Source organism: Neofelis nebulosa, chromosome 4, assembly GCF_028018385.1.
Source record: "Neofelis nebulosa isolate mNeoNeb1 chromosome 4, mNeoNeb1.pri, whole genome shotgun sequence".
Classification (NCBI taxonomy): Eukaryota; Metazoa; Chordata; class Mammalia; order Carnivora; family Felidae; genus Neofelis; species Neofelis nebulosa.
Window position 1 is genome coordinate 110,469,433 of NC_080785.1, and position 108,499 is coordinate 110,577,931.

The 108,499-nt window shown below is 49.4% G+C and overlaps 2 protein-coding genes across 9 annotated transcripts; one reads left to right on the plus strand and one right to left on the minus strand.

The window, feature by feature from the left end:
* Positions 1-4,303: 4,303 nt before the first annotated feature.
* On the plus strand, positions 4,304-56,327 carry CFAP100 (cilia and flagella associated protein 100). 5 transcript variants are annotated; one of them, XM_058725755.1, is made up of 18 exons: positions 4,482-5,041; positions 5,445-5,552; positions 14,115-14,175; positions 15,530-15,604; positions 22,746-22,846; positions 25,382-25,574; positions 27,773-27,840; positions 27,938-28,101; positions 28,310-28,390; positions 28,856-29,037; positions 29,417-29,449; positions 29,526-29,652; positions 33,701-33,749; positions 33,835-33,986; positions 52,655-52,790; positions 53,923-54,128; positions 55,083-55,176; positions 56,130-56,327. In XM_058725755.1, the coding sequence occupies exons 5-18, from the start codon at positions 22,787-22,789 to the stop codon at positions 56,241-56,243; spliced, it is 1,659 nt and encodes a 552-aa protein (XP_058581738.1). In that variant the 5' UTR covers positions 4,482-5,041; positions 5,445-5,552; positions 14,115-14,175; positions 15,530-15,604; positions 22,746-22,786; the 3' UTR covers positions 56,244-56,327. The 5 variants fall into 5 exon arrangements, with proteins under 5 accessions (XP_058581735.1, XP_058581738.1, XP_058581734.1 ...); XM_058725752.1 differs by lacking the exons at positions 4,482-5,041; positions 14,115-14,175 and adding an exon at positions 4,304-4,438; XM_058725751.1 differs by lacking the exon at positions 14,115-14,175.
* A 413-nt stretch (positions 56,328-56,740) lies between these two features.
* Positions 56,741-95,201, minus strand: ZXDC (ZXD family zinc finger C). Of its 4 annotated transcripts, none has more exons than XM_058725749.1 (11): positions 94,173-95,201; positions 91,503-91,655; positions 91,326-91,404; positions 90,275-90,405; positions 84,690-84,860; positions 80,926-81,116; positions 79,209-79,271; positions 78,466-78,550; positions 61,050-61,219; positions 59,618-59,719; positions 56,741-58,444 (listed from the first exon to the last, which is right to left on the minus strand). In XM_058725749.1, exons 1-11 carry the CDS (start codon positions 95,140-95,142, stop codon positions 58,358-58,360), a joined length of 2,202 nt encoding a protein of 733 aa, XP_058581732.1. In that variant the 5' UTR covers positions 95,143-95,201; the 3' UTR covers positions 56,741-58,357. The 4 variants fall into 4 exon arrangements, with proteins under 4 accessions (XP_058581732.1, XP_058581730.1, XP_058581733.1 ...); XM_058725747.1 differs by having other exon boundaries at positions 80,428-81,116; positions 94,173-95,199; XM_058725750.1 differs by lacking the exon at positions 79,209-79,271.
* Positions 95,202-108,499: the final 13,298 nt, after the last annotated feature.

A 108,499-nucleotide genomic window follows, 5' to 3' on the forward strand; every position in this document is an offset into this window, starting at 1 on the left:
CTACACTCCTAGAAGCTTCTCTCCAGAAAGCAGACCTGAGCCCATGTTCTGCGCCCCACCCCATTCTCATCTCAGCCAAAACGCTTAGGCTGCCTGAGTCCACTTAGCTCTGTCTACTGCCACAGCCAGCCTCTGACCCTGTTTGGTTCAGCCCCTGCCCTCCTAACTGCCTCCACCTTAAATCTAAGTCAACATTAGCTCTTGCTGGGAAATGGTTTCCTAGGACCTCTCCCCAGCCCATCATTTCCACGGAGCTAAAGCTTCAACTAAATAGCAAATCTGACGGTGGTTTTCTCTTCTTTGTGCTCCATGAGCAGTGATGGGACAAGATTCTAGCCTCTGTGACCTGGCAAGGACCTCCCTTCCTTTTCCTGGCACCCCTCCAAGCCCTCCCCCCCACCACCCCTGCCTCTGCCAACAACACCTGACACCCCCAACCTCACAAGATCACTCATGCTCCCTGAACTGGGGCTCAGTCTCCCCTGCTCCTCAAATCCTTTCACTCACGGCCCTATCTGCCTATTTACATCCTATGTAGCCTTTGTTTTTTATTAACATTTATTTATTGTTTGAGAGTCAGAGAGAGACAGAGCACAAGCAGGGGAGGTGCAGAGAGAAGGAGACACAGAATCAGAAGCAGGCTCCAGGCTCCAAGCTGTCAGCACAGAGCCCGATGCAGGGCTCGAACCCACAAACCGTGAGATCATGACCCGAGCCAAAGTCGGTCGCTTAACCGACAGAGCCATCCAGGCGCCCCTACAGCCTTTGTATTTTAAAGTTTATTTGTTTATTTTGAGAGAAAAAGAGAGTACAAGTGAGGGGGGCAGAGAGAGAGAGAGGGAGAGAGAAAATCACAAGCAGGCTCTGTGTTGTCAGCGCACAGCCCAACATGGTACTTGATTCCATGACCTTGGGATCACAGCCTGAGCTAAAATCAAGTGTCGAACACTTAAGGACTGAGCCACCCAGGTGCCCTAGACTCTATGCATCTTTTTCCAAAAGTGTATTTATTTTGAGACAGGCAGAGAGAGAATCCCAGCCTAGAGCCCAATGCTGGGCTCAATCTCACCAACTGAGACATCATGACCTGAGCCAAAATCAAGAGTTGGACGCTTAACCAACTAAGCCACCCAGGTGCCCCTTATGCATCCTTTAATCTGGTCCCAATGATGTCACCCCCGCACGATGCCTTCCATGATGATTCAAGCCAACAGAATCTTACCCTGGGCTTCAAGACCATTCTTGTTATCCCCCTTAACACTGTAGTCAAATGTGGATGCCAAAAGTCACCCTGTTTTCTCCCCAGACACCAGTGAAATCATCTGTCCATCTGAGCTGGCAGGGAAGCAGTCTGATGAGCGGGACATAAAAACACACGGGGCCAGAGCACCACAAGGACCGGTGAGGGCAGAGGGGTAAGGAGGCGACCCCGCGTGGGAAATGGCGTGGTGCTTCAGACTCATTGTCAAGACGTGGCATCTTTCCCTGATACACAGCTCACGGAAGGACTGCAGACCACAGCTTGAACTGGGGCCACGGCCACGTGCAGCAGGTAAACTGGAAACAGCACACATGGTCAGTAATGCCCGTGAAGAGCCGACACACCGTGAAGTAGAGTAGACGTGGTTTAGTCTCTTTCCATGTCCTGCAACCTCGGAGGCTGAAGGAAGGGGCAAAAGGAAATCCAGACGCAGGGCGCACAGGCGAGTTGAAGCATCTGCCCGCTGGGGTGCCTTCCAGTCCTGACGGGGCAGAGTCACCGAAATCCTCCTGCGTCTCCTCTTGCTGCAGGTTTGCTCCCTTCTGCTCCACAGGAAGCCTCCAGACATCCAAGAGCTATCAGCACGTGTGTTGCATATCGTCCAGACCCGTCTACTGCAGTGGGAGAGAGGTTCTAAGGTTGGCTTGAGTTAGGGGCACCCAGGGTCCAAGCAGCCCAGGCAGACAAGTGCAGGTAGGGCCGCAACGGGATGCTGCCTGGCTGACCAAGCAGGAGAGTCCATCTCCAGCCCCGGGCCCCACGCCTTGGCCCTCCCCAGCCGGCCAAGAGAGTGCTGCCTCTCCCAAGGCCAGTGGGAGGAGGCATGGGGTGGCCTTTGATAGCCTGGACTACAGAGCCAGGCTGCCTGGGTTTGAGTCCCACTTCCACCACCTACGGACAAATGTCTTCGTGTCTCCCACCCTCAGCTTCCTCGCAGAGATCACAGCACCCTAGCTGGGATGCCCCTTCTGCAGACAATAGCACATGGACCTTCTCAGTCAGCCACACCCCTCAGATCGTGCTATAATCCCGGCACACAAACGTTATCTGAGGCCCCAGATGTTTATTATGAATTTTCATAATGTAATTGTTCAAACTTCAACATTCAGAAATATTGCAAGAATTTTGTAATAAACACTCACATACCACCACCTGGAATCTACAATTAACACGAATCTCTCCGACTCTTCATCACCACGTATCCATCTATGTGTGTATCCAGCAACCCATCTCATATTTTAAATTAGCTTTTAATTGACAAATTGTGTTCATAGTTAGATCTTGTAGGCTCAAATTAAGAGTTTAAAAAGGCCACATTTTCTAAATAACCGACAGCCAAAGACAAGAACGTACACATTGACTAGAGAATGTGTCTTTATTATGAAGTATGCCCTTGGATTTCTTGGGCTTTTTCAAAGTGTATGCATCATTGCTTTGGATAATTGTATACAATTATAAAACAATTCCAGGTCAGAGTCCATACGTGTCTGATTAAGAGCAAAAATAGAACTCCACTGCCTGTAAATCCTGTCTTGGGCACACCCTGGCTTTGCTGGGCATGTTTCTTAATCTCATGGTGATTCAGTCTCCTCACTAACCCTGGAGGTACTAACAGGACTTACTTCACAGGCGGACTGTGCTAGATGGGCACAGAGAACAGCAGCAGGCACACAGAAGCATTCTGTAAAAGTGCACAGGTAATTCACAATAGTTCGTAAACTCACCTGTTAATAACAATGAATTGGTAGTATGCTCAGTAGCTTTTCCCTCTTCGGGTCATTTTCCAGATTCCTAAAAGTCTCAGACCAATAAGTGTCTGAGATAAACCATTTTGAAAGTGTTTGCTTTCCTGCTGATACCTGACCCCAGTGCACAGCTCTTTATTCTGCTGCTGCACAGACAGGCAGGGGCTAAACCATTTGGGGTTTTACCTGACAGTGTAAGCAGCCTCTATCCTGGGGGTAAACACCACTTGTCTATTCAAGGTATTGAATGCTAGCTGCTGTAATAAATACTCCCACACATATGTGAGCACACTCACACACACACGCACACAAATCACGTATATGGCTTAACATAATATTTCCTTTGTCCCTTGTACAAAGCCTATGGTAGATACTGCCAGTTGGGACACTGTCCTCCAGTGGGAATTGAGGGATCCCTGCTCCTTCCACCTCAGGGAGCCCCTCCATGTTCCGTGGAACTGGTCTCCCTACCCGCTACACCTGCCTTGGGCAGAGCCAGGAGCTGCTGGGATTCTCCCCGGCATCTTACTGGCTGGCAGTCTGCTCCAGAGCACAGAATACTGCTAGAAAGACAGAGCCCTGACTGTGCTCCAGCTCCAAGCACCCTTTGTCAATCTGCAAATTCCCTAGATGCATGGGACTATGTGGTGAGGACTGGAGGGGTTCTCCTGTTTTGAAGGAACAAGGGGTGTCAGCTGGGGAGGCAGAGGGCCCACCCTAGCCCACATCCGCTGGTGAATCTGGACTATCTGAACTGGATCCCTGCTCTTTAACATCTCATTTCTTCCCTGTCTTTTGATAGTCCTTGCTCGTCATTCTGTGTCTTTCGTACATGTCTCATTCGCCCTCTGGAGTAGGGATTCTCAAGCCTTAGCCAGCAATGTAACCAGCCTGTTACCGCCCTGGTTGCACGGCTCTGCCCCTAGACTTTCTGCTTGAGAAACAGGCAGAACATTGACTTCTCCAAAGAGTTCCCGGCATCTCTGATGCTGCTGGCCCCGGGGCCACACTTTGAGAACAGCCCCTCTAGAGAGTGAGGTCCACTCGACAGAAAGGACAGGTCTGTTTTTGCACCACAGGTATCCCGAGGTGCACACTGAAGAAATGAATCGGGGAACGACAGGAAAAGAGCAGGAGTGAGGAACGAGGAATGACGGAGGGAGGAAACTCCTGTTCCCCAGGCCCCATCCGGGACACCGTTCGGGCGGCGACCCGACAGCTCGGACAGCAGGACTCCACGACTTTCTGCGCCGGGACCCTGCAGCCTGCAGGCCCCACCCCCACGCAGCCGGGGCGTCTAGGCTTTGTGACGTCACCGCCCTGGCCTGCAAGAAGAATGGTTGCCATGGCGACGTAAATAGAAGGCCCGGACGCCCTGAGCCGTGAACTGCCGCGCGGAGGTTTCGGGGCTCGCCGCTGCGCACGGGGGCCGGTGGGTGCGCGCGGGGTCGCATGGCGGGGTGCGCGCGGCCGGGGATGCGCGTGGGGCCCGGGGAGGGCTCCTCTGGCGCCCCTTGCAAGGCCCCTTTGCAAGGCTGCCCGTGTGTCCTTACTCGTTACTTTGCTTTATCATATACCTAGCTGTCTAGCCATCCCTGTGTCCTTCCATGCCTTGTGCACCCCCGCTGTATGGCCCACCGCTCATCCCAACCGAGTTGGGGTGTTGGGAGGCGGGGCGCTGCTAACTCGTCCCTCTCCAGGCCTGGGCAGTAGCAGAGTGTTGCTGGAATGGCTCGGACTTTGGAGTCCAGGAATCTTGAGCTGGAATCCCCGCTGTGGCCTTTCTTTGCTGTGTGACTTTGGACGCCTCGCTGAATCTCCACTTTGCTTCTTCCTTTGCAAAAGGAAAATTTCATTCAGCGAATCGTTAAGACGCTCCAAAGACGCCACGCTAGGCGCTTTGATGAGCACATTGGCTCCACGTGAGAAAAGACCCCTGTCCTCTTGGAGGTTGCTTTCAGGGGGAAAAAGGTAATGCACGGATTTTTTTTTAAGTGATAACTCAGACAGCGGTAACTGCAGCGAAGAAAGTAAGGTGAGGTCATATGGGGTTGGGGAGAAAGAAAGCATGTGGACGGTGTGGTGAAGGAAGACATCTCTGAAGTGGTGCAGGGGGAGCACCCTCCCACCCACAGCTGGGTGTGGGTGAACGTTTTTTGGCCAAGGAAGTGGTACATGCAAAGACCCTGAGACAGAGCAAGGCTGTGCAGGAAGTCTGTGTCTTGTGTGGCGGTGCATGCTCTAGAAACAGAAAGATAAGGCAGGGCAACTGGAACCAAGTCAAGGAGGGGAGAGAGGATGAAGGAGGGGGGAGGCTGGGAGATATAGGTGTTGGCCACACAGTGAGCCCTCAGTAGATGCCAGCTGTTCCCAGCCACCCAGGGATACGGGGGTGAGGGCCCGGGGTCATCTGGCTCAAGCACTGTGTCACTCCTCAGGTTGGAATCGCCTTTAGCCAAGGCCAAGTTTTGCAACAAGCCTTTGTTCCTCTGCCCAGATGTCCAGGATAACATCCACTATGGTCTCCAAGGACATGATTTACAACAGTAAGTATGGGGCTGGCCTAGGCTCAGAATCAGTGACAGCCTAGGGAGCTTGGGATAGTGAGGTCCAGGGTCAGTTGAGGTGAAGGTGTTTCCAAATCAGGCCATGAGGCAGAAATCCCAGGTGTGCCAGGTTCCCTAGAAACTCCATGTTCCATTCCTAGGGCGCTGTAACAAAGTGCCACAACAGACTGGCGGCTTAAACCACAGACATTTATTGTCTCACGGCTCTGGGGAGCTGAAGTCCAAGACATAGGTGTCCCCGGCAGGATTGGTGCCTTCTGAGGGCCACGAGGAAGAGTCTGCTCCAGGCTGTCTCCTGGCTTCGTTGGCTGGCAATGTCTGGCGTTCCTCGGATTATGGATGCGTCATTCTGCCTTCATCGTCACATGGCATTCTGCCTGTGTGCGTGTCTGTTGCAAATTTCACCTTTTGATTAAGGTCGGGAGTCATACAGGATAGGTGCCCACACTACTACCCATGACCTCATCTACGTCTACAATGACCCTATTTCTTACCAGGGTCATGTCATGAGGTGCTGGAAGTTAGGATTTCAAGTACTCAGAAACATTAACTTGGAGGGGTGGGGGACACAATTCACCCCGTAATAGGTTTTGTAGAAGGTACCATAGTGGAGGTGGGGCTCTCTCAGCCTTTCTGCAGCTATGGTCACTGGGATGAGCCCAGAGGCTGGCCCCAGGCCCTTGTGGGAGGACATCCTGCCTCCTCTGAAGTCACACACCTGCTGCCAGGTGCCCCCCCTGGGTGGCCTGGAGGGAGGCCGCCAGGGCTGGGGGGGGGGGCGGGTTGCAGAGTAGGAAACACTGTCATCTGTGTGCTCTTAAATGCCTTCAGCTTGTAATTTGTTTTTGAGTAGGTAAACTATTGCCATGGTTCAAAATTCCAAAGTGTTCAAAGCCCCCTCTTGTGAAAGGCCCCACCTGTCCCCAGATACGCAGTATCGCTGCCTCAGAGGTAGCCCTTGGCTCCAATCTCTCACCTCCTTCCACAGAGCTCCATTCATAAGCTCTGTGCACACTGGCATATAGATACAGTTCATACAGTTTGTCCCTTTCTCACACAGATGGCCACACAAGACACAGGCTTCCTGCACCTTGGTTTTTTCCATTAACCCAGATACCGTGGAGACGCTTTCTTATCAATATATGAGTACCCTTAGACTTCTAGTGTTGTGAGCAGAACAGTAATCCCATAGTGTGGATGTACCATAGTTTATTTAATCAGTCCATGCTAATTGGCATTTAGTTTGTTTTAAAACATGTACAGCTATCAGGGCCCCCCAGGTGGCTCAGTCGGTTAAGTGTCCATCTTGGTTCAGGTCATGATCTCACGATCCATGAGTTCGAGCCCCATGTCAGGCTCTGTGCTGCCAGCTCAGAGCCTGGAGCCTGCTTCAGATTCTGTGTCTCCGTCTCTCTGCCCCTCCCCCACTCGTGCTCTATCTCTGTCTCTCAAAAATAAATAAACATTAAAAAAATATTTAAAAACATGTACAGCTATCAACATTTGCCCCCGCTATTGCCATTCTGTGCTTACTCGCTCTGTTCCAGAGTGAATTAAAAGATGAAGAAAGGCTGAAATGGGGTTACCAAAAAAAAAAAAAAAAAAGATAGCTTTGAAATGTTTGCAGACAACAGATCGATTCTAAACGCACACACACACACACACACACACACACACACACACACCTGGGGGGCCCTGAAAGCTGTACATGTTTTAAAACAAACTAAACACCAATGCAGCAACATGACTGCACTAGCACAAGACTGCTGAAGATTTTATAAACTATGTTGATTCATCCAGAAGAACCAGGAAAGTGGTTACATGGCAGTGGGGGGTACCCTGTAACCCTCAACACTGTGTATATCACTTCCCTTGCAAGTGACGTGTAAACAGGAGGCTTCCCTGGTCTGGGTTGAGGGTCTGTGCCTTTGGGAAGAAACCAGGCCAAGCAGGTACCTCAAGTGTACAGACCCAGGGCCTTACGAGGCCAGGCCAAGCAGGGGCACACGGGGGGGTACGTGAAATCGCTCCATGGGGGCGGATTGTTGAGCCTGACATCCTGGGTTCAGCTGCAGGAGCTGGGGACTAAGGTAAGGGCCAGAAAGACTGAGTTCCCTGGGGGGAGAGGGGAGCCTGGGCCAGGTACAAGTAGGCTGTCCGGACCCCAGCCCTACCCAGAGAGCCGAGGGCGGAGGCACTGGGGTCAGACACACCCGGTGGAGCACCGCACCTCTGCGAGCCTCAGCTACCGCATCTGTGGAATGGGAGCAATCCCCAGTCCCTAAGGCTATTGTGAGATGCAAATGGAAACACAGGTCAAGGGCTCAGCATGACGCCCTGTGCACTGTAAGTGCCCTATAAACAGTAGCCTCCTTGACATTGCTATTAGTCTCTCCACGGTCACCATTATTACAACCAGTACCCCACCTTCAGGGCCTCGGCTGGTCTCCCAGTGTGAAGCCTGAGTCTAAAGAAGATGCTCAGAGAATACAGGTGGAGCAGTGGTTAAGGGCTCTGGGCCAAGACGGCCGGAATTTGACATCAGAGGAGTGAGCTCTGGGTTTGCTCTTCATTCACAAACCTTTCTTAAGTGCCAGCTGGATGTAGGCATCTGTTCTAAGCACTAGGGATTCAGGAGTGAATAAAACCCTCCCCACAATATGGGGACTCATATTGTGACAAGGGAGGCAGACATTGGAAAGCAAACAGTCTGTATTTACCAGCCAAGAAGCAGTAGAAGGGAGACCTAACAGAGGCTTTGGGCAGGGGCATAGGGCATAATTGAAATGGGAGCAGTAGTCCGGGAAGGCATCTCAGAGGAGGTGACATTCGATACCTATCAGTAATGATCCTGAAGGATGAAATAAGAGAGGACATTCAAGGCAGTGGAGAAGGTCCAGCAAAGGTCCTGAGGCCAGCATGAGCTTGCAGTGTGAGAGGAAGAGACAGAAAGCCAGTCTGGCACAACTTGGGTAGGGCCTTGCAGGCTGGGGAGGATTATTCAGTTCTGTTGAGGTGCTAGGAGGGGTTTAAGCAGGGAGATTGCACCATTTCTGGGCCTTATGACTTCAATGAGTAGGGATGCCGTTGTCTGTGACACAGGAAGAGGGGCTGGTTCACCCACAGCCTCCCTGGAGATCCTGGGCAAGGCGTCACCCCTGGTGCAGAGGTGGACACTTGACAGAGACCTTGTCCAGGCAGAGGAGCCAGGGAAAGCCCAGACTAGACCCAAGGCTTCCCAGTCAGGCTTGTGGGGAGGGGTCTGCAGGACCCCTGCAGAAAGTTGGAGAGAAAAGCAATAAACAGCTTCCCTCTCAGAGCTGCTCCGTTCCTGCCACTCCGCTGCCTGTGTTCCTAGGCCAGACCAGAATGCTCTTCCCCTAGATCTCCCTGTGGCTCCCTCCTCCGCCTCCTTTAGGAGTTCATTCAAATGTCACCTTCTGTTTTATTTTTCTTGGTGCCACTTTCCACCTGCCAACGTGCGTCAGCGTTCCCAACTTGTCTGTCTCTCCCCAGCACGTCGTAAGCTCCACCCAGGCAGGGGTGTTTGCCCATCTTGCCTGCCGTACTTGCTTGGCAAGTAACAGGTCCTTGGTACAATCCTGTTGGCCTGAAAGCTTTCCCCTGAAGGTCGGAGTTCGGCAGGGATGTCTGCTAGCTATTCGATACTGTGTTAAAAGCTCAAGCCAGAGCATTTGTGTTTCTTTTCTGAAGATTTTGTTTTTTGGGGCATCTGGGTGGCTCAGTCGGTTAAGTGTCCAACTTCAGCTCAGGTCATGACCTCGGGGTTCGTGAGTTCGAGCCCCACGTCAGGCTGTGTGCTGACAGCTCGGAGCCTGGAGCCTGCTTTGGATTCTGTGTCTTCCTCTTTGCCTCTCGCCCACTTGTGCTCTGTCTCTCTCTCTCTCTCTTTCTCTCTCTCTCTCTCTCAAAAATAAATAAGCATTAAAAAAAAGATTTTGTTTTTAAATAAACTCCCCACCCAGTGTGGGGCTCCAACTTACAACCCCCAGATCAAGAGTCACATGCTCCACTGCCCGAGCCAGCCAGGCGCCCCCTCTGTAAAGGAAGACGGGAAACTACTCCTATATATAAAGATAATCCCAAGGAACACACCAGAAAGCTGCTTATGCAAGTAAATGAATTCAGCCAGGTTGCAGGGTACAAGATCAAAACACCAAAACTATTTGTGTTCCTACATGCCAGCACCAAGCAATCCAAAGTGGAAATTAAGAAAGCAACTCCATTCACAAGGGCATCTAAAAGAGTAAAATCTCTACGCTTGGGGTGATGTCATGGGAAATGTTAAGAGTAGGAAGATCCAGGAATCCTTCTCTCCACCAAAACAACTTCTGAGCTGGCAGGAGCTATCAGAATCCCAATTTGGAACTCTAGAGTCTAGATGGACACTTGCAGTTTCCAGGGCAGAACTGGATGAAGAGGCTGGGAGGGGTGTGGGGGATGGGTGAAATAGGTGATAGGGATTCTGGAGAGCACTTGTCATCATGAGCACAGGGTGATGTATAGAATTGTTGAATCACTGTATTGTACACCCGAAACTAATATAACACTGTATGCTAACTAAAAAGAAAAAAAAAAGAGGGGCTCCTGGGTGGCTCAGTCAGTTAAGTGTCCAACTTGGGCTCTGGTCATGATCTCGAGGTTCGTGGGTTCGAGCCCCACATCAGCTCAGAGCCTGGAGCCTGCTTCGGATTCTGTGTCTCCCTCTCTCTCTCTGCCCCTCCTCTACTCACCTTCTGTCTCACTCTTTCAAAAATAAACATTAAAAAAATTTTTTTTAAAAAGAGAACAAAAGCAATCATAAATATGCCATGTAGATATATCAACGTAATGAAAAAGAACTATGAGAATGTAAATCCATATATAGATATTAAAATTGACACACAAATAAAAAAATTTTAAAAAATACAATGTAGGTTGCATTACTACTCAGGTCTGACGAGGCCAACAGATGAGGGGGTGGCTGCCATGGGAGAGGTAGTTTATTATCCTCACAGATCCCTAGAAACAGGAAGCAGGGCCACACAGGGAAGGACCAGGCTGGGTCAAAAGCAGAGGGAGCAGGGCAACTGTGGGCAGGAGCCTCTGTTGTGATTTCCATGGGAAGGAACGGGTGAGGCAGGGTATATGGGCTTAGGGTTGACTGGATTGAGTAATTTCTGGACTCGGGGCATAGTGCTGTCTTGAGATGTCTGGTACCTGGCCCTAGGTGATTGGAGCAGGGGCCAGTGGCCCTCGGTATGAGAACCTGATAGCAGAGGTGGGAGGTGGGTGTGTGAGCTCCGGATTAGTTAGTTTGTACTCTTGGACAACTCCTTAACTCTCTCTAGGGATTGGCCAACCCCAGGGTGGAGAGGCAGGGACAGTCCCTGCAGGGTCAGTAAGATCCAAATATTAGAGCATCAGATATAGAAAGGACAAGCCACAGTTAATGCACCTGTCCTCAAGGAGTTCCCCATCTTATGAAGGAAGGTGACCCCTACAGAATGGCAGGAGTGGCACTTACCAGAGAGGTGAGGGCCATGAGACTCCTCGAGTGGCTGGAGCAAGATAAGAAGCCACAGAGATGCCTGGGTGAGATGACACAGTGTCCCAGACTGTGTGGATACGGGTCCCAGTCCTATAAGCTACTGAAGAGTGTGCTGGTTCTCTACTGCTGTGTAACAAATTCCCCCCAAAACTTGGTGGCTTAAAACAATAGTAAGCATGCGTTAGCTCAGTTTCCGTGGGTCAGGAACTCACGAGGGGCTTGGCTTGGGGTTCTGGCCCAGGGCATCTCCTTTGCGGTCATCTGAAGGCGAGGCTGGGGCCACAGCATGGGCTCCCAGCAGGCTCAGTCACATGGCCGTTGGCTGGGGCTGACACTTCCAGAGCAGGTGATCCCAGAGAGAGCAAGGCAGGACCACAATGTCTTCTCTGACCTCGCTCCAAAAGTCACACACTGTCGCTTCCATGGCTGGAGGGGTCATGGCAGGGCGTGAGTGCCAGGAGCCCAGGGACGCTGGGGGCCATGGTAGGTGGTGGCCACCACAGAGGATACGAGCGCATGATCATTTTTGCAAATTGTGTCTTAAACGGTCTGCCAGGCTGCCAGGTATGGTCAAGACTCCATGCAGCCACCTCTTTGGGCTCTGGAATGTGTCTCTCCTTTGCCCTCTCACACCCAGGGGTGGGCAAGGCCCCTGCTGTTAAAAGCACCAAATTACTCCTCTCGGTTTTCCCCGCCTCTCAAATACCTCCCCTTGAGTGGACCTTCTGTGTCCTGCGGGGAATCTGGTGGTGGCCCTTCCCCAGCTGTGTGGCCCCTTTCTGACTGTGCACCTCCCCCGCATTCACAGCCACCCCTTGAGCGCTGGCCAAACCTACCGTGTCTACTGGCGTCCCCTCCCTAACCCTGTGGGATCCTGGCTTCTGCCCCGTCACTCCACCCTGCCCATCTCGCTCTGGGGGCGTGGCTGAGGCCTCTCCAAGGGCACCTCCCCTCCACTCGCTCCTTCTCCGGCCCTCCTCCCTGGGCTCTGGTCCTCTCTGGCCTATCTGCTCCGTCGGCCTCCCTGCCAAGCTCCTCCACCATCGGGGTTCCTGGGGCTGTGTCCTGGGCCGTCCTCTCTCTCAGCCATGACCACAGCCTCAGTTTCCATCTGTTCACCAGGGACACCCACATTTCCGTCCTCTCTTCCCGTAGTCCCCAGGCCTCCATCAACAGTGGCCTCTTCAGAGCCCCTGTTTGGCGGTTGCCACGGGGACCTGAACCCAGCACCCTGCCTGAGCTCCGGGCCTCCTAATCCCCACCCCTACCACCCCAGATCCCTCCTTCCTTTCTCTGCCACCTCAGCAAACAGCGCTTGATGCAAGGGCGTTCTTGCCTAAGGGATGGAGTTATCCCCGGGGCTCCCTTCTCTCCCATGCCCACACCCAGTTAGGCACCAAGCACCCCCCCCCCCCCACACACACACACACACACTGGGCTCTTCTGGAAAGCACTGCATCCATGCCTACTCCCGCCCCGTCCTGCCACTGACTCCCACCCTCATCTAAGCCCCCAGCTGTCTTCTGTGGGGAGCAGAAGGTCCTGGTAGTGCGGAGGACAGGCTTGGCGGTGTGCAGGGGAGATACTAAGTCCCAGAGTGAAGGAGGGACGAGTCTGGGTCCCATAGTGCTGGCCCATCCCTCTTGTAGCCGGAATGCAGAGAAGGTGTCTCAGGGGAGCAGAGGCAGAAAGACAGCTGGCTGCTGGAGAAGGAGCAGGTCAACAGGTAGCTTCCCCAGGGAGCCAGCATCTCCCCCTCCCCCCCCCCCCCCCCCCCCCCGCCCACCACACAGGTGCTACTGGAGGCAGGAGGCGCCCACACCCCGTCTCCTCCTGCTGGGGGCGGGGAGGGGGCATGTTATCATTTTTTATGAGGACATGTTGCAGCCAGCTCACCTCTCCCAGAGAATTTTTCTAAAAGTAGGCTTCCATTTTTAAAGCTTTTTAATTAAAAAAAAAAAAAAAGCATCCTGTTAAAGCACTAGAAGAAAACAGAGACTTTTTACATGTACTTAACCTTCAGATGCAGAATGCCTCTCTAAGCAAGATACAGAATGTCAAAGCATTGCACTGAGTAAACATTAAAATGTCCTGTAAGGCAAATGCATGAGAGACAGTCCAAAGGTAAGAGTCGTATCAGCGGGAGCAAACATACTGTCAGCAGCTCCGACGAACAAAGGAGCTAGTGTCCTCTAATAAGTAGAAGTGCTTGAGATCATTTAAAAACCACCACATCCCAATTTAGAAATGAGCAAAGGATACTAACAGAGAGAAGCCAGGATAATCAGCATCTGAAAAGATACACGATCTTTTCTGAGATCAAGAAGTGCAAAGTGCACGTTAAAATCGAGATGAGTTTATTGCCTCTCAGACTGACAAATTCCAGGTGTGTGGGAAACAGTCCAGCTGAAGCTGGTGATAGAGAGCAAGGATTGTGCAAGTTTGGAAATTGCATGAGATTAGAAATAGCCTCAGGGTCCTGACTAAGGGGCACCTGACTAAGGGGACCTGACTATGGAGCAAGGAGATTTGTACATGAGCAGATATACTGTTTCTGAGAGAGAGAGAGAGAGAGAGAGAGAGAGAGAGAATGCAAAAGGGAAGAAGGGCAGAGAGAGAGAGAGAGAGAGAGAGAGAGAGAGAGAGAGAGAGAATCCCAAGTAGGCTCTACACTCAGCACAGAGCCTGATGCAGGGCTCGATCTCATGACCCTGGGATCATGACCTGAGCCAAAATCAAGAGTCAGACACTCGACCGACTGAACCGTTCCTCTATTCTTTTTTTTCTAACTTTTTAAAAATGATGGGAAATGATCCATAACAAAATTTACTCCTCTGAGCATTTTTAAGTATACAGACCAGTGGCATTGTAAGTACCTTCGCACTGGTGGGTAACTGTCACCACCATCCAAACCCAGAACTTTTTCATCTTGTAAAACTGAAATTCTGTCTCCATTGAACACTAACTCCCCACCCCACCCCCTCCCCCAGTGGCTGACACCCACCATCCTGGTTTCTGTCCGTAGGAGTCTGACTGCTCTGGGGACCTCATGTAAGTTGGCTCATACAGTGTTTGTCCTTGTGTGACTGGCTTCTGTCACTCAGCACAGTGTCCTCAAGGTTCATGCATGGTGTAGCATGAAAGCAGACGATTTTGCAGTGAAAAAGTAAGGGGACATCTAAGCATGCGTATGCAAAAATACCTCTCGTTAGAGAAACAAAGATCCATTTGGTAGGGAGGGCTCCGGGTGAGGATTTTTCGTCATATCAACATGTCATTTCAGTGGTCATCGTAACACAGCAAACCACATTGTTAACCCTTTTTGCCCATGCCTGTGCATTGCTCTTTTAATTAAGACAAAAGTTGAATTTCATTAGAGTTTTGGTTTGTTTGGCCTGGGTTTTCATCTATTTAAATAATAGCAGTATCTGCTGACTTTTGTGATCTAGTTAATTAAATGTTGCTACCTGGCAATTGAACCATACAGTCAGCCAGATGGAGAATATGCACCCAGCAGTCTGTGCTCCTGAATTCTCCACACACCTCACCGCTCCTTATTGCCTCCCCTCTGCTCACCGTTATATATGCAGTTTGACCTGCAGGCATCTGAGTTGTCAGCCCCATGCCCTTGACCCGCCTGCCAGGGCCACAGGACAGCTCTCCTCCTCACTCTTTCTACAGCCCATCACCCAACTGCTCGGGGTCTGCCCTTGGTATACGTCCTTCACCTCACAAGCCCTGCCTTCCCGGCATCATCCCAAGTCTCCTCCCCCAAGCTGGTCCAAAATGACCGGCTGCCCACCTGAGCACATCCCCAGGCTCCCTGGCAGCCCCCTCCCTATCTGCCAGCAGCTGGCTGCCCTCCCAAGCTGGCATAGACTGGAATCTCCAAGCTACAGATGATTTCTGAGTTGGGGTAGGAGGACCCACCAGGCCAAATGCCTCCATCCCTGTGGGTGTCAGTTGAAGGGAAGGCATCAAGGACATGGGTTTCCCCCAATCTTCTGCTGCAGTCCCGAGGGAAGCCCTGGGAGGCTCACGGCAAAGGCGCAGGCAGGGCCCTGAAGCAGAGGGCCTGGGTCTGTGACCTCCCCATAAACGGGCCCTGCGCGCCTCTCACGGGGCAAATGGAAGGATGCCGAAGAGAAAAGCACAAAACGTGTTGTGTGTGTCAGGCACGTGTGCACACGGGCCATTTTTGTGCACAGTTATCACAGCTTGCCAGCAAAGTCCGTACAATCCTCTCAGATGTGGAAACTGAGGCTCAGGGAAGCTGGGTGACGTGGGGGGTAGGGGCTCAGCAGGCAGGCAAGGGCACTGGAGTCTCTCCCAGCCTCCTGCTGTGTTCACGGCTTCAAGAGCCAATGAGTCATTTGCTGTGGCCTTTGCTTTCGTCTCCCCGCAGAGAACATCCTGGAGTCCACGGAAAATAGTTCTACTTCAGTCATTGAAGAAAAAAAGGAAAAACGCAGGAACACAGGTAAAGGGAGCCCTCAAGCTGGGAGCTGAAGTCTGCGTGGGTGAGAGTCAGACATCTCCCTCCGTAGGCCTGTCTCCAACACCAGTGGCAAAAGGAAAGTCTTCTGCTTCCAATGGGTTACCGAGACCCAAAATAATAGTAATGTAAACAAAGTAGGGTTTATTTTTCCTCAAGTAAAGGGAAATGTGGGAGGCAGTCCAGAGCTCCAGGAGGCCCCACAAACAGCAGTTCTACGAAACTGTCCTGGTGACCAGGTCCCAAGTCTTTCTGCCTTCAAGCCAATTTTAGCCTTCGGGTTTCAACTGCAAAGTTATCATGTGGTCACAAAATAGCTGCTGCAGCCTCAGCCATCACATCTGATTTCAGACATGGGGAAAGGGTCAAGGGAGGAGCAAAACAGCCTCCCAGCCAGCTCAGTCCTCCTTGGAAAAATACCCTTCCCAGAGGACCCACACAGCAATTTCTGCCTATGTTCCATTGTCTAAAATTTGTCCCGTGGCCATCAGTATCTGAAAGGGAGGCTGAGCCATGTAATTTTTCAACTAGGCAACTTCCCCTTGTTAAGAGGAAGAAGGGTAGGCAGCTGGCTGCTTGTACTGCTTCCTCTGAGCGTCTGCAGTGCTGTTCCATCCCCCTGGCCTCCTGTGCTGCCCCCCAGGTTCGCAGGCCAGTCTGATCCTTCCACAGAAGGGGGCAGATGGGAGCATGCTCCCTGAGCCTACCTCTCACAGGCTGAGCTCCCACCTCTCATTCCCCTGCCCCCCCCCCACCCACCTGGTTTCCTCTTTCTTTTAATTCTGAAAACCCAAACCTGTCCAGGAATAGAGACTAAGGTCCTGTGAACTCAGGTGCCCATCACCAGTACAGAAGATTTAGCCACATTTGTTTCATCTATCCTTCTCTTTTTTTGTTTTTCGTCTTTGCCAGAACATTTTTTAATTTTAATTCTTAAAGTTTTAATTCCAATATAGTTAACTTACAGCATTAGAATAGTTTCAGGTGGACAATATAGTGATTGAACATTACTCAGTACTCACCATGATAGCTGTACGCTTTATTCCCCAACACCTGTTTCTCCCATCACCCATGCCCCTCCCTCCCTCTGGTGACCATCAGTTTGGTTCTCCATGGTGAAGTGTCTGTTTCTTGGTTTGTCTCTTTTTCTGCCTTTGTTCATTTGTTTTATGTTGTAAATCCCACAAGTGAAGTCACATTGTATTTGTCTTTCCTTGAGAGACTTAACATTGCTTAGCATAATACTCTCTAGCTCCATCCACATTGTCACAAATGACAAGATTTCATTCATTTTTATGGCTAATATTCCTGTGTGTGCACACGTGTGTGTGTGTGTGTGTGTGTGTGTGTGTGTGTGTGTGTGTATCACATCTTCTTTATCCATTCATCTATCCATGGACAACTGGGTTGCTTCCATACTTGGCAAGCATACTTTAAATTTAAATCCAGGCAGGGCACCTGGGTGGCTCAGTTAGGCATCTGACTTTAGCTCAGGTCACGATCTCCCAGTTCATGAGTTCAAGCCTCACGTCGGGCTCTGTGCTGACAGCTCAGAGCCTGGAGCTTGCTTCAGATTCTGTGTCTCCCTCTCTCTCTGCCCCTCCTCCACTGACACTCTATCATTCTCTCAAAAATAAATAAACATTAAAAAAAAAGTCAAATCCAGGCATGTCCTTGCGTCATTACATCCCACAACGTACATTTTTCAAAAATAGGGCTTTTTCTTTGTAAGACCACAGTGAAGTTACCCAATTATCTCAGATATGTCTTCCTATAGAAGATTCGTTGTAATTGATTCGAATGAGATCTGATCATCTTCTCTCTCTTTACAATCTAGCAGAGCCCCTCCCCCACGTCCTTTCATTTTCTACGTCTTGACTTACTGAGAAATGGCGTTAATTACCTGTAGAATGACCCCTGTTCTGTATGTATCTGTTTGCTACCAGGTCATTGTTCTAGAAACTGTTTCTCTGTTCCTCATCTTTCCTTTAATTGTACATTTTAACCTTACGTGCTTGATAAGATATTCCATTTTGTCCACAAGAATGCTTCCTACCACCTCTCACAAGAAGCCTGTGCGTCTAGCTACCCCCCCACTCGTGGCATTGCCACGCTCGGTGGGGTCTGGTGGTGACCGCCTGGCCTTCTGCCACATTCCCATCAACCATTCACCCAACAGCTTCTTCTAACCATGGATCCCTGTGCCTGAACTGATCACCACATTAAGGGTGAGGCATCCGGGTTTGTTGTGATTGGTTTGGTTCCTTCGCTAAGGTATAATTAGGTGAAATGCACATATCATAGGTATACAGTTTGACAAATTTCAGTAAATGTATACACATTTGTAGCTTCCATCTCATTCGCCATCTAGAACATTTGCATCTTCCCAGAAGTTCCATTCCCCCAGAGACAGCAGGGCTCTGCTGTCACCCCAGAATCATTCTACCCATTCTCGAACCTCATATAAGTGCAGTCACACTCTGTGCTTTTTTGGTCCTGGCCTCTTTCACGCAACATCACACCTGTGAAATGCCAGTCACAAGAGTCCCTTCTTGGTTGTTGCTGTGTGCATTCTGTTGTGTTCATATGCCGACAGTATATCATTCTTTCTGGGATGGATGAACATTTGGGTTGTTTCTGGGTTTTTGATATTCTGAGCAATATTGCAGTGAACATTGCTGTGCATGCCATTTAGAGGACATAAACGCTCATTTCTCCTGGAAATGAGGAAGGAGTGGAATTGCTGGCAGGATGTTTAACCTTAGTAGATAGTGCTGAGCAGTTTCCAGAACACTTGTTCCAATTCACAGTCCCACCAATAATAGGTGTGAGCAATCCAGACGCTCCACATCCTTTCCAACACCTGGCACGTTGTCAATACTTTTGCTATTACCTGGCCCTTTGGATATGGATTAGTATCTCATATTCCCTGTAATCCATGAGAGTGATTACCTTTTCATATGTTCACTGATGACTCTGTTGTGAAGTGCCTGTTCCTGACTCTGCCCGCTTTTCTGCTGGGTTGTCTTTTCATTTTAATGATTTCTAGGAACTCTTTACATATTCTGGAAACAAGTCATTCACCAGTTCTAAATATGCAAATACCTTCCCTCACTTGGCAGATTGCTTTTTCCTTTCTTAGTGGTGCATGTTTAATGAACAAAACTTCCTAATTTTAGTGGAGTTCACTTTCCCAATCATTTTCTTATCATTGGTATGTTTGATGAACTGTTTTAAAGCTCTCTGCTGACCCCCAAGGCCATGAAGATACTGCATTTTATACAAGTTTTGTTTTCACTTTACAATCAGACCTATAAATCATCTCTAATCTAGTTGTAACCATTTTGTTTGCAGATTCTTTGGATTTTCTCCTCTACAATCACATCACCTTGAGATGACATTATTTGTCCTTCCTTTCCAATCTTATACGTTTTATTTCTTTTTCTTGCTTAACTACAACCCTGAGTAGAAGTGCAAAGACAGGCATCCATGCCTTGTTCCTGATCATGGGGGGCGGGGGAAGCACGCAATATTTTGCCTAGAGGTTTCTTGTAGATTCTCATACTCATTTCCTGTTGATGCTATAGCAAATTACCACAAACTCAGTGGCTTAGAGCAACACGGTTAAATTATCTTACAATCCTGGAGGTCAGAGTCCAAAATGAAACTTAGAAAACTAGAATCAAAGTGTCCATGGGTCTGCGTTCCTTCCAGAGGCTCCAGGGGAGAATCTGCTTCCTTGCCTTTTCCAGCTTAGAGGCGCCTGCATCCTTGGCTCCTGGCTCCTTCCTCCATTTCCAACTCCAGCAGCACAGCGTCCTCCGGTCTCTGTGACATCACTCCAACCTCTGCTTCCATTGTCACACCTCCTCCTCATGCTGCTGGCCTCCCTGCCTCCTGTTAGAAGGACCCTCGTGATTGCATCAGACCCATCTACAAATCCAGGACCATCTCGCATCTCAAGGTCCTTAACTTCATCCCATCCGCAAAGTCCCCTTTACCATATAAGGGAGCCTAGTCACAGGTCTGGGGTGTAGGCCATGGACATCTTTGGGGGGCCATTACTCAGCTCACCACATTTCCTCTTATCAGACCAGGGAAGTCTCCTTCTATTCCTATGTTGCTAAGACTCTCATTAAAAATCAGTTTCGAACTGTATCAAATACTTTTACTGCATTTCTTGGAAAGATCAGATAATTTTCTCCCCCATTCTGTTATTGAGGTTACTACATTGATTGGTTTCTAAATGTCAAACTGACTTTGCCTTTCTGGAATGATCTGCTCCAAATGACTGCCATCCTTGATCGTGGGCTCATCTTCACATTAATACATTAACCATTAGCTGTTCGGAAACATTCCCTACTTGCAGGACTGCAAATGCAATTTCTGTTTTTGGAAGCCCATCTCCACATAGCTACTTCTAGCTCTGTGGCCCCCGGTGAGCTGCTTCCCTCTCTGTGCCTCAGTTTCCTCAGTGGGAGTAACAAGAATTCCCAACTCATAGGATTGCTATGAAAATCAAGTCAGGTATAGTCCTTGGTCTGGCCCACGGTTAAGTGCTCAGTGCTTGCTAACTATTGTAATTAATCTTTTCGTTGGGGACATGGGACATGCAGCCCAGGCGTGCTACCGGCCAGTTTGGGGACATAAAGACTCCGACTCTGGCTCAGTCCTCACTCTTCTGAATTTAGGGAGATGCCTCTGCCCGGGGCTGCTGGGCAGATGCAGGGAGTGAGAGAGACAGGCATGAGGATGTGAGGAGGGGGTTAGCTGTGGCAGTTCTGTCCACCCCCGTTGCTGCGCCCAGAGCCATCACTTCCTGCACACCCTCCTTCCGCAGCCCAGCCCAGTGGGCCGCACTTCCCGACTTAACCCCAGACCCGCTGCCTCCCCAGTTCCAACACTACACTCCCTGTCTGCCAGACTCCCCCCCTTCTTGTCCAGAGCTGTGTCCAATTTCTAAACTTATGTCTTTTCTGGGTGGGGGGGAGTGGCCTGATGAGGGAGGCGAGCCACATGCCCAGGGCACCATCTCTCCCGACCTCCTCCCCCCGCCACCTCCCCCCACCTCCCCGGCCGCCTGACACAGAGAGGCCCTTGGGCGGTCTCTTCTGGAACCCCTGTGTCGGAATCAAAGGATGTAAAAGAAAGTTGTGATTAGGCGTGGGACAAGAGTGCACGACTCCAAACCAAACCTGCACAAGCCCGGTCCCTTCTCCTCCTATCCACCACCCGTGTGACCACCACCCATGTGACTTCTCCCTATCTTGGCTCCCCCCCCACCCCCCACAGGCTCCCCTCTCCAGAACCCAGCTGAGAACGGACTGCCTGCTTCTTCCTCCCGGCTGGGCCCAGGAGTGGATAATCTTTCTTTATTCTTCTCACTCGTTTTCAAACTATTTTGACTGGTTGAAAAGTTGAAAGAATAGTACAAAGATGTAGTGGACTTGGGGCTTTCCTGACACCTCCACAGGACAGGTGTGGGTGAAGGGTCCTGGCGGACCGCCGGGGTGACATGCTGGGATTGCACTGGCCAGAAACGGCCCACCCCTCTGGCTTCCGCCCTGGTTCCCTCCGATGGCCTGAGCAGGGTGGAGTCTGTCAGTTTCTCCACTCTTCCTAGTTGACAAGTAGGACTCTTGTGCGGCGGTATTTTGAGTCTCTTAGAACTTCAAATCCCCCCTTCACAGCATCCCCTTTCTGCTGGTGAGGGTGTGAAATAAGACAGACAGGAAACGCAGGCCAGCATCAGACTTTGAAGTCTGGAAATGCTCACAGCCCCTGGCCTCTGTTCTCCCTTCCCGAAATCAGTTGCAAAGACCCAGTCCATGGGGGCACACGGGTGTGTGCCTCGGGGTGTCCGAGGCAGCTCCCAGGCTGCTGCACATGTCCCGGCAACGGGTCCTGATGAAATCATGCGTTACCGCAGCCTTTTACATTTGCCTACAGGTCCACAAAGAATTAGTAATTTCACAGGCAGCTGCTGAAGGTAAAGTGTTTTTAGTTATTTATTTTCTTAAAGATGTTTTTATTTTATTAATTTTTTAAAGTGTTTATTTACTTTTGAGAGACAGAGCATGAGTGGGGCAGGGGCAGAAAGAGACGGAGACACAGAACCCGAAGCAGGCTCCAGGCTCTGAGCTGTCAGCACAGAGCCCGATGCGGGGCTCGAACTCATGAACCATGAGATCATGACCTGAGCCGAAGTCGGACGCTTCACCGACTGAGCCACCCAGGCGCCCTGGTCAAGTGTTTTTTAAAAGAAGATATGAAATTATTAAAAATAGGTGTTAGCATGTACTAGAAGAAAATACCCCCAGAAATATTACCAGCGATTGTTTTGAAGTGGAGGAATTATTTTGTTATTATACTCTTTAGCTTCCAAGAATGCTTTAGTTTGTTTTACAACAAATGCTGTGTCCTCCAAATGGAGGATGCGGGAGAAAGCAACCATATTTTTAAGACCTTAGTTTGGTGCTTCTGGGTTCTGTCCTCCCTGATCCTTGCTGAGCTGAGCAGTGGGAACCTAACCCTTACCCAAAGGGGTGGGGGGAGCAGCAAAATTAGGGTCCTTGGCAGCTCCCATCTCTCAAAGTCCTGCCCTGCCTCCCCAGGCCTCAGGTGTTTTGCCGTCACTCGCCCCCAAACTCAGCCTCCCCCTGGGGGGCTTGTGGAGAATCCTGCGGACAGGGCATTGCCCTCCGCAGGCAGGTGCCTCTGCTCTGGAGTCACTGGGCCTCCCCGACCATCTGGCCCCATCACTTCTCCACTCCTGCTTCTCCCCTCTGCAGAATGGGGGTTCCTGGGACTTTAAATGAGAGGGGACAGAGGGCCACATGTCTGAGACTGGGGGTGGGGGTGGGGGCTGTGTTTACCAGGCCTCTTTCAGATGCCAGGGACAGAAGCCCAAGCCCACCTAGGTTAAACCTGACAGGTGAGTTTCCGCAGTTAGAAGGTCCAGGGTTGGATTTCAGGCACAGCTGGATCCAAGAGAACATTCGACACCTGCTCACGCTTTCAAGGAAGCTCCTCATGCTGGGTTGGGAGGGCACCAGGACTCCAGAGGCACAGACCACCTGTTTGGAAGAGCTGGCTTGTCTCTCCAATGAGATATCTCCCTCCCCAGTGCCCGAGATTGTTCCTGACCATGCGGCTAATCCTTTCCACATGTCTGGAGACGTGGATTTCTTCTTGCTCAGAGATCAGGAGCGGAATAAGTCTCGCCTAGTGAGTATCCAGGACTGAGGCCTGCCTGTAACTCTTCCCTCCCTCATGCACGCAGACCCAGATTGCCTTTCTCAGAAGAGTACTTTCTTCAGGTCATCCTCTCACTCTAGAATAGTCAATGGTTCACTATTTTTTAAAAATGTTTATTGATACTTGAGAGAGAGAGAGAGAGAGAAAGACAGAGGGTGAGTGAGGGAGGGGCAGAGAGAGAAGGAGACACAGAATCCCAAGCAGTCTCCAGGCTCCGGGTTGTCAGCACAGAGCCCCACACGGGGCTCGAACCCATGAGCCGTGATATCATGACCTGAGCTGAAGTTGGATGCTTAACCGACTGAGCCACTCAGGTGCCCCTCACTATTTTTTAAAAATCAACTCGAAACCCTGACAGGCTCTCCAATCTCTGACCTGTCCCACTGCCTTACCCAGCTTCATCGCCACTCTTTCTGGGCCTTGTCAGAGTGGGCTGTTGGAAGCTGCTGTGGCCACCGTGCTTCAGCCACCAGGTCTTTCTGCTGTCCCTTGCATGAGATGCCACCCTCCTGACACTCCCTGTCCTTCACGGCCCGTCTCAGACCTCAGGCCCCCTCTCGCCTCTCCCAGGAGACCCGCCCCTCCAACTGCTCCAGCCTTGCACAATCCCTCTCGTGGGAATTCTTGGAGGCCAAATCCACACACAAACATGCACCTGTGCATGTGTGCGCGTGCGCACACACACGTACACATATGCATGGCCCTCAGCAGCACCTGGGAGTCCCTGAGCTAGCCCCGGACCCCCCTCCACCGGCCTGCGCCTTGTCTGCACCCCAGCATAGTCTGTCTTGCCTCCCCACCCAAGAGCCCACTTGCCCACTCCCACCTGCCGTGGCATGGCTGGAGCGAGCAAGCGTCACTGCAGCCAGGCTCAGGGAGGACTCACCAGCGGGCAGCTTCACTGAGAAGTGCTCAGCATGAGCCAGGTTTCTGGGACACGGTCTCAGGCACATGCATATGACCAGCCCTCCCGGGCTGACTCTGTCTACTTCAACTCATGGCTCAGTATCTGAGATTCCTCGGAGAACTGGCTCCGGCCGAGACCCCAACCGAAGACACAAAAGGAAATGCACGTTTTCCAGCCCCTACTCAGACCTCCCTGCCCCACCAACCGCCTAGAAGCTCTGTGGGGGCCACCATCAGTGTTTTCCCCATCCTGCTGCCATGCTGTGCACCCACTCATGCCCTGGAAGGAGACACTCCCGCAAAGCCACACTGAGCAGCACACACTTCTGTGAGGCCTCTAAGTGGGCAAATACAGCAGAAACACACACAACTTTCTCTGACGGACTCAGAGACCTTCCTCCAGGGCAGGATTATCTCTTCCCAGCCTGGCCCTGCTTCCACGGTCGCTTCTGCCTTCTTCCTAAACCTCCCAAACATGGCACCCGTCCCCCCCCAGCACAGCCCTCCTCCCTCAATCCCGCACCCCAGCAGAGCCCCCCCAATGTCACATTGACCCCAAGCAGCTGCCCAGTTTCTTCTAAGTGCAGACCCTCTGCCACTGGGAGTCTAGGTGATATTTCCCCAGCTTTGCTATATGGAGGTGCAATCTAGGGGCCTCGGGCTGGGTCCCGCCACAGATGTGGTTTCCCTAAGCAGCTTTCTAAAGAAAGCTGGCAGCCCGGGGGAAAGGACAGATGAAGAGAAGAGGATTTGTTCAGGCCTGTCTGATCCTGCAGGCTGAGGTGCCTGGGCCATGGAAGGATGTGGAGAACCCCCAGGGCTTGGGCTGCAGGAAGGGCTGGGCTCCCCTGAGGGGGCCTTTGGCCTGCACTAGTTCTCAGGGAAGAAAAGCCCCCATCCCCACGCCATCCTGGGGTCCCCCCAAGCTGAGGGCTCAGGGACGGGAGCAACGCTGGGGCAGGTTGGAGGCCAGGCTGGGTGGAGAGGAGCAGATCCCCAGCGACCTGCCCGCCGCCGCCAGATCTGACTACTGAGCTTGCAGACCAAACTCAGGATTTCCAGTTTCTTTTGGAAACTCACAAGATCTAGCTTCCGGGAACCTTCGGTGTGTCCGATTTAGCAAATCACAATATGAGAATATGAGAATAGTGTGAATGAATTTCAGGAGGAACCATCGCTTAGTGAGTATGTCCCTGCACTACTGACCTGGAATGCACACCTGGCTCGGCATCCTGTACTTAATCTGGCAACCCCACCCCCACCTCGCCCTTAACCCCCGCTCTCAGCCCCACTGCCTTCTCACCCCGGGAGCTGTGCTCAGAGCCCCCAGGAGCGTTTTCCCCGGCACACAGCTCCGCAGCCCCCTCTGCGCGCAGCAATGCTCAGCCCCGCCAAGCGCACCCCCACCCTGACCCAAGTGCGCCCCCCCCGGGCAATTCCCCCTTTACCTCCCCGCGCCGCATGCGCGTCCCCTCAAGGCTGTGCGACCCTGGGACAAGGCATCGCCGCCGATGGGAGGACGCTGGTCCCAGGCGCGGTGGGGGAGGGGGTGGAAGTGGTGGCCGCCCCCGCCCGACCCCGGCCGACCCCGCCCAACAGGAGAGGGAGCAGAAGAAGACGCTGCGGATGCACCAAAAGATGACCTACGCGTCCAAAGTGTTGGCCAAGCACACCAGCCTGCGTCGCGAGCTGCAGCTGGAGGACGAGATGCAGGACCAGGAGGTGCGCGCCGAGGCGGAGCGGCTGCGCGCCTTCCACGACAACACGGCGTGGAAGCTCTCCATGACCAAAGGTGGCCCCCTTCCCCAGCGTCGGGTCTTGACCTCGGGGCTCGCGCAGTGCTGTTCACGTGCTCGGAGAGGCAGGGCTCCGGTGCAGTGGGGAAAGAGGGTCGTTTCTGTGTCTGACCCCGCCTCCCTCCATCACAGGGATGGATTCCAGCCGGACTGCCAATCTAAAAGCCTTTGAATCCCAACGTTGCTTGCATTCGGAAGGTTCCCGTGCACGTGAAGGCAGATTGCGCCCATATAAAATATAGTCCCTTAATATGGTGGAGGGAAAGAGCATCAGTCTGGAACCAGGTTCCCTGGGTTCAGATGTCAGCTTCAGCACTGAATGCCCTCGCCATCCTGGGCCAGGTGTTCACCTCCTCTGCACGGCAGTTTCCTCTCCGGTCTGATGACAGTGGCGACCTCGTGGGTTGTGGGATTCAAAGTCTTTAGATGCTACACGGAAGTCGTGTGTGTGTGTGTGTGTGTGTGTGTGTGTGTGAGAGAGAGAGAGAGAGAGAGAGCTGTTATTAATTTTATGACCCAGTAGGAAATCTTAAGTACCAGCATTAATACTCTACCAGCCCAGATGATAGAGTCCTGGAACCCAACTGGTGTACTGAATGTGAATATTAATCCGAGACCCCCCAGCCTCTACCCCCTGACCCCGTGGCTTGTTATTTGGGGGAACAAAGCCCCTGAGCTCACTTTGACAGTATGTGTGCCGAGCTCTGCATGAAGAGACACAGAACTGCACGTTTTTCCTTTTGGTCTCTACCCTCCACTCCAAGATCTGGGAGAGGAAGCTGGTCTCAGTGGGAAGACTGGACCCAGCAGGTTTAGGCACCAGACCCGTCGGTATCCCAGATTTGACTTGCAGTGAGGAGCTGGGTCTCCTTGAGAGAAGGGCCTTCCCACAAGATGGGCCAGGGAGGCGGAGGCCCAGCTGGGTCTCTGCCAGGCTTCTAGGCTTGAAATACCACTCCTACACCACACCAGGGTCTTCTGGAACGGAGAGAGTTTAAGAGATGAGGCAGAGAGCCACATGACTCTGCTGTCCTTTCCTTGGCTCCTGCTCTCTCCAAAGTCAGGACGTCTCTGGGCTTTCCTCTCCAGAAAGACCAGGGAAAGAGGATCCCGTGGCCCTTTGCCCTCTGCTTGTGCTCCAGAAGGTCTTACAGGGGCCCACCTTAACTTTCTCCCACTGGCTTCCCGCCTGGTGTGTAGACCTAGCTGATGAGGGTTTTTGGGGTGATAGTGGGGCCCATGCGGCCCGGAACCAAAGGCCAAGAAAGAATTCTTGAAGACGTCTTTGGTGCAAAAGGGTGATTTTCTTGAAGCACGGGGACAGGACCTGTGGGCAGGAAGAGCTGCCCGGGGACAATGAGGAGACACTGGGGGAGGTAGAGGCCAGCGGAAGTTTCCAGTGAGATTTTCATGAGCTAAAGAAGACTCACAGGATACTGGAGGCCTAGCTAGTGTCAAGCTAAGGTTGTTTTTACCTCTAGCAAAGCAGTAGCATTAAGACAGCTCCTGGAGAAACTTACTCTGCCTGCCTCAAGTATCTGTCAATGGGCGGCAGGTTATAAGGAAATTTAGTTCTGCCATTTCCTTCTGCCTTCGTTTCCCACATCGCTATGGAGGGGTAATGGAGACTTAGGTCCCAAAGGACTGTGATGCTCTATCAGTTAACCATTTGTTTTTCCCCTTTCCTTTGTTCATGGGCCGCCTGGGGCGGGGGGGGGGGGGGGGTGTGGGAATGTTTGCAGCCTATCAGCTTGCCTTATGCTCCCTCATCGTAGGTACTATCTAAACTGGATCCTGAGGACTTAGAGTACCCCAAATAGAGATCATGCTGCCCTGTTTTTCTCTCCCCATCCCTTTGCAGTTCCTGGCCCAATAGGTCTTTCATTATTAGGTGCAGCTGGGTGAAACTTCCTGGGCAGGGCTGTCCAGAGTCTCACTCCAGGTGAAAAGAGTACTACGGCAGGAGAGGCTCAGGCCAGACTCAGGAAAGGACTTCCCACCTGGCCCGATCTCCAGCACTGGAGAGTGTGATATATCCACAGAGCCTCCTCTCCTGTTGCTAGAGACGGAGCCCAGTCTCCCAGAGTCCCCGTAACAACCTGGACCTCACAGCACAGCAGGTGCCTGGAGAGGTATCCCGGCCGGTCTGGGTCTCTCTCACCCTGCCCACCCCGCCCCTCTCCTCTCTTTGCAGAAAAGAAGATGGAATCTGACAACCTGAACAACTACATCAACCAGAAGCGTCAGATGTTCCGCATCCAGGTTGGCCCAGCTGTGCTGTGGGGGGCGGGGGGGGGGGAAGGCCCGGGCGGGGGGCTGTCCCAGTGAGGGGTGTGACTCCCACTCTGGTGGCCCTCAGTACGCCCTGGACATGAAGCAGCAGGAGATCCAGCGGCTGGAGCTGCTGGTGACCAAAGAGGAGGCAGAGCTGGAGCGGGCAGAAAGGTCCCTGGAGAATGACGCCGCCCTGTTCGAGGAGTTCCTCCGGGAGAATGATCGGAGCTCGGTGCAGGCCCTGAAAGCGTGAGCCCACACGGAGGGCCCCCCAGTGTTCGTGGGGCCTGAGCACCTGCGCCCACGCTAGCCTGCAGCCTGCCTGCCCCCCATCCCCTCCCCCCACCACCTGACCCTGCAGCTCCCCCCACCCACCTCCCGCCCCAGGGCGGTGTATATGCCTCCTTTAACAGTTTTGCGACTGGCCCCCTGCCCCCATCCCCATCCCCACCTCCAGGGCTGAGAAGGAGACCAAAGCAAAGGTGGAGAAGATCTTGGAAATCCGGGACCTGACCACCCAGATCATGAACATCAAAAGGTGAGCGCGGAGGGCAAGCCACTGAGGTTGGCCTGCCGCCACTTCCCTCTGTCATTCGTCCCCAGCCAAAAGAAGCCCCCACGTGGGCAGACCTCATGGCTTTGCCTCTCAAACCTAAGTGGTTCAGGGACTCAAAGCCCTGCGGACGCAGCTGCACATTTTACAGAGGAAGTGACAGGGGCCAAGAGAGATCCAGTGACTTTCCCAAGGCCACAGCACCAGGAGGCAGGCTCACTTGGAGACCAGGGTCCCCAGAGTCAGCTGCAAGTCCAAAGTCACAGAGGGTTACACCTGTGGAGGTGTGACCCACGTCGGTCCCCAGCAGGCCAGTGTCCTCTCCCAGGCACACCTGTCCCCAGGAGAGCCAGGAGCACTCTGGGCTTACCCAGGCTGCAGAGGCAGTTCCCTCTGGAGGGGTCTCCTCACAAGGAGGAAGCTGACCTCCCCTCCCCCTCCCCAATCCAGCGAGATCTCCAAATTTGAAGACACTTTGCAGCATTACAAGGCCTACAAGGACTTCCTGTACAAGCTGTCGCCCAAGGAGTGGTTGAAAGAGAGGGAGGAGAAGCGTTTGGCTCTCAAAAAGGCCAAGGAGGTCACTGAGCCCCCCATAGAGAACACTTTACACTCCACGATCCGGGACAAAGGTAACAGGAAAGAAGGTAGTTCCCTGGGTCCACCCAGACCCCGTACCCTGCTGGCAGTGGCCTTGGAGGTGTCCAGGCCACAGGCTGGGCCCCTTCAGTGCCTGTAAAGCCCCAGCCAGGGGCAGCAGCTGCCCCTTAGGGCCCACACATTCCCTCAGGGAAGACAGGGCCATCTCTAACTCAGACCCAAGGGGCTTTCCTCCCTTGTAGGTCTTTCTGAAACTGCGGGGGCCCTAAAACTGTGTGAGGGCCCTGAAACTGTGGGGGCCCTTTCTGAAACTGTTGGGAGGGCCCCAGGGAACCCTGTGCCCTCAAGCAGTATTGCTGAAGGCCTTGCTCCAGGGGAAGCCATCCGAAACCCCTCCCTTGTTTCCTGTAGGACCAGGGACCAAGGGCAAGACAGGCTCCAGAGGTACGTGGCTGGCGCAAGCTGGAGGGGCCCTGCCCCGGGCTGGGGCATGTGAAAACCATCCCTCTGTTTCCTCCAGAGGGGCAGGGCCCAAAGAAGTCCTGGAAGTTCCTGCAGGTGGCGCAGCTGGGGCAGATCCCGTCCAACACCCTGAACCTCCAGCATAGAAGCCAGGCCAGTGTGTATAGTGGGCTGAACGCCAAAGGGTGAGTGGGTCTGGGGTAGGGCAAGGAGGCTGGGGTAGTGGCTGGGGCCCTCTGGGGACTGCTCCCAAGTGGCTCCAGGCCAGGGGTGCCTAGGACAAGCCCAGCCTCTCCAGGAAGGGTGAGACCGTGACGAGGGGGCTGTTCCCAGCTTGAAGGGTGTATAGTCTGACTTAAGCCCCAAGATCGAGATGTTTTCTAAACCGTTTTATTTCTGTCCGATTTGGTAACCTTCTGTCTGGGGTGGCCCACTTGGGTGCTAAGATGAGACAGTCAAATATAAACGGATGCAGGCAGGCAAGTGGGTGCAGGGAGCGTCAGAGCCTTTTAAGAGAAGCCAGAGTCTGGATTTTTACGTAAAATGCTCTCTGGGCCTGGCTTGTCTCTGCTGCATGCCTGCGTGATCGTGCGCAGAAGCAGGCGTTGTTGGCAGTCGCCGCCTAGTGCCCCACCGCACGAAGCCCCACTCTCCAGGTCCTCTACGATTGGTGGCCTTTTGGGTTGTTCCCAATTCTTGGCTATTTTGATTAGAGCTGCTGCAAACATTCCGGTACTTTTATGTTGGAGCACTCTTTGCATGAGTATTTTTGTTGGAAACAAGAGTGGGAGTGCTGGTTCACGAGGTGAGTAGATGCTTAGCTTTAGCGGCTTCTGCCAAAGACCTGCCATGGCTGCTACGTTATACCCTCCAGCCAACAGGCAAGAGAGTTCCGGCTGCCCTGCCACGTCCTGTTCAGATCTGGCTATCGTAGGTCCCTTCCATTCTCGGTATTCTGGCATGGTTAGTTCATAATAGAGTGTCTTGGGATGCCTGGCTGGTTCAGTCGGTTGAGCATCCGACTCTTGATCTGGACTTAGGTGGTGATCTCACAGTCCTGGGATTGAGTCCGCACCTACCGTGCAGAAACTGCTTGGGATTCTCTGTCTCCCTCTTTCTCTGCCTCTCCCCTGTGCTCTCTCTCGGCCTCTCTCTCTCAAAATAAATAAACGTTTAAAAAATAAAAGAGTGTCTTGACAAACAGATCAGGAGATGAGGCCACTGAAATGGTAGTTTTTTTGTTTTTTTATTTTATTTTATTTTTTTTAATTTACATCCAAATTAGCATATGGTGCAACAGTGATTTCAGGAGTAGATCCCTTAGTGCCCCTTACCCATTTAGTCCATCCCTCCTCCCACACCCCCTCCAGTAACCCTCAGTTTGTTCTCCGTATTTATGAGTCTCTTATGTTTTGTCCCCTTCCCTGTTTTTATATTATTTTTGCTTCCTTTCCCTTATGTTCATCTGTTTTGTCTCTCAAAGTCCTCATATGAGTGAAGTCCTATGATTTTTGTCTTTCTCTGACTAATTTCGCTTAGCATAATACCCTCCAGTTCCATCCACGTAGTTGCAGATGGCAAGATTTCATTCTTTTTGATTGCCGAGTCATACTCCATTGTAGATATATACCACATCTTCTTTATCCATTCATCCGTCGATGGGCATTTGGGCTCTTTCCATACTTTGGCTCTTGTTGATAGCGCTGCTGTAAACATTGGGGTGCATGTGCCCCTTCAAAACAGCACACCTGTACCCCGTGGATAAATACCTAGTAGTGCCATTGCTGGGTCGTAGGGTAGTTCTATTTTTCATTTTTTGAGGAACCTCCATACTGCATTCCCAGAAATGGTAGTTTTTAAATGCAATACCACCTCACACCTGTCAGAATGGCTAACATGAACAACTCAGGCAACAACACATGTTGGTGAGGATGCGGAGAAAGAGGAACCCTTTTGCACTGCTGGTGGGAATGCAAACTGGTGCAGCCACTCTGGAAAACAGTATGGAGGTGGCCCCGGGGGCTCAGCCTCCCCACCCCTCTCCTTTGTATCTTCTCTCATTCCTTAGGTGTACCAGCCTCTGTCCTTCCTCCTCTACGACAGCCTGACAACCCTCTCCCATGCTTCGGTCCCCTACCTGCTCCTGAGGGCCAAGCCCCTATGCGGATGACCCCCCCTTACATGTTTGCTCTCACTACGCAACCTCCCATGTCCCCCAGCTGATGCTTCTCAGGCAGGAAGGGGACCTGAGTGCTACCGGTTTCCAAGCTCACTTTCATCTTGAGGTGTCACGGTCCTGCCTTGTGAAGAAGACTGGCCACCGTTAGTGGGCCAGGCACATGCCTCAGGTTCACTTTTACCCCTGCAACCCTGGCCAGTGGGAGCTGTTGTTTACAGTTCGGTGTTGAACAGATGCTCCGGGGGGTTTAGCTCTGCATGCTTCCTCTACTGGGACTGCCCTCAGCCCTGGAGCTCCCACCATCCAGGCCCCTTGTTGGGGCAGTCCCTCAGACTAGAGGTCTAGGATCACACTATTCTGGGTCCCTCCCGCTATTAGCCGTGTGACCAGGGTCACTGAGTACAGTTGAGCAGGTTGTGGGCTGCAGAAGGCACTCAGCTGAGAGGGCAAGTGGGAGCTAAAGTCCAGCCTACCCCCCAGACTACATCCATCTGGAGGCAGATTCTCAGGCACCTTATGGGCCAGCAGTGCCCTGCAGGTGACATGGGGCAGGTGGCTAGTTCTCAAAGCCCCATGTTTCTCATTCGCCAGAGGAACATCAATGTATTTGGTGTGAGGTACAGGACTGGTGAGTGATTTGGTTGTTCCTGTGGCCCTTCCTCTGAGAAGCCCTCCAGGGTTCCCCTCAGGGCTCCCACAGAGCCCTGCACTTATCACCTCCCCATGTCAGGTGGGTCAGAGCCTGGAGTCACATGAGCCTCAGCCCAGGTTCCTAGGGGTGGAGCCCAGGCTCCTCGGGCTAGAAGCCTGCCCCACCTGCTTCTCAGCCAGCAGAACCTGCGCATTGAAGGCAGGGGTCCAGCCCGAAGCAGGCCAGGAGGGGCAATGAGAGCAGGTTTGGAAGTCATTTGGGGTTGGGTCCCATCCAGCAGGGCCTTCCAGGGCCCATGCTGAGTGCTCAAAGCCCACAATTTTTCCAGTACCCCCCGAGGGTCTGGGAGAGCCCCCGCCCCTGTGGGGTGCTCAGGGTCCATCAGAGGTGCTGCGAGTGTCACAGGATAGCCCAGTGGGACCATCAAGGACAAGTGCCAAGGCCATATCTAGATAGGGGAGGTGGGCAGAAAAGGCCCTGAAGGTGGCTCCTCGAAGCTAGGGGTGCCTGGGTGGTTCAGTGGGTTAAGCATCCGACCTAGGCTCAGGTCATGATTTCACAGCTCATGAGTGTTAGCCCTGCATCAGGTTCTGTGCTGACAGCTCAGAGGCTGGATTCTGTGTCTCTATCTCTGTCCCTACTCTGCTCTCTCTCTCTCTCTCTCTCTCTCTCTCTCTCTCAAAAGTAAACATTAAAGGGGCGCCTGGGTGGCTCAGTGGGTTGGGCGTCTGACTTCGGCTCGGGTCATGATCTCGTGGTCCATGAGTTTGAGCCCTGCGTCGGGCTCTGGGCTGACAGCTTAGAGCCTGGAGCCTGTTTCAGATTCTGTGTCTCCCTCTCTCTTTGACCTTCCCCCATTCATGCTCTGTCTCTGTCTCAAAAATGAATAAACGTAAAAAAAAGAATAAAATAAAATTTTAAAAAATAATAAATGAATAAACATTAAAAAAAAAAAAAGAAGAAGAAGAAGAATGGTCAATGAGGGGCAACCCTAGCAGTGGCAGTGGGTGCAAAGGCCCTGAGGTAGGTCAGCACCCGGAGAGACAGAAAGAGGGCGGGTAATGCAGGAGCAGGGGAACTTCAGGAGTAGAAGGAGGCGAGGGGGGCAGCAGGGGCCCTGGGCAGCAGGTTCCAGGGAGGGGGCTGAGTTTTATTCTGTCTGAAGTGACATGAACTAACTGAATTTGAAACAGTCCCCTGACTGCTGAATGACAATTGTGGGGCCAAGAGGAAGGCTAGTGCCCCTGCCTGGTCAGCTGGCAGGGTGAAGGAGGGGATGAGGACATAGGGAGCAGGGAGGTGCCCTGGTGACTCCAGGCGGCTTCACCGCTGGGGAGGGAGAAGATGACCACCATCTCTGGGCACCAGGTCACTGCTGTCCTGACCCTGCATCTCTCTGCAGGTCAGACTCTACCACCACTATGACTGAGGACTCAGGCAGCGACGGGGAGGTCAGTGGCCATGCTCCGGGTGGGGCTGCGAAATCCGGTCCCCCTGCACCGACCGGCCAGCCCACACGCATGGCTCTGGTTGCAGGAGCTGGACCTATACTTCACGGAGCCCCAGCAGCTCCTGGACATCTTCACGAAGCTAGAGGAGCAGAACCTGTCGCTCATCCAGAACACACAGGAGATGGAGGAGACCCTGGAGGATCTGAACTGCACCCTGAAAAACACCCAGATCCGCATGTAGGTCTTCTGCTGGGGCCAACTGGGCAGGGCAGGGGAAGCTTCCAGCCTTGGCTGTCATCCTGGGACCCTGGGATGCCACTGGGAATTGGGCTATGGCAGCCCCCCACCTTTTCCATCCAGGGCCCTGGCCCTGCCCTAGCTTTAGTTTTCTGGAAAGCTCCACAGGAAGCCTGATTCTGGGGAGAGGGCATGTCCTTTTGGGCAGAGGGGCTGGGGGGTGGGAAGAGGTCAGGTGGGTGGAGCCACATGGGGCTGGTCCCCTCCCTTGGAGCAGCCTGCAAGTCAGAGGGAGGCTTCAAGGAAGGACACACCCCCTCCCCCCTCCCCCGTCCAGGTGCATTCTGCTGACGCCAGGCCCAGCAGGGCTGGGCTGTATCAGGCCTGTCAGAAGTGAGGAATCATCCCTTCATACCCAAATACTGACCGAGCACCCATTCTGGGTCAGGCCCAGGTCTAGGCTCTCCAAGGATAAGGCCAGGCCCTGCCTCATGGAGCTGACATTTGACAGAGACAGGCAGACAGGCTCACGGATTGGACGTGGAGATACTGACATGTGCAAGAGGAACACAGACAATGATACGAAAGGGAGGCTAAAGTAGGGGTGGTGGCAGATAGGAGGGGGACAGGGGAGGCTCCCGGGGAAAGTGTCACTTGAACCAGGCTCTTCCTGAGCGATGGGAAGCTGCACAGAGATCTGGTGGTAGAGGGTTCTGGGCAGAGGGAAAGCAGGTGCAAAGAAGTAAGGAAGAAGCCCACCCAAGACTCGGATGCCCCACAGGGAGCCATGTTCTTGAGTATCCATGTTTTGTTGGCCCGTGTTCTGCCGCGGAGAATCTCCTGCAGGTGCTGTGAAACTACTGGTTCTCGGGCGAGATTGTGTTTCCCAGAAAGCTGAGGGTAGCAGAGACAGAGGGGGAGATGAGCTGGGGAGACGCAGGCAGCCTCCCAGTTTCCAGGAACCTGGCGAGAGGACACACACACATGCATGTGTAGCAGAATCCCAGAGATGCTGTCCCCTCACTGGTCTGTAGCCTGCTCAGCCATCCCTGAGTACCAACACTTTATTTCCAGAAGAGTCATAGCCTGTAGACATTAACTTCCATGAATCCAGCCCCCTCTCTCTGAGAAATATTTTTAAAATATATGCAGCTCACTTGCATGAGCACTCTCTCTCTCTCTCAAAACTAAACATTAAAAAAAATTTTTTAAGTAATAAAACAATAAAAATATATGCCACAAATAAACAATCTGAATAGGCCTATCTATTAAGGAAATCGAATCAACAATTAATAACCTGTAAAACAGAAAGCAGCAGACCCAGATGTGTGTACTGGAAAATTCTACCAAACATTTAAGGGAAAAAATTTTACCAATTCTCTACAATCTCTTCCAGTTGATGGAAACAGGGAATACTTTCTTTTTTTTTTCTTTTTTAAATTTTTTTTAAATGTTTATTTATTATTTTTGAGAGACAGAGCATGAGCAGGGGAGGGATAGAGAGAGAGGGAGACACAGAATCTGAAGCAGGCTCCAGGCTCCAAGCTGTCAGCACAGAGCCCAACATGGGGCTCAAACTCACAAAGTGTGAGATCATGACCTGAGCCGAAGTTGGATACTTAACCGACTGAGCCACCCAGGCGTCCCAACAGGGAATACTAACTCATTCTGTAAGACCAGCATTAACTCAATTCCAAAACCAGGCAAAGACATTAGAAGAAAAGACTACCACAGACCAGTATTTGTCATGGACACAGATGTAAAAATCCTCAACAAAATATTAGCAAATTGAACAATGTATAAGAAGAATTATAGATCATGACCACATGGGATTTTTCCCAGGTACGCAAGGCTGTTTCAACATTTGAAAATCAATTAGTGTAATCCAACATATCAACAAGCTAAAGAGGAAAAACCACATGATTATATCAATAGATGCAGAAAAAGCACTTGATAAAAATCTAACACAAATTCATAGTAAAAGCTCTCAATAAACTAGGAATAGAGGAGGACTTCCTGAACTTGATAAAAGGATATCTACAAAAACCCTACTGCTAACTTACACTTGAAGCCTTCTTGCTAAGATCAGGAATAAAGCAAGGATGTCTTCTCACCATTCGTTTCCAACATCTTACTGGGAGTCCCAGCTAATGCAATAAGACAAGAAAAGGAAATAGAGGTACAGGTTTCCCCTGCTATCAGAGTAGAACGTCCCTATAAAACCTTTCATAAGCCAAAATAGTGTAAAGCAAAGGAGCAGTTACCATTAATTTATATGGAAAATTTTCTTTGTGTTCCCAGATGTGAAAAATAATCTCTCCTGGGCTTTTCCGATACCTTAGGACACCTCTTGCTAATAGATGCATGAAAAAGAGGTAAAGCACAGATGTGCAAAGACACGGTTCAAAGCTGTGGCAGCTTGACGCTGAGATGCTGAATGTAGTTCCCAGGGAAGGAGCTTGGCAGGGCCAGTCTCGCTGCCTCCAGAATGGCTCACTGCACAACAGACGCTGAACACTATTGTCACTTCTTGCTTTTTTTCATAAAAGTAAAAATCCTCTGCCACTTTCTTTCAGTTAGCAAAAACAGGTACTAATGCAGGTCTTTCCTTTCACTGAAAAGGAGAGTGACCTAATATGAAGCTTAAATGTATTTAGGGAATGCCTAAATACAGATAGGGAAGAAAGAAATAAAACTTTGTTGGCACATGACATGATCATCTACGTAGAAAATCTCAAAGTATCAACAAAAAACTCCTAGACTGGTAAGCCATTCTAGCAACGTTACAGAATACAAGGCCCCTATAAAAAACTTCATTTCCTATGTACTAGCAATAAACAAGTGGAATTTGAGATTGAAAACACAATAATACCATTTTCATCAGCACCCTCAAAAAAGAAATGCTTACAAATCTAACAAAACATGCACAAGATGTATATGAGGAAAAATATAAAAATCTGATGATGGATCAAAGAATTAAATAAACAGATGCTTCACCTTTATAGGTAAGAAGGTTCAATACTGTCAAGATACCAGTTCCTCCCAACTTGATCTATAGATTTAACACAGTCCCAGTCAAAAGGCCAGCAAGTTATTTTGTGAATATCGACAAACTGATTCTAAAGTTTACACAGAGAGGCAAAAGCCCCAGGATAGCTAACACATTTTTAAAGGAGAAGAAAAAAGTTGGAGGACTCACACTACCCGAGTTCAAGGCTTACTGTAAAGCTACAGTAATCAAGCTTGTGCTACTGGCAAATAATTCAGTGGAACAGAATAGAGTAGCTCAGAAACAAACCCATCCAAATCTGTCAGCCGATCTCTGACAAAGGAGCAGAGGCAATACGGTGGAGCAAAGATACTTTGCAACAAGTGGTGCTGGGACGACCAGACGTCCACATGCAAAAAATGAATTTAGGCACGGACTTGACACCGTTAATAAAAAACTAACTTAAAATGGATCGTTGACCTAAGTATAAAATGTAAAACCATAAAACTCCCAGAAGGTAACATAGGAGCAAATCTAGATGATCTTGGGTATGGTGGTTTTTCAATACAATACCAAAGTGACAATCCATGAAAGAAAGAATTGATAAGCTGGATTTCATTGACATTAAAATTTCTGCTTTATGAAAGGCAATGTCAAGAGAACTGAGAAGACCAGCCATAGGCTGGGAGAAAATATTTGTGAAATATATATCTGATAAACATCTCCAAACTATACAAAGAACTCTTACAATTTAACAATAAGAAAACAAACGGGGTGCCTGGGTGGCTCACTTGGTTGGGGGTCTGACTTTGGCTCAGGTCATGGTCTCAGGGTTCGTGAGTTTGAGCCCCGCATCGGGCTCTGTGCTGACAGCTCAGAGCCTGGAAACTGCTTCACATTCTGTGTCTCCTTCTCTCTCTGCCCCTCCGCCACTTGTGCTCTCTCTCCCTGTCAAAAATAAATAAACATTAAAAACAAAAGAAGAAAATGAACAACCTGGTTTAAAAATGGGCCAAACACCTGAACAACACTTCATCATCAAAAAGATATAGAGAAGGCAAATAAACATATGAAAAGATGTTCGACATCAGATGTCTTAAGGAATTGCAACTTAAAACAATAAGATACTGCAATATACACCTACTAAAATGGACAAAATCTAAAAGACTGACAGCACCAAACGCTGGTGAGGATGCGGAGCAATGGGAACTCCCTTGGTCGTTGGAGGGAATGCAAAATGGCGCAGCCACCTTAGAAGACAGTCTGGCAGTTCCTTACAAAGCTAAACAATCCAGCAGTCTTGCTCCTTGGTATTTACCCAGAGGAGTCAAAAACTTATGTCCACACAAAACCCACATGTGGTCGTTTATGGCAGCTTTATTCATAATTGCCAAAACTTGGAAGCAACTGAGATGCCCTTCAGTAAGTAAACAGATAAACTCAGTACACCCAGATAGCATATCGTTCAGTGCTGAAAAGAAATGAGCTACGAAGCCACGAAAAAACATGGAGGAACCTTAAAAGCATACGTATTACTAAGTGAAAGAAGCCAGTCTGAAAGGTGACGACTGAGTGATCCCACTATAGGACATCCCAGAAAAGGATAACTATGGAGATGATAGAAGGACCAGGGGTTGCCAGGGGTTGGGGGGCGGGGGGAGGGATGAGTGAGTGGAGCACAGAGGATTTTTAGGGCAATGAAACAAGTCTGTGTGACACCTGATTACATGTCCTTATACATTTGTCTAAATCCATGGACTGTACGACACTAAGAGTGAACCCGCATGGAAACTGTGGACTTCGGGTGTTAATGACGTGTCAGTGTGGGTTTACCGACTGTAACAAATGTATGTCGGCGGCAGTGGGGGAGGCAGGTGGAAGGAGAGGATATTTGGGAACTCTCTGTACCTTCTGTTCATTTTGCTTTTAAAGACAAAGTCTCTACTAAAAAATATATACAGGGGCACCTAGGTGGCTCAGTCGGTTAAGCGTCCGACTTCAGCTCAGGTCATGATCTCACGGTTCGTGAGTTCAAGCCCCACATCGGGCTCTGTGCTGACAGCTCGGAGCCTGAAGCCTGCTTCAGAGTCTGTGTGTCCCTCTTCTCTCTGTCCCTCCCCTGCTCGCGCTCTGTCTCTCTCAAACATAAAATAAACATTAAAAAATTTTGTTTCGGGGCTCCTGGGTGGCTCAGTCGGTTGAGCATCCAACTTCAGCTCAGGTCATGATCTTGCGGTCCGTGAGTTCGAGCCCCGCGTCGGGCTCTGTGCTGACAGCTCAGAGCCTGGAGCCTGTTTCAGATTCTGTGTCTCCCCCTCTCTGCCCCTTCCTCGCCATGCTCTGTCTCTCTCTGTCTCTCAAAAATGAATAAACGTTAAAAAAAAATTTTTTTTAATTTTTGTTTCAAATATATACAACAGTAAACGAAGAGTCTGTTCCAACACTGGAAGGAAGAGCGGCCGTGTTAGAGAAAATGTCCAAAAAAAAAAAAAAAAAAAAATCCCAGAATTCCTCACTGCAAAGTTCTTCGTGATAGGCAGGAACTAGAAACAGCACACATGCCCACAGCAGGGAAGTGGACAAACCATTACTGCTGCTGTAGCAAAGGACTGCACACTTTATTCCCTCACAGAGAGAGGCCAGAGTTCCAAAGTGGGCCTCACTGGGCCACCATCAAGGCATCGGCAGGACTTTGTTCCTCTCTGGAGGCTGAAAGGGAGATCCTTTTGTTACCTTTTCTAGCTTCCGGAGGCCACCCGGGCCCCTTCCATTTTCAAACCAGCAACGCCAGCCGAGGCTTCTCACGCCGTGTCACCCCTGACCCTCGTTCCTGCCTCCTCCTTCCATTTCTGAGGACCCTTGTGATGACCCTGGGCCCGCCTGGGCAATCCAAGATCATCTCCCCAGCTCCAGGTTTGCTAGTTTGCAACCTTAACTCTATGTGCAGCCTTGGTTCTCCCTTGCCAAATCATCTACTATATCCACAGTTTCCTGGGATTAGGCATGGACACGTAAGGGGGTCCATACACACCATAGAAATCTATTCAGCAAGAAGAAAAGAACAAAGTATTAACACAAGGTGGCAACAACGTGGATGAACCTCACAAACATTATGCTGAGGAAAAGAAGCCAGGCGCCAAAGATGACCTACTATATTATTCATTTGAAGTGCCAGAACCAGGTATTGGTTAACGGTTGCTGCGTAAAAAACCATCCCAAAACTTAGCTTACTAGAACACATATATTATTTCGCCCTTTCTGTGGGTTGGGAATCTGGCCAGTTGGGCTGACTCCTCTGCTGTGGGGCCTCTCACGGATTGCTGTCCAGGTGGTAGCTGGGCTGTGGCCATCCCACAACTGCACTTGGGGAAAGAGCCACTTCCAAACTCACCCATGTCGCTGTTGGCAGGACTGGATTCCTTGCTGGCTGGAGGCCAAAGGACACTCTCCGTCTCTTGCCACATGAGGTCTCTGAAAAGGCAGCTTGTTTCTTCAAAGTGCGCGAGCTGAAAAGCCACCAGAGAGTCTGCAAGCAAGATGGAAGTCACGATCTTATGTAACCTAATCTCAGAAGTCACATCCTGTCCCACATTGAATTGGTTAGAAGCAAGCCACTGGGGCCAGCCCACATTCAAGGCTGTGGGTAACTTTGAGAAGACAGGTGTCACTAAGGTCCATCTCATAAGGGAAAAAAATGAATGGCGACATCAGCCCATTGGATGCCCGTGGCTAGGGAAGGGGAGGGAGTTGATACAAAGGGGCATGAGGAAACTTTTGGGGTGATGAAAAGGTTCTATGTCCTGATTATGCTGGTCCTTACATAGGTGTTTAAATTTGTCAAATCTCATCAGTTGGCACATAAAATGGGTGCATTTTCTGATAAGTAAATTAAACCTCAATAACAATATTTTTGGCAAACATAGGATTTTTTTAATGTTTATTTATTTTTGGGAGACAGATCATGACATGAGCAGGAGAGGGGCAGAGAGGGAGAGGAAGACACAAAATCCGAAGCAGGCTCCAGGCTCTGAGCTGTCAGCACAGAGCCTGACATAGGGCTTGAACCCATGAACCGTGAGATCATGACCTGAGCTGAAGTCGGACACTTAACCAACTAAGCCACCCAGGCGCCCCAGACTTTTTTTTTTTTAATGTAGGACCTTTTAAGGCTGTCTTTATCACTCACCTGTCTACATTGACTAGGTACATAAGGGCTGTAGGACGAGCCATCTCCTGCCTCCTTGGTTGAGAGAACAGCATCATTCATTCTTGGCCAGGGAGGACTGGGGTGAGGTGGGCAAGGCACCCAGAACATAACATTTTAGGGAGGTGCATGTGTGACCCCAAAGGTGAGCACTTCCTTGAATTTTGTGTACTGTGTCCCAGCCCCATTCTCTGCCTGCCTTGCTGCAATTTGTTTGAGATGCTCACTCTACAGTCCCTCCAGTGAGGGCCAAGAGGAGCCCAGCCCCAGAAAACGGACCCTCGGACGCAGAAGGGAGCACAAACACCCCGGGACAGCCTGAGGAAAGCTGCAGAGCCTGATCACCAGCGTGAGCTCCTCACTCCCAGCAGCCAGACAGCACAGAGGTGATGGGACCCAGGAGAAGAAGGCGAGCAGAGCCACTCAAGTGAGAGGAAGCCCAACCCCCCCTGGATTCAAGAAAAGAGAAACGAAGCCAGAATCCCTTCCTGGAAACCATGCAAACCTTCCTCTTGGAGAAACCAGCCCAACCAGGAGTTCAGAAAATAAGCAGAAAGGAACCCAGAAGAACCCCCAGACACCTAAAAGCTACAGTGAGCCAGAGGTAGGGGTGAGGGTCAGCCTTGCAGCAGCCGGAACCGCCACGGCGAGGCCAGCAACACACAAGGCACCGCAAGCTTCAGAAAGCACTTGCCAGCACTGACCTCTGGCTGAGGCAAGACCATGTGTGGGCTGAGTCTTAGCAGTCTTGCTAGGCACCTGCCACCATGGCTGCCCCTCAGACATGGAAGTGAGACCCCACGGCCCAGGGGAAGACCAGCCTGCACCTTTGCCTCTTGCCCAGGCTCCATCTTGGACACACAATCAAAGTGGCACAACTCATCTGAAGTCCTTGGTGCTGGACTTGCCCTGACCTGGAGCCTGAAGGACAAGCGAACAGGAAAATGTCATCAGAAACACGAGAAAATGCATTCATTAAGGGGATGAGTTTGAGACATGCAAGTAAATGTAGATTCTGCAGACATCAAGAAGCAGAGAGGCACGCTTGGGTGGAAGCAAGGATTAAGGGATTAAGACCACAATAAGGACTGGATGCAGCCAGCACATGAGTCAGCAAGGGGGACGACATTAAGCTGGGGACAGCTCCCAGAACTCCGTAGGAAAGGACACGGAGACGAAGCGACAGGACCCCAGGGAGATGGCGCGACAGGACCCCAGGGAGACGGCGCGCCGGGGTCGCGTGGAACGAATTCAGGAGATGGCCACACATGGAAGGGAGGAGCAAAAGTCAGCGCGGTGACGGATGAAAACTACCTGTACTGGAAGGCCAGGTGAACGTGCAGGGAGAGGCACCCACACTGCACACCCTCCCGCAGGGTTGAAGAGTGAGCAGAAGGCACGACACCAAGGGAGACAAGGAAAACAAACGAAACATCAGGTACCCTATAAAGGAACCAAAACTAAGTGCGTGTTGCCTGTTTCTCCCAAGCTCCTAAATGCCAGCCAGGGTCTAGGAGAGCATTGCTTTTGAGTTCGGTGGGGTGAAAGGGGTCTCTATTTCATTCTGTTTCCTTTTTCAATGTGGTCAAGTCCACATAACATCAAATTTATGTACCTTTACGTAGTGCAGCCATCCCCACCGTCCACCCCCGCTCCCCAGCTCTTTTCATCTTGTAGAACTGTTAACCAATAACTTGTTAACCAATAACTCTCCATTCTCCTGCCCCTCAGCCCCTGGCAAGCCACTGTGCTGTCAAAAATGTTTTGACTATTCCAAGTACCTCATATAAGTGGGATCATACAATATTTGACTTTTCGTAACTGGCTTACTTCACTTAATGTCCTCAAGGTTGATCCATTTTCCTTCCTTTTCAAGGTTGTATATAATATTCCACATTTTGTATAATAGACCACAATCTGTTTATTAGCCATCCATCCATCATACACACTTGGGTTGCTTCTACATTTTTAGCTATTGCAAACAGTGCTGCCGTGAACACGGGTATACGAATGTTTCTTCAAGACTGTTTTTAATTCCTTTGGGCATATACCCAAAAGTGGAATTGCTGGAACATACAGTATTTCTTTTTCTTGTATTGCCTCTGGCAGGTAGGAGTAGTGAAATGCCTTTCACTACTTCTACAGTGCTTTTTTATTTAAATTCAAGTTAGCTAACATACAGTGTAGTCTTGGCTTCAGGAGTAGAACCCAGGGATTCATCTCTTACATCTGACACCCAGTGCTCATCCTGAAGAGTGCCCTCCTTAATGCTCATCACCCATTTAAGCCACCCCCCACCTGTCTTTGCCCTAGCAACCCTCAGTTGGTTCTCTGTATTTAAGAATCTCTTGTGGTTTGCCCCTGTTTTTACCTTATTTTTCCTCCCCTTCCCCCTATGCCCATCTGTTGTGTTTCTCAAATTCCACATGAGTGAAATCATATGTCTTCCTCTTGCTGACTTATTTCAACTAGCATAATACCCTCTAGTTCCATTCCACATTGTTACAGAGGGCAAGATTTCATTCTTTTTGATGGCAGAGTAATACCACATCTTCTTTATCCATTCACCCATCAATGGACATTTGGGCTCTTTCCATACTTTGGCTATTGATGATGGCCCTGCTATAAACATTGGGATGCATGTGCCCCTTTGAAACAGCACATACCTAGTAGTGCAATTGCTGAGCTGTAGGGTAGTTCTATTTTTAATTTTTTGAGGACCCTCCATACTGTTTTCCAGAGTGGCTGCACCAGTTTGCATTCCCACCAGCAGTGCAAAAGAGATCCTCTCTTTCTGCATTCATGCCAACATCTGTTGTTGCCTGAGTTGTTAATGTTAGCCATTCAGACAGGTGTGAGGAGTTCTCTCACTGTGGTTTTGAATTGTATTTCCCTGATGATGAGCGATGTTGAGCATTTTTTCATGTGTCGGTTGGCCATCTGGATGTCTTCTTTGGAGAAGTGTCTATTCATGTCTTCTCCCCATTTCTTCACTGGATTATTTGATTTTTGGGTATTGAGTTTGGTACGTTCTTTATAGATTTTGGATGCTAACCCTTTATCTGATATGTCATTTGCAAGTATCTTCATTCATTCCGTTTGTTGCCTTTTAGTTTTGTTGATTGTTTCCTTTGCAGTGCAGAAGCTTCTTATTTTGATGAGGTCCCAAAAGTTCATTTTTGCTTTTGTTTTCCTTGCCTCCAGAGACATGAATAAGAACTTGCTGCAGCCGAGCTCAAAGAGGTTGCTGCCTGTTTTCTCCTCTAGGATTTTGATGACTTCCTGTCTTACATTTAGGTCTTTTGTCCATTTTGAATTTATTTTTGTGGTATATAGTATTTCTATCTTTAACTTTGGGATGCTATTTTATTGTAAATGGGACTGCTTTTGTTTTCCTTTTCAGATTTTTAATTATTTGTGTATACAACTGCAACTGATTCTGCTACTTCACTAAATTATTTAATTCTAACAGCTTTGTTGTGGAGTCTTTAGGGTTTTCTATCATCTGCATCTGTTACATCATCTGCATCATCTGATTTACATCATCTTCAAACAGATGATTTTATTTCTTCTTTTCCAACTTGGATGCTTTTTCTTTCTTTTTCTTAGTTGCTCTGGCTAGAACTTCCAGTACTTTGTGGAATAGAAGTGGCGAATGCAGGCCTCCTTACCATGCTTATTGATCTTAGAGGAACAGCTTTCAGTCTTTCACCACTGAGTATGATGTTTGCTGTGGGCTTTTCATATATGGCTTTTATTATATGGAGGTAGTTTCCATTTTCCTATTTTGCTGTTTTTTAGTGTTTGGTTAAATCCTTTTTCTGCACCAGCTGAGATGATCATGTGGTCTTTTTCCTTCATTCTGTTAATGTGGTATATTATCCTGATTCCTAGCATTCTAGGAGTAAGTCTCACTTGTGTTGTATAATCCTTGTCAAATTTGGCTGAATTCTGTATGCTAATATTTTAAATTTTGTGCATGAATGTTCATAAGAGATGTTGGTCTATAGTTTCTTTTCTTGTCAGTGCCCTTGACCAGCTTTGGTATCATGTTTATGCTGCTCTCATAAAATAAATTCAGAGGTGTTCCCTCTTCTTCAACTTTTGGGAAAATTTCAAAAGGATTGGTATTAGATTTTTGATTACTGATTCAATCTCCTTACTAGTTATAGGCCTATTCAGATTGTCTGTTTCTACATGATTTAGTCTTGATAGATTTTGTGTTTCTAGGAATTTGTCTATTTCATCGGTTGTCCAGTTTGGAGGCACACGGCTATTCATGGTACTGATCCTTCTTATTTCTGTAGGATCAGTAGTGATGTTCCCACTTTCATTTCTCATTTTAGTAACTTCAGTCTTTTTTTCCTTAGTCCATCTAAGTTAAGGGTTTGTCAGTTTTTTTGATCTTTTTGAAAAACTGTTTTTCTATTCTTTATTTTGTTTTTCTCCTTTCTTTTTTTTTTATATTAATTCCTTCCTTTTGCCGGCTTCAGGTTGAATTTGTTCTCCTTTTTCTAGAAGTTCCTTAAGTTGTAAAGTTAGATTGTTGGTCTGAGATCTTTCTCTTTTTTTAATGTAAGTTTTATAGTCATAAATTCTCCCCCTTAGCACCATACATTGTGCTGTTTCCCATAAGTTTTGCCCTGTTGTGTTACCAGGTGTCTTCATCTCTATTTTTTTTTTTTTTTGGCTAATTTCCTTATGATTTCTTTTTTTTCTTAATGTTTATTTTTTATTTTTGAGAGAGACAGAGCATGAGTTGGGGAGGGGAAGAGAGAGAGGGAGACACAGAATCTGAAGCAGGTTCCAGGCTCTAAGCTGTCAGCACAGAGCCCAACACAGAGCTCGAACTCATGAACCACGAGATCACGATCTGAGCCAAAGCCAGATGCTTAACCGACTGAGCCACCCAGGCACCCCTATGATTTCTTCTTTGATCCACTGGTTGTTTACAAAAGTGTTCTTTAATTTCCACAACTTTGTGAAATTTTCCAGTTTTGCTTTCGTTAACAATTTCTAACTTCATCTGATTTTTAACAGAAAAGATACTTTGTATGATATCTATCTTTTTATATCTATTGAAACTGAATTTGTGGCCCTAATATTTGGGACATCCTGAAAAATACCCCATTTGCACTTGACAGTGTATGTTGTTTTACTGGGTAGAGTTTTCTGTGTATGTCTGTTACATCTAGTTGGTATATTGCAATGTTTAAGTCCTCTGTTCCTTATCTTCTGTCTGCTTGTTCTTCCACTATTGCAAGGGGGATATTGGTCTCCAACCATTCTAGTTCTCCCTGTCAATTTTTGTTTTATATGTTTTGATAGTCTGTCATTAGGCATGTAAATGTTTATAATTGTTATATTTTCTTGGTGTAGTGGACATTTATTAATATATAATGCCTTCTTTGTCTCTTTTAAACTTTTCTGGTTTAAAGTATGTCTGATATTAGTATTGCTACTCTCATTCTCTGTTTTGGTTACTATTTGCAGGGAATATCTTTTCCCGCCCTTTCACTTTCAACCGGTTTGTGGCTTTGGAACTCAAGTGAGTCTCTTATAGACAACATATAGTTGAATCATGTGTTCTCCATTCTGCCAGTCTCAGTCTTTTGATTAGAGAGTTTAATCCATTTACATTTAAAGTAATTGATGAAATGGTGGTACTTGTGTCATTGTACCTTTTGTTTACTATATGCCTTATAGGTTTTTCCCCCATCTCCTGCAATACTGTTTTATTTGTGTTTAGTTGATTGTTTGTAGTGAAATGTTTAAATGCCTTTCTCATTTCCTTTTTATATATTCTATAGGTATTTTCTTTGTGGTTACCACAGGGATTACATTTAATAACCTAAATTTGAATCTCTACCACCATAACTTCAGTGACATACAAAACCTCTGCTCCTTTACAGTTCCATCTTCATCCTTTTTGCTGCTGAAGTCACAAACGTACATCTCTATACATCCTGTGCTCTAAAACATAAACTAAAAATTCTTTAAAATGCAGGAGTCTCTTAAATTCTGTAGAAAACAGGATTCAGAGTTACACTCCAAACAGTTATAGTAATGCTACCTTTATACTAATAATTATGTTTTCTTTAAATGTATTAGTCTCTTAGATCATTTGGAAATCAAAGAGTACAGTTTCAAACCAGTGTTAACTTATACTGGCTTCTAGGGGCCCCTGGGTTGCTCAGTCAGTTGAGCATCTGACTCTTGATTTTGGTTCAGGTCATGATTTTAAGGTTCTGGGATTGAGCCCTGTACTGAGCTCTGCACTGAGCATGGAGCCTACTTGGGATTCTCTCTCTCCCACTGTGGCCCTCTCCCCCACCCTCTCTAAATAAGTAAATAAATAAATAAATAAATAAAATTTATACTGGCTTTTAAAATTGCCCACATTTATGGGGCACCTGGTTCAATTGGTTAAGTGTCTGACCTCGGCTCAGGTCATGATCTCATGGTTTATGAGTTCGAGCCCCACGTTGGTCTCTGTGCTGACAGCTTGGAGCCTGGAGCCTGCTTCAGATTCTGTGTCTCCCTCTCCTTCTGCCTCCCCCCGACTCATACTCTGTCTCTCAAGAATAAGTAAAACATTAAAAAAATTGTTTTAATTGCCCACATTTTACCTTTATTGGGACCTTTATTCTGTCATACAACTTTAAGTTAATGTCTGATTTCATTTCACCATGCAGGACTCCCCTGGGCATTTCTGGCAGAGCAGGTCTACTGGTCACAAACTCCTTCACTTTTGTTTTTCTGGGAATGTCTTAACTTTACCCTCACTTTTAAAGGGAAGTTTTTCCAGATACAGAATTCTTGGTTAACACTTGGTTTTTTTCCTCTGAGCACCTTGAATATATTAGGTCTTCTGACCTCCAAAGTTTCTAATGAGAAACTTCTGATAATCTTATTGAAGATCTTCTGTATGTGATGATTTGCTTCTCTCTTGCAGCTTTCAAAATCCTCTGGCTTTGGCTTTTAATCATCCCATAACAGTTTGATTATAACAATCTCTCAGGGGGCGCCCAAGTGACTCAGTCGGCTAAGCATCCAACTTTGGCTCAGGTCATGTTCTCATGATGGGTGAGTTCGAGCCCCACATTGGGCTCTGTGCTGACAGCTCAGAGCCTGGAGCCTACTTGGATTCTGTGTCTCCCTCTCTCTCTGCCCCTCCCCTACTCACTCTCTGTCTCAAAAATAAATAACAAATTAAAATAATAATAATAATCTCTCAGTGTGGGGCTCTCTGATTTCCTCTTATTGGAGTCCCTTAGGCTTTTTCGATGTCTTTCATGTCTTTCATCCAATTTTAGAGTTTTCATCCATCATTTCTTCAAATCCTCTCCTCCCCCTTTTCTCTTCTTCTCCTGGGACATCCATGATGCATATATTAGTTCTCTTGATGGTATCCCACTAATTCCTTAGGCTCTGTTTGCTTTTTTCAATCTTTTTCTTCCTGTTCCCCAGCCTTGATAGTTTCCATTGTCCGATCTTCAAGATCACAGATTCTTCTCCCTGCTCAGAGCAGCCTTTGAATCCCTCTAGTGAATATTTCGTTTCAGTTACTTATCAGGTCCAGAATTTTTTTCTTTTTAGGTTTCCTATCTCTTTATTGATACTTTCATTTTATTTGCACATCATCTTCTTGACTTTCTCTGTATCTTCTTTTAGATCTTTGAGCATCTTTTTTTGACAGTTGTTTTGAAGTTTTTGTGGTATGTCTAACATCAGGGATTTGGGAGGAAATTTTCTGTTTATTTTTTTTTTTCCTTACTGAATGGGCCATACTTTTTGTTGCCTTGATTTTGTTGTTGGAACACTGAACATTTGAATCTAATAACGTGGTAACTCTGGAAATCAGATTTTCTCCTTACTCCATGGTGTACCGTTTTTGTTTATTTGAATGTTGTAGGCGGTCTCTGTGTTGAGAATCACCCTGAGGTGTAAACCTAGTCTTTTCTGAGACTTTCCCTTGGCATGCATGGTCACTGTCTAATTTTCCCCATATATGCTGTTGTTTGTACATGTCCTTGGTCTTTAATGTCTGGCTCTCCAAAGGGGAAAAGGCAAAAAAAAGTAGAGGGAGGAAAAAGAGCACTGGTCCTTTAAATCCCCTGGAAGTCAAGTGGACTTGTGACAATGAGGGAATGTTAAAACAGTGGCTGCCTGCCCATTTGCCTGTACCTCTGTGGTCAGAAGCACCAATCGGGGATCAGGGCAGAGATCCCCCGTTATTTTGGAGAACAGGGCCCTTAAAAAAAGGCTCACTCTAATTCCCAAGGCTGTGCTAGACTAAAATTAACTACAATTACCGTCCAAGCCTTCCCCTGGAAGTTGCAAGCTTTAGTAGACTCCAGAGTTCCAAAATGGCTTTATCAGATTCTGCCAGTACGATCGCTGTCCAGTGGGGACACAGATTCCTGATGGTCCTACTCTGCCATCTTCCTCTATTTCAAAGTATTTTATTTTTTTCTTTTTGCCGCTATTTCTGCAGGAATATGGTAACTTTCTCTTTTGAATGATCCTTATTCATATTTGGTGATGTTTGCCTTTTTCTTTAATACCAGTGGAGTGAACTTTCTAGCTATATGTCCCCAGGTATCTATGAAGGGATCATCTTTCTTGCTATCTTTCAAAAAACTTTTTATAACTTCTGCAGTTCGGCCCAATACCACTAAGGAAATCTCATACAGGGGCACCTGGGTGGCTCAACCGGCTGAGCGTCTGACTCTTGATCTCGGCTCAGGTCATGATCTCACAGTTCATGAGTTTGAGCCCCACATCAGGCTCTGTGCTGGCAGCACAGAGCCTGTAGGGGATCCTCTGTCTCCCTCTCTCTTTCTGCCCCTCCCCTGCTCAGCCTCTCTCTCTAAATAAATTTAAAGAAGGAAAAAGAAAATCTTGTACATATAAATGTACAAAAATGGAGAGACTAGTATCATGAGTCCCCAAGGGCCCATCACCAGCTTCAATACTGATCACCTCATAGCCGATCTCCTTTTCCCTAGACCCCACTGACTTCTCCGCCTCCCATATTATTCCAAATTCCAGGCACGTATCATTTCATCTGTAAGTACTCCAGTAGATCTCCCTCAAAAGATATGGGCTCTTTATCGTAACCACAGTACCATCGTCACATCTAAAAAAACAAAAACAAAACAGTAATCCTTAATACTGAATATCCATGATCCATAAATGATTGGAGTTTTTAAACTGTTGGTTTGAATTAGAATCCAAATAAGATCGTACTCTGCAGTTGGTTGTGTCGTTAAATCCCTTTTGATGCATAGGTTCCCTCTCCATCTTGTTGTCCCCCTGCAGTTCAGTTGTTGAAGAAACCAGGTCACTCTTCCAACAGTGAAGTGCTCTTTAGACTCTGGAATGGCTCCTAAAATCAGCACTTCTGACAAACACTCAAGTGACGTGCACACTGGTCTGAGGCCCGCTGCTGAGCAGTGGGTCCCTTATGCCTCTGCATTCCTGTCAATTGGTGGGATTTCACCGCGAAAATCCTGGCCCAACAGTGTTACATTTCAAGAGAACTATTTGGGAAAAGGTATCTTTTTATGCCAGTTACCCTGATAAGAAATAGAACAACGAAAACCCTACCACCATGTCTGCAGACCAAAGGCAAAATAGCACTGTACCAGCTGTAGGATCACACTTAGCAGTTAAGGCAATGACAGTGAAGGAAGTATTTAAGAAAAAAAAAAAAAAAGGTTAAAACTGAATGCAGTCACATGTCCTCTGGGAGGAGTACCACTGACCCCAAATGCACTCGTCCCTACGATGGGCACTCTGGGTTGGAGGGAAATTGGGCCTGACACCCAGGAGGTGCTTTATGCTGTCATCCCAGGTGACCTGCATGAGCCCCACCAGCACCTGGGTGGGTGGGTGGGGATGAGCTGCATGTGGTCTCTCTGGCCACCCACCAGCTGGTCCGTCTGGCCTGACCAGCTCAACCGCCCTCACACTCACAAGCTCCTGGCCTCGGCACTCAACCCCATAGCCAGGGGAGTGTAGCCTGCACCCCTGTGCTGGTGCATGTGACAGGCCGTGGGACCCGCAGCAGGCAAAGGGCCAGCAGCCCATGATGCTTTGTTTGCTTAGAGTTGAGAAAATGTCCATGGGTCCTATCAACAAATGGGGAGACAGCCACAGAATCATCATGGGGGTGGCAGGGTCCCTTTGGGCCTCCCAGGCACTGCTGGGAGTGGACCGGTGTCCATGTGCTCTAACTGGGACTTTCATGCAGCTGACCACAATGGGTGGACCTCTGTCAGCCAACACATGATGGTCGGTGTCTGCCATGACTGTGAAAGATCTTTAATTATTATTCTTTATTATTTCACTTAAAATTTGATTGTTGGAATTCTATTCCTAAATATATGCCCCAGAGAATTGAAAACAAGTCCTCACAAAAACGTGTGAGTGTTCACAGCAACATAATTCCCAGGAGTCAAAAGGTAGGACCTCCCCCCCCCAAATGTCTATTTCAACACAGTGTGGTCCATCCATATAGGGGACGGTCACACAATCATAACAAAGAACAGAGTTCTGACACACGCCACACTTTGGAAACATTCTGCTGAATGAAGGAGCCAGACACAAAGACCCCTGATGTATGGCTCCAGGTTTACGAGACGTCCAGGAGAGACACGCGGTGGGGGGGAGGAGGAGTGGACAACAGGGAGTGACTGCTAATGGGGACTGGGTTTCTCCGGGTGATGAAAATGTTCTAAAATGAGATGATGACGACAGTTGCAAATCTGACAACTACCGAATTGTACATTTTAAAAGAAGTGCCTGAGTGGCTCAGTCGGTTAAGCATCTGACTCTTGATTTTGGCTCAGGTAATGATCTCCTGGTTTGTGAGATCAAGCCCCATGTCGGGCTCTGTGCTGAGCGTGGAGTCTGCTTGGGGTTCTCTCTTCTCCCTCTGTCTGTCCCTCCCCCACCTGTGCGCATGCTCTCAAAATAAGCATTTAAAAAAGAATTTTCTAGGTATGTGAATTATACCTCAATAAAGCTGTTACTTTTTTTTTGTAGTGTTGATCATTAAAGATCTTAAATCTTTTTAATTTTTTTAATGTTTATTTACTTTTGAGACAGAGACAGAGACAGAGTGCGAATGGGGGAGGGGCAGAGAGACACACACACACACAGAATCTGAAAAGGCTCCAGGCTCCCGACTGTCAGCACAGAGCCCAATGGGGGGCTCGAACCCCCGAACCGTGAGATCATAACCTGAGCCAAAGTCCAGTGCGTAACCAACTGAGCCACCCAGGCACCCCTAAAGACCTTAAATCTTACCCCTGCATCTCAGCAGCATCTCTAACCCCTGGGCCACGCAGACCCTTCACAGTCATGGCCCCTAAGCCCTCAGGACCAGTGGCAGGGTGGTCGGGCTCTGAGAGGTGAAGTGCCCGGAGCAGCGCTGAGTGGGCGGGGCCCTGCTGGTCCCCTATCCAGGGACAGGGAAGTCAACCAGCTGAAGCAGTGGGTCAACACGCTGATGACGTCCATCGCCAAGGAAGAGGAGACAGTGGCCGAGCTGCAGCTCAAAGCTCGAGTGTTCCACTTCGGCGAGTACAAGGGCGCTCAGGAGGTAGGCCCCCGGTCAGCGGTCAGCGGGTGTGGAGGGAGTGTGGGCGACCACAGGCCTGGGGCCCGGTCCCTTCAAGAGCACCCCCGGGAGCACCCAGTGCCCAGCACTCAAAGCCAGTCCTGAGACACTGAAATGTTCTGGGGCAGCCACGCCCCTCGACACTTTCCAGGCTCTGTAAGCCTGACTGAGGGGCACCGGCTGGAGAAGGCCCTTGGTCCCCAAACTGGAGCCACCCCATGTACTTATGCCCCTTGGCTGCTCAGCTGCCCCCAGCACACCTCCTCCATTCCTTTGTCCTTCCATTCAACAAATACGTCTGCTTCTTCCACACCAAGTGTCCGGAAGGTGAGCCTGCCAGGAGGAAGAAGGCATGTCCCCAGGCCAGGCTGAAAGAGTGAGAGTGTTCTGAGAGCACAAAGGGCCAGGAATGTGCCGGGCAGTGGCACGACCTTCCTGACAGTGCCGCTGGGGTCACGGGCATGGCCCCAGCTTCCTAATTCAAATTCCTTCCTTCATTCAAATTACTGATGAGCACCTACTGTGTGCCAGCACCAGGCCAGGGACAAGAGGATGCCACGACAAGCTAGGCCAGTGCCACCGGCCTCCTGCCAGACAGACTCACTGGCTGCCGGCCTGAGCCTTTCTGTCGGCTGTTCCTCACTTAATCCTCACACCCAATCCATGTGGCAGGGGATGTTACATTTCTGAATGTCAGCGGGCTCAGAGGGAGGGGTTCATCTGCCCCAGGCCACACAGAAAGTAACTCACAGGACAGCGTCCAGTGGAGAGCCGAGGTCAGTCCAAGGGTGGAACAGGAAGGCTCCCTGGAGGAGGGGACTAGGCCACGTGCACAGCAAGGGAGCTGGGGTAGAGGCCGAGGCACAGGTGTGAGTCCCAGCGTGGGGGCTGGAAGCCTGGACCGGGCTGACCACAGGAGGGCAAAGGGGGTCAGGCAGCTGTGGCCTAGAAAAATCCAAGTCTCCAAGCTGTTTCTCCCAGTGATCCTGAGTGTGCCGGGCAGAGCTCGGGGAGGCCAGCCGTGTCTCAGCAAGGGGCCCTGGGTCTGGCAGGCTGTGCAGTGGGGGTGCACGGAGGCCCACGCAACCCCTCTGCGGGCCTGCCTGCCTTGCAGGACAAGCTTCTGGAAAGCCTGAACCGCAAGGTGCTGGACGTGTACCGGCACTGCATCGGCACCCAGCAGGAGTCCAACCTGGGCACTGTGCAGATGCTCACCATCATCGAGCACTACCTGAACGAGCTGCTCGAACACCTAGAGCATGTACCCCAGGTCAAGATCGAGCAGGCTGAGAAGGCCAAGGAGAAGGAGCGCCGCATGAGGTGAGAGCCCAGGCCCCTGTCCCACCGGGCCGCCTCACGCAGTAGGGAGGGCCCTGAGGGCGAGGATGCCCTCCACACCCCTGCCCCTGCTCCGGGCTGGCCTGTCCTCTGAGAGCTCCCGAACCAGGGAGAGAGGACCCTGATGCTCTGACCTCAAAGACGAAGCCAGGGGGTCTTCCAGAGGGGGCATCAAACTCAGCCCAGTGAGGGAAGGCCCTCTCCTGGAGTGGGAGACGACGTGGACTCGGGGAGCCCAGGAGCCAAAGTGAGGGTATGGACAGCATGGCCTTGCCCTGAGGACAAGGGGCAGCATTGGCCATTTTCTCCGATGGATGGGAGAGGGAGAGATTGGCGTTGCCAGAACCCAGGGGAGGGAAGGTGCAGACTCAGGGAGAAGCTGAGGAAGGCCGGTTTAGGGGCAGAGGCAGGCAGGAACACTTGGCAGTCATGGGTAGCATGGACCCATCCTCCAGGGGGAGGCCCAGGGAGCTCCCCACAGACCCAGTGGCTCCGCTGGCCTGGGGGGCTGCCTGCTTCATTCACTCCTGTGCAGGGCCCTGAGACACGGCCACCTGCAAAGAGCCATCTGCCTCTCCCACAAGCAAAGGGGCTCTTCCTCTGTGTCCCCTGTCCCGTACCCTGGTAGAAGCAGGCACTGGGCAAAAGTTTGATGAGCAGAGAGGCACACACAGAGGTGGACCAGTGACCAGGGATGGGGACCGAGGAACGTGGGCCTCCAAACGGTAGGAGCCGATGGACCAGAGCTGGGACCTCCAAAAAGCAGGGGCAGCAGCCAACCTGGCCTGGCAGGGAAGGGTGAAGAGTGGGGAGTTCTCTCAGAGGGAGGGCCATGGCCTGACAGAAGGCTGCATCAAGGAGCTAGGAAGGGAAGCTGGCAGCCTTCCCAGGCTCCTCCTGTCTTTTGATGTGTCCTGTGCTGCCCCCCGCACCCAGACTCCGGGAAGAGAAGGTGCTGATGCAGAAGCAGCTGCAGGAGGAGCGTCTGCAACGGGCCCAGGCTCGGGCCCAGGCAGAGATCAAGAAGAAGGTGGGCATGGTGGCCCTGGGGAGTCACTGCTGGGGAAGGGGCCCCACCGGCAGGCATGGTTGGGGCCGGGAGGGGCTGAGGGCCTGGCTCACACCGTTTGCAGAAGCTACTGCTGAGACCCCGGGGGAAAGACGGAGCCATCAGAGCAAGGCGGGGGTAGAGCAGGGTCTCCCGGTCCTGGCCCACCGATCCCGCTGCCCCTCAGGGCTGCCCTCCACCTCCGGACCCGCTTCCTCTGCGAGTCCTCCCCTGGGGCTGCCTGCCCTCTCGCACAAGCACTCCTGGTGACTGGCCTGGCTGCGCACTCCCGGCCCTGCCCAGGTGCAGGCCCCCGGCTCAGCCCCCGCAGGGTCCCACTGTACCACCTACACTCCAGCACGACCCCATCACTGCAGCTCATCCTCTGTCACTAGGGGTCCCCCCGGCCACCCCACAGGGAACAGGTTCTGGCCCTGGCAGCAGGAGGTGTGCTCCCTCAAGCAGGCCCAGGCCTGAATACAGCCCCCAACAGACAGATGAGGCCAAAGGGCCACTCTGAAAGGTAGCACTCTCCATGCTGTCACGTGGGGATGGCAGACACTGGGGCGGGGCGTCTCCTCCTGAATCCCCAGCGCAAAGGAAGTAGGTTCCCTCTGTTCAGCCAGGCATTCCCAATCCGTTTTGAGGTACATCCCTGCACACACACACACACACACATAACACACACACATATCTAGGGGCCGGCACCCCAGGGAACAGGCTTCATAAACGCGGGCTGGACTCACTCCCGGGGCACTGAAGGGCAGCTCCGGCCCAGAGCCCACAGGCTGAGCAGAGGCTGGGACCTCCACGGGGTCCCCCGGCCTCAGCTCCGCAGCCTCGAGAGGCATGCTGCCCGGTGTCTGGGTGTCTAGGCGGCACCTTCCGGCGCAGCAAGGCTGCAGAGCGCAGGCTCACAGGGTCTTACTCTGCAGAGAGGCAGGAGGCTGGTGTGTCGCTCCCAGCTCCCAGTCCTGAAAATAAAGGTGGAGCCTGAGCACGTGCTGATGGACAAGGAAAAGGAGGAGCAGCTGCTGTTCTTCACCTAGCCCTCCAGTGCTGGCCGGCCCCTCTGCCCACAGCACGGCAACAGCAGCAGCAGGAACCCCGGGCAGGGCAGGGCAGGGCAGGGCGGTCGGCTGGACGTGGCTGGCGCAGGATCGCTGTGCCCCCGCCCCCCCCCCCCACCGTGGCCTCCTGCTGTGTTCCCTTACCTGTGTGAAATAAACTCTCCCTCTCTGGTGTCTTGATGGCCTGTTGCAGGAGGCAGGTTGCTTTCCACCTCCATGCCTTGCCCTTTAATCCCTCACCCCTGAACAAATGCTAGAGGGAAGGAGCCCCTGCTGCCCTCATCCGAGGTGGCTACTTTGAGAAACAAGGGCCAGTTCCACGCAGAGGTGTGATGGGAGACTAGCCCCAACGCAGGGACAAGAAAAGGAGGCAGCGGGCTGAGCAGATGAAAGGGTTATTACTCCTGACTGAAGGAAAAACAGGACCTCGACGCTATGCACACAGTTCTGTGAATGAAGCCAGGGGACATCTCCAGTGCGTGATTATACAAAAACTTTTATTCATTTGTACTAGAAATTGGGCCCGTTGCCACCAGGGAACCTAGTGCCCAGAAAACTGACGGCCAGTACCAATCACTTCACAGTGGTGGACATTCACAGGGGGACGTTCCGGGGAAAGGCCCAGCGACACACCCGAGAGAACATTCCTGTGGCCTGCCCCCTCCTCCCATCAGAAGGACAGCACAGTGTGATCAACAGGCCACTTTGCCCCCAAGGCCACCCTGGCAGGCAGGCTGGCTCCTTGTAGAGAGAAGGGGCTTCCGGGCGACCTGGAGGCCAAGGTGCCAGATGGACACAAAACTTTAGTCTGTGCCGCAGCACAGAGTTCTGTGGGTAAAGACCATTCATAAATGGGGCCCAAGTTCCTTTGGAGGGAGCAGCAGCCTGGACAGACAGCACCTCAGAGCAGGACAGAGAGAGGACTCACAATCAAATGCTGGGGTGATTCTCAAAAGCCCAAGTCCAGAAACTCAAGTAATGAAGAAACACAAAACAGAGTTTGGACAATTCCAAGTCCAACAACCCAAACAGCATCTGAACAAACATGCACTTCCAAAGGCACAAGGCAGAAAACCAGCATTTCTGAGTGACCCTGTGTCCAGTCCCGCTAACAAACAAATAAATATGTGCAAGGTTATCAGCTCGCCTTCTATGGCCAGACAGACCGTACTCCGTAGAAACGTACAGTGACACAGTAGATGCACATGTGCAGCCTCAGCAACAAACACACACGCCACTGTCCCTGTCCTACATGTGACGTGTAGGACTCAGGACATGACTTTAGAAGCTGCGGACGAATTATCGTTAAACATTAATAGCCAAATCCAGAGTTCGGAAAAATTACCTTTGAAGTTTTAACTCTAACATTCCCGAATCGGGAGCTTCAAATCTGCTCTATGCAGAGGCCTCACTAACAGGACACCAGGTGCTCCACTTCACCCCCATCATTTTCTTCTCATGCCAGCCACCTGCCTGGTCCTGCCAAAACGTGGATCTGAATTTGGCTTCACTGGGACAACAGGGCTGCTTCTGCCCCAGAGGGTGACAAAACCAACCCAACTACAAACACCCAAGGGGGTGGGAAACAGCCTGTTAGCTGAGAAAGGGAAAACAGTTTCTAGGTCTGTCTCAGGCCAAATGCTAAAACACAGAAGCTGAAAGACCCCACTTAGATTTACTACGGATACAGTCGTACTTGACTAGGGAATCTGTACCCCACCCGACTGCCTGCAGAAGTCTGTTTTCTTAATGCAGCAGGTGCTCCACAGTTTAGATCAAATTGGACAAAGGCTGTCCGTGCACAGCCAAGTACAGAAAAGGCATGTGCTTTTGCCCCTGAAGGCAATCCTTGCCTCACGAAGCACTTTGCTCAGATAAGGCAATTTCAGCTAACACAGCCCCAAACCGGTTTCTGATAAAATGTAAGGAAGATATTTTTGAGAAATGTGCCCAAAAGTCTCCAAAGCACTCGGCTAGCCTCCTGAGCAGAAACCACGTGGGGGCTCACTCAGGCCTGTGAGAGCACGTAATGGGAGTCCTGGGGGACACGGACCAGAGGCATCACCCTCGGGTCCCCAGGCAGAGGGCTGCTGTCACTGTAGGTCCTGCAGATTGATGGTGCTCCTTGCACACTGCACGTCCTCAGGCTCGGCGTCCCCTCCAGCTGCAGGAAGCACTTCCTGAAAAAACCAAGCAGAGCAGTGAAGGACGGGGCAGGGCTGGGGGTGGGGGGAGGTGCGGAACCACCTCCCGGACGCAGCCCTGCAGCCACACACAACCAGCAGCATAACCCATGGGCCGGCCGGTAGGGCACCTCTCCCTGTTCTCGACTCGAGTCTTGCTTTCCCCTTATTATATAGTCTTCGAAGAAAGGAATTTTAGCATAAACAAAAAAGGAAAAGTGAACTTAATAATATTGTGTTGCAGGTTTGCTCATAAATGTGACTGTCCTTGTTTATCTCATAGCCCTTTTCCCCATTTTGTATGTGGGTCGCACCCTTCCCAGTTCCCAACTGCCCCCTGCATCATCACTGACCACCCAGGACTCTGGCCTCCCGGCCACACCATCACCCACCTAACCCACCCCCTCCTGCCTGAAGAATATTCCCACAGCATTAGATTCAAGGCGACGGTGAACATCTTCTGGCTAGTTATTTGTACACTACCAGGCTTCTTTAAGAACCATCTAATGAGTGGGAATACCAGACAGAATGGAGTTGACATCTGTGAGGTTTTCTGAATATAAGTTCCCAAACTACGTTCCAAGGACAGTCTGGGGCCCCACCGCTCCTCTGTATACCAGCACTTGACTCAATAGTTATTTTTGGTATTGAGGAAAATGCTCAACAGCCCAATTTGAATACAAGAAAACTAAAATTACTGCGTATGTGGATTTTAAAAACATGTATTTAAACTGAATTGTTAGAAGTTCGATTAGCTACATACTCTCACTATTGTATAGCCAAATCTAAATTACCCATTGCCGCCTATACCCACTGGCTTATCCACTTACTTAAGCAAACTAATTTTTCTGGGTCTATTTTCCCACAGGTTAAAAACTGGCCAGCCTGTTTCCCAGAAAAAGTGACTAGAATTTCTAAATATAAAATACTTGAGGAGTATATTCAATTTCACATTACAAGTAGGAGCTACAATGGTGAACATATCTGATCTTTCTTACCAGCCTTTTATTTCTTGGTCATTCACCCATCTTTCTAGAAAGCCGCAAAAGATCCTGGCAATGAACCCAATGGGTCTCCATTCAACACCTACCTCAGTAAAACAAGCCTCAGAAAGCCAGAAGCTTCTGACAGTCTTACTAACAAAGCCAAAGAGTTGTAAGGCATCCACACCTGGAGGACATAGACGGGCAAGTCGACAGCCAACAGGGGGTGGAAGGCGGAAGGCTGCGGGCTGAGAACCAATGGTGAGACGGCTTCACCTGAGGGGTCGTCCTGGGGAGGCAACAGCACGTGTTTCATTTACCAGCCATGGCAACATTCCTCACCTTGGCCTGAGGAGTCCCCGTCAATGTGCTATACCCACCCACCCCGGATTCCAGGCAGGGCAACACAGGGAGCCACGTGAGGCCTGAGGACCCAGCAGTAACTGGAACTGGGCAGGGGGCTGCCTGCCCTTCCTCCTGGTCCTCAGCCTCTCATCTTGCTCCCAGCTGGAGACCCATACCACCTGCCATCTGGCTGTCCCCCACTCCCAGGCCCTTTCCCTGGAGCTCCCCCCAACTCAATACCGCCCCTCAGTCTAGGCTGTTCCTCAACTCTGGCGGAGGCTCCCAGCCCCTCCAGCTCTCCAGTGGCCGCCTCACCCTACACAGGAAGGCCCCCCTCTGCCCCAGCCCACCGTCGAGAAGGGATAAGACGGCACAGGTCTCCTGCAAGGGGGAGGCTCCTAGGCCCCTAATCATGCAAGTAAGAAAAGGGACACTGGCTACCATTTCAGCTTCATTGGCATGCCCGGCCCACAGCCCCGCCACTCAACTCCTGGTGCCGGTGCCACTGTCAACACCATCATTCCCACTTCTTAGACAATAAAACTGAGGCCCGGCGTACGTAAGTAGCTTGCCCCAGACAACACTAGCTAGAGAGGGAAAGGCAGAGAATCAAAAGTGAGTTTTCTCCACCTCAAAGCTCACACCTTCTATCGGGTGTCTCTTAAACAGCAGCTCCTCCCTTTGCAACAAGCGCCTTTTCTGCAACGGTGCCAGCTTTCCCGGGGGAAAGCACCTTAAACATAAAGGCTACGTCCTCCGTCGCACTGAGCACCCCCCACACACAGGGGCGCCAAGCTGCCTGAGGAAGCCCCTTCCGCCCCCCCACTGAGAAGACAAGTGAGGTCTGGGGAAGGGCAGGCAGGGGAGGGTGAGGAGTCAGGCACCACAAGGCGTCCTCTGGCCAGCCTCGGGCAGCCCTTACGGCTGCTAGGAGGCCTCAGGCAGGAGTGGGGCATGGCACCCCCACTTCACAGAACTCCAAGTGAGGTGTGGCACGCAGACCGCACGGGGGCAGTGCGGACACTGAAGCGTCAATCCTCGTAAGGATGAAAGCTCGGACAAGTACAGAGAGACAGGACAGGAGGACAGGAAAAGCTGGGGTGACAGAGCGATCATCCAGTGCTTGGGATGGTTAGAAGTCGAGAGGCGGTTAGAAGTCTCTCAGTTCCTGAGAGGAAGGAGCACTGGACAGCTGCAGGCCCAGGGAGGTGCAGCCTGAAGCCTGGCCCCCGGCTGCCGCCCGGCCAGCGTCCTCCTGGCTCGCTGGGTCTTACCTGCAATAACTGGACCTGAACACACGGCATCCCAGCTGCTGGAGCGGGTCCTGGCAGACCTCCACCGGGTACCACAAGGTTCCCACACAACCAACCGGTCTGGCTTGCGTGCAAGTGAGTAGGACTGACTTTGCCACCTTTCATCTTCCTCTGAGCAGACCCCGAGGCTCCTGAAATGAAACAGACCAGCCACATGCAATATACAGTGTGACTGCGCAGGCCCCTGCCCTCACGGGGGCCCCACTCTGGGGCCACACGGTCCCGTTGTCACGGTGCACAGCTCTGCAGGCTTAACACGAGTCAACAGGGAGAGTCGGGGGGGTTAAGAGACGAAAAGAGCCGAGATTATGATCAGAAAGTTTAGCAAACTCACACACGTCTCCTGGACGCGCAGCAATCAGACCCCAGGTGCCCATTTCTTGGCGGGGGGGGGGGGGGGGGGGCAGAGGCTCCTCCTTACCCTGCAACCCCAATACTGCAGGCACACAGGAGACCCGACACCGTGGCACACAACCACTGCGTGGAGCAGCAGAACCACAGAAGCGGAGAAGGGAAGAAAGCGGCCATCACACCCCACCCTCGGGCACCACGGCACGTGCCCAATCGCTGCCAAATCCTTCAAGCTGTTTTCTGTCCGGTTCCTCTGCAAGAGTCATCGCTTCACTGATTTCATAAAAACACGCTTTTCAAAATACTTAAGTACAAAGAAGAAAGAAACGATCCAGACGCCCAGAAAGGGGTTTTCTAACACCCATGTGGCTTGTGAGCAGGGGGGAAACCCCAGAGACCAGCGGCCTGGATTCAAATCCTGGCTCCACCAAAGACTCTGGTACCTGACCTTGGACAAGAAACCTAAGCTCCGGCCTCGGTGTTCCCTACCTGTGACATGGGAACAATACTCCTTACCTCAAAGTTTTGGGAGGATTAAATAAGTATGTGATACGAGTTGAGAACAGTGCCTGGGTCACGGTAAGCGCCAAGGAATTTTAGGTGCTGTTGATTGCTGGGTACAGACAGCCCTGGACACGTGTACATGAATGGCTTCGGAAAGACAGTTTTACAATGAGTATCGCACAACTTCATGTTAGTAAAAGCACTTGCTTCTGTTGAATTTAATAAAATGAAAAGGAACAAGTGAAACTGAACAAGTGAAACCGAAGGACTTGCTGAACGTCCAGAAAGCATTTCCTCATGATAATTTCTAATGATCTAATGGGAAAAGAGGAAAAATGTGAGAGGCTGCATTCTTCCTTTAGGTCTCGTACTCTGAGTTTCCATTTTAAACGGGAACGGTCAACTCTGGCACACAGGACGGGCCACCCCTGTTGGCAGCGAGTTTTCCTTTCACCTTGATGCCAAAACCAGCCTAGAGGGCCCAACTCTGGAGCCGCACTATGTGTTACCTGTGTGCACCCCACCACTGCCTGCCTGATCCTGCCCATCACCCTCGCGGTGTTTCCCGCATGCCCAGCGCACCCGACTGGCAGGAAACTCCAGGATGATGTCTCCTTAACCCTCAGCACTTGACAGACTCAGCTCGGGGGGGTGCTGTAGGCCGCAGTGTGTTTCCACCCATGGCCTGCTCTTTCCCTCCTGGGTGTCTGAGGGATTCATCTTTGTGGCAAGTCTCGGTTTTTCCCGGGGGCACATTTAGTGCCCCCCTTCACTGCAGGGAATCGCAGTTCCATTACAGCCCTAAGTACTTCCTTCTCGTTTCTGTCTGCCAGGTTCTCTGCCTCAGGGAACCCAATCCCTCCTGCTGGATTAGCTCTGGCTGTTCTCCATGCTCCTCCTAACTGCTCTGCATGCTTTCAGACAGCAGAGCAAGGCTGGGACAAGGGTGAGGAAGCAAGGCGAGGTGCTAAGGCACGGGATCCACTCACTCTTCTTTAACAGTAAAGAAATTCCATGTCACTTCCTATTCTCCCTGAACATGCTTGATGTTCCACTCCACTCTGGAATTTTACCTGACGCACTGTTCTGCTTTGAAGTCTTCAATGACCCTAGCATATCTCCCTGAGATAAAAAATATGTACATAAATTAAAATTTTAGGGGCGCCTGGCTGGCTCAGTTGGTTGAGCGTCCGACTCTTGATTTTGGCTGAGGTCATGATCCCAGGGTCATGGGATCAAGCCCTGCATTGTTGGGTTCTGCACTGAGCATGGAGCCTGCTTGAGATTCTCTCTCTCTCTCTCTCTCTCTCTCTCTCTCTCTCTCTCTCTCCCTCCCTCCCTCCCTCCCTCTGCCCCTCTCCCTCCTCACACTCTCTCTCTTAAAACTAAACTAACTAAATTAAATTAAATTAATTTTAGGGGTGCCTGGGTAGCTCAGTAGGTTGAGTGTCTGACTCTTGATTTAGACTCAGGTCATGATCCCATGGTTCATAAGTTCAAGTCCCATGTCAGGTTCTGCACTGACAGTGCAGAACCTGCCTGGGATTCTCTCTCTTTCTCTGCCCCTCCCCTGGTCGTGTACATTCTCTCTCTCTCTCAAAATAAATGAATAAACTTTAAAAAGATAAAATTTTAGTTTAAAAACTTATTTCAATATACTTTCTAGGAGTTAAAATCATCTGAAAACCTGCATCACCATTGCAATTAGTAATGCAAACCCAACCAAAATAACAGAACATACTAGAAACTCTGATAATTATGAAATGTTAAAAATAAAATTGTACTGATGTATCGAGAACAGTGTGACGGCCTGTCTTCCAGGAGGCTCATGTGGCTGTGTGTAAGTATTACTCATTGCTAGACTCAAACGGGGTCAACATACATTTTTGCTAATTAAAAAAATATTACAGATAAATGCTTGTGTGCTTTAAATGTAATTTCATCACAATTATAGCACCCTGCAGCTGCAAATTCAGCTCCTTTGGGCAGCTCAGGGCAACTACACGAATGAGTGCGAGCACCACGGTCAGCATGCACCGTCAGGATGGTGCCTGTTTCTCACAAAAGGTCCAATTTCGTTTTTCAGGTCAAACAAACATATTGCAACATGGATCAAGGGATGTTATGAAAATCACTATGAAGGAAAGCACCAAATAATGTACCTTTTTAAGCTACTTTTAAAAGCAAGATTTAAATATGTGTTATCTAATACTTACTAGCCAGCTCTATAAGATAAAAGCAAGGTCATTCTGAGCCACTCCTCATTTATTTCACAATGATTCAATGACAAGTGCGTAGACCACACTCTATCTTACCTATGAAGCAAGAACTATGATCAAAGCATCGTATCTCTTCAAAACATGTGCTAGCCTGTATGTCATGCAACTAGGGGGAAATGAAGTAAAAATGCTGAGAACAGAATCAGAAATAGATCCCACTTAATTTTCCCAGACAACAGCATTAACATGCTTCCTTTATACCTCATGAAAGACAACAGTATTCCCTGCTGAAAAACAAGCCAGTAACTAGAATATGATTGTATTTTTGTTAAAGGGATATAAGAGGTATTGATTCTGTAACAGGAAATAAGATGGACTATGAGTGAGAATATTCATGATACACGTAAGCTAAACTGGTTTTAGCTACTCTATTAGCACACACTCCATCTAAAAGGAATCACATACATTCTCTTTTCAGTGTGTATCTTCAAGCCAATGCCTAAGAATCTGGTAGTCCCACAGACGCCACAGTTAAACACTGAGATGAGAATCACTGTCTAACCTGGAGGGCTCTAGCACCTTCTCCGGTTAATAGTCCGTCCTAGGGATGCAGTGTCACCAGCTAAAAGGAACTGCTCAGGCTTACGTATCTGAACACTGCTGTTTTCATGGGATCCTCCTTAAAAGCAGTTCATGCTAGGACAAGAGCAGAAAGGTGGGAAAGGTGAGGGCTCTAAATGAATGCGGCTCCCACCCCCACGGCTCCCTCTACACTGTATCTTGGTGCAGAACCTCTCAACATGGCCCCCTAGGAGAACCCGTGCACGAGAAATGCCAAGCTGGCAAGACTGCCTCAAGGCAGTCTTGACGCCTGAGTTAATCCATACACGATGCCTCCACGAAGCCAGCACTCTCAGGTGTTCTGGGTAGGGGGCTCTGGAAGAGCTTTTATATAGGCCCTAAGGTGCTGCGCCACAGGGAGCTTGGTGGAGGGACGGGACTCGCTGTCATGAAGGAAAGGCGGACAGGAGAGCCTGCAGAAGTCCTAGACCCAAATGCACGGTCTCAAACTACAAATGGAAGATGACAATCTGAAAGCAGATTCCCTTCCAACTAGCCATGCTCGCCTCCCCTTCCAAGTCTTCTCATCCATCCAAGGTCCTGGAGCCAGGCCAAGGGCTCCCATCAGCACCCTGAGGAAGCTGCGAGGGAAAAAGGTGGGCCATAAGAGGGAACCTGAGCCCGTACACTGAGCGCCCAAGTGCTTGACCTCTAGACTCCCTGCTCAAGAGAAAAAACACCTTTACCTGCTGGAGCCATCGGCACAGGGTGCTGGGGTACATGGCCCCAAATGATACACTGTGCCATCTGGTAATGTGCCATCAACATGTAAAACAGCTGAAAATGAATTACACACTGCCTGAGTTAGTTATGCAAGCCCACCAATCCACGGATGCTTGAAGGCTTACAGCCAACACATGGTGTCTACATGGAACTCCATGACGGCCAGGAGGCCGCCCTCACTAGTAAAGATGCCATGACACTACGTGCAACGTGACTTAATAAACTTAATAAACCGATCTCAAGAAAAACTAAAGAATCCCTTTCTCACAGTGGAAATCCAGAAACCTTTAAAAGGCAAGTCATCTTCATAATGAACGAATTTTCCTTCGATAACCTCAACACTGATCTGAAACACTGGTTTTGTGCTAGATAACTTGAAAGAGCCGGGAGAGGAGAGAAGGAGAAATCCAGCTGGCAATTCAGTTTCTAGTTAAGTAGACCTAAAAAGAGAATCCTGTTCAGGCATGAAATAGCCAGGTGAGCCGGAGTGCACAGCGAACTGTGGTGCAGCATCACCTCACCTCACAGAGCCATCATCAGAATTAGGTGAGACCAGCAGCACAGAGCCTGGCTCAGGCAAGGTGCTCCACACATCTCCTGGAGATGCCCCTATGCTAACAGCTACAGAACCCAGTGCCATCCCAAGCACGTGCCATCCTCGCCCCCAGGAGGGATGTGCAATGGAGATGGTCAGCTCCCTATCCTACACACCGCTGCCTCAGAGGGCTCCTTCCCCCCACCAGGTGTGTAGCGGGGAGCATGATGAACTTTGGGCTCATGCAGGCTTTCTCTGTTGGGCATCCTCACTGAACCACAGAACACAGTGAACTATCTGAGTGCCTATTGCCCAATTCTCCTAAGGATGGGAGGCTAGACCCATCACATACCCTGTATGGTGGCGGGCACTGGGGCTTCATGCTTTCACACTTCCTGTTGCTTAGTTCTACGCGGCTGTTAAAGGATGTACCACAAGAACATGTTTATTCACAAGAAAAAATGTTCGTGTTTAATAGCAAAAAGCAGGTAAGAAATACACGTGTATCATTTCTTCAAAACAAGTAACAGGTATAGTTTAGACACGTAGGCAAATGTTTAACATCAAAACGCTGGAAGTGGTTTTCCCTGGGTGGTGGAGCTGCCGGGGAAGGTACGTTAAGAAATCCATGATTTTTCCCTAAGAGCACACCAACATTACCAGAACCCGACAGAACGTGCACCCTCAGTTTACGGGCCCGCACGTCTGTGCTCCGGCTGTTCCCACTTGTTTGGGGGCCTTGCTCTCCACCACAGCACTGGCTGGCTTTCGTCACGGACACCCTTCAGCAGGCCTGGGTCACCTCCAGCACAGTGGTCTCCCTGCCCCATCAATTCTTTTTCGAAGCCCGTGTGGAGATTTTAACCAAGTAAGTCTTCCAAATGAACTTAAACCTGACGGGTATTTTTTTTTTTTTCTTTTAAAAAGTTCCCTTCGGGGGGCGCCTGGGTGGCTCAGTCGGTTAAGCGTCCAACTTTAGCTCAGGTCATGATCTCAGGGTTCATGACCTCAGGCCCCCGAGTCAGGCTGTCTGCTGTCAGTGCAGAGCCCGTTTCTGATCCTCTGTCTCCCTCATTCTCTGCTCCTCCGTCACTCGCTCTCAAAAATCAACATTAAAAAAAAGTAATAAAAAGTTCCTTTGGGGGTACCTGGGTGGCTCAGTTGGTTAAGTATTCAACTCTTGGTTTCGACTCGGGTCATAATCTCACGGTTTGTGGGTTTAAGCCCCACATCAGGGACAGCGCAGAGCCTGCTTTGGGATTCTCTCTCTGGTCCCACCCCCTCAAAATGAACGAACTTAAAAAATAAAATAAGAAATAAAAGGTTCCTTTGGGATTTTAAAGGAAATGAATAAAAAATGTAAATTAACAGTACGAATTGAGTGTTCTATCCAAGTACACGGTAAGCTGTAAACAGGCCCTTATCCAGGCCCAGCATATCTGTCACTAGTAGTTCTGATACTTTATTACTTTCATTGCCATTATGAGTGACATCTATTTTTCCGGATTGTTTTTCTGATTATTCTGATAGAAAAGCAACTCATGTGATATATGCAAACATTTTTTATACAATTAGCTACTGGTTTACCCTTATTTGTAATTATTCGAGTCTATTCCCTTGGGTTTTCTAAGGCTGATAATCATCACTGATGGGCAATCACACCTTCCTATTGATTTTTCTCTAAAGTTTCCATAAAAACGTCCAATGTTATTGTAGTGCTGGTGTGGCTGCATCTTCTGATTATAACGGAAGAGGTTCCCCACTGAAAATAATGTTGACTGTTTTTCTGACTTGCTCTCCATTATTAGGGAAATCTTTTTAGTTCCTAGTTAAAGGTTTATGATTTTTGAAAATCAACAATGATGAGTTTTATCGACTGCCTTGTTTGGCATCAGTGAAGATCACGCGGTTCGCCTCTGGCTCTCTGATGTGGCAAATCATACTGACAGCTGCCTAACCGTGACTCACGTGGAACCCTGCACAAGCCCTAGTCATCTGGAATTCAGGGGCTGGTATTTTACTCAGGGGTTCTACGCCCACTTCACTCGCTGAAGACGAAACGCTCTGCTCTTGTGTGTAGTACCGCTGGCAGGCTGACTGAAGGTTCTGGAGCCAGTCGGCCTTGGGTGCCATCCCCGGTGCGGCCATCCATCAGCTGTGCAGCCCCGTCAAGTCAATCTCTCTGTGCCTCAGCTTCTTCATCCAGAAAGTGGAGCATCAGCACTTACATCTCATAGGGTTGCTGTGAGCAGTACATCAGAACAATGTTGGGTATATGAGCTTCGATGAACTGTTATGCTTTGGTCAGGCGTAGCTCTGGGGTATGCTAACTGAATGCCTCTTATTTGAAATGTGGCTGGTGATTAGCTACCTGTTCATGGTTTGCCGTTCTTTCAAATACTGCCTGGATCTTTACTTCATTAGGTACTGGGCTGTAACGGCAATCCTCACCATGAAGCTTACGACTGCTGCCTGTGTCCTAAGCACACATACGTATGTTTTCCAGGGACATACAGATGAAGCTACAATCAGAATGCAATGATGAAGCAGTAGAGCGTACCCTGGAAACACTGAGAGGGCCAGTGCCAAGAGATCTCGAAAAAGGTTTGGGATAATCTAGCAGCCATAATGCAGTCATCATAGCCCTTATGAAACTGTCCATAGAGGATTAGTCAGGGGCCCATCAGGGCCCCAGGAACACTCTAGGTATAACACCCAGAGGGATTCCACGCAGACGGTGGGGTACACCAGTGACAGCACACTAACGAGCAACCACCTAAGTTGGCACAGCAGGTAGGCACCACCACCCCAGAATCCAGAAGAGGGACAGTGCCCAGGAGCCAGAACTATATCAGGGTCAAGGGCTGCCCAGCAAGAACTGGGACTGCGGGGGAAACACAGCCATTGTCATAAAACTCCTACCAAAGCAGAGCGTGAGCAAGGTCCCGGTTCCTCCTTCCTCCATCCACCTAATCCCCTGCCAATGCTCCTGCTGGCCAACCTAGGCTAGGAGTCTAGGAAAGACAGTCCTGAGGTCGTGAAAGTCAAACTGGCAAGCTGGAAAGGAGGACTCTAATGGTTCACATGAAAAGGCTGTCCAGGAGCTCCCAGGGTAACAGAGAAACGGGGGCAGGATTTGGGGACAGAATACGCCTCCATGTACCATCCAGAGTTCAGGACCACCAGACCACACACATCTGGCCTTGGCTCCCAGGGCCTGGCTCCCACCCCTGCCCGCTGAACTCCAAAAGCCAGCGGACTGGAGCCACATACACACGAAGTCCTGCCACTGTTTTCCTTATTTTGCTCCAATAAAAACTAAATGAATGTACAGAAGCACATGCTGTGATGAGCAAGACATACATGCTACTGAACTAACCACTGGGTCCTCTAATCAGCACTGGGCTAAGTGTTTTACTTAGAATCCTTTACCATAAGAATCGTCATGGGTAATCCACACAACCACCTGGAGAGGCAGGCCCTGTACTGTCCCTCGAAACAGAGGAGGAGGCTGCAGCCGAGGGGTCAGACACCTGCCCAAAGCCACTGCAACCAGAGGAACAGATCTCAACCCCATCCCTGACCCCCATGGTGGTGCTCCGATCCCTAACCACTTAGCGCTGTCACAGTCGCCGCACATGGCAGCACGGATATAGCACAGCTCTCCAAAGTGTGGCAAAGCCAATCACATCTTCTATGCTGCACAAAGGCCCCTCCTCACAAGGATCAGGAACCTGCCAGAGAGGGTTTTCGGCAGGCTGCCAGGGTCAGACTTCCATGCTCACTTGACAGCAAGGTGAGAGGACCTGCAGGGGGGGCAGGCGTCTACCAAGGAGACAGAAGGGGAGGGAGACACCCGCTCCAGAAGGGAACAGCACAGGGCACGCTCTGTAAAGGTAACAGAAACAAAACAAGGGACAGCAGCTAGTCAGTAGAGGGCAGGCCTGTACGACCAGGACTGAGAAGAGCCTCATCACCAGCTCACCGCCGGGTGCAGGATACCTCAACTCCCAGCCTATTCGGGGACAGGGGTCACATTTCACCACCACCACCACCACCACCACCACCACCACCACCACCATCACCACCGCAGGAAGTCTGCTGCCCTCAAGCCCCTTTATCTGCTTCAGATCTCCGGCCATACCAGCTCTTCAAACCATCGCTCTAGTCCAGGAAGCAAACGGAACCTGGGCCCCAAGGGATGGGCGCTGCCCTGCCCACAAGTGTACTGCCAGGAGGCTCCCTCTCCGAAGAGCTGGTCAAACGCGCTGTGCTTACGCTAACCTGCACGGTCTAACCCTGGGTAGGTGAAGGTCAGCGGTGCAGAGGGTACTACCATGGACAGCTGAAGCAAAATCATCCTAAGGACAAGACCAGGTGGCCTCCCTCCCCATACACCCCCCCCCCCCCCCCCGTCTGCAATCCACTTTGCTCCCCCATCACGGGCCACGCCAGCCACCCTGGGCGCCTACATGGAGCCTACGGGGTGTAAAACAGCCCCAAGTGATCCTGACACACATTCTCCCACACCACCAGGGAGCGTTTACTCCAGCCGCAGTCCAGACTCCCCATCCAGCCTGCCGGGGGCCTTCATGACGCTCAAGTTCACAATCCACTCTTGCAGGTCCAGTGTCTGCGTGAATGTTCCCAGAATTCTCTTCTAGAAAACAGGCTGTAACTGAGGCATGTCCTCAGTTAACGGCCAGCCCGCGCTGGGGCCTTTCTCCCGTCTTCCCTTAGTGTGGCTCTCCTGCTCTCAGCATGGCAGCGCGGGAAGAAATGGAAGGAGCCTAGTGACTCCGACGCCTAAAAATTTTTGCTTTAATGTGTCGGGGGGGGGGGGGAAATGTGTGTACATGTATTATTAAAAAAAAGATTTTTGACTTAATTTCAGAGTTCAAACCAACCCAATTAATCAAACATTCCAGTGGCACAGACTGACCAGTGGCAGCAAGCACAGCATCTCACCTGGCCGTCCACCCGCAAGCCCATCTTCCAATGTGGGACGAGCTGGCTGTGCTGAAGGAGCCACAGAGGGCCCCACCCCGTGCTGCCAGGCCCTCACCTGTTCCTTACTGCTTCCATCACCCCCTTCTGGGAAGGGAGACCAGTTCCAGACTCCATGTCTCGGTTTACAGGTAAAGCAGCTGGGGAGCTCGCCCAAATGCCCCAGGTGTGACCACCCCCCCCCAAAGCCTCCACTGGTGTGCTCCATCCTGGCAGAATAGCTGTTCCACTTCCCACGACTTAAACTGGGGGTCGATATTTATTAATTACATAATTAATGTATTTTCAAGTACAAAAAACAAAAATGGTGAAAATGATTTAAAAACCCATAATCTTAACACTCAAGAAAAACCACTATCCATGCAAGGATATATGTTTGCTCTACCATTTGTGTTTCTATGCAAATACATGCACAAAATGTGTCTGTCAAAGACACACTCGGCTTTTCTTACAAACATGGACTTACCAAACCTATGCACGTGTGCTTTGCTGGCATAATAATTATGAGCTATAAATATTTAGTAGTACACAGCTCCACACTGAGCAGCAGCTGACACGTGGGCCCTTACGTAGATCCCTGGATACTTCCCTGAGAAAAGTCCCAAAATAGTTATTTCATGATTGAACGTTACGCAGATCTTTTGGCTCTCGAAAACAGTATCAAATGACCGTCCAAAAATGTCACACTGCATCCCCAGTGAGGCTCTCCCCAGCACAGCCCGGGGACGCGTTCCTCGCGCCCCCGTGTGGGCTCTGGGTGTCCTCGCCTCCGAGTACCAAGCACACCCCTCTGACGACGAAGGGGACGCCTCCTCGTGTCAGCCGCCTTCTGCACAGCGCTTGCTCAGGTCCCCTACCCCTTTTCCTAAGGATGTTTCATCTTTCTTCTTATTTCATGCTGTGTCTGTTCATTCAAAACCTTTCCACGTCTGCGGATCTCCAAGGCCTGTGCCTCTGCTCTGCTCTGGGCATCTGTGCCCCATGAGGAGCGTGCTCCCCAGGGAGAGTGGCGTGGCGGCCCGGGCATGAGGCCAGCTGAGAAGTGTCTACCTTAGAGAGCTACCGTGAAGATCAAACACGAGCTGAACCACAGAAACCACACAGCTGAGAACAAAGTAGGCACTGGCGATCCGAACAGCTTTCCATGCCTTTCAAATTCCTTAAAGCCCTCGTCTTCGTTCTTTATCCTGCACGGAACCTTAGTGTTTCTTCCCAAAAGGCCGTCACTCGTTTGCCATAATTGGAAGAACCATATTGACGCGCACAAAGAAGAACGGCCACAGGCCTGTTTATCAACGTGCGTCCCTCTGTGTCCTGGCCTAAGGCCACGGCTCCACCACGGTTTTCATGGCTGCAGCTTGTGAGGCATCCCCAGGCAGAGGGCACATCCTCCAGGTCAGTGTCCCACGTGTCCTCAGGAACCTCTGCCCCTAGGTTCCTACACAAGTGCTCTGAAATCTCCGCGGGATTTCAGATAGAATTGTGTTAAAGCCTGCAGGAAGAGTCTGCCTGACTGCTGTAAAGGCGGCTTTCTCTTGAGCACTCCACTGCTGTTAGCAAATCTTGATGGCTCCATCAAGACAGCTCCAGCATTTACCCACTTCTTCCTGCCAGCAGCCACCATCTGCCCTGCTGGGGACAGCAAGGAACCCCTACCTGCTCTCCTTGACCCTTGACCTTAGGGTTTACTTTCACCAGAGCAGCTGGAATGATCCTTTTAAAAATATGTCACTTTCAGAAGGCGCCTGGGTGGCTCAATCGGTTAAGCGTCTGACTTCAGCTCAGGTCATGATTTTACAGTTTGTGGGTTCGAGCCCTGCATCGGGCTCTGTGCTGACAGCTCCGAGCCTGGAGCTTACTTCAGATTCTGTGTCTCCCTCTCTCTCTGCCCCTCCCCGTTTGCGCTCTGTCTCTATCTCAAATACAAACATTTAAAAAAAAATGGTTTTTAATAAATAAATAAAAAGGTGTCACTTTTCTAATTATATCTTCATGTTTCCCCATCCGACTGTGAGCAAAAGACAAAGTTCCAGCACAGCCCCAAGCAGCCTGGCCTCCCACCTGCTCTCTGATCACTTCCGAAAAGTGAGCCTCCTCAGAGGCCTTTCCACTGAGAGCACCCTCCAGCCTCAGGCTGGCAGGGGCTGTCACTTTGTCCACATCTACCCACACGGCTATTTCCCTTCCTCCCCTCCATCAAGGGTCTCCTCCTCTGTTGAGGCCTCTGTCTACCCTATTTGAAAACTGCAAACCAACACAGACCCCTTTCCTTGTTTTATTCACATTTACCATTTGAGTTACTGTTTTTGTTTATCCAAAACTCCCTTCAACTCCACCCCCACCCCCAACTCCCACATCAGAATGCACGCAGTGATGCCCATGTTATTCACCTGTCCCTGCATGGCAGGCACCAAGGACGTGTATCAAAAGGAAGGAGTCACCACATTTGAGAACATCATCTTTTCTCTGAGTCAAGTTTTGTTGTCTTCTTCTCTTCCTCCTCCTTTATGTCCTGCCCACTCACAACATTTCCTCCTGGTTGCTCTGGAATTTTTGTCACTACTGTGAATGTGGTATTTTCTCCACTGTATTTCCTAACCAGCCACATCGGACACTTCTCATCGTTACATGTTTATGTTATAAGCAGTTACTTACATGTCTTTAAACCAAAGAGTTTAAGTTTTCTTTTGTTTTCCAAGTAATTTTTACTTTCTATTCTACCCCACTATGGTCAAAAACATGCACTACCAAATTAGGTTCTTTCCCCTAAAGACTTTACGGCTTTCCTAATTTGTTCAGTTTAATTTTGATAAATATCCCATGGTTATGGAGTAGGACCTATGAAATCAACTTTATTAACCCCATTGTAAATATCTTTCATATCTGTATTGTTTTGTGCTTAATCTGCAAATAATGAGCTAAATTACCCATTTCCAATATTGGTAGATTTTCATTTACCCAGTTCTAGATTTCCACCACTTTTTACTTTATCTTATTTGGTATTATAAGTTTCATATAAATATTCACATAATGGTTATTCATATAACCATTATATTCATATATAAATATTCACAAAAATGTTATAAATCTTAGTCTCACTGTTGATTACACATGTGAACAACAGCCAACAAAAGGGAAAGTCTTCTCTGCCCCAATTGCTTTGAATTCTACGCTTCTGATATTTATGATTAACCCCTGCTTTGTGATGGTTTTATCCGGTCTTAATTTTAAGCTTCCTAAATATTCCCATCCAGGGTGTGCCACCTCTAGACAACCCATGATAGAGATTTTCGCCTTTTGACTCTGGTCAAAAAAAAGTTAGGGCAGTCACGTGCATTTACATTTTTACTGCCACACAGACACGGTTTTGCTGTTTACTGCCTCTTCCGTTAAGTGCTATACATTCTTTCCTTTCCCCAACCTCAGAGACCAGAAAAACACACATCCATTAGTAGTCCTGATGTCGGTTGCATTAAAAAAAAAGTTTGTTTTGCTATCAGCTTCAAGAATGAAAGTTTCTCTTTACTTTTTATATTTTTATATTTGGCAGGGGACCACAATACTAAAGATACAGAAAATGGCGCAATTTTACTTTCTGTACACAATAGCAACCCAATGGGAATAGTCTTGAATTTCAGACCCTATACCTTATTTTTCCAATCATTCAGATTGCGCATTTTCTAAGAATCAATACGCACACTCTGCACTTAACTACACTGACAACGATGACCCCCAACGGTGTTTAAATGGCTTAACTCCACTGAGTCCTGTTTCCCTGCAACTTCTCTTAGACTTATTATTTTTTTGTTTCTTTATTTTTGAGAGACAGAGCACGAGCAGAGGAGGGGCAGAGAGAGAGGGAGACACAGAATCTGACACAGATTCCAAGCTCTGAGCTGTCAGCACAGAGCCTGACAGAGGGCTCAAACTCACGGACCATGAGATCATGACCTAAGCCGAAGTTGGATGCCCAACCGACTAAGCCACCCAGGCGCCCCACATCTCTTAGACTTATTACACAATAATCATTGAATCCTGAAAGCCAAAAAGCTCCCAAACCCACATTTTCCCCTCTAAATCTGGTGCCAAACAATTATTTAGTGGCTAACATCTGACATGAACTCACAGGAATATATTTATTTATTTTTTTTTTTTAATTTTTTTTTTTTTCAACGTTTTTTATTTATTTTTGGGACAGAGAGAGACAGAGCATGAACGGGGGAGGGGCAGAGAGAGAGGGAGACACAGAATCGGAAACAGGCTCCAGGCTCCGAGCCATCAGCCCAGAGCCTGACGCGGGGCTCGAACTCACGGACCGCGAGATCGTGACCTGGCTGAAGTTGGACGCTTAACCGACTGCGCCACCCAGGCGCCCCTCACAGGAATATATTTAACTGAGAAGCGCTGACATATTAACTAGGCATGTTAAAAAATATAGAACAGATGTACCTTATTACCGTTTAAAAGGTAAAATATTCCAAGTCCAAACCTCAGCCAGCACAGGTTAACGTACATGAAGATATTCCCTGGCCCTTTCTGCTGGGAAGCTCTAGGCACAATGACACCCAGGTAGCAATGAGCAACAACCACAAAGAGTGCCCTGACCTTGGTTTCTGAAACCATTTTCCAATAAAAGGAGAAGTGGCTGAAAACTGGGCTGGGGCAGGGAAAATACAAGACGGTGCCATAAGTTAGGGAAATGCCCCTGAAAAAAAAAAAACAGGGCATGTTGAAACAGCACAAGAATCCTGGGGCACCTGGGTGGCTCAGTGGGTTAAGCGTCCGACTTCGGCCTAGGTCATGACCTCGCAGTTCGTGGATTCAAGCCCTGGTCGGGCTCTGTGCTGACAGCTTGGAGCCTGGAGCCTGGAGCCTGCTTTGGATTCTGTGCCTCCCTTTCTCTGCCCCCCTCAAAAATAAATAAAGATCACACTGTCTCTGTCTCGCTCTCTCAAAAATAAAGATCAAAGAAAGAAAGAGAGAAAAAAAGAGAAAGAAAGAAAGATAGAAAGAAAGAGAAAGAAAGAAAGAAAGAAAGAAAGAAAGAAAGAAAGAAAGAAAGAGGAAGGAAGGAAGGAAGGAAGGAAGGAAGGAAGGAAGGAAGGAAGGAAGGAAGGGCACAAGAATCCAACTGAAAGAGCTGCCAGGAGCCAGAGCTGGAGCAATCTGAGCAGCAAATAAATACTGATAATACTGATTATCGTCCAGTACTCCTCACAATAACCTAAAGGATAATAAACACTTCTGAGTCCACACTAATGTAACCAAAACATAAATGAGGGAGAAGAGACCGCTTTCCCTTAGAGAAGTACAGGGATGAGGGAGAAAGAAAATCACCACTAGAACACCACAGTAACAAAGTCCACCCTTAAGCGCTGAATGAGGGGAGGCTTAAGGAGAAACAGGATATTTGTATGAGCGCAGGAGCAGATTAACCTTGCCCAAGGATAAGTCTGGCCTTTGCCTCTCGATCCTGAAAAGAAATCGCAAGGTCCCTGGAAGGTCCAGCCTGGTAAGTGTGTCTACCTAGGAGCCCTCAGGCACTTCAGACAGTCTACCGATGTGATTTATGGTGGAGGTCTCGGGTCGCAGAGTCAGCTCAACCTTCGGAGGGGCTGGAGACTGTCAGCCACATGGACAGGCACCCATCTGTGCAATTGAGACACGATCAACGTGTGGATATGAAGGCCCAGGTGAGTTCCCCTGGTTGGCAATACTTTGTCACACAATGGGAGAAGTCAGCACTGTCTGCAAACAGGACAGACTGCCCACCAGAGGTCTGGGACCTCCAGAAGGAAGAACACCTAATCACTTGCAAGGGAGTTACGCCACCCGCCAACAACTGACCCACTGGATCAAAGCTCAATTAGATCCAGCCTCTAGATGGGATCACTGATTTATAGGAACCACAGAAGACAGAGGAACCAGTTAATCTCCAGCACAGTGGTACAACCAGCCAAATCTAGACTGGCCAACTCCGCGGGACAAACCACCCAGATTCTCCAACAAGCACACGGGACAAAAATGGAGGGAGAAACCTACAGATGACAAAGAACATTAAGAAACATATCAACCAATAGTAATATGAGGCTTACTTGGAATGCGATTCAAGCAAATAGCTATAAAAATCATTTACAACGTTTGAGACAACTGAAAATTTAAACACTTGCTAAATATTAAGGAAATACTGTTAATTTTTAAAGAAGTGATAACATCATATGGGTTTGCTTTTTAAGTGTCATTGTTTAAAAGATAATGTGGAACTATTTAAAAAATTAAAAATAAGTAAAACCACCTCTACAGATAAAAACAATTAAAAATAAAAGTACCTCCACAGATGCCACCCAAAAGCAACGCAGTCAATGTAACATGTACCATACACCTGAATGTTCAGTGTCCTTTGTCCTTCAAGTGGAGGTTACCGATCGGGTTAAACAGAGGCATCTGCTTCCCTTCACTGACTCTGCCTAACAGGTGCTAGATTCTTCCACTCTATGGACGTCCTCTACCACCACATACTTTCTTCTATTATCTCTACAAGTGCCATGGGGACACTGTGTGACCGCTGTGGAGGTAACCCTTCCCCAGTCACAGGGAACAGGGCCACGAACAACATTCGCTGTAGGGCACTATCTGCTTTAAGAAAACGGATTAACAGAAAATAGGGAGTGATTTTAAAGAAGCCAAGGTATTAAGAAAGATATAAACTGTATTGCTAACCCTACATACTCTTTGATATCCTTCAAATAAATTTTAGACAAAGAGACACATGAAACACTTGAAAAACGGTACTAGAAGTCATCGCTGTTTCCTTTACAGAATTATTTACCAGTTTCTTCACGCACGGCATCCCACCATTCCATTCTCTAGACGGACAACAGACAGATGCACGAGGCCACAAATTAACAGGTCTTGTCTGGTCCACTCAAGTGTTTTTTAAAAATTCGACAAAGTTGCTGACATTTTAAAATTACAAGATTTTAACAGAACGCTGAACTACGCATCCACAATGCCACATGCCACCCAAGGGCTGGCTCCGCAAAACCCTGCTCCTGGGACAGCAGCAGCCCCGTCCCCAGGCTGTTCCCAATGCCGCGGTCAGGGGCCAGTTGCCATCTGGCAGCAGGTTCCCACCTCCGCTCTTCTGACCCTTGGCCTGGCTGTTCTTTACCTTAGCAGCCTACTAGGCAACAGACACTGGCGTCTGCAACCGCTAACTCTCGCACAGCCTTTTCAGGTCAGCAAGACGTCTCCAGACGGATGCTGGAAATTTTGCGGTATCTTCTGGAGTTCACATAAAGGGCATTTTGAACGTAAAAGTAACACAAAGAACACAGAAATGCCTATTCGTGTGTTTCTTCTCATTAAGGCCCAGGGTGACTCAGAGCCCTCACTCCCCCAGCACACACAGCCTCACCTGCGATGCTCCCAGCTCCTTTCTGCTTTTTTTTCTTGGCTAGTTGAATGGCTCGGGAATCAGTTCTTGCTGAGCCCCCACTTTCCTGGGACCAAAGAAAAGTGTGTCAGTCACTTGTTCCAAATGGCAAAAGAAGGCTAGTAAGGGAACTATGGAAATGTATTAAGTCTGCCTCCTGAACAGAGTAGAGTCCGATAATCTCTGAGGATCTCCAGCAAAGGTTCACCGAGAATCAAATGCTACATCCAATTACGGTGACAACTAAACAGAACGAGAGGTGGAACAATATACATGATTTTATTATCCAGAGAAGCAAAGTTTATTCCTCCAAAGTCTAAAACATATTAAAATATTTTACACAGAAACTGTTATAAAAGGAGTTACATACTTCTCTGCTGTCCGAAACAAATAACCAGCTTCCCTCGGTGGTTCAAGATTAATTAACTGCAGCACTTCTCAACATTTTCCAGAACATGCCACACGATACTTGTACGGCAGACCTAGGGAGGTCCTATTTCATATCCCCACTACAGAAGCCGCTCTGGTGGTGAGGCCTGACTCAAAAGTTATATACACCAAAACAGTAACTACATTACCAAATTCAGGAAGTTTACTGAGGGGGCCAAACAGTATTCAAATGGGACTTGGCTTCTATAAGTTTGTGAATGTGCTGATATGAAAAAGAGTTTAATACTTATCACTACAAGAAGAAAAAGAACAGCCCTCATCAGCTCGTGGCATACCTGTAACCCATTCACCACACACCATCTGTGCTCAGAGAATCGAGGCAGCCCAACGTCACACAGCTAGCGAGAAAATGAACAAGGAGTCAGGATCAAGGTCATGGCGGCTTCTCCTGCCTCCACCCACAGTTACAGCTCCGGAGATACCGTGGTACCAAGGATCTCCTATTTCCCAAGGCACCAAAGGCCCTCTACACAGGCCTGGCCTCCCCACTGATCGCTGAGCCTTGGCCATCTCCCCTCCTGGCCCAGTCACCTGGTGGTTCAGCAACTGCTGTGGCCACTTAGGCAAAGGCTGGCAAGTATGGCCGTGCCACCGCCAAGCAAGAGCCGTCAGAAAAGGTACGACTGACCGTGCTTCTCTCAGACTGAAAGGCTCCATGGTAGATGGGTTACCACATCCCTCACAATGGATTCTAATTCAAAGGATTTAATTTTTTTTTTTTAAACTATGGTAAAATAGGATTTAACGTTTTGAACAGAAGTATCACCACCAAATTTAACCCATGCCACAAAGAAACCTATTTGATCATTCCCATCTGAGACTGAGGAAAAAAAAGAGACTCTCCCAAGAATCTTTAATTAAATTATTTTAAATTAAATTATATTAAATGTATTAACTGACATAAATATAATTAAAAGTATATTAACTGTGGAGCCTCACAACTGGAGAGGTCCTCTTATAACCCTCCAGAAACAGAAGCTCACAAACCACTCCTTTTCTTTCTTGTTAATTCTAATTTAAAAAAATTTTTTCTCTTTTGCATGGTTTTAAAGTTTCCATTAAACCTGATGTCATGATTCCTCTTCCTCTGGCCGTTAGGAAGTCTAAGGACCTCTTATCCCACAGAAAGCACAAAGGCAAGACATTTCAACGTTACGAAATACCTCATTTTTTTTTCCAGAAAAGAAACACATCATCACAGAATCACAAAACTCAAAAGGACCTTAGAAATCATCTAGCCAAACCCCCTCATTTGAGAAATAAATGAGAATTTAAGGTTCAGACAGGATAAGTGATTTCCTCAAGGTCATAAAAACTAGTCAGTTCCAGACTCAAGATCAGAATTCAGATTTCCAGACTTGTAGTCCAGGGCTCCGTCTCTTTTCGCAAACCAGTAAGAAATGTCTGCACATGAACGATTAATCCAGAACATCCTCAAGACTGAGTGTAAGAGAAGCGAGTTACGCAGTGGTGACTGAATAGAGCACTTCATACCAAATAGAAGCTGCCGGTCCCCGCACTGAGCCCCGTGTCTCTCTGAGGACTGTGCTTGTCCGGAGGGCTGCAGAACGCCGACCGGGGTGCCCCTCGGCTCCGTTCCTGCTGCCTGACGGTGTCGGGGCCAGGAGGCGAGTCCGGTTCCACTTTGATTGGCGCCAGCAGCTCCGGGCCACTGGTGCTTCCTGGTGGGGGGCTCGGAGAGGTCAATGTGGTGGTGTTGTCTGCTAAATTACCTCCTGAGGTCAAAGCCTGTGGGTCCTGACTCAAGTTCTTCACAGGCACCGCTACCAGACAGCCTAAGGCTCCTGCACTTACAGTCTGCACATCATCCATACTGAAGCTGCTCTGCTGAAGAACTGTGGCTGCTGTCCCAAGAACGAGAGGGCCGTCCAGGCTTGGAGGAATGTCACTGTGGGCCACCAACACCAGCGGGTCCATGGACCCCAAGGAACTATTATTAGCAGGGAGGGTCCCTCCAAGAGAGGAGCTCACCGAAGTAACGTCAATAGTCAAGATTCCAGAGTTCAGCGCCTCATCTGAGGCCCCCGCGGCACTCCCACCGTCCCCAGGTGCATCAGAGAAGAGGGCCGCCAGGTCTATGTTGTTGAGCTCACTTTGGCCTGGGCTGCCGAGTTCACTGTTGTGTGTAAGAGAACTCGGAGCTCCAAGCTGAGGGAAGAGATCTGAAAGAGAAACGAATACTCTGGTTGTTGTATGCCCTTTAGGAGATCATGAAGTTCTTTCTGAGCTTTGGATGTCATGCTAGCAAGCAACCCATCAAGGTAACACGTACACTTCCTGCACCTGCTGCCTGATGCATCGAAGGTGGCCACACACCAAAGAAAGGCACTGCTTGATAACCTTATCAGGCTTTTTACATACATTGTCTCAAATCCTTAAACCAACAGGGATTTCTGCGACCGGAAATAACTTGAGAGTCTACCTAATGTTTCGCGAAGTCACATCAACTGGTGACAGGAAGTGGCAAGACTTGAATTCACATCTTTCTGGCTTCAAACCCAATGCTCTTTCTGCTACACAACATGAACTGCCCTCAAGAGGACTGTAAAACCTTCCACGGAACACAAATCTTCAGAAGTCAAACATAAGCTGAACTCTGGCTCTGAGGTATTTTTGGAATCAGCTTGTGTCAGCTCATGTCTCATCAAAATCTAGCTACCACTCCAAAACAAATTGGAGTCATCGGAGGGTGATCAGAGGGAATAAAAACTGTTCTGCCTGGAGTGCTCTGGGATCAAGGCCCTGGCTCAAGGCCCCAGCTCTAGGGACCGCAGAGAACTTAGACATCAGCCACAGGGCACCCAGGAGCTACATTCCCTCCATGGGGCCTCTCCTGATGGGCTCCCCTCCTCCCCACCACCACTGTATTTCCAACCTCTATCACTCCTACCTCCCCCTAGGCCATGATCACCTGGAGGTGGGGAGTCTATCTGACCCACACGGTCCCTTCAGCACCAGGCACTGGTGCCTGGCTCCTAAATAGCATTTAATGATTATAGCAAAAATAATTCTACTAAATCCCTCTTGAGTCTTAAGTGTTCATTCAGTCTCAGTTGTTGGTCATATCACTCTTTAAATATTTGAATCTTTGTCATTCAATTAAACACTTTAAACACACTTCCCTTGGAGGAATAATGAACATTAAGTATATTTTTAAAATATTTCGAGGAACACTCAAAGCAGGGATTTATACACCACTACACCCAATCAATCACCCCAAATCCTAGGACTCTTCAAGCACCAAGCAAACACAAAATATTGGGAGCACAAAATATTTGGGAGCCAAACAGGGCCTTGAAATTATTCCTTCCCAAGAAACTTCTACCTGAAGCTTCTAGAACGTGCCAGTGCCTGGCCAGAGGGAAAAGGCTCTCTCAGTTCTCTGGCTCTATTCCGCCTACACCAACTGTTAGCTAATCCCAAACTCCTACTTTCCAGTTGTGCACACTAGCTCCGAGAGCCTATTAGAGTTCCAACACAAACCTATGAAGAAAATCCGCTACAGAGAAATAAATTAATAACCAAATTCTGAATATATCTTCTTTAGGTGTCACACTACTTCAAAATTTAAAAACAGTATTAAGGGGTGCCTGGGTGGCTCAGTCGTTGTGCGTCTGACTCGGTTTCGGCTCAGGTCATGATCTCACGGTTCATGGGATCAAGTCCCGTGCTGGACTCCTCTAACAACTCAGAGCCTGCTTGGGATCCTCTCTCTCCGCCCGTGCCACACACACATGCACACACGTGCACGCTCTCTTTCAAAATGAATAAACTTAAAAAAAAAATCGCAGTGCAAACAGAGACCAATTTGCTCATAAATTTCCTATTCAGCATGACATTAATTCCATAGGTATTTACTGGACACCTATTATTGCGAGGCCCAGATATTCAGAAATCATTAAACATTAATTACTACAGCTTCTGGCCCAAGGTTACAATCGTGACCTCGCTCCACCAACTCTCTTTGACCTTAGACAAGTCCTTCTCCTTTCCACCTCAGCTTCATCAGTGACAGGGCCGTGAGGACGCTCTGGCCCCAGAAGCACCATGAGGGGAACTCCCACAGTCAGCCCAGGGCCTGGCAGAGCCCCTAGCAGTATATATCCACAACAACGGACGTTCCCGAGCACGTTTCTCACGGGGCTAGCACTGGGACACTACCTAGTTATCCACCCCTGACTATGGCAGGGAATAACGACACCCAGGTCAATGTCCTATTATAAATTCAGAGCCCAGGAAACACAGGCACTACAGAAGCAGCTGAGAGGCTCTCATATCCAGACAGAGACTAAGGAAGCTCATCTGAAATAAACAATGCCATCACTGACTTGAATGAGCCAAGCCAGGAAAGTGGAAAGAACAAGAGCAAAGCAGAGGCCTGGGTGCACAGCATCCCATAGAACCTGCTCAGAACTGGGAGTGGTGAGGGGTAAGTTTCGTAGACAGAGGGAGGAACCCAACCACTGAAGGCCTCTCAACACCAGCCTAAGGCTCTTGACTGGACTCTGTGTGTTGAGGTGCCAGTCCCTGACAGGAGCCCTCAGAACACCTAGAGGCTAGAAGGGCAGATTCTTCAAATACAAAGCTAAATGGCAACTGCTGTTAGGGCCACAGGAGTGAAGTGACCGCATATCAACAGGATGGAAAGAAGCAGAAGGACGTTTCCCTCAGAGAACTACTCAAATTCTCTTCCGTGCTTGAAAGATGAGGAAACGGGGGACTGCAGACCTGTGCCCTGCCCTGGATCACACAGCTAGGAAGCGGCTGTGCCCCAAGGCTGGTGTTGCCTGTTGCACAGATGGCAGGGAGCGGGGCCCAGTTAGCAGCACACTCAAATGACCTGAAGGCCAGCCAGGACTTCACCAAACAGGCCCCGTCAGGAGAGCAGGCTGGTGCCAGTGGTCTGGGGCAGTGGCAGTGCACAGTCGCCCAGACCTCACAACATCCTGCCCACAGGGCTGTGCACGCAGCCTCTACAGGCAGCCTGTCAGTCCCACGCCACCATGTAGCCAGAGAACCAGGCCCTCACATCCCCGGAATCCCCACTCCAGGCTACTACTGTGGTTCCCTCTCTGCTTTCCCTTCCCCAGACCCTCAAGCCAACTACCCCCACCCCCTGCGCCTCCCAGCCCCACCACAATGTGAAACACAACTCTGTCTGGTCTTCGAGGACTGTCCTCACCTCAGTGCTGGGAGGGAGAGGAGACAGAAGGGAAGTACCCAGAGACCACAACGGGACAGAGAAAGAGGAGTGAAAAAGACAAATGGGGGAGAGGCACACTCAGAATTCAGGACAGAGATCACAGAGCGAGACAGATTTAGGAGACACATATTAGGAAAAGCCAACCAAGTGGAAGACTGATAGGTAGGTAGAGAGATAGACAGCTACCTAGCTATATATATATATACACACATACACACACACACACACACACACACACACACACACACACGTAAATAAATAGTGGAGGACTGAATACTCCTCAAAAGAAGCACTTCAGACACAAGGGAAGGAATAGAGGGTCAGAGGCAAGAAGCGGCAGGAGAACCCAAAAGATGCCACCAGACTTGGCAGTGTGGTCCACAGGCTGGTAAGGCTTCACTGTGTTCGCCTTAGTGACTTCTGACCACCTCTGAAAGGAGGAGAGGAAGGAAGGACGTGCGTTTGCTTCTCTGACACACATCGAGCTTACACATCTGTGCAGCACTCTGGGAGGGAAGTAAACCGAGCAGACCTGGGCGCTGGCTGTGCTGTCGGACCACATGAGCCTTCATGCTGTGCTTGGAGGTGAAGAGTCTGTTACAGCTGGAGACCGGGCAACGGCTTTTTGGAGCACCCACGTCCTGCAGGTGTTTCTTGGAGTGAATGTAGAGGCTGCTACGAGCAGAGAACCTGGCACAGCACCCTGGAACAAAAAGAACAATAAGCAATAAACCTAAGGATTCCCAAGGAACTAGTGGTTTCCTTTCTTCCCATCAGAATCGTAAGACAGTACATGTCTGTGCTCTGACCTCTGGCAAGGGACAGACACAATATCCTTTGGGGGTATCACAAATGTAGGGGCCAAAGCTGACTGCCCCCAAGCCCACCACTTTGGCATGCAGATTATGCCAGCTGGAAACAATCAAGGCCTAAAAGACTCAAGAATAAACTGTGACACCCCTCCTCCCGAATGCCTAAAACAAGTTAGATGGAGGACCTGCTCCAGGAAAAAAGCTATCACCATAGATAACTACGTTATGACACTAACGAGGTATGGTGGACAGGGAAGGCCTATTTGATCAAAGTCCTCTCTGTGTCCCATTGTCATCCATGGACCCAGTAAACATTTGTTCCCCAAACATTCACTCTTTTCATCTTCTTGTGAATTGCTTTTCTTCCCTTTGAAGATCCCAGATCCCAACCCCACCTCTTTCTAGCTCAGGATAACATATATACCTCATTTTGCCTGTACCTGGAATCTCACATCTGTGTGAGTTTCCCATATATATGAAATTAAATTTTATTTCCTATTAATCTGTCTCCTGTCAATTTAACTTAGTCCAGCTAGAACCACTTGGAGAGGGTAGAAAAAAATTCTTCCTCCCCAATACAAAGGAATTAAATTTGAAAGCAAACTGGATTTAAAAGGAGATATAAAATTCCCCTGCATAGAAGACACATAACCTTGGACTAGTTAACTCTGAGCCTGTTTCTTCACCCATTACACGGTGCTGCTGGGAAAAGTCAGTCAAATTAAGTGCTAAACAACCCCTTCAAAATTCAATTGCTAAAAATGTATACCAATCATCTACACTTAGCTACCACTATAAAAACCGTAACCCTAGAACATTTAAGAGTTGGAAACTACCTCAACAGATCACCGAAGCCAACTCCTCTCATTTTACCACTGAGAAACTGATGCCCAAAGGGACCCAGCAAATTACCCTAAATCGGGTGTACAAGTGGAGCCTGCAGGTGGCATCACCTTGCTGGCTGTTCGACAGCTTAGCCGGAGTCAACAAGACCACAGACCTGTGCACACATCGGAAGGTGAACAAGACAAATTCAAAAACTCCCCCACTTTCCTCTTGCCCTGATCCCCCACTGCTGGAGCTCTGCACCACAGGGACACAGAGAGGGCAAGCGGGGTTCTTGGCAGCTACAAGCTTGTGACCTACAAGCACATGACCAACCAGCTGTCCTGACAAAGGGGAAAAATAAAACCAGTGCGAGTGCCATGAAGTGTTCTGGAAGCAGAAGAAAGAGCGCACCTCCTGAGGCAACAGAAAAGGTCTCAAGAGGCAAGAAGCATCTGAGGTGACTGGGTCCTGACATGGAGTCAGGGCTGCACAGCAGAGCAGGAGGGGCGTGCAGGCCAAGGAGCTGCCTTCTAAGGTGTGGAGGCCACAACAGGGCAGCAGGGTGGGGAGGGACTGGACTCTGGAGCCCAACTCTAGTTCAGCCCCTACTGGCCACGCCTCATTTCTTCTTTCCCGGTCTCCTTTTCCTTTCAGGTGGGAATGACAACCCGCCGCACAGGGTTATAAAGACAACGTGAAAACGTTCCAAGCTACAGAGTGTTTGCGCAGTGCCCAAGAAAATGGAAAGCGCATCAATGCACTGTGGCACCGTCTTGGAATGGCGAGGTGGAAATGCTGGAGTCTGGGACCTGTGGGAGGCCTATTTCAGGAAAAGAGGCTATGAGGATAGGATACGGCCAGATGACGAAAGGCTCTGGCTGCCTCTGAGAGGAGTTTTGAACTTATTTCATTTTCAAATGCAGCTTCAAGCCTGTTTCCAGGTCAGGCTCCTAAGAGAACATTTGGAAAACACAAGAGAGAACAGACGCCTCCAGTCCCAGGTGCACCATCTGTGCTTTGCTCCACACAGTGCCCAGGAGGGACGCCTCAGCCCCTTTTCCAGCTGGGACCCCTCAGCACAGACTTACAGAGGAAGATCACAGAGCAGAGGTGCCAAAAACACTTCTTACCAAACTGCTTTGCCAAGGATGGGGCAACCACAACAGGGATGTCTGTCACACTCTTGCCACAGTGGTTTCGACTTTTTAAAATATTTGCTAATTCGATAGGGAACCAAATACATTTCATTTTAATTTGTACATCCTTTGATGACCAGGAATATGACCATTTTTTCCATGTGTGTTAAAGGCGGTCTTTTTCTTTTAATGTTTGATAATCACCTTCTTTGTTTAAGACGATTGCATTTATTTAAGACTGTATTTTTTTAGGGGCGCCTGGGTGGCGCAGTCGGTTAAGCGTCCGACTTCAGCCAGGTCACGATCTCGCGGTCCGTGAGTTCGAGCCCCGCGTCAGGCTCTGGGCTGATGGCTCGGAGCCTGGAGCCTGTTTCCGATTCTGTGTCTCCCTCTCTCTCTGCCCCTCCCCCGTTCATGCTCTGTCTCTCTCTGTCCCAAAAATAAAAAAAATAAAAAAAAAAAAACGTTGAAAAAAAAAAAAGACTGTATTTTTTTAAAGTAATTTCTACACTCAACGTGGGACTCAAACTCACAACCCCAAGATCAACAGAGTCGCACACTCCACCGACTGAGCCAGCCAGGCGCCCCATGGCTGTCTTTTCGTAACTGCAACATCACCTGTTGAGATGTGTACCCATTCTTCAAAATCAAAGTCATCAATGCTCGGCACCCCACATTTATAGCAAGTTACCCCCCCGCCCCAAGGAGGGGCAGAGGCAGCCCGTCAATGACAAATGCCAAGGGAATGTCCTCAGCTTGAATTCACCACTTACACAAGGACCACACATTCCAACCTCGACTCGGTGCACATAGTGACACACCATACTAGACACGCCCCAACACACACACACACACACACACACACACACACACAGTCCTCATTCCACCACATTGTCCTCCCTCAACACACTCACTGCCGTGTGGCCCTACCCTCTCCATCTCCTCCAGTTACTACAAAAAGATGGGTGGTGGTTGTTTTTTGACTTTTTGTTATGAAACAGTTCAAACAAAGCAGGAAAAATGGTCTAATCACCCAGACTTAAGAATCATCAACTTTTCCTTAAAAAAAAAAAAGTTATCAACTCTCAGCCAACCCAAAAGAATTCTAGGATCCTTTGCCGAGGCTCCAGCCTTTACCTCCACTCCCTCGAGAAGCGCGCTCTTTGACCAAGCACCACTCCATCTCCCCACCCGCACCCACCTGTACCAGCTCAATGCCCAGCCGTGCCCACAGCCCCCAAGGATACAAATACAGAAAGGCAGAAGCCACCCCTCCTCTGTAGCCAGCCACCACCCCTTCCTCTTTCCCTCAGTCACCTCCAGGAGAGGGGTCGGCACAAGCCACCCCACCCCCACCCCCCCACCCCCACCCCCCCACCCACCCCCCACCCCCCCCCCACCCCCCCCCCCGCCTCACCAGAGCTCACCGCTCAGGGCACTAGAGCGGGGCTCTACCCGAGTCACTCCACTGAACCTCGACCCTCCCCCTGTGGGACCCCGCTGACCCTACCGGAGGAGCCCCTGGTTCCTCACCGCCCTGCCGCACTACCTCAGCGCCCAACCCCTCTCCTTCCCCGCACATCCTCCTCTACTGGCTTCAGTGCCACCAATGCTCCCACTTTCCCCATTCCTTCCTAGGACCCTCCTAGGACTCCCCTTCTACTTTCCCACCGGCAGGAGTGGTGGTCCCCAGGGTTTTGTGCTAGGCCTTCTTTTTCATTTAATAGCATTTAATTTCATTTAATGGTAACAACGGCAGTAGGTGACATCTGTGGTTTTTTCTATATGCCTCCATTCAACCTGCTACCTATAGAGCCCTCTCGTAAGCACCCTGTGTGGGTTTATGACCACTTCAAAGATGAGGAGAAGAGGCACAGTGCCCTCACGCTGCTTGCCGGAGGTTACAGAGCCACTTACGTGGCAGGCTCGAGGCTGGAGTCCAGGATGCCTGGCTCCGGCACTCAGGCCTTCAATCGCGCCACACCACACCGCCTCTTTTCAGAGCACACCTCTCTTCGAGCGCCACATCCACTTCTGCGGCTTAAATCATCACCACATGCTGCCTGCCTCACCCCCGGCCCACCTCTTCACCGAACCCCGAAAGCAGTGCATCCCTGCCATCGGAATGTGGAAAGCCTGTGGGCACCTAAAATGCAGCCCGTCCTCTTCCTTCAACCACCAGCCCTGTGTGCCCACCTCAAGTGAGATACGCCCATATCCACCACCCAGCACTGCTGGTGCACGAACTTCTCTCTCTCTCTCACTCGCTCGCTCGCTGGTGCCTTCTCGCCCTTCCCACCGCTAAGCTCCAGTACGGGTGCTGGCCATCTCCCCAGGAAACCGGACCCAGCCTAAGCTCAAACAAGGGTCCCACCACTCCCCTGCCCCGAGCACTCAGACTGCTGCTCTGGGAGACTGCCTCACAATAGCCTCCCTGCCTCCTCCACCGCACTCCACCCCCCCCCACACCCCCAACCCCCGCTGCCCCGGGCTAGCTCTGCCTCATTCTCTGGCTGACTGGGAGGCCACTCCCATGCCCCCGTGCTCCAGGAACAGTCCGGATGGCCTCTGTCCCCACAGCACCCCGCACATTATTGGCCTACCTGGAGCGCCCCAACTGGAGCTCTGACAACAGGAGGAACCGTGTCTTGATTAAACTATGTTTAATCAACACATTATCTTCGTGACATTCTAGCAATTGGTCTCAGTTTCACACCGGTCTTTATTATCCACTTTCCAGATAAAGGAAACTGAGGCCCAGAGAAGCCGGCCTGAGATCTCCAACCAACGGGTGAGGGCCAAAATCAAGATTCACAACCACACGCTGACCCACTCTGCCACCCCGGCGCCTCTGCGGCACCTACAGCAGGGTCAGCACGGACAAGCCACAGAGCTGACTTCTGGCCAACGAATCATGCCTTCGGTGTTTCAGAGAAAAAAAATTCCCAGTACGTTTTTTTAAAAAGCCAGCCTGACTACTGCCGTCCATGTGGCTACCATTTACTGAGTCCGTGACAGGTACCAGATGCCAAAACAGGCATTTTCACACGTTCTTTCCCCTGATCCTCACAACCGCCAAATTAAACAGGTAATAACTAGAGCCACAGATCTCGTGAGTGCACTTCAGAGCCAGGAATCAACCCCGGTCTGATTCTGAAGTCTGTTCACTACACTGCTCCCAAGGTAAGACAACGAACTAAAAACCAGCCAATTAAACCCAATGCTGCAACTTGTGCTCAGCTTGTCGTTATGTAAATAAAACTTACCTTTGAACAACTTAAACTTACAACAACGTGGACGTGTGCTAGTTTAGAGCTCAAAGGAATGTGTTAAAAATCTACCTTCCACAGGACACTCAAACGGCTTTGTGCCCAGGTGGGTGATGCTATGGCCTTTCAGGTGCTCTGCTCTCGTGAAGGACTTCCCACAGCCTTCCACGGGACAGGTAAACCTCCGATCGTCATCGTGTTTCCTGGGAGACCAAAGAAACAGGAACAGTGATTACGCACACCACCCGGAGACACCAGGCCTCAAGAGGGGATTCTTTGTTTAAAATCCCGCAAATTACAAACTCTCAGCATTTAAAGAAAATGATCAGTACATTTCAGAAAATCTGAATTCTCTCTAGCCCTTATGGGCAGGTTTGCAATTTAGCTACCCTGTAATTAGAAATTCTACTTTAATGACAAGGCTGACTTGAGAGTCAGACACAACAATTAGTGCTGCTTCCATCGGAACAGCTGGGTCCCAAATGTATTGACGAAGCTACTTCTGACGGTTAGAGGTTCTGGTAACAAACGAGGTTTCCAAGCTACGGAGGGCAAAGAGAAGCGTGCACAGAAAATCAACTGCAATCCTCAAGTCCTTGCATAAACACCACCCTTTCCTGAGTAACGTTTTTACAGTAAACCCCTCAATCCCCAGCTGTGCAAACCACTCAACCTCTCTGTGCCCCAATGCAAAACAACGAGAAGAACATCAAGGCCAGAGTTGCTGTGAAGGTTAAATGATATCTCGTTTACGTGAAGTGCCGACCAGTACCTGCACACAGGTGAAGCCTCCAGGGTCGTCGTCGTCACCACGGAAAGTTTGTAATGACATAAGGAAAGGTTCTTCCACAGTGTTAACTTTTTTAAAAATATTAGCTTGTATATAAAGTACACAAATTACATTCAAAAACAAGTATGCATAAAAAACCTGACACTAGGTGATCAGATTCTGAGTGGTTTTCTTCTCACAGCTCTCTGAATTTACTAAATTATCTACAACGGGCTCCTTTTCTTGTAACTTAAAAAAAACCTCAACAGATACATGTCATCCACAGGCTTCTGCGGTGGACAAACAACAAATTCATTTCCCATACTGGTAACTGAACCGAAATGTAAAGAGTACCTTTTGTGCCGTAGGAGTTTAGACATGCTGGTGAAGGTCCAGCCGCAACTGTCAGAGTCGCAAATAAAAGGTCTTTCGCCTTGGAAAAGACAAAAATTACACCTCATCACCATAAATGCAAGCTACCACAATGACAAACTGTGGGTGCAAACGATGTTGCATTCTCTAGCTCATTACCTGTATGACTTCTCAGGTGAATTTTCAGGCGACAGGCTTTGTCATATTGTTTGCTGCATCCAGGAAAGGAGCAAGAAAAGAGTTCTTGTTCCCTGAAGTGGGCTCGGTTATGGGAAAACAGAGCACTCACTGTGATGAATGTCTTCTCACAGCCTGAACAAAGAAAACACAAACGCTGCTCACTGGTGTGACAAAAATCACATAACACGGCTAACCTAGCCACCACTCCAGGACACCGTGAAGCAAACAAGGAAGAAAATGAGTCAGAAGCGCCTCCAGAAAGTTACAACCATTGTTACAACCGCTGACATCTGGCTTTGTAAAGGCAGCCGATAGGCACACGCAGGCCACCTGTTGTCATCTGACTTCAATATGAAGCCACCGATCAAGGGAGCTCCAATCACAGCAATGTGCTCCCAGTTCCACAGCACAGATCTTGCTTACATTCTGTGAACTCAAATGTCAGGGCTGCCTATGCGAGACCAAAGAAAACCCAATGAAAGAGATCAGATGCTAAGGAACAAGGATTTTGTCTGGCAGGGGTTGCACTTGGAAGGACCACAAACCATTGTTATGTCCGAGACTTTTTCACCCCTTGGGGGTGATGCACTGTCCTATACACACCCTCTGTGTCCTCTATGCATCCTCTGTAACCGGCAGCAACCCCCTGTCACCAGGTTTCTTTTTTTTCCTTTCGCCTGTTTCCCCAGGGTACCCTGCTGTCAAAGGAGGCTACCAGGGTCATCTTCACTCCCCTAGCTTTTTCCTTCACCTCTATCGCCAACCTCAGTGGAGCCACCAGAAAGGAGCCTACTTCAGCAATTCACAGACTTTCCACATCGAAAGCTCTCCTTTAACAAAAAGGTTCAGTGCTCAAATGGAGTAGAAAATACCAGGTTGTAAGATGCTTCCCAGGTATCTTTGTTGCAGCTCTTCTCAGAGCCTTTAACATGCTACCATCGTGCCTGTAAACCACTAAGCAGATACACGCTGTGCATCATCACCGCATCAAAGCACTAGCCCAAAGAACCCTACTTTCCCTAGCAATGCTTAATTGGGAAGTGCTCATCTTCCTAAACGCCCTAAAATCCTCCTCCTCTTTAGCATAAATCTGCCCTCCCTCCCCACCCCCACCCATTCCCTATTTTGGGCTTGGATGTATTTTCATACACTCCAACAGGTAAATCTCTCAGCCCTTAGCAAGATTCACCCACCCTGCAATCAACAACTAAGGCCTATGATCCTCCCTCTGAAATCTTTCCTACATGGAACTCAAGCCTAGAACATTTAACGGGGCTTCACTGGTCCCTCTGCTGACCCCACCCGTCTTAAAACACCCCACTGATCATCCAACTCAAAACTTTCGGGGGGACTTCATACCCAAAAGCAAGCTACAGCCCTGATCTTCCTGGTATTATACGTGGAACGACACGCTTGGTGCATTTCACTCGGGAGCAGACTATAAGCCATCATCAGATTCACGGTATGTAACTGAGAAAGGTTCTGAAACGGTGCTCTAAACTCATATTCTCCACAAAGAGGATGCACAAGACAGTCTACAAGCATGTGGGAAGAAAACAGAAGAATCTATTAACATGTGTTTTTCATTTCACCCTTTAAAAATCTCTATATATGAGTGTATTTTTTACAACATGCACATTACTAGGAGAGCGCTGCACGTATGTAATACATCAGTAACACGCTGGGTGTGTGCTAGGCATATAGTTGAGTTTTTGTTTTGATTAACAGGAAGTGGAAGGCCCCTCACGCTCTACCGGCCCTCCCACACCCTTCCAACTTCATTCCCCACCCCACACCACCACCACAGCCCATATTCCCTGCCTTGGCTTGGCAGTGTCACTTCCCCAAGTCAATTCCTTCCCAGGCCGGAATTTTCTCTTCCTCCTGGGGAGGCACATTCTTCCCCTTAGAGCACCTGAAGCTGCCGATCCTGGTGGAGTTTACTCTTGTGGAGCCTGCATTCCCTCCCACTGCAGACAACGAAAGAGGAGAAAACCCTCCACTGGATTTTACCTACACTGCTGGGCCTTGGACTCTTCATCTGTGAAATGAGGATAATTTTTAGGACTTCCCCAAACTAAAGTCCAAAGGAAATAAAAGCAGAAAAGCCACCAAAAGCACAATGCACCACACCTGTGACCATCCCCCTCAGGCCTCAGGGCCTTAGGATGTGGCATCTGGCCAGATTCATCTGTGTTCCTCCCACACTGGTGCGTGCCAGCAGAAATATCTGATAACTGACCATTTCTAACCGATGAAAGCCCGAAGAACACAAACGCCTGACTCATAAGACAAATCTCTGGGAAGATGCTTTATCACTTTCATTAACCTGAAGCACTTTAAGAGAGAGAGACCTGTTGCCTCCACCGCGGGGAAGAAAGGCTGTAATGATTTGTTACTACCTTGCTGTCGAAATCCCCGCAGCAATGCAGGGTTCAGATATCTAAGCGAATCACCTGGAAAGAACTGGAACACAGACACCAGAGTGCTCCGTTCCCGCCCCTCACTCTAGGCCCACGGAATTTAAATCCTGCCCAAGTGAGCAGCAGAAGGCAGGGCGACGCCGCACCCACTGTGAGCGACTGAATTTGGCCCTGGGGCCCCGGGAGCCCCCCGAAGCCCGCCCGCAGGCCCATGGCGCGCGGTTACCGGGAAAGTCACACTTGTAGGGCCGCTCGGGCTCGAAGTGGCTGCGCTGGTGGGAGCTGAGTTTGGCGTGCGTGGGGAAGCGTTCGGAGCACACCTCGCACTTGAACAAGTTCTCCTGCTCGTGGCCCTTCATGTGCGCCTTGAGGTTGTACACTGTAGTGAACTTCTTGCCGCAGCCGCCCACGGGGCAGCCGAAGGGCCGCAGCTTGTCGTGCGACTGCAGGTGCCGCTTGAGCTTGTAAGAGGTGGTAAAGGCCCAGCCGCAGCCGTCCAGGGGGCACTTGAAGGGCCGCCGGCCCTGGCTGCTGCCGTGCGTGAGCAGGTGCACCTTGAGCTGGTGCTTCTTGGCGAAGGAGAGCGCGCACTGCGGCTCCGGGCAGCGGTAGCCGGGGGCGCCGGAGCCGGGGCCCGGGGGACCGCGGCGGCCCTCCGCCGGGCTCGCGGCCTCCTCCCCCGGAGGCGCGGGCGGGCCCCGGGGGGGCTGGTCGGACGGCGGAGGCGCGGCAGCCAGCGTGAAGACGCCGTGATCGAAACGCACCAGCAGGTCCTGGCTGTTGATGGTGACGGTGCCCGCGAGGCCCGCTCCGGGCCCGGGGGCGGCGGCCGCGCCGCTGGGGCCCTGCTGGGGACGGCCGGCCGGGCTCGCGCCCGCGCTGGGCCCGACCTCCCGCCGCCCGGGCGCCTCGGCCGCGGCGCCGCGCGCCACTTCCAGCAGCACCACGAAGGAGTCGCTGCCATCCTCGGGGGGCGGGGTACTCGGCCCCGGGCCCTCCGACGCCGCCCGGGCCTCCCCGCACAGCGGCCCCGGCCCGCCATCTTCAGGGCCCCGCAGCAGCAGCAGACGGCGGCGCGCGGGGCCAGGGCTGGGCGGCGGCCCCGGGCCTCGGCGGAGCCGGCCGGGACCACCGGCGCCGCCGCCATGTTGGGCTCCGCGCGCGGTCGGGGCGGCGAGCAGCTTCGGGAGGTCCATCTTGGGCCCAGCCGCGGCGTCGCAGCCGCCGCCTCGGAGGAAGCGCGGTCCGCCCCGCCCAGCCGTGCGCGACGCCGTGCGGCCGCCGCGGCGGATCGGCGCCAAAGCCCGGCGCGGAGCACGGCCGGAGTCCGGCCTGGAGCTGCGCGTGCGCGTGAGCCGCGGGGCGCTGCGCGAGGCCTGCGGGTCTCGGGGTAGTCAGCGCGGGGTCCGCGGGGCCTGCTGGCCGCCGAGCCCCGGGGGCTTTGGCCGGCCCCGACCTCGCGAGCTGCGGTCCGTCTCCCTCCGTGGGGAACGACGCTTGCCCCCGACTTAACAGTACTGGCTTTCCACTGGGTAGTGGATTAGTAATAGCAGCCAACTATCTTCACACTCACAAGGGTGAGGAAGCTGAGGCACTGACGGTTCGAGTCCCTTGCCCGAGGTCACAGACAGGAACTGGGAGAGTCAGGGTTCCGGCACCAGGCTGGGCTCACTGGACTGGAAACCGCCCCGCTGGCTCTGGCTCCGGCTCCTGGCACACAGACGTTGTGAGCAGTGCCCGCAGATCCTTTCCCCCTGGACGGGACCCCCGCCTACACTCTGCATTTCCTACTAAACTTCCTAAAGCCTTACACCTCCGCAGCCCTTACTCCATTGTTGCCTGAACTCCCCCACCCCACCCCTCAACCCGGATTCAGTCTGCTCTCCTGACCCAAACCCCTACTTCACGACTAGCTTCCTAGCAAAATAACGCTGCATCCGCCATGCCCTCCACCCAGTCTAGTCTCCATAGGGCATAGCTGTGTACTCATTTGGTGCACCCCATTGCTCTTATGCGTAGCTGGTCTCCCCTGCATTTGTCACCACTGTACCCCTCACTCTACAATCCCATTGCCCTCCCCCCACATCCTTATCACAGTTCCTCCAACAGGCCAAGCCAGTTCCACCCACAGAGACTGCACAGCTGGTCTCTGATTCCTCTAGGAAGAGTGGCCTTCTGATCACGTACACCCTCACCCAGCTTATTTTCCGCCTCCCCTCTGATTTGTGTCCCTTTATAGCTCTCAAGTGCAGTTTTTTTTTTTTATTTGCCCTTTTTGTGGCTATTCATGGTCTATATCCGCCTGTAGAATGTAGACTCCTTTAGGGCAGGAACTGTGTCAGTCTCATTCAAGCTGTATGTCCAGAGGCTAACAGTGAAAATTCTCAGTTAAATGTTTATTGATGAGTGCCTTATTATTAAAAGTACTTTTTTTTTTTTAATGTCTATTTATATTAGAGAGAGAGTGTGTGTGAGCCGGGTAGGGGCAGAGAGAGAGGGAGACACAGAATTCCAAGCAGGCTCCAGGCTCTGAGCTGTCAGCACAGAGCCTGATGCTGAGCTCACGGACCCGGAGGTCATGACCTGAGCCGAAGTTGGATACTTCACCGACTGAGCCACTCGGGCACCCCAAAAATATTTTAAAAATAAGGTACATAAATAATATTGAAAAGAATAGGACAGGGGTGCCTGAGTGGCTCAGTTGGTAAAGCGTCCGACTTCAACTCAGGTCATGATCTCATGGTGCCTGAGTTCTAGCCCCACGTCTGGCTCTGTGCTGACACCTCAGAGCCTGGAGCCTGCATCAGATTCTGTGCCTCTGTCTCTCTGCCCCTCCCCCACTCACACTTTGTCTCTTTCTGTCTCTCAAAAATGAATAAACGTTAAAAAAATTTTTTAAAGAATAGAAAACACTATATATATATATATTCTTAAAAAAATATATATATATATATATATATAATTTATGTCCACAAATACATTGTTCCCAGGCCATTCCATGGAGGAAAGAATAATCTTTTCAAAAACAAATGGTTCTGGGACAACTGGATATCTACATAGGAATGAATGAATTTGGACCCGTACTTCCCACCAGACACAAAAAGTAACTCAAAATGGGTCAAAGACCTAAATGTAAGAACAAGAACTATTAGAAGACAACAGTATATTTGTGTGACCTTGGATTAGGGGATGGTTTCCTCTAGATGTGAAACTAAAACACAAGTAATGAAAGAAACAAATTTGGCCTCGTCAAAACCAAGAACTCTTTTACCTCAAAGAACACCAAAAAGAAAGTGAAAAGACAACCCACAGAATGGAAGAAAAATTTGCAAATCCTGTATCTGATCAGCAACTACTACCCAGAATATAGTTTTAAAAACTCATGACCCAACAGCAAAAAGACAACCCAACTTAAAAACAAAGGATTTGAATAGATATCTCTCCAGAGATGTACAAATGGCCAATAAGCACACAAAAAGATGCTTGACATCATTACTCATTAGGGAAATGTAAATCAAAACCGCAAGGATATAACATTTCTTCTCTACTAACAGCTATAATTTTTTAAAGTGAAAAAGAACAAGTGTGAGAATGGCAGAAAAATTGGAACCCTCATAACATTTCTGGTGGGAATGTAATATGGTGAAGCCAGTGTGCAAGTAAGCTTGGCAGCTCCTCAAAAGTTAGACATAGAATTTCCCTATCACCCAGCAATTCCATTCCTAGGCATATACCCAAGAGAAATGACGTAGGCTACAAGAGTGAACCTTGAAGACATGCTAAGGGGAGAAAGCCAGACACAAAACCACATGCTGTAAGATTCCACTCATGTGTCTAGAAAAGGTAAATCCATGGAGTCAGAAAGTAGATTAGTGGTTGCCAGGGGATGGACAGTAAAAGGAAATTGGGACTAACTGCTAATAGCTATGGAATTTCTTTTTGGGGTGATGGAAATGCCCTGGAATTAGACATCGGTGATGGGTACGCAACACAGTTGAGTATACTGAAAACCACTGACTTGTACGTTTTAAAACAGTAACTTTTGCATTCTGTATGACTCTGCTAAAAATATATTGGTAGGAAAAGTCAATGCACAACATTGTTTAGAAGGATCCTGTTTGTATACGGAGGGAGAAACAATGTGTATGTTCACATATTTGCACATCCTTAGAACATTTCTAGAAAGATACTCAAGACACTGCCAGTACTTGCGACTGCTTCTAAAGAGAGGTGGGGAAAGAGGAATACCTTCCCTTAGTATTTCTCTCCTGTTGGCACGACTTGCTTTTGTTTTAGATCATGAATGGATTTTTTTGTTTTTGTTGTTTCGTATTAATTCCAGCATAACAAACATACAGTGTTATATTAATTTCAAGTGTACAATATAGAGGTTTAACAATTCTGTACATTATTCAGTGTTTCATCACAGTAAGTGCACTCTTAATCCCCTTCACCTATTTCACCCACACCTCACCCCCTCCCCTCTGGCAGTTTGTTCTTTATGTTTAAGAGTCTAGTTTCTTGTCTCTTTCTTGGTTCATTTCTTTTGTTTCTTAAATTCCACATATGAGTGAGATCATGGTATTTGTCTTTCTCTGACTTATGTAGCTTATCATTATACTCCCTAACTCCATCCACATTGTTGCTAATGGCAAGATCTCGTTCTTTTTTAATGGCTGAATAATATTCCATTGTATCTTTACACCACTTCTTCTTTATCCATTCATCGGTGGATGGACGCTTGGGCTGCTTCCATATCTTGGCAATTGTAAATAATGCTGCATAAACATAGGGGTGCATGTATCCCTCTGGATCAGTGTTTTTGTGTTCTTTGGGTGAATACTCAATAGTGCGATTGCTAGATCTACAGTTCTATTTTTAACTCTTTGAAGAACCTCCACACTGTTTTCCACAGTGACTGTACCAGTTTGCATTCCCACCAACAGTGCATGAGGGTTCCTTTTTCTCCACATCCTCGCCAACACCTGTTGTTTCTTGCATTGTTAATTTTAGCCATTCTGACAAGTGTGAGGCGATATCTCATTTTTTTGATTTGCATTTCCCTGACAAATGAGTGGTGGTGAGCATCTTTTCATGTGTTGGCTGGCCATCTGGATGTCTTCTATGGAGAAATGTCTGTTCACGTCTTCTGCCCATTTTTTAATTGGATTATTTGTTTTCTGGGTGGTGAGTTATATAAATTCTTTATATATTGTGGATACTAACCCTTTATCAGGTATGTCATTTACAAATATCTTCTCCCATTCCATAGGTTGCCTTTTGGTTTTGTTGATTGTTTCCTTGCCTGTGCAGAAGCTTTTTTTATTTTGATGTAGTCCCAATAGTTTAATTTTGCTTTTGTTCCCCTTTTCTCAGGAGACATATCTAGAAAAATGTTGCTATGGTCAGTGTCAGAGAAATTACTGCCTGTGCTCTCTCCTAGGATTTTTATGGTTTCAAGTCTCACATTTAGGTCTTTAATCCATTTTGAATTTAGTTTTGTGTAAGGTGTAAGAAAGTGGTCCAGTTTCATTCTTTTGCGTGTTGCTCTCCAGTTTTTCCAACACCATATGTTAAAGAGACTGTCTTTTTCCCATTGGGTATTCCTGCCTTCTTTGTCGAAGTTCATTGACCATGTAATCATGGGTTTATTTCTGGGCTCTCTATTCTGTTCCATTGACCTATGTGTCTATTTTTGCCAGTACCTTACTATTTTGATGACTGGTGCTTTGTAGTAGATCTTGAAATTTGGGATTGTGGTACCTCCAGTTTTGTTTTGTTTTGTTTCAAGATTGCTTTGGCTACTTGAGGTCTTTTGTGGCTCCATACAAATTTTAGAACTATTTGTTCTAATTCTGGGAACTAGATTGATATTTTGAAAAGGATCGCATTAAATCTATAGGTTGCTTTGGATAGCATGGACATATTAAAAATATTTATTCTCCCAATCCATGAGCATGGAATGTCTTTCCATTTCTTTATGTCATTTTCAATTTCTTTCACCAACGTGTGTAGTTTTCAGAGTACAGGTCTTTCACCTCCATGGTTAAGTTTATTCCCAGGTATTTTGTTATTTTTGGTGCAATTGTAAGTGGGATTGTTGTCTTAATTTCTCTTTCTGCTACTTCCTTATTAGTGCAACAGAGTTCTGTGCATTCATTTTGTATCCTGTGACCTCACTAAATTCTAGTAGTTTTTTCAGGGAGTCTTTGGGGTTTCCTATACATAGTATCGTGTCATCTGCAAATAGTGAGTTTTACTTCTTCCTTACCGATTTGGATGTGTTTTATTTCTTTTTGTTGTCTGATTGATGTGGCTAGGACTCCCAGTGCTATGTTGAATAAAAGTGATGAGAGTGTATGTCCTGGTCTTATTCCTGACCCAAGGGGAAAAGCTCTCTGTTTTTCACTCATGATGTTTTTCACATAAGGCCTTTATTGTGTTGAGGTATATTCCCTCTAGATCTACTTTGTTGAGGGTTTTTATCATGAGTAGGTGCTGTACTTTGTCAAATGCTTTTTCTGCATGTATCAAAATGATCATGTGGTTTCTATCCTTACTCTTGTTCATGTGATGTGTCATGTTGATTGATTTGCAAATATTGAACCACCCTTGCATCCCAGGAATAAATCCCACTTGATTGTGGTGAATCATTTTCTTTTTTTTTTTTTATTTTTTCTGAATGTTTATTTATTTTTATAGGAGAGAGACACAGAGTGTGAGCAGGGGAGGAGCAGAGAGAAAGGGAGACACAGAATCCAAAGCAGGCTCCAGGCTCCGAGGTGTCAGCACAGAGCCCCACGCGGATCTTGAACTCACGAACTGTGAGATCGTGACCCAATCCGAAGTCGGGCGCTTAACTGACTGAGCCACCAAGGCGCCCCTGGTGAATCATTTTCTTAATGTGTTGTTTGCTTCAGTTTGCTAATATTTTGTTGAGAATTTTTGTGTCTATGCTCATCAGATATTGCTAACTACAGAGTTCTCGAGATCATGAGCAATTTTTATAATTAAGAAATTTTTTCCACTATGGAAAACGGTATGGCAGATCTTCAAAAAACTGATCATGGAATTACCATATGACCAAACAATCCCACTTCTGGGTAGATACCCAAAAGAACCGAATGCAGGGACTCAGACAGATATTCACACAGCCATGCACGTAGAAGCATTATTCTAGCACCCAAGAGTTGGAAGCAGTCCAAGTGCCCACAGATGGATAAATGGCTAAACAAAATGTGGTTTATGGATACAGTGGAATATTCTTCAGTCCTCAAAAGGAAGGGAATTTTGAACATGTCACAACATGGATGAACCTTGAGGACATTGTGCTGCATAAAATAAGCCGGTCACAAAAAAAGGATAAGCCGTGTATAATAATACATGGTTTTATATGAGGACCATTTATATGAGGACCATTTAGGGGCACCTGGGTGGCTCAGTCGGTTAAGCGGCCGACTTCGGCTCAGGTCATGATCCTACAGTCCATGAGTTCGAGCCCCGCGTCGGGCTCTGTGCTGACAGCTCAGAGCGTGGAGCCTGTTTCCGATTCTGTGTCTCCTTCTCTCTGACCCTCCCCCATTCATGCTCTGTCTCTCTCTGTCTCAAAAATAAATAAACATTAAAAAATAAATAAATAAATAAATAAATAAATATATGAGGACCATTTATATGAGGTCCCTAGACCTGTACAATTCATAGAGACAGAAAGTAGGGTGGTGGCTATAGGGGCTGAGGTGGGGGGAGGGGGAGTCAGGACTTAATGGATATGGAGTTTCAGTCTGGGAAGATGAAAACATTCTGGAGCTGGATGGTGGGTGCCGGCTGCGCAACAGAGTGAGTGCTTCATGCCCCTGAACTGCACTCTTAGAAATGGTCAAAATGGTAAATTTTATGTGACGTATATTTTCCTACAATAAAAGAATTTAAAAAATTTTTCAAGTTTCATTTATTTATTTGGAGGTAGAAAGGAAGAGTGAGTAAGGAGGGTCAGAACAAGAGGGAGAGACAGAATCCCAAGCAGGCTCTGGATCATCAGCGTAAAGCCCGATGGGGGGCTCAAACTCACGAACCACAAGATCATGACTGGAGCTGAGATCAAAAGTCAGATGCCTCATCGAGTAAGCCACCCAGGCGCCCCGAAAATTTAAAAAATTTTAATAAAACACATTTGGTTGGAATATGGATGCATTCCTCTTTTGGATTGTTCAGCTTTTAAGAGATACTTTGGGTATTTTTCATAACACTTAAATGGGTGAAATCAGCCTTACTTAACATTTGGTAAGGATTCATCTCACCCTTCCTACTGCCCTAGGTTCTCCATCGCAGTGAGTAATAGGGCTTACAGTGAAGAGCGGGTGTGCTAACTCATGAGCTGGGCTGGAATCGTTGTTGTTCCTCAGAGAGAGAGGAACTCTCCAAGCATGTGTGTGTAGGAAGTGGTTTGGGGACAGCCAGGGGAGGAGACATGACACACAAGTGCTTGTCCTATTTGTTTGTATCTGGGGAGAAATCCCACCAGCCCAGATTTTGCTGGGCACCCAGCACTACAGCCAGGGCACAGGGGTGCCAGAATACCTAGCTCCGGGGGTCCCAAACAGACCAGGTTGGGCCACCTGCCACCGGCAAAATCCAGAGGCAGAGACACCCATGTAGGGAAACAGGAAAGGAATTTATTTCAGGCGGGCCAACACCGGGAAGACAGCAGACTAGTGTCTCACAGTCTCCAAAGTGCCCAAAATACTTCTAAGTTTATATAAGGAAAATGTGGGGCAAATGTGGGTGGGTACAAGCAGGTGAGCAGTGAGGGTCATATCACCAGGGGGGGGGGGGGTGTCTTGTTGGCTCAGGGCAGTGCTTCTTGCTTGAGGAGGTAGTTTCCTTCCCACTGGGGATGCTTTGCCCGAAGAGTCTTTTTCCTGAATTAAATAGCAAAGAACGGAATCAATTAGAACGTACAGACTAAGGGGCACCGGAGGGGCTCAGTCGGTTAAGCGTCCGGCTCAGGTCATGATCTCGTGGCTCGTGGGTTCGAGCCCCACATAGGGCTCTGTGCTGACAGCTCAGAGCCTAGAACCTGCTTCGTATTCTGTGTCTCCCTCTCTCTGTCCCTCCCCTGCTTGCGCTTTCTCTCTCTCAGAAATAAATAAACATTAAAAAAAAATGAATGTACAGACGAAGATCAAAATGGAGGGAACTGAAACGCCCTTTCAGCACTCGGATGGCATCGCTGTGGGCTTTGAATTGCCAACGTCGATGCGCAGGGCATCGAAAGTTATGGCAGGAGTAGGACAGGCTGAGGTTGGGAGTTCGAATGTGCATTTTTTCCCCCAGCACCACTGAGCAGGGAAACTAAAGGGAGACCATGAAAACTGTTTTTTTTTGTTCCTTTTCCCACTTCCGTTCTTGCTCGGGTCTATTCCCCTGCCTTATACATGCCTTATAGGACAGATGATATATGTCCTTCTTGTAAAAGGTCAAGGACTTAATGATTTCTTTGGGGTCTTCCAGCACAGTAGAGAACATCTAAGGAGGGATCAGGTGGGGTCATTATGAATATCTTGCAAGATTCCACTGACTCACCAAGACCCCTGGCTCCTGGGTATAGGTGACTTACAGAGGACACCTACACACTCCTCTTTGTTCCTGTATGCCTGCGAAAACACAGGCACTTGACTATAATTCTCAGTAAAAAGCCCAGACTCCAAGCAAAGATGAGACTCACTCTTTTTTCCATTCCGAGTTTCCCAGGTGCTCTGCCTGAATCTGCACTCTCTCTAGGTCTGCAATAAATTCTGCTCTCACTTCATCTCAGCGCATTTGGTTTCTATTCTGCGCGAAGCCAAGGGCCCCCTTGACCGGTCCTGTGAGACCCCCCTCTTCATCCTTGGCCCCATCCAGCCTGCAACACCACCAAGCAGTTACCCCAGTTCTGGTACTATCTACCTGGATATAGCGTCAGATGGCATAGGTTATGGGCTCAGGCCTAAAAAGACTGCCCCCCCCCACACCTCCCCCCTTGTCCCTTTCCCCCCTTGTCACCTGTGCTTCTGAGGGGCTGGAAATAGACTGAAGGTTCCCATGACCCCGTACCTGGGTTTGATACATGTGCTAGACTGGCTCACAGAACCGAGGAACATGTTACTTACCAGCTTACCAGTTTTTTATAAAAGGACAGAACTCTCTGCGTGCCATTCTCCCCAAATCTCCACGTGCTCCCCAACCCAGGAGCTCTCCTGGCCCCGTCCTTTAGGGCTTTTACAGAGCCTTCAATACTCAGGCACGATGGATTAAATCATGGGCCATTAATGATGGATTCAATCTCTAGCCCTGCCCTACTCTCCAGAGGTCAGGGGGTGGGACTGAAAGTTCCAAGCCTCTAATCACTCCCTTGATTCCCCAGGCAACCAGCCCTCCAGCTTTAGGTGTTCCCCAAAAGTCACCTCATTAACATAAACTCACGTGTGCTAGAAAGGAGTTTAACACTATAAAAACACTTTTTTAAAGAAACTTTTAATGTGTATTTATTTTTGACAGAGACAGAGCGCGCGCGCACGAGAGAGAGAGAGAGAGAGAGAGAGAGAGACACGCAGAATGCGAAGCAGGCTCCAAGCTGTCAGCACAGAGCCCCACGCGGGGCTCGAACTCATGAACCTCATGAGATCATGACCTGAGCCGAAGTCCGACGCTTAACCCACCGAGCCACCCAGGCACTCTTAGAATATAAAAACACCTTGATCACTCTTATTAGGAAATTCTAAGGGTTTTAGGAGCTCTGTGCCAGAAATGAGAATGAGATCAAACACATATTTTTTATTACAAATCAAAATACCACAGAGTAGGAGGAAACCTCTCCATCAGGGATGCCTGTGATGGTTAATTTTACGCGTTAATTTTAGTGGGCCATATTAAACATTGTTTCCGGGTGCCTCTCTGAGAGTGCTCCCAGACAGGATTAGCATTTAAATGGATGGCTCTTCTGCAAATAGGTGGGCATTTGCAATCTGTGGAGGCGGAGGAAGAGGAATTTCCCCTTTTCCTGTCTCGCGGAGCTGGGACACCTCATCTCATCTCCTGCTCTTTTTTTTTTTTTCTTAATTTTTTTTTTAGTGTTTATTTATTTTTGAGAGACAGAGAGACAGAGCACAGACGGGGGGCGAGCAGAGAGAGGGGGAGACGCAGAATCCGAAGTAGGCTCCAGACTCTGAGCCGTCAGCACAGCTGGAACCCACGAACTGTGAGATCATGACCTGGGCAGAAGTCGGGCGCTTAACCGACTGAGCCACCCAGGCGCCCCTCATCTTGTTCTGGGATTTACACCATTACTCCCCTGGTCCTCAGGCCTTCATACTTGAACTGAATTACGCCTCTGGCTTTCCTGGGCCTCCAGCTTACAGTTCCAAGGCACTGCCATGATATACATAGCAAAAATATGTATCTATAGACATCTATAGATGTGCAGATACATCTCCTACTGGTTCTGTTTATCTAGAGGACAATTGTACACAAATCAAACCCCAACAGAGACCCTGCAGGTGATCCACAGTGGGAAGCAGGCAGTGTAAGAAACTGGCATCACCAAGCCCAAGAAGGAACAGCCACAGTTGGCCTCACCATTGGAGGGCAGTAAGGATTGGTAGGGACTGGGGCAAATTGGAAAAAACAGCCCAGCCCCAAGGAGCCTCCAGCTGCTTGCTGATACAGAGGTGGGAGGGCGCAGTGTCACCTGATCTCTTGATTTCTTTACGTAAACGGAAAATCCGGATATTTAAGCCAAAGCGTCCAACTTGTAAAAACTGGTGACAAAGTCAAACATTTTTTAAACAGGGCACGCCAAACAAAATGCAAAAGCAGGTCAAGTCTGGCCCCCTGCCCTCACTGTAGGAACCTACTGCATAGTTTGGGACAGGAGAGCTCATCTCAGCCCCTGGCTGTCAGTAGAACGTGCAGCTCTTGATCTTGGGGTCGTAAGTTTGAGCCCTGCGTTTGGGGGGTGAGAGTTTAGTTGAAAAAGGAGTGCACATCACTCGGTGAGCCCTCCTGGACTGGCCTGGGCAGGCCAGCAAGGGAAGCATCTGGTTCCCAGGGAGTTCCAGGTTCAGAGAGGACAGAGGCTACCCAGGAGAGACCCTGACACGTTCACAACCTTGGATTTTCAAGGCAACTGAAGCCAATGCCGGTCATGGCCAACTGGTTTCTGTTTTCATCATTTTGATGAAAACATTTCTCAGTAGACCACACATCTCTGCTTTCTTAAAAATAACACTGAACTGGAGACGGAATCCCTTTAAAATATGGACTTCCTGTGTCTGCCTGAGACACCACCTAACAAGCCACGTGTTCCATCCCCTCTGTGGAATCTAGATGGGGTGTCTCTCGATCGGATGGGGGCCCCCGAATGTGGGGTGACGATCGAGTGGAAGCGGGGGGTGCAGGAAGTGAAAGAATTCATCTGAGGCAGAACAAAGGGGATAGAAGTTTATAGAATACACTGAAGGGAGCAGCGAGCAGGACCGAAGAGAGGCTATCTGCAAGAATGTGGTGGGTGGGGGTTGCTTTTAAAGGGGGACGATTGGGGCGTGTGGGTGGCTCAGTCGGTTAAGTGTCCAACTCTTGATTTCAGTTCAGGTCATGTATGATCTCACAGTTTGTGAGATGGAGCCCCACATCGGCTCTGTGCTGACAGTGGGGAGCCTGCTTGGGATTCTTTTTTTTTTTTTTTTTTTTGTAACTTGTCTTATTTTTTATTTTTTTAAATTTACATCCAAATTAGTTAGCATCTAGTGCAACAGTGATTTCAGGAGTAGATTCCTTAGTGCCCCTTACCCATTTAGCCCATCCCCCCTCCCACATCCCCTCCAGTAACCCTCTGTTTGTTCTCCATATTTATGAGTCTCTTATGCTTTGTCCTCCTCCCTGTTTTTATATTATTTTTGTTTCCCTTCCCTTATGTTCATCTGTTTTGTCTCTTAAAGTTCTCATATGAGTGAAATCATATGATATTTGTCTTTCTTTAATTTCACTTAGCATAATACCCTCCAGTTCCATCCACATAGTTGCACATGGCAGGATTTCATTCTTTTTGATTGCCGACTGATACTCCATTGTGTATATATACCACATCTTCTTTATCCATTCAGCCGTCGATGGACATTTGGGCTCTTTCCATACTTTGGCTGTTGTTGATCGTGCTGCTATAAACATGGGGATGCATGTGTCCCTTCGAAACAGCACACCTGTATCCCTTGGATAAATGCCTAGTGGTGCCATTGCTGGGTCATAGTATCGTTCTATTTTTAGTTTTTTGAGGAACCTCCATACTGTTTTCCAGAGTGGCTGCACCAGCTTGCATTCCCAGCCTGCTTGGGATTCTTTCTCTCCTCTCTCTCTGCCCCTCCCCCGCTTGTGTGCACTCTCTGTCGCCCTCAAAATAAATAAATAAACATTTTTTTTTAAATTAAGGGGGAAGATTAAGAGGTATGGTGACGTATCGAATTCTCCCCTTTTGTGGTAACTGTGCCTTGGTTGTATGTAGCCCTTTGGCCAGTTAGGGACGAAGGATATTTAGAGGCAGGTCGCCTGATGGCTTTTTCTACCTTCCATTGTTCAAAGTGGCCTCTGCACACTCCATGGTTACCAAGGCTGTGGTCGGCTGCCCCAGCTCCGTGCGGAGCCCCGTGGTGGCCCCACTCTGAATGTTAGTCATGCCTTCTTCCTGCTGGTGGAGGGCTGACGTACCGCCCCCCCCCCCCCCCCCCCGGGAAGTAGTCTGCTTCCTGGCCTGGCTTGGAATGGAGCCAAAAGGCTCGTGGCTAGAAGCCCCCTGAGCCGTGGCCCAAAGCTGGCCATCGAGCCCTGCCTGCCTCTCCTTAATAAGGGAAGGTGCTGGGGGTCCCTGGCTGGCTCAACCAGTAAAGCGCACAACTCCTGATCTCGGGGTTGTGAATTCAGGTCCCGCACTGAGGATGTAGCCTACTTTAAAAATAAAATAAGGGAAGATGCGGGATGGGAAAAGGTCTTGGTCTTAACATGGAACACGGCCTCTGTTTCTCCCTAGGAACAGGGAAGGGGCACGCCGATACATGCACCAGAGCGCTCTCCACGGAGACTTGTTGACAGACCCTATGAGGATTTAGAAGTGAGTTTGCTGCATAGAACAGAAGCCCTCCTGGGATGGCTTTAACAGGTGAGGACTGTGGAGTCTGGACGAGGGCCAGCGGGGCTGGGACAGCAGCTCTACTGCCACCAGGAGCCCAGGGAACCTCCGCCTTTCCATGAACGTCCTCCATGCAGGGTTGCTGTGCCTCCAGGCGTCACAGTGGAGGTTCTCATGGGGGAGGAGGGGAGAGGGCCAAAAGCAATCCAGCCTCATCCGACCACTTTTATTCCGACTTTCTCAGGAGTCCTACCCTGTAGACTTCCACATCATCTCAGGGCCAATAGTCCCTCCTGATTGCAAAGCAGTCTTGAAAATCAACTATTTTTTCATGTATATACTGTTGCCCAGACCAAATTGGGGTTTTGTTAGTAAGGGGAAAGGAGAACATGGCCCCT

What these genes read in the sequence shown, in the direction of transcription:
- CFAP100 (XM_058725752.1), top strand. Translation starts at nt 5,504, where the DNA reads ATGTCCAGGATAACATCCACTATGGTCTCCAAGGACATGATTTACAAC. An exon ending in GGAAAAACGCAGGAACACAG is followed by an intron (nt 15,605 to 22,745) that starts GTAAAGGGAGCC and finishes CTCCCTCCCCAG; the next exon opens with TGCCCGAGATTGTTCCTGAC. An exon ending in AGGCAGAGATCAAGAAGAAG is followed by an intron (nt 55,177 to 56,129) that starts GTGGGCATGGTG and finishes CTTACTCTGCAG; the next exon opens with AGAGGCAGGAGGCTGGTGTG.
- ZXDC (XM_058725747.1), bottom strand. Translation starts at nt 95,142, where the DNA reads ATGGACCTCCCGAAGCTGCTCGCCGCCCCGACCGCGCGCGGAGCCCAA. An exon ending in CTACAAGTGTGACTTTCCCG is followed by an intron (nt 91,656 to 94,172) that starts GTAACCGCGCGC and finishes TTCTTTGTTCAG; the next exon opens with GCTGTGAGAAGACATTCATC. An exon ending in ACAGCACAGCCAGCGCCCAG is followed by an intron (nt 81,117 to 84,689) that starts GTCTGCTCGGTT and finishes TTTCTCTTTCAG; the next exon opens with ATCTCTTCCCTCAGCTTGGA.